The following is a 143,268-nucleotide window of genomic DNA, read 5'->3' as shown; positions in this document are numbered from 1 at the left end:
AAGAGTAATTGCTTTGCTTCAAATGATAAATAAGACAAGAGATATACAAGTTTTGTGAAAGCACAAAAAAAAATCGAATACAGTACATTAATATACCATCTTAATTTCTCCCTTCCTTCACTTCCTGTTGCTCCATGCAACAGTCCTGTTTCTGCCAGACTGCCAGAATTTTGCGACTTGTCATGTGATTCTGTTGGCAAGTCAATATCTTACATACAAATTATCCAGAACGCCAGGATATTTTTTATCTTAAGGGGGCTCAAATGATGGAAGGGTCATAGCAACACTGGAAGCAGCAGCATCTAGATGACTTTGATTGATCCCCCAAAAGATAAGCATAAGCAAGGTCACTCCATGAAACAGAGACCATGGGGAGATCACAGGGTTGTAGGCTAGCTTGGGAAGTTTGGGAGGATCTTTTGGAAGAAGGGAATGGCAGATTGTTGCCCAAGAAGTTCTCAATTAAAAGGACTCTTCATGGGGCAGCTCAGTGAAAAGCACACAAGTCCTGGGTTATAGATGGAAGGTATTAGTCGAAGTAGAAGAGATGAAGACTTGGGCCAGAAGAAATGACTTTAGATGCTTAGGAATGAGGAGCAGGAGCAAAAAAGATAGAAAGCGGGAGAGGAGTTGGGAGAAAGAGAAAGTCAAGAATACATTCCTGAGGGGTTTTGATGCAGGGAAAGTAATTTATTTTCCTCTGCGACCTGGCCATATGGATAGAATATAGCTGGTGAAAGTGCTAAAGTCGAGGCTGCTGTGTACATTGGGCAGTTCAGAAGGGAGGATATCTGATGAGAACAGGCTGGGAGGGCAGGGGTAGATGTCAAGGAAAGGACCCCCTCCCTTCCAAGGAGGATTAAGAGGAGAAACAGCTGGTTATGCAAGCAGGATGGATATGAAGGGACACTGATTTTTCACTGATTGGCTCTCTTTTGGCTTATAAGAAACTGCTTTGTACAGAATCAGACCATGGTCCTAATTGTCTTCCTCAGCCTTTCCCAATCTAGCATCCACCAGATTTCTTGAGATAATAGTAGAGCTCTACAGTATGCTTACTTATAGTTAACTTAGCTTCGTCTACTCAATTAACTCAATGTTGGTGTGTATGATATATCGAATCCCATATTAATTAGCTGAACTGAGTCCACACAACACGGCAAAGCTAAAATGTGGCTGGCGAGTTTTCTAGTACAAGGTCCTATGTAGTGATGCACACAAATTCATTGACTTGGGAATAGAACATTCTGGAAAATTTCAGAATTCCATTTCCCTCTGCAGCGGGCTGAGTTTCCTCCCAACATTGCTGTTTGGGAATTTGCAAAGGTAAATCCTTCAAACTGGAAGCAGTTCACAACTTTTCTGGGTGCGCCAGTTCCGAAATAGGTTTATTTCCTTTAAAACATCATGTGGGAAACACCTCAGCCTGCTTCTAGTTAGGAGGATTTACTTCTGGAAACCATTCTCCCAGAATTTATTTTATTTATTTATTTAATTTGTCGAACATGTACTAGATAACAGGTATAAACATGGACATGACCAAGGAAAGAGTACAATAAGTACAAGCATATTCCAGAGGGATACTGTAATGAAATGTACCTGACTAGGTGGCTCAAGTGGCTAAGACACTGAGCTTGTCAATCAGAAAGATTCGAATCCCTAGTACAGGTTTTCCTGCGTGAGCAGGGGGTTGGACTAGATGACCTCCAAAGGTCCCTTCCAACTCTGTTACTGTATGCACGACCTTGAGGGAGGAAGGAAGGAGATGCTGCCTAGGGAATTATGAAACAAGAGACGGAGGAGTCCTTGGTCAGTCGCTTAACAGTCAGAGAAAGAAACGTAAGGAGGATCCTCCCTAATTAATCAGATGGTTAAAAGTGGTAGTGGGAAGTTTGTACCTTCAAGCTTGCAAGATCTTGTTACTGTAATCTTACTATCATGTAACCTTACTATCAAGTAGTCTCAAAAGTGCTTTTTCAAAAGGCAACTGGGCTGTTTTTTTCCTTGAGGAAGGAGAACAAAACATTTCATTTCTCATCCAAGAATCTTCATCAGTTGTGCTGGTGTGTGTGTGTGTGTGTGTGTGTGTGTGTGTGTGTGTGTGGATGGAGGATAGGTAGGGACAGTTGAGACTGGGTGGTGGGGGGATAGTCATGGTACCCCATATTCTGACCAGATACAGTAAAATAGATTTAGCTCATCTTGTCACATTTTCTACCTGGTTTACCAGGAATGGTTGACAGATAAAGAATGATCTAGACTCTTCTGGAATGTTCTAATGTTCTGGAATGTTCTAGTAATTTGCACATCTCTAACGTTTTGCAATGCAATCTGAAGCCTGCACGGTCTGGGAGTTATAATCCTAACATGTATGAATAGAACCAAGTCAGGAGAGCTAGTCTAGGTTGACTGAAAGAAGGGTTTTGTTTTGGCTTTTTTAAGAGGAAGGACATTACCAGGAGAAGCCAGAAATTGAGCTGGGACCTGCTTCATGCAGGACACTGAATGACCTATGGTGCTTCCTCTCTTACTGCTTCCTAGTCTGACTGTCTGCTGGCCTGGAATTTTATTCTGTTGATTCAAAGTTGAAATGGTAATACCGTAGGTTTTTTTTTCCTGGCATGTTGAAGCTTTCCTGTGCAGAATCTCTTTGGATCCCTGAGTCTTTAGCATTGTTGAACAAAAGAAAAGTCATGAGCTGATTACTAGAAAGTGACTGAGGTTGTAAAAAGTCTGGCTGATAGAATAAGGTTGAATTCAGGTGACAACGGATGGCAGGAAAGTAAAAATATCAAAACTACACAGAAAATATATCACCTGTTTTCTCAGGTTTGAGCAACATAGTGCCTATGGGTGCCAATATGTCCAAATTATCCTTTTTCTTAGCTCTTGCTATACTCCTCTTCCTCTTCCTCCTCTCCCTCCTCCTCTTCTCTCCCTCCTCTTCCTCCTCCTCTCCCTCCTCTTCTTCTTCTCGTCCTCCTCCTTTTCCTCTTCTTCTCTTCTTCCTCCTCCTCTTCCTCCTTATCTTCCTCTCCCTCCTCTCCCTCCTCCTCTCCTCTTCTTCTTCTCTTCCTCCTCTTCCTCTTCTTCTCTTCTTCCTCCTCCTCTTCCTCCTTATCTTCCTCTCCCTCCTCTCCCTCCTCTTCTCTCCCTCCTCTTCCTCTTCCCCTCCTTCTCTTCTCTCCCTCCTCTTCCTCCTCCTCTCACTCCTCTTCTTCCCTTCTTCCTCCTCTTCCTCCTCTTCTCTTCTTCCTCCTCCTCTTCCTCCTTATCTTCCTCTCCTTCCTCTTCTCTCCCTCCTCTTCTTCTTCCTCCTCCTCTTCCTCCTCCTCTTCTTCTCTCCCTCCTCCTCCTCTTCCTCCTTATCTTCCTCTCCTTCCTCTCCCTCCTCTTCCCTCCCTCCTCTTCTTCTTCCTCCTCCTCTTCCTCCTTCTCTTCTTCTCTCCCTCCTCCTCCTCTTCCTCCTCTTCTCTTCTTCCTCCTCTTCCTCCTCTCCCTCCTTCTCTTCTCTTCCTCCTCTTCCTCTTCCTCCTCCTCTCCCTCCTCCTCTTCTTCTCTTCTTCCTCCTCTTCCTCCTCTTTTCCTCCTCCTCCTCCTCCTCCTCCTCCTCCTCCTCCTCCTCCTCCTCCTCCTCCTCCTCCCATCATTCCATCTTCACCTTTGTTTCAAGAATACCACTGAAGATATATAAGTTTTGCTAGAAAATAAAACTAATAAGTTACTGTAATTAAATGGCTCGTTTAGAAATTTGCCCACTTGTCTGCTCCCCAAAGAATCAAAACTAGGGTAGAAGAGTGCATCCTGTGGTGCTAGAGCGGATAGGGAGGGGGGCAAGCATATTAACTTGCTTTCTGGTATGGAGGTGTTTTAGGATTGCCCCACTGGAACTATTTTCTAGGAACTAATAATTCCTGACGTGCCCACCAGTATCCCCCAGTTGCTTATCTCTGTTAAGATTCCTCAGCCTTGAGATGTTTGTTACCTAGAGATCGTCTAGGTAAGGAGGAGGTTGACAGACAGGTCAAACTCTGAGAACTACTTGGGTCCCTGTGAAAGGTCATTTTCACTGTTAGATTTCAAGGAACATTTGCAAACTACAGTCCATGTCATACTATGACTACATGGCAAAGCTCACAGGCTGAGGTCTTGTTAACCTATGGAGTTCTTTAACCTTGGTCAAAACGGCCTCAGGCTTAATTAATGCAACCATTCCTGGGTGGCCAGCACAGAGATAACTATCTTTCTATGGAGATGGAGCTCACTTCTTGATTTCTTCCAATCATCCATCCATCCATCCATCCCTTTCTTTCTTTCTTTCTTTCTTTCTTTCTTTCTTTCTTTCTTTCTTTCTTTCTTTCTCTCTCTCTCTCTCTCTCTCTCTCTCTCTCTCTCTCTCTCTCTCTCTCTCTCTCTCTCTTTCTTTCTTTCTTTCTTTCTTTCTTTCAACTTGTATGCTGCCTTTCTCCGAAGACTCAAGACGGCTAACCTAGCATTAGTTTCTAAAGAGGCAGCCCTTTTCTAGCTGATGGGCTCACTCAGCTTCTCCAATCTGGTCCAGATGCTTGAAAAAAAAATACAAAAACACGAATGTTCCTTCCCTGGTACTAACTTGTCCATTTGGAACCCGCAATGGGTTGGGTGCCTTTATAACAAGACATCTTTCCCCCTCAGCTTACCCATCTGCAAAATGGGCGAAGGGTTTCACCTCTGCCTTCCTCTTTGCCCATACAACTAGTTCATCAGACAAAGACCAATTGGGGGATTGGGGGGGGGGACCCGCATCTGGCGGTCCCCTGTGGAGAGGCCGGGCGTTCGCTCCAAAGGGTTGGATGGATCCAATCTTGGGCAAAGCCAGACAAAGGCATTTCTTCTCCCAGCAACATCTCGGGAGTGTGTGCCAAGAGCAGGCCAGGAGCACCGGCAGAGAGTGGGCTGCTCCTCATGGGACAGACCGGGCTGCTTCCCTTCTTCCTATCCCATCAGGCGCCCCAACCTCGCCCCACAAACCCGCTTCAATCTAGGACTGGGCTGGGCTGGGCTGGGGGGCGGAGGGTCAGGCGCCTCCACTTTTTGCGGGCTCTGCTTTTTCGCCTCTCAGACTCAGCCTGGAATGCAAAATAACCGAAGATGCTCCAGAGTGGCAAGTAGAAAACGCTTTTCTTCTCCCGCGGGTTCTCTTCCAAGCCCTTCCGATCCGGTTTGAAGCCGAGTTACATGCCCGTGGCAAGCATCTCCTCCTCCCCGTGAGCTCAGGTTCAACTTGCCTTCTTCCTTTGCTTCCCCTTAGTAGTAAGTCCGCGGGGAGTAAGCCCTCTGCAGATGCTCGGGGCAACTCTCTCTTCTCCTTGCCAGGAATAACCGCCCCCACCCAGTCTTTCCCCCCCTCCCTCTTACCTGACTCCGGGGACTCGTGCTGCCGCTGCCGAAGGCTCCCCTAAGGATCCCTGGGACTCGGGGGTCTCTCCGCCCGGCATCTCCGCCTGCTCCGGGAGAGGAGGCGAGCGCCCGAGGGAATTAGAGATGGCAGCGAAGCGACGGGCAAGGAAATCCGCTCGGAAAATCCTCGCGGTTTAATGCACCCGGCTTTGGAGAGGATTGGAGTGCAAATGGGAGGGGGAGGGCGGATAGAGACCCTCCCCCCTCCCCGCTATGCATTAAGGACAAGAGAGGGAGGAGGGAGGGAGGGAGAACGCGAGAGAAAGAGGAATGCTGCTCTTTTTCTTTCCCTTTAGCCTTTTTCCAGTTGCCACCTCTCCCTCTCCCTCGCCATCCTCCCTCCCTCCCTCCCTAATCCCTGTCTCTCTTTCTCTGCCTCCTCTCCCCCACTTTTCCTTCCTTTGGTCGCCCCAAAGATTCTCTGATTGGAAAATAGGTGTATGCATGTGCACACAAGCGCGCGCGTCCACACATATACCCACCGGCGCGCGCTCCCCAGCCAATGCACTTTCTCCAGGACCCCTGGGATTAGCCCGGATTTTTCGCCAAGCGACCCAGATGTTCAAAACTAACTCTACATCTTGCAGGATCTTTAGCACTCTCCAAATCACCGGGTTTTTTTTTTGTTTTTTTTTTGCTTAAAAGGCTGTTAAAGGTCATGGTGGGGATGCAACAATTCAGCGGCACTGATTTCTGCTGTATCTAACCCCACCCCCTCCCCAAAATGATGCAGCCTTCGAGATTCCATGGAAATCTTAGCAGCAGGTTGTTTGTTGGTTCAGTGTGGACAGCAAGCCAAGCCACAGTTTTGTTTTTTTTTAATTTGATTTATATGCCGGTTTACAGTGCGTTAAGCAATAGCCTTCATATTTTTGTATATTTTATACAAAGTCAGCTTATTGCTCCCACAAACTGGGTCCTCAATTTACCTACCTTAGAAAGGATGGACGGCTGAGTCAACCTTGAGCCTGAGTTCATATTGACTGCTGGTCTGCTGGTCTGTACAGGGACACAGTGCCTGAGCCCCAGAAGTCCCCCCCCCACACAAAGCCTTGGGGGCATCTCCTAGAATACTTCTGAATATTGCCCCCAGTTGTCCCATCAAATGCACGAAACTTAGGGAATTATACTGATTGCACTGAGTTTCATTCTATGCTGATTACATCCAATTCCTTTTTTAAAATTTTTCTTCTGGGTCTGCTGGTTCTTCTTTATTCCGCTCCACTGGTTTTGAAGAGTGGTTCCTAGGATGTTACTCTAAAGCAGGGGTGAAATCCAGCAGGTTCTGACAGGTTCTGGAGAATCGGTAGCGGAAATTTTGAGTAGTTTGGAGAACCGGCAAATACCACCTCTGGCTGGCCCCAGAGTGGGGTGGGAATGGAGATTTTGCAATATCCTTCCCCCTGGAGTGGGGAGGGAATGGGGATTTTGCAGTATCCTTCCCCTGGAATGGGGTGGGAATGGAGATTTTGCAGTATCCTTCCCCTGCCACACCCACCAAGCCACGCCCACAGAACTGGTAGTAAAAAAATTTGGATTTCACCACTGCTCTAAAGTCAAGGGAAGCCTTTGTCCCTCTTCCCCCAAACAGGTCCTTTATTCTCTGCCCTCCCCTGCTGACTGGAGAAGTCAAGGAGCCTTAGACAAGTACAAGTTCTTTCCAGTTCACCAGTATATATGGAAATGCCTGATCATGCGCACAAGAGATAGTTCATACAGTAGCTCTTATGAGTACTAGTTGTTGGTCACCCTATCGTTTAGCCCTTTACTTAATACACCTTCAGAGCTTGTGGAAGGATGCAGCTTTCAGGAGCCCCCGTTTTAACTAGAAGCTGTATATAGAAGTGTCTTCTTTAACTGTCTGGCTTTCTTACGTGCCAATTTCCCCACAATTGTCACATTGGGCATAATTTTAGCTGTTGCCGCCAGTCTCCTCTTACTCACCTCCTCCTCAAACTTTAAATGAGTCAAAGGCTGTAACTTTTCCTTCTTGAAGGATTCCAACCCCCTGCAGATTGTTTAAGTTGCTTTCCCCAACTTTGAGAAAGAATCCCGAGTCCTTTATGAAGATCCCATAACAAACTATACAACAAAACCAGTTTTTGTTAACAGGTTCCAGCAAGTTGAGGAGGGGATGTTCCTGGATGGATTCTTTAGTGAAATTCTACAATGATTTTTACCTTTTTAAGGCAGCCATATGCTGGATCATGACATGGTTAAACTGCTCCTGAGCCCTTCCATCCTTCTCTCATTCTCTCCTTGAGTTACGTCATGCTGACACCAATTGTGTCCCTGTAAAATGAGAGTGCTTTACTCTTCTTGTTTATTCTCCAATCTGAAAGCCCCTTGAACAGTTCTTTGCCATGCATTCCTGTTTTACTAGTCTGTGTAATTTGGTCATTTGCAAGTTTGACTGCTATGCTGTCAATTCTAGTTAGGGAAAAGTTCGGATTCAGGACAGCTTCTTGAAGAGTTCCAGAGCATGTGTTTCCTGGACTTTTACCCATAATGAGATAGGCTAGCTTCTAACGTCTTGAGAAGTCTCCTTTGAGTTTTTTCCACCCTTGCACTTAACAAACATGTGAATGAGACAATCTTCAGTTATCCTTAGCTGTATTGATGGTAAAGTATTTTCTCTCATTAAAATGGGCACACAAGGTGTGCAAAGCCAATTAGCTTTTGTCTCCCTTTACCTTGGAGGGATGTCAGTCAGGTCACTGTTAGGATTAGGGATGGAGGCAAGAGAGGCAGGAAAGATGAGGAATAGGACAGCAAATGTCATGTTGATACAGTTTTCTGCTGGGTCAAAGAAGGGTAGAAACCAGTGCAACACACCCGTGGGAAAGGCTCCAAATACACAGCCACCAGGTTCTCTCCTGTCTGTATGCTTTCCAATACTTGGAAACTTAGAAGTAAGAAGCTTTTTTTTTTTAAAGTTTTTTTCATTTTTATTTCTCATACACATACATAAATGTACAATCTCTTATCCATTACTAATCATACATATTATTTTTTGACTTTCATATTAGTTCATTCTTCATTCTAAAAAAATTGAAATGTACTCGAGGTTTGCTCTTCTACCATTCCATCTCCCTTCTTCCACAACAACCATTCCTCTCCTTCTCCCCTCTTTCGCTTCCCTCCCTTCTTCTATCCTTTTCTTTCTTCTTTCCTTCTCTCCTTCCCCTTCTCTCCTTCCCCTTCCTTTCTCCCACTCCTCCCCTCTTCCCCTCTTCCTCCCTTTCTAACCCTCTCTCTTACGCTTATTTCCCTTCCCTTTCTTCCTCTCCTTTTCCCTTTCTTCTTTCCCCCTCTCTCTCCTTTCTTCCTATCTATCCTTCTACTCCCCTCTCCATTCCCTCTCCATTGTTGTGTTTATTTTCAATTCAATATATTTTCAAGAAGTAAGAACCTTGAAGGTGCACAACTGCCCTTCATTTGCCAGCATAGCTCTTCATGTTGTGGAGATATTAGCATGTTTAGAATCTGGACCCACATAGAAGTGAGAGTTGTATGCACTGGAGTCATCCTAGGAAAAAAGCAATGGATCAAAATCTAAATGCCACTACTGTATGGCCAGGCCTTGATTAAGAGTAGCTCCAAAGTTACTAAATGATGAGAAAAATCTTAAAATTTTTCTCTGGTTGATAGAACACGGATTTATACAAATATTTACCTACATATCTTTAGATGCACCTATTTCTACAGGACTTCAAAATTGCACGGTCCTCCTTTCTCATTTCATTCTCCAGACAACATCCTGGGATGTAGGTTAGCCAAAGAGGTATCTGACTGGTCCAGCAAGAAAGTTTCAGGGCTGAGGGAGAAAGATTTTTCCCAATATAGAAATATGAACAGTCCCTATTCTATTGGCCTTTTGCCAGGTGGCTCTTTCCCAAGACATTGGAGGTATTGGGAACCTTAAATGGGAAGCTCCAACATAGCTGCATGTGTCTAATGGCTTGTGTTGAACTTCAGTGTGGTTTTAGTTTTAATGCAATTATTTATTTTTGTTGCCATCCAGAGTATCTCAGATAAATGAGTGGCTATATAAAAGAATAAATAAATAAATAAAATAGGATAAATGCAATGCAATGCAATACTGTATAATAAAAAGACAACTTCATTGTCCTCATTTTCTGGATGTAGAGGTGGCGCAGTGGTTGGAATGCAGTATTGCAGGCTAATTCTTCCCACTGCCAGCAGTTTAATTCTCATCGGCTCAAGGTTGACTCAGCCTTCCATCCTTCCGAGGTGGGTAAAATGAGGACCCAGATTGTTGGGGGACAATATGCTGACTTTGTAAACCATTTAGAGAGGGCTGTAAAGCACTGTGAAGCGGTATATACTGTAAGTTTAAGTGCTATTGCTATTGCTATATTTCCAGCCTGGAAATATGCCATAGGAATGGCTCAAGAACTTTTGCTATCCAGGGCAAAGCAGCTAACTTAAAACCCAAGATCTGATGCTTAAAATAATTTCTATACCTGTTTAAGTTTGTGTAGTGTGCAATGAATAAAAAGAAGAGCAGAGGTTCTGGAAGAAATGAACTACTGCCCAGTCTACAATAAAGAACTGGTTTCACACACAGCACCCTAAATCCTAAATCAAAATTAATCCAACACTATTGGTCTGCTCACATAATATTCTGCGCCAAACAAATGGGTACTATTTGTTATGACTTAAAGGGATAACCCAAGGGTGAAATCTAAAATTTGTTACTACCGGTTCTGTGGGCGTGGCTTGGTGGGGTGTGTGTGATGTGGGCGTGGCCTTTTTTTTTTTTTTTACTTTTAAAACCATTTTTTCTACAACCTCTTCGGCTAAGAGGTTGTAAAAAAATGCTTTCAAAAGGCTCTGATGATCGAAGCTGAGTTCCCTGATCGACACGGGCTTTTTTAAAAAGCCTCTGCCGATCAGGGAACTCAGCTTGGATCGTCAGAGCATTTAAAAGAAAAAAAGGGGTTTTTTTCTTTTAAATGCTCTGCCGATCTGCCGATCAACTCAGCTGGGATCATCAGAGCATTTAAAAGAAAAAAACCCCTTTTTTCTTTTAAATGCCTTTGACGAGCCACGCGATCAACAGAGGCTTTTTTTTTTTAACTTTTAAAAGCTTTTTTTGGCCGAAATTGTAAAAAAAAATGCTTTTAAAATAAAAAAAAAGCCTCTGATGATTGTGCGGCTCAGCTGGGCATGGGGGTGGGGGTGGGGATTTTTGCTACCGGTTCTCTGAACCACCCGCCTCCATCGCTACCGGATCGGGCGATCTGGTCCGAACTGGGAGCATTTCACCCCTGGGATAACCTGGTTTTCACAGCATGTAAGGCAATAGCTGGTGGGCTCTCACAAAATGTTGTTCCACAAGGCCATGCTGAATCTCGCTTTAATCTAAGACCAGAGGTGGGTTTCAGCAGGTTCTGACCAGTTCTTTAGAACCGATAGCAGAAATTTTGAGTAGTTCGGAGAACCGGTAGTAAAAATTCTGACTGGCCCCACCCCCATCTATTCTCTGCCTCCCAAGTCCCAGCTGATTGGGAGGAAATGGGGATTTTGCAGTAACCTTCCCCTGGATTGGGGAGGGAATGGAGATTTTATAGTATCCTTCCCCTGGAGTGGGGTGGAAATGGAGATTTTACAGTATCCTTCCTCTACCATGCCCACCAAGCCACACCCACAGAACCTGTAGTAAAAAGTTTGAAACCCATCACTGTCTAAGACCCCTTATCTCTGCACAAGAGACTAAGAGGGGGAAACTGACTGGAACATAAGCTAATTTTATATTTTCTGGTGCTTTGCCTCTAGGTCAGGGGTTCTGGAAAATTTAGAACGTTTGAAATGCCCTGGTCTAGGGTGTGATGTCATTGAGAGGCTGTTGGGGAAAAGACTATTTACCTCAGCTTCAGTAATACAGATCTGTCTGACAGGGATTGTTGTGAAATGAGGCTAAAAGAGGTCAGGCTTGTGAAGCAATGTAAATACAAGTGAAATAGGAAAAAATGGCCACTTTTCTGTAGTAAAACTGTGCTGAATTGTGCATGGGAAGATTGCCAGATGCTGAATGGTTCTGGGGCTTCTGTTTTAGCTAAAGTTACATGTCCCTTGTGGGCAAAGCAGCTCCTTTAGCATCCTAAAGCCTTCTTGGACCACTAGGCTGCGCTTCTTGGTTGCCAATTTTTCCTCCAGGTGTATGTAACATTTTCATAGCATCACCCTGCCATCATTGAAGTGATGTAACGTTGACATAGCAGTGATTGGATAACTCTAGAAGACCCTTTAAATCACTGCTGGGGAATTTTTTTTTAAAACGTTTTTTTATTGTATATTGTTCATACTGTTCTTGTTGTAAACCGCCCAGAGTCCTCGGAGAGTTGGGCTGCATAGAAATATGACAAATAAATAAATAAATAAATAAATAAATAAATAAATAAATAAATAAATAAATAAGTAAGTAAGTAAGTAAGTAAGTAAGTAAATAGCCAAAGATGCAATGCAACCAAGTGAGACATCAGAGGTGAGAATTCACCTTTCAAGCAAGTGCCTTGGGATGCTCTTTGGTAATCCTGTATTGGAGCAAAAGATGTTCCTGGCAAGGGACATCGTCTGAGACATGGGAGCAGTCGTCTTGGGTCCACCCATAGAATGCACGATGAGAGGACAAAATAACTAGGGCTTGTCTTTGCCCATTCCCAACTTGAGTTACCTTAGGGATTGCCAGATGCCTTTTGGACATTGATCAGGGACATTAAACAAAAGAGGAATCAATAGCTATTCTCACTTAGAAGGGGTGGATGAAAATAGACAAGTATCTGTTTTTCTCCCCGTGATTCTTATTGTTTTGAATCATTTGTCTTCTCCATGTTGTTTTCCCTCTGTCCTTGGGAAGGTTGGTGCTTAAGGTGCCCAAGGCAAAGGAGCATCGATTAAGGAAAGATTGCTTTGGAACCTGTCCTTTGATTTCCTTTCTCTCTGGCCGGCAGCCTTTGCATTTTGCTCTCTGCTGTGAGATGACGAAGGTTGCCTGTTGGAGGCCAAAAAGCTGGCCTGTTTCAGGGAAGGAAAAATAGGAAAGGTGTCAGCAATTTATTGGTATGAATTGGAGTGGAGGAAACATACATGCTGGGCAAACAGGCTAATAGTCGTTCGGTTCAGTCTGCAGCCAGCTTCCATATGATGGGCTTTCTCCTGATGTGCAGGGGGGAAAAATGGGACATGGCATTTTTAGCAGTGCTTAGTTTTTGAAAATGACAGGCTGGGAAAGGTTGTATTTGAAAGGAAGATGACAGTATTTTAAAGTTAATAGTTCAGGCTAACTTTAAGCGGTCGGGGACAAAATAATGGAATTGTCAGAGCAACACGGTAGAAAAAGAAGGAAGCTCCGTCAGATGTAACTGTAAGAAAAGCCACCCCTCCCCCCCAAAAAATCTCAGCTAATATTTGCCCAGTGTTCATTCCAAGACTTAAAAAGTTGGAATAACATTGCAGTAGTTCTTAGGAAATGCAAAGTGCCTTTCCTGCATTACTGGAACTAATATAATAATTGTTACACCATGGATTATAGTCAATCCTCAGCTTGAAGATAAATCTGAACAGCATTAGAGTAGCAGTGGTGGAGGGCTATATGAAGAGGCAGCTTTCTCTCAGATGCTTTGTGGTACAACTCCCCTATTTGTATTAAGTACTGCTAAGCAACTTTTGAACATGAAAGTACCATTCTTCAGGAAGACTGGTGAGGTTGTCTCCTTTTGAACACAGGTTAAGCACTCTTCTAGAAGAGCACTGGACTTGTGTTTAGCTTCCTTTGAAAGAGGTTTAGTGGTAAACCCATATTGAAAAGGAGTTAGTATTTGGCTCCCTTTGATTGCTGCCATGCAAAACACTTCTGTAAAGCCAGAATGAGTTGTAACAGCTGGATAAACCTACTAGTCTAGCTATCGGTCCAAACCAGGGGTGAAATCCAGCAGGATCTGACAGGTTCTGGAGAACCGATAGCAGAAATTTTGAGTAGTTCGAAGAACCGGCAAATACCACCTCTGGCTGGTCCCAGAGTGAGGTGGGAATGGAGATTTTGCAATATCCTTCCCCCAGGAGTGGGGAGGGAATGGGGATTTTGCAGTATCCTTCCCCTGCCACGCCCACCAGGCCACACCACACCATGCCCAAGCCACACCCACAGAACCGGTAGGAAAAAAAATTTGGATTTCATCACTGGTCAAAACCTGACTCCTCCTGAGCCCCAAATCATATAGTGTACAGGTGGGTTTAATGTATGCAACTTTGCAACATAATTTAGTGGGGAATGCCATGAAAGAAAGCAGGGTAGAGAAATAAAGAGTTACAGAATTGCAAAGAATGACTTATGACTTTTAAATTGTTGGATCAACATTTCTCAAGGGGCAAAAAAAGCAGCAAAACAAATATATACAGAATAAATAAATATTTTTTTAAAAAAAATAACCTTTGCTCGAAGTATTGGAAAATATAATTCTCAACTATTGGATAATCTATGGCAAAATGACAATTCTACAAGTGAGTGGTTTCAGGCTCAAGTATCAATTAAGTTCCAATTTACTATTTTCTACTTTAGAAAGGAATTCTATTTTATACCGAAAGAAGACGCAATGGCCTTGGCCCTGCTCTTTCCGATTCTCAGCTCTGAGCCCATTCTTCTTTTATCCACCATCAAGAATAAATAAAGAATTTCAGCTACACAAGTCAATTAAGGAATTAAGGTTTTACAGAACATAGTTTTCTTTTACAGCCATTCCTGTTCCTTCCCAGGAGTATTTTAACATACATTTCTGCTTCCGTTTGTTGGAAATAAGCCTCTTCACATGACCCTCAATAAGGATGTAAGCCGAACATAGTAGAAATGGAAATAGGAATGGAAAATGTAAGCTCCTAAAAGAAGAGATATAATGGAAGAAAAAACTCCAAAACTGATCCAAGGGTAGATAAGCTTTAAAGGTAAGCCAAAGAAACTTGTTTTAGATTTGGGAAGGAATGGGGTATAGTGATAGAGGGAAGATTTAGCTGAGTCAATTAGTAAGAACTGCTGCAGGATTTGGGTTTGGCTAGTCTAAAGAAAAGAAGAATTAGGGGTGACATGATAGCAGTATTCCAGTATTTGAGGGGCTGCCACAAAGAAGAGAGGCTCAAATTATTCTACAAAGCATCAGAGGGCAGGACAAGAAACAATGGTTGGAAACTAATCAAACAGAGAAGCAATCTGGAATTAAGGAGAAACTTCTTAACAGTGAGGACAATTAACCGTGGAATAGCTTGCCTTCAGAAATTGTGGGTGCTCCATCACTGGAGATTTTTAAGAAGAAAGTAGACAGCCACTTATCTGATATAGTATAGGTTCTCCTGCTTGAGTAGGGGGTTGGACTAGAAGACCTCCAAGGTCCCCTCCAACTCTGTTATTCTATTCTATTCTATTCTATTCTATTCTATTCTATTCTATTCTATTCTATTCTATTCTATTCTATTCTATTCTATTCTATTCTATTCCATTCCATTCCATTCCATTCCATTCCATTCCATTCCATTCTATTCTATTCTATTCTATTCTATTCTATTCTATTCATTCTGATTCCCCATTGAAAAATGCATATGATTACTCCTAAAGTAGTTCATTATATTGTCTGCTTTGATTATTAAAGTTCAGTTTTGGTGAGAACTTGAAGGAGGCATTTAAAGATTTAGCGATTGTACATGACTCTGAGGCTTCAGAAAACATACTTGGATATATAAAGATACTTGGATATATATCCTACCCTGAAAATAAGCCCCAGTTAAGATCGTCAGTAGACGGTGGCATTTAGTACTGTATTTCCCCCCCAAATAAGACCTAACCGGAAAATAAGCCATAATGTGTCTTTTGGATCAAAAATTAATATAAGACCTAACCGGAAAATAAGCCATAATGTGTCTTTTGGATCAAAAATTAATATAAGACCTGGTCTTATTTTGGGGAAAACACGGTAAAGATGCTCCTAAAATTAGAGAAATTTCTTCTTTTGTAGGGTTTGATAGACTCTTTCCTTATTCCTACAGTTTTATGAATTGTTTGTGTTAAGTAAAGCAGTTTTTCATTTGTAGAATTTATTTGGTATTTCTCTTTTTGCATACAATTATCTATTCCTCTATCTCTACCTCATTCTTTCTCCCAAAATTCTCATTTTATATTATTTCTCATTTTATATCATTTTCTCTGGCAGAGGGCTCAGGCCACAGGCACCCCCACCAACACAAGTGACGTCACGATGGCCATGCCCACCCTGGCTATGCCTACCCCCCCCCCCACCAGGACAAACACAACCCTGATGCGGCCCTCAATGAAATCGAGTTTGACACCCCTGCCCTACATCTACTTCACCATGATGTGAAAAAGATGTTGGGATTCTAGAAAGAATGCAGAGAAGAGCAACAAAGATATTAGGGGATTAGAGCCTAAAACATATAAAAAACGGTTGCTAGAATTGGGTATGTCTAGTTTAATGAAAAGAAGGACTAGGGATGACATGATAGCAGTGTTCCAATATCTCAGGGGCTGCCACAAAGAAGAGGGAGTCAAGCTATTCTCCAAAGCACCTGAGGGCAGGACAAGAAGCAATGGGTGGAAACTAATCAAGAACAGAAGCAACCTAGAACTGAGGAGAAAATTCCTGACAGTTAGAACAATTAATCAGTGGAACAGCTTGCCTCCAGAAGTGCTCCAAGAAGAGATTGGACAATGATTTGTCTGAAATGGTATAGGGTTTCCTGCCTAAGCAGGAAGTTGGACTTGAAGACCTCCAAGGTCCCTTCCAAATCTGTTTTCTATTCTATTCTATTCTATTCTATTCTATTCTATTCTATTCTATTCTATTCTATTCTATTCTATTCTATTCTATTCTATTCCCATTCCATTCCCATTCCATTTTGTGATCAGCTCTGTTGGTAGTAGGTTTTGATAGATGGCGAAGGCCACTGGTCTCATTTCTGGCCTCATCCCACATTAAAAGCATATTTTTCTGCAATCTCAAAGACTGGTAGATCATACATTAACACAACTTTAACATAACCATGAGGAAGAGTTCTGTGAAAAACTAAAGAAACATCAATAAAAGAAAGTATAATTTGGAAGTAGAAGTATATTCTTAGGAGACATATTTTGAAACATTTGCCTAATACTTTCCTGGATTGTGAGGCCCTGCACACAGTCACTTATTCCCTGGTCATCTCCTGGTTGGATTACTGCAACAGTCTCTTCATGGGGCTACCCTTGAAGACTATTTGGAAGCTACTACTGGTACAGAATCCAGAAGCATGGACAGTTCTGGAGTTCCCTTGGGTAGCACATGTAACACCACTGTCATATACGCTGCAGTGGTTGCCCATTTGCTTCCGGGTCCAATTCAAGGTGTTGGTCATCACCTTTAAAACTCTTTATGGCATAGGTCCAGGGTATCTGAGGAACTGCCTTACCCCAATGGGACTAATCCACCCCACTTGTTTTGGCAGAAAGGGCCTGCTTTAGATTCCGTCAGCAAAAGAATTTCGGCTAGTGGGGTCTAGGAGAAGACGAGACCTTTTTGCACTGTGGCCCCAGCCCTCTAGAACATTTTCCCATCGGAAGTGAGATATATCCACACACTTCCAGCCTTCCAGAAGAGCCTAAAAACTTGTGTCTGCCACTTGGTCTGGGTCAGTGGTGGGTTTCCAATTTTTTTACTACCGGTTCTGTGGGCGTGGCTTGGTGGGCGTGGCAGGGGAAGGATACTGTAAAATCTCCATTCCGTCCCCACTCCAGGGGAAGGTTACTGCAAAATCCCCATTTCCTCCCGATCAGCTGGGACTTGGGAGGCAGAGAATAGATGGGGGCGGGGCCAGTCAGCATTTTTACTACCGGTTCTCCGAACTACTCAAAATTTCCGCTACCAGAACTGGTCAGAACCTGCTGAAACCCACCTCTGTTCTGGGTCCCCAAAAGGATCCTGCTATATTGGGAATAGCTGATGGGGTAGAGAAGATTCTCATCTCCAGGATAGCCATCGTCTTGGTTCTTAACTTTTAATCTTTTTATTCTAACTTTTTAAAGCACTTTTGAACTTTTTATTATTTTGTAAGCCAACCAGAGTCACTGTATTAGATGACAGCATAGAAATTTGATAATTAAATACTTCCAGTTCCTTTGCGGCTTGTGCCTCCCCTCCCCCCCCGGAAAGTGCATGCCCATACGTATGATACACCTGCTGACTTTATGTCGTCACCTCCCCCCTAGTGCCTTCCCTCTCCCAAAAATTAATTGCATCCCAACACACCCAAAAATTGCCCCGCTCCTGCCCTCGTACACACTTTTCATCCTGAAAAATCATTTTATTTATTTTTTTTAATTGAAAAGTTTTAAAATATTTTTACAAACAAATTTCCCCCCTTCCTCCCCCCCCTTTCCCTTCTCCCTCCCCCCCACAACTTCCCAGAGCAAAATATAGGGTATAGCATTTAACAAATATAATCAAGCATAAACAAACTAACTATAAGTTCTTCACTCCCCCTTACACTTTACTCCCCCATACATACCAAAATATAAGAATATAAGAATTCACCTAAATATTTCATTCATAAGCTATTTGCAACTTTTTAGTCCCATATTTGTTTTGAATATAATCAATCCATCTTCTCCATTCCAATATGTATCTTTCATTCGAACAGTCCTTCAAATATGCAGAGATTTTAGCCATATCCGCCAAATTGCTTAACACATTGTAAGCCGCCCTGAGTCTCCGGAGAAGGGCGGCATATAAATCAAAAAAAAAAAAAAAAAATTAGCTACTTTTAATGTCCATTCTTCAATAGTAGGTAAATCTTCCTTCTTCCAGTACTGCGCCACCAAAAGTCTGGCTACAGTTATTAAGTTCAAAATCAAATTAGTCTTTATTACCATACAGTCTGTAATTATACCCAATAAAAACAACTGTGGAATAAATTTTATCTTCTTTTTAAGAATATTTTGTATAATCCACCATATCTTAATCCAAAATTCCTTAATTATTTTTACATGTCCACCATATATGATAATACGTTGCATCATCACATTTACATCTCCAACACGTAGGTTGTAAACTTGGATCTGAAAAATCATTTTAGATGTAGGAAGATAGAAGAACGTGGATCACCTACTGTTTTGCGACAGAACATGAACATCTGAACTGGGGAAATGAGTTTATGGGTAGATGATTTCTTAATTGAATGATAAAGACCCATAAACAATAAAATAATTGTACTAGAATGAAGTTAAATTAAGTATAGGAAGACTTCCTGGAGCTCTGTTCTGTTCTTTCACAGTACAATAGTTCTTCCCAGCTAGGGACTGCCAGGTTTTAAATTATGGGCTGTTCCCCACAGCTGTTTCAATGCACTTTCCTCCAGTCAACAAGCTGGACCCAAATTATGTTGACATATTTTGTGTGCCTTGATGTTGTGGCATATTCTGCCCCAGCAATGAGACAGCGACAGATGTTGTCCTCGAGGGGGGAAATTCAAAATTCTTCCCTACCGGTTCTGTGGGCATGGCTTGGTGGGTGTGGCAGGGGAAGGATACAGCAAAATCTCCATTCCCACCCCACTCTGGGGCCAGCCAGAGATGGTATTTGCCGGTTCTCCGAACTACTCAAAGTTTCTGCTACCGGTTCTCCAAAACCTGTCAGAACCTGCTGGATTTCACCCCTGGTTGTCCTCCAGATTTAAGGCAGGACTCATCAGGGAGAGCACCTGGCAGATTCCCCTGGAATCACCTACCTATTGATCACTCTCCTTAAGGAGGAGGCAAGTTTTTAGCAGATGTTAGACCCATGGTGGTCTGCCATAAGCTGGTCCCAAAATAGCTGATCTGCAGGACTGGATCCTTTCTGTCTATTAAAGCTAGTGTTGCTCTCCTGTTTTATTGTCAGCACCTACCCCCAGAAGATCAGGTGCAGTGCCCAATTCACGGGTTGGATTGAGGCTGTCTAGCAGAGCAGGACACAAGAGGCTCTCCTTTATCTGGAAGCGTCCACCATGCCATGCATCAGCCTGAAAAGAGTTCCAAGGGAGGGGCAACCTGTTGATTATAGAATGAAGCCTAGTTAGAAAGAGGGAGCACCTGGAAAGCAGTGCTCAGACAACAGAGAGGAGAAGGCATGCCCACACCAGCCAAAACTGGTCAATAAAGGCTGGAAGAGCCCAGACTCTGACGGTATCCTCACTAACTTCATTGAGTAGACCTTTTGTATGGCAAGACTTGTGTTAGGAGAACAGGGAAAAGAATCCTTTGAAAGATGGTCGGAGGATTTGATGGTGACATTATCAAGATATATCCTCTGGAAATAGTGTTTCAATTAGTACGGTGTATGAAAGAAGAACCCAATATCTCCCAGGTGGATGAGATTTGTGGTCTACTATAATGTATTTGGAGGACACAAGAGTTATGGTTCTATATTGTTTTAACCAATCTTTTCCTTCAGCTTAATGGTCCTGCATACAAGTTCTTTGAACTGCATAGAGCAGGGCTCCGGTCCATGAACTGGTCCGCAGCATGCCAGAAACCGAGCCGCGAAAACAAGCAAAGCCCCATCTGCGAAACCATGCCACCTCTCATCTGCTGAAAAACCTCTCTCCATAGAACCGGTCCCTGGTGCCCACTGGCATAGGGGGCCACTCAGGGGTGAAATCTAAAATTTGTTACTACCGGTTCTGTGGGCGTGGTTTGGTGGTGGTGGGTTAATGTGACTGGGTGGGCGGGGCCAACTTTTCTTTTTTTTACTTTTAAAAGCATTTTTTCTACAACCTTAAGAGGTTGCAGAAAAAAATGCTTTTAGAAGCCTCTGACGATCAGGCAAGTCAGCTGGGATCGCCAGAGGCTTTTAAAGGCATTTTTTTTCCTACAATCTCTTTGGCCGAAGGGGTTGCAGAAAAAAATGCTTTGAAAAGCCTCTGACAATCCCAGCTGAGCTGCGCGATCATCAGAGGCTTTTATTTTTTTAACTTTTAAAAGCATTTTTTCGGCCGAATAGGTTGTAGAAAAAATGCTTTTAAAAGTAAAAAAACCAGCCTCTGATGATCGTGTGGCTCAGCTGGGCATGGGGGGGGGGGGCACAGGGATTTTTGCTACCGGTTCTCCGAACCACCCGCCGCCATTGCTTCCGGATCTGGTGATCCGGTCCGAACCGGGAGCATTTCACCTCTGAGACCACTTTCATAGGAACTGGGATAAATTAATATTTAAACAACCACGATCTCTTCTACAGCTCATCCTCCCCCTCCATGCACCCTAGAAGACCTTGGATCACCTGAACTTTGTCTAACTGTTCTTGCCTCCCCCCTCCCCATCTTTCTCTGACAATTAAATCATCCCTCTTAATTAAAATAAAAGGCCCAATGTTTACTCAGCTGGATATAATTAATATTGGCTGCGACCTGGGTTGCAAGCTCTGGCTTTTCCAGCAGCTGAGGAGTTTGGGAACGGATTTGACTGTATTAGCAGAGGAAGAGACAGCTGTTTCACTTACTGATACATGGATGGGGAGGGAGGCCGGATTAAAAAAGGGAAACCTGGCATTAGATTCAGTGGGTTTACACAGGAGAGGAAACGAAATTATCCACAGAGATACATCTCAATCACTGGTCTAATTACACCATCCATTATTCCTTATTAAAAATATATCTTTAGCTCAAGCTGTAAAAGCATTTGTTTTACCTATGAAGCCGGAGCATTTCTCTCTTTCTCTCCCCCCCCACCCTGTCACTTCCGCCCCAAACTAGTTCAAATAATCAAAACAAAAGTATTAGCTGAAATACAATATACTAGGATGGGTCTGTCAAACTAAAGTGACACCCGACTCAGACAGAAATTCTGATGGATTGTATGAAATAGTTTTTGAATCACTTTCTCTAGTTACATTGCTCCATTCATCTCGCTTGATGATACACGGTTTATCTTTAACAAGGTGACATCCTATTTAGATTTCGGGCATAATTTTCTGGAAATTATGACCTTGAGCTCTATGGTTGAGTTGTGGTGGGGCCTGTGTAATATCATCCAGCTCTTCCCAAAGATAGAAATTAAAGGGGAAAGTGACAATTACAGCCAGACCTGTGAGGAAGCTTTTTAGCAACAATACAGCAGCACAAATCAAGTGGTAGGTCTTGGCCTTTAGAAAATCTTCCCAGTCAGGCCTGCCCATCATGCAAATAACTACCGTATAATATTCAGGTTTTTCTTACCTTCTGATTTGACAAATGTCAAAGCTGACTTGAATACAATCAAAGCTGATTTGGATTTGGTTATTTATTTATTTATTTATTTTTGTCAAGCATGTATTAGATAACAGATATAAGTATAAACATGATTATGAATACATGAAATGGATACGAATAAAAGGGAACATTAGGACAGGACCACTAGGCACACTGGTGCGCTTATGCACGCTCCTATATAACATATAATGATGCCATATACAATGAATTAATTTTAATAAAAGTGAAATCAAATGTAGTTTTGTCCTGACCCCCACCAATTTTTGGGGGGAGTGGGGAGTACAGCCTCAGATTTCAAAATCTAAAAATAGGCCACAAAAAGGACTGGGGTGGAGAAGCAAAACTGCAGTTTGCGGGATTATATTTTCACTTCTCAAATTCTAGAGCCCAGAATTATCTAGTTAAGCCACGGGAGGTTCACACGGGATAAAAGGAAAGATGTCTTCAGGATCACAGGGTGAGCCTGAGGAATTTCTGGATTGTTTTAAAAAAAGGGAAGCAATTAGAGAAATTCATGAAGGATGAAGTTATCCATGGCTACTAGTCAAGATGGCAATATACTGTATCCAATATCCAGGATTCTCAGGACCATTTTTTTTTTAAATGAGAAGAGGCTGCTTCCTTCCCTTTACTCTTTACCTGATAAAAAGATGGAGCCATTATCTTGTCAGAGGGAAATTACTTACTGGGGATATCTATCCCCCACCCCCCCAAAAAAAATTCTCAGCGTGGGTTTTCTCTATCATGATCATTTCTATCATTCTGCTAATGTACAGTAATAGTGCATATGAGATAGAGACAGAGAAAGTCTTATCAGGATGAGACTATCTCTGAATAAAGGAAACAAGATTTGCCAGCTGTGGATGCCACATATATATTTTTCTGAAATATTTCTAAAATTTGACAGATTCCCTGTGGGTGGCAAATCCTCTCCCTTCTCCACCTTCTTCCTGGTTTCTTTCTGTAACTAACACGATTTTCTGACATGTCATCTCCCCCTCTGCTGCATCCTTTGTGGGTTCACCAGACTTAATCCCATGTCCTACTGCAGCCGTTTCCTGCCATAACCTGCTGGGATGTCATGTCACCCGGATTATGATTTACAGGACAGCAAGAAAGAAGAATTCCAGGATAATATTAATCCCCTGGCCTCTTCCATAGAAAAAAATATTGAAGTTATCCATGCCGATCTTAATGAAGTTGGTAAATATGATTATCTCCCATTTAAAGGGCAGGGGAAAACAGTGTGAAATTGATGGATTTATCCACATACTCACTGGCTCATAGGAACTGTAAATCCAAAAACCAAAGGGTAGACTCTCCATGCCTTATATGTTCTATAAATAACCCTAGCCTCTGTCCTTGACAGAAGCTGGACAATTTCCCCACAGTAGTTTCTCCCAAATTTTCTACCACCAATGTGTAGGGTTCCCCAACCACTTTCTGTTTGTTTGCATATTCTTGGATGACTGCTGTGCAACCTCTGTACATTGTTGAGAATTTGGGATCATATGGACCTAGGTACACAGTCTTGTTGGGCCCTCTCATACCTGTCTATCAGTTTATTTGGAAACCCATTGTTCCTTGTAGCTGTAGACCGCAGGAGAAGATGAATACAAATTGCAAACCATGAATCTTGTCTATCATTATACATTCTCCAACTAAAGAACCTCTGCAAAGTTTCTGAGGAACCCAGGGTGTTGGATTGCTCAGTTTAAAAGATACGCCATAAAAATAGCCATTTCCACCCTCTTGTCCGTCACATGTATTGGGCACACCCAGACAACCAATTTTGTATCCAACCGGGAATTAATTTTACTTAGTATTTGGTGTAATGACAAGGCTGTGGGTGTCCTTAGTTTAGATATTTCTGCAACTATAAATAATATTATTTGTATTTTTAAGTAATGCAATTCCTCCACTTAGATAATGGATTTTTCTTTGTTCTCAGCATGATTCCAGAGTGAGAGATTTTGCAGCTAATATGCTTCATTGCACAGGGAGTATCCAACTATATATTTCTATAAATTGTTTTTAAAATGTATTTAAAGGAATGAGCTATGACTATGAGGTATTATGCAAATAAATCTTTTGCGCATACACACATAAAAGTCCTAGATTTTTATTCTAAGGCTTCAAATTTCAGTCTAGCATTAGGCTGGGAGAGGATAAATCTCAACTGGTTATTTTGGGGATCATAAATTTATTATTTTATTCTTTTTTTTTTTGCGAATGAGAAAGACAGCATTTAAATTATTCTACATCCAATATCAAAATGTCTTGGGCTGGTCTTGCCAAATTCAAATTAACTTCCATATTTTTTCCCAAGTTATGTATTGTAATATGATGCAAATAATGCATTATGTAATATAGATATTGGCAGGATACAGCAGGATGATACAATATAAACTTGAAATTGTTAATGTTATAGCAATTTAGATAACTTAAACCTTCCAGAATTAAAAGTAAAACTTTGATTCCAAACCTTTGCTGTGGATTATTTTCCCTTTAAAATTCTTAGTTACTGAATTTACTAAATAAATTCTTATTTATTTACTTTTGAAAATAAATTCAAAAAGATGCCCTGCCAGAAGAGACTTCCTTTGGAAATTAAAGTATTTCATTTCTTTTAGTTCCCTTATTTATGCAAAGCTCTCCTATTTATATTACAGATGCATAATACACTTAGGAAAACCGCCTTTAGATCTTGGCATTTGGATTTCATGCATTCTGTTATTCCTCTAATTTGTGGAACTGTATTAATGACCTAACACATTCTGAACTTGCACAATCCATTGGCAACACAAATTCCCATAGATCAGGGGTCAGCAACCTGCGGCTCTGGAGCTGCATGTGGCTCTTTCACTCCTCTGCTGCGGCTCCCTGTCACTCAAAATATGTGTCAAAACTGCCAATGTGCGACACCTGCCAGCCACGATTTATTGAGCTTTTCAACCCCCGGTAGCCAACCATAGATAAATCCAGGAAAAGAAAAGTTTCAGAAGAAAACAGAACGTTTAATTCAACTACACATGCTAGTTTTATGGCCGCTCAAGAAATAGTCAGGCACGGGAAGGATTTTGTGGCTCCCTGTGTTTTCTTTTCTGTGGGAAATGGGTCCAAATGGCTCTTTGAGTGTTTAAATTTGCAGACTCCTGCCATAGATCTTCAGATCTTCCTATCTCTAGTTATTGATTTTCTTTTTGCCTGTTCCAGCCTATTACTGTACACAGGTGGGGAGCCTGTCTGGCCCTCCAGATGTTCCTCAGCTACAACTTCAAGATGAGAGATGCTAGGATATGGAATTCAATGTGATTGCCTACTCCTGCCTTATTGGCTGTTTCTGTACATGTCTAGGAAATACAATCAGAATAAAACTGGATTTTTGCTTGGATAGGTCAGCATGCTCTGAAACAAAGCATGGGATTAAAAACCTCCAATTGCTTTCACTTAGCGGGTTAGATGAAGCTCAGAGGCATCCTGTAAATAAAGATAATGCTAAAGGCTGTGTTTGCTTTGCAACAAGTCAGCTGAGTTCATTTTGGTGCCCATGGCTATCATCTTGCCTATCTCTAATACAGGACTTGAGTTTACATAACCTTACTCAAACATGTTCTGAAATGTTAGTCTCATTCCCTCCACTCGTAACAGCTAATCAACATTTATTAATTTTACCCTAATTAATAATTACCGTATTCATTTATACTTGGAATATATGAGATACCTGTATTCGTTCATCTTATTTTCCTAATATCTGCTGTTGCTTGAGTTTTGAAGTACAGTACTCTGATTGTGCCATTAAAATACAGCTTCCTGGGTCTGATTTCCTACATATCTTAAGTTCTGCCCTCACAAATAGCAATTGTCCAGCTATTAGTAGTCTAGCACCATCTAGTGAAAGATGGTGGTAGAAAATTCATTTGCCACTATAAATACAGTATGTGATGATTTATTACCCCTTTTTTCCATTTGCAAACTGAGGATTTGGGAAGTTGAGGTTCCATCAACCTGGATGACACCAGTTTGGGAAGGCTGGTTTTACAACGCAGTGGCCACAGAAAAGAAGAAAAGGGTTGCTATAATTCTAATAGTGCAAGAGAAAACATTAGAAAATGAAATTTTGCTTGGCATCTGCAGAATTTTCATACTCTTATGTACTATTAAGCTAGTGCACCAGTGGTGGGTTGCTCCCAGTTCGCACCGGTTCGCAAGAACCAGTAGTAAAAATTTGTAGTAGTTCAGAGAACCAGTAATAACATTAGCTGGCCACGCCCCCAAACCGATCCCGGGCCTGGTTGCCGCTCGCTTACCCCGCCCACCTCATCAGAGACTTTTTTTTTTTACTTTTAAAAGCATTTTTTCTACAACCTCTTCGGCCAAAAAAATTCTTTTAAAAGTAAAAAAAAAAAAAGCCTCTGATGATCACACGGTTCAGCTAGGATCATCAGAGGCTTTTAAAAACATTTTTTCTACAACCTCTTCGGCTGAAAAAAAAATGCCTTTAAAAGCCTTTGGCGATCCCAGCTGAGTTGCCTGATCGTCAGAGGCTTCTAAAAGCATTTTTTTCTGCAACCTCTTAAGGTTGTAGAAAAAATGCTTTTAAAAATTAAAAAAAAAAGTTGGCCATGCCCACCCAGTCACATTACCCCCCCCACCAAGCCACGCCTACAAAATAAGCCACATCCACAGAACCGGTATTAAAAAATTTTAGAACCCACCCCTGTAGTGCACCTCTATGTATTTCTCTTTCCCTTTCCAAATTGTTAGGGTTTGATTTTTCTCCCAATTTCATTTTCCATGCACCATTCCTCTTTTGGGGATCAAGGGACTCTTTAATGACCTCAGAAGCGAGTGAATTGATTGCCCTCTCCCCTGACTCATTGACATGCAACAGTTTTTAAAAAACTTTTTACATTTCATTTCTCACCATGAGCATAGGGAATCTCAGAGCAGAATTCTTTCTATTACGATAATTCCACTAAAATGCAAATGTAATTGCACTGCACGCAGAGAAGCACCACTGAGATTAGCCTCAGACCAATTAGTTGACTGAAGCTGCTATAAAATTGTTTAGCTTGTTGTCCATTTTTTTTTTGTTTCAGGAAACTGAGTATATTTTTCACCCTCAAGTGTCTTTCACATGGCATGTTGATGGATGCTATTTATGGACAAGTCTAGTCTCAGAGCATCACACCAAGGCTGCATTTAATGAGGGTCTCTGTTGTTTCATGAGCCAGCTTCAAAGATTATCTTCCACATTCTATTTTTTTAAATTTTCTTATAAAAAAAGAAAAGGAAAAATAAGAGAGGGAGGGAGGGAGGGAGAGAAGGAGTAACAGAGGGAGAGGGAGAAATGCTTACCCTGGATGTCCAAACACTCAGCATCCTCAAACAAGACTCTCAAACTTCTAGTTTTATACTATTGTAGAAAGTTAGCACTCACCCCTCTCCTAGAAGAATGAAATATTTTGAGAAATATTAAAAAGGCAGAATATTATATTTTCCTGGATGAGAAATGGAGAAACATGCTCTTGGAAAGGAGCCCCCACCTTCCTTAATAGCCCTCAGCAGAAGTCAGCACTTAAGAGATAAAGAGATATATAGCTCTATTCATAAGCAAATAGCCTCACCCAACATCCAACAAAGGTAGGATTAGCCCTCAGCCACAATAGGAATTGCCCAACACCCTTTCAGAACCCAAGCCTCTTCATCGCATCGTCTCAGCAGTTCAAACTTCAACCAAACATGGGAGCTCAGACAACCTGTAGAGCCAGCTATGACATGGCCCCATGGGAGTCTGACAACAGCCAATAGGATACTTGTTCTTGCACAGGAACAGGAAGCTCAAGTGCAAAGCCCAAAAGAAGGTATAAAAGCCATCCACTCTCTACTCCATGTAGTCAGCTGCCCAAAACCATCCATGTGGTTCTGCTTTATCAATAAATGGACCCTCTTTCCAATCAGCCTCCAGCCTCCATTTTGTCTCCAGTGCTTTTCTCCCGGCTTGGAACTGAACCAGATGGATATTTCTTCCAACACTATTTTTAATTTTTTAGTTTTAGTTTATTTTAGTTTTATTTAGTTTATTTAACTTTAATTTTAATTTTAGTTGTATACTGTTTGCATTGCTTCTCCTTTAATCAGTCAGCTCTTATTCCCAAACTAGTGCCTTAATGAGTTAGCCTATCTTATTTAGTTTTTAATCTAAGGCAGAGGTGTCAAACTCGCGGCCTGCGGGCAGGATGCGTCTTGCGCTGGCCACCCCTATCCCCGGTTTAGTGAAGGGGGAAAAATTGCGATACATCACATGACGACAATTTGTCGCCGTGAGTTTGACACCCCTGATCTAAGGGATATCTCTATATGGACACTGGAGATAGAAAGGGGTCCTTTTATTTTATTGAAAGGATGCAACATCAAATAAGAGATACTAGGAAGGTCCATTATGTTCCTCGAAACTCCTTTTTGGGGTTAAATATACATTTTAAAAATTAAATTTGGTGGCAAACATCTTTTTTTTTTAAAAAAAATGCTAATTATTATAACAAATGCCAAATCCTGCAGAAGCCCAGGCTGCTGTTTGCAAATTCAGCTGATCAAGGAAATGTTACAATAATGAAAGGAAGTTTGTGTGGAGTAGGGATTCATAAAGAGGAGGGGGTGCATTTCCTCTGACAGTGGGTAATTTCAGTGTCTTACTGTGTGACATTTGATCAAATCAACTGTGAAGTGGCTGCTGAATTATCTGCTCCAAATAGACATGATTGACAGGACTGGGATAGTAAAGGAAGTATGACCCATTATGCAGAAGCACAGTTGGGGAGCTTGTGAGTGGCTATGTCAAGTTCATAAATGCCTTTGGTGATTTCAGTAATTTCTTGCTGCTTCTTAGTAATTTTGGAGTATGTTGCTTTGCAAATGACCCACCTATTTCCTTGTAGGCAGTCTCCACTGAATTAAGTAAGGATAAGATTTAACCAGTAATCATACTATGGAAGCTATGATCCACCCCGACACATTACACATTAGCAAAATGCCTAGAAACACAGAAATCTTAGATAAACAGGGAAAGCTTAAAAGTAACCAGGTATTAAAAGAACAGAGAATATTCACTGATTGGTGGCCATACTTACAACTGCAATCCAGATACAAAAAAGATGTGGAAGAATACGGAATAGAAATGGAACCAAGACAACTAGATAAATTGCTGATTGGCCCCAAAAGAAAATTAATATCCAAATTATACAATTATTTATTAGAATTTGATAGAGCAGAGGAGGTGGTAAAAGAACCGATGATCGCATGGGTTAAAAATATAGGGCAAAACATAAACCTAGACAATTGGGAAACTATCTGGAACAAAAATTACATGTTAACAAAATCGGTGGCCTATAAGGAAAATCAGTATAAAATTTATTTATTTATTTATTTTATTGGTTCAATTTATATGCCGTCCTTCTCCGGAGACTCAGGGCAGCTTACAATGTGTTAAACAATAGCCTTCATACTTTTGTATATATCTGCTTAGTAGGGCTTTCGGCCCACCCTAAGCGGTGTTCTTTTTTATACAAAGTCAGCTTATTGCCCCCACAATCCGGGTCCTCATTTTACCTACCTCGGAAGGATGGAAGGCTGAGTCAACCTTGAGCCTGGTGAGATTTGAACTCGCAGTAATTGCAGGCAGCTGGCAGCTAAGTGCTACTTAACAGCACTTTAGTCCGCTGCACCACCAAGGCTCATTTATTCAGAGCATAAAATGCTCTGTCGTTGGCAAGACTGACTAAAATGTACCCAAATCTAAGCCCCAAGTGCTGGAAATGCAACCAACACCAAGGTACCTTCTTTCATGCTTGGTGGTTATGCCCCGAAGCGAAAAAGTATTGGACCAAAATACAAGACTGGCTACAAGATTTAATAAATTGCCAAATTGAGTTAAATCCGGAAACATTTCTCCTGGGAATATTACAAACTAAATTTGATAAAAAAAATAAGATATCTGATCCTACATATACTAACAGCAGCAAGAATTGCATTCGCGCAATATTGGAAAGAACATAACTTACCACGAGAGGGATTGATTATCCAAAAAATATTTGAAAGTGCCGAATTGAATAAACTAACTTTAGAATTAAAAGAAAAAGAGGATTCAGAATATTATGCGGTTTGGGAAAAATGGTATAGGTGGATAGACAACAGAAACAAAAATAGGTAATATTCATAAGGAAGTTGAGGATGTATATATATATGTATATAATGTAGATTTTATGTGAACTGTTAATCCAAAGTATATAAAAATGACACTGTCTGTTTGAATATGTATTAGAGTTTTGGAAAAGAAAAACTACAATAAAAAATATTTATTAAAAAAAACAGATTTAACCAGTAATCTATTCAGTTAGTTTCAGTGATCTTTCTTTTCCCTACTTCTCTCTTTATCCCTTTTAAGCCTGGTACTATGCAATACTATTTGTAAATTTGATGAAGATTTTGAGGAGTTATTGCCTAAACACCTCTGGAGGTTATCAGGTTGGGGAAACTATACTAATTCATCAGAAAACAGATGGCAGCCATGACTTAACAAAGCCTTTGTGCTTACTTACTTACTTACTTATTTTCCCATCTTCATTATTTTTATAAATAATGGCAGCAAACATACCCAATACTCCCTCCTCTTCCTATTTTCCCTAAAACAATCCCTCTGAGGCAAGTTGGGCTGAGAGAGAATGACTGGCGCAAAGTCACCCAGCCAGAATTAGAACTCACAGTTGCCCAGTTTTTAGTCTTAACCACTAGAGCAAACTGGCTCTCTTGTGTACCTCATTTATTTATTTATTTATTTGTTTATTTGTTTGTTAATTTATTTAAATTATATGTGGTCCATCTCATTGTCAGGCTATTCTGGGAGGCTTACAACATCATAAAAGCAGAGATAGAAACATTAAAACATTAATATAAAATACACAAAAATAAAATAAGTTAGGAACCGGAATACAACAGGGTGAAGGTAGGATCTTCCTAGCCCACTAACCACTTCCAGGATGGAACACCCTCATTGGGGGCCCAGGCCAATCGATGGAGTCAGATTTTGAAGCTCTTTTGGATGGCCAAGAGGAAGGGGGCAGAACTTACCTTGAGGTGTACAATGTTACAGAGGGTGGGTGCCATGGCAGAAAAGGCTCTTCTTCTGGACCCCACCAGTTGGAATTCCTTGATCAACAAGATCTACAGTATGCCCCTTGTACCAGAATGTAAAGGTTTCAGTTTGTTTTTCAATTGAATTGTAAAGTTTACAGTATATGTTATATTAAAGGTGGAAAAAATTCTGAAGCGATTTATCTCAGTCTGATTTTTTTTACGTCTCAAAAACATGGCATTTTAACAGGGATATTTAGTCTTTTTATATCTGTATACTGTACATGCCAGAATAATTTTCTGCCAGCTCAAAGACTAAGGAACAGCATATTAAATGAATTATGTGCAAGAGCCCATGAAGGGATAAATAGTAGTTTAAACAAATAGTGGGAAATAGCTACATTTGTAAGGGATACCCCACTGTTTCTGGAATTGATACAATTACAGTGGGATATTTGGCTTTACGGACTCCACCCCTCAGAGCATGTGCCAACTTAAATTAACATTAGTTCCTGAGAAAACCACAAAGTATAGATAGCTTCCAAGGAAAAACCCTTCTAGCCACTAGTAGATATTGAAGCCCTTAATATCAACATCCTAGATGATAACAGATTACAATCCATCAAGAATATTCTCTTAGACAAGAGAACTCTGTCACTATTATTTCAGATTTGGAGTGAAAATATGTGTACAGAGTCACTAAAAGACTCAAAATAGCGCTTCCCATTCCTGCTTTGGGGGAAAATATTTATTTTTTTCTTCTTGGTTTCTCCCCCAAGGAAGAAAAGAGAATGAAGTCTTTTATAATATTTTAAAATAATACATAAGATGGTTAGGATATGAAAGAAATTATATTGGAAATATACACTTCCATTTTCTGCATCAATATACAAGTAGTTCTCGACTTACAACCACAATTGAGCCCAAAATTTCTGTTCCTGTGTGAAACATGTGTTAAGTGAATTTTGACCCATTTTACAACTTTTCTTGCCACAGTTGTTAAGTGAATCACTGCAGATATTAAGTTGGTAAGATGGTAGTTAAGTGAATCTGGTTTCCTCATTGACTTTGCTTGTCAGAAGGTCGTAAAGGGGGATCACAAGACCCTGGGACACTGCAACTGTCATAAATATGAATCACTTGTCAAGCGTCTGAATTTTGATCACATGACCATGGGGATGCTGCAATGGTCGTAAGTGTCAGGTGTGCTTACTTCAAAGTCCAGGAAACAATAAGCCAAACTCCATTATTTATAGAGTAATGTACTTTTACTAGAAAATGAAGTGAACGCTACCAAGGAAAAGCTGAAACTAAAGCAATAGGCGCGAAAGTTGCATATAGAAAGCATCCCCTCCCACTGTCCATCATCAATCACCCAATCCAAAGGTCTTCCAGAGGTCAGGTGGAAGCACGTCTGGCATCGTCATCAATCAGGAACGCGATGACGGTTGACCCGATAGCCACTTCGGAGATTAGGTTTCGTTTCTTCAAAAATCCTCCAGCATGCTTCTCCCCCCCCACGCTCTCTAATTCTCTCCCACCCGTTTCTTATGGCAGCCAAAGCAGTAAAGGCGGAGGCTGACAGTAAGTGTGAAAAACAGTCATAAGTCACTTTTTTTTCAGTGCCATTGTAACTTTGAATGGTCACTATATGAACTGTTGTAAGTCGAGGACTACCTGTAATACAACAGAGAACAAAGCCTGAGAAGATATACAATTTTATTTTAGTACAATGTTATAGATTATTCTGTTTTCAGCCTGAATTATATTGTATGCTCGATTCTCCTAAATAAACAAAAATGAACAAATACTGTGCCACGTTCCTTAAAAGTTCAGCAGCTTTTAATTTTCTTGGTTAAAAAAAATAAATGAAAGGCATAAGGAAGCCAAATATATTTTCTGAAATTATTGTGACGAATAATGAATGTGTCAGTATTTTATAAAGGAAATCAACTGCTTGATTCCTATATTTACATACCTCCAGTTTCTATTGAGAAGGTGCCACAAAATCTATTGCATATAACCAGGTTCAGTGGTGGGTTGCCACTGGTTCGCCCCAGTTCAGGTGAACCGGTAGCAGCGGCAGCAGGAGGCTCCGCCCACCTGCCCGGACGTCATCAAATATGATTCATGCATGCGCAGAAATGTTGCACGCGCGAGCAAAGCAAGCACACAAGCGAACCAGTAGCAAGCTAAGTGAAACCCATCCCTGACCAGGTTCTATGATATTATCTGTCGTATGCACTCCCAGATAATAATGTACCTACATCTAATAAATTTATTGATTGATTTTATTTTTATTCCTTTATGATTTTATAAATAATTCAAAGCAGCGAACATATCTAATATGCCCTCCTCCTCTTATTCTCCCCACAACAACAAATCTGGAAGGTGGATTGAACTGAAAGAGAGTGATTGCCCCAAAACTATCCAGCCGGCTTTCATGCCTAAGGCGGGACTAGAAATCAGTCTTCTACGTTTCTAGGCCAGCACCTGAATCACTATAGCAAATTGGCAATATGATGAAGAAACACAAATTAGGGGGTTTAAAGGCATATTCCCAACTGTAATATTCATCCCCAAACAACATATTTCCTAGATAGTCAACTGTGATGAACATTCCACAACTGACTCCTTCAGACCCAAGAGACTCCTTCAATTATATTTCTTTCACTGCCATCTACAGCTTTTATGTAGTACTCCACAGCTTATACAAGAAACTAATTGCCTTACATCTTGAGCAGAAAGTTTGAATATGAACCAAAGGGGTACAATTGATAAGTAATCTAATATGAAATGTTACATCATTATTTGTCAAATGTTCTGACTTTCATAAATAGTATATTTTATCGTTTCCAAAGCATCCTGTATTTTCCCTAGCTTCTATTTTCTATCATTCATTACAGCTATGATATTCATACTTTCAAGTACAAATTTCATTAAAAAGGGGTATTGCAGATTTCGGGGTGGACTGTTAAGTTGTTGATTTTGTTGTATCAGTCTGGCAATGGCATTTGTTTGTGTTTGCCTTATGACCACTGGCTATCTTATTTTGTTGCTCTGATGTCTACATTCCAAAACAATCCTGCCTCTTCCTTTCTGTCTCTTTTCCCATGTCCCTTAGTAATGAACATAGTTATAAAATCTTTGTAGCAGGAATTTACTCCATTCATTTGATGGATCAGGTTTATTCCACAAAATTTTCATTATGTAATAAACTTTATTATATATATGTGTGTGTGTGTGTATAAACAAACAAACAATCAGGCTGACAATTGTTTTATTGCAGTCAGTTAGTCATTATTTTTCTATAATATTTATCACCAAATCTTTTACAGATTGAAGTATCAAAAATCTGTAGCCCTCCAAATGTTAAATGGCAATTTGTAACAGGGCCAATCAATATAGCCAGTGGTAAAGTGTGCTGAGATAAGCCAAGATATCAGGGGTGGGTTCCAAATCCTGTCAGTACTGGTTCGCTCGTGCGTGCACGGTGCTTCTGCGCATGCGCAGAAGCATCTGGGCGGGTGGGCGGAGCCTCCCACTGCCACCGCTACCGGTTCGCCCGATTTGGCGCAAACAAGTAGCAATCCACCACTGCAAGAAATATGTAAAACATTCATAGGCTATCTGATGGTATCAGAGAACAGGCTGATAGCACGTTTGATTCATTTATGACTACTAAGATGTTATAGGTTTTCTTACCTGTTTATCTTTCCTCAAATGAACAGTCTCAATTTCAAAATATGGTCAGAACATACATTAAACTGGTGCAGTTCAAGGCAAATGGAGAACATGCAGCAAAGTTTGCTATGAATCATATTGTGAAGTATGCGGATGACTCAGCAATGGTGGGTCTTATCCAAGATGACAATGAAGATTCTTATAGGGAGGAGGTGAAGGTTCTGATGGACAGGTGCAATAAAAATAACCTGGTTTTGATTGTTAAAAAAACAAAGGAGATCATTAATGATTTTAGAAAGAGCTGACACAGTCATATTCCACTTTGTATCAAGGCTGCAGCTGTGGAGGTGGTCAATAGTATTAAATACCTACGGGTGCAGATAACTAACAATCTGACTTGATCTCTTCATATGTTATCTTTAGTGAAGCTTGCAAACCAGCATTTACATTTCCTGCGTCGGATGAAGGCAGCACATTTTTCTCCTTCTGTCCTGGCCATTTTTACAGAGGCACGATTGAGAGTATTTTAACAAACTGCATCACTGTCCATGCAGAGAGTGGTAAGGATAGCTGAGAAGATTATAGGAAGCTTGCTTCCCATTATTCAGGATACTGCTTATAAGTGCTATGTGCTTAGAGCTCAAAGCATTGTTAGAGACCCCACACACTCACTTCATGGTCTGCTTCTGTTGTTTCCCTCTGGGAAAAGAATTCTAAGTATCTATAGCAGGACTACTGGATTCTGTAACAGTTTTATTCCTTATGCCATCCGCAGGATTGTAAATTCGCAGGATTCTTTTTTTTTTTTTGGCCATTTATATGTATATATTTGAACCAGGGGTGGGTTCTAAAATTTTTTACTACCGGTTCTGTGGGCGCAGCTTATTTTGTGGCTTGGTGGGGGGGGGGGGTAATGTGACTGGGTGGGCATAGCCAACTTTTTTTTTTTTTTTTACTTTTAAAAGCTTTTTTCTACAACCTTAAGAGATTGCAAAAAAAAAAAAAAAAGCTTTTAGAAGCCTCTGACTATCAGGCAAATCTGCTGGGATCGCCAGAGGCCATTTTTTTTCCTACAGCCTCTTCGGCTGAAAAGGTTGTAGAAAAAATGCTTTTAAAAGCCTCTGATGATCCCAGCTGAGCCGCGTGATCATCAGAGGCCTTTTTTTTTTTTACTTTTAAAAGCATTTTTTCGGCCAAAGAGGTTGTAGAAAAAATGTTTTTAAAAGTAAAAAAAAAAAAAAAGGCTCTGATGAGGTGGGTGGGATAAGCAAGCTGCAACCGGGCCGGGGACCGGTTCGGGGGCATGGCCAGCCAATGTTATTACTGGTTCTCCAAACTACTAGAAATTTTTACTACCGGTTCTTGTAAACGGGGGCGAACCAGGAGCAACCCACCACTGATTTGAACTATACAGTGATGTTTCTATTTGTCACATGTGTGGGTATATGTGGGTATATGCATAATGGTTATCTTTTGAGAGCTCAATGCAACAAAATTTCATTTTAATGCATGCTGATTAGTGTACATTTAAAGATTTGATTCAATTCGATTCTTATTCCTATTCTATTCTATTCTTATCCTATTCTGCTTTATAAGGGCCAGACAAGCAAACATATTAAAGATGTTACAGTATACAAGTTTTCCCATTTGTAAAATATTGAGATGTATCAATAAAGTACAGACATGTCTAATATTTAAATAATGATGTTGGTGCCTAAACTCTGTATAGATAGTCCTCAATTTATGACAATTGAGCTCAAAATTTATGTTATAAAGTGAGAAATTTGTTAAATGAGTTTTACCCCATTTTACAACTTTGTTTGCCACATTTGTTAAGTGAATCACTGCAGTTGTTAAATTAGTAACATGGTTGTTAAGTGAATCTGGCTTCTCCATTGACTTTCTTTGTCAGGTCACAAAAGGTGATCACATGACCCCGGGACCCTGCAACCATCATAAATGTGAGTCAGTTGTCAAATAGCTGAATGTAAATCATGTAACCATGCGGTGCTACAACTGTCATTTGTATGAAAAATGGTCATACGGCATTTTTTTCAGGGATGTTGTAACTTCGAACGGTCACTAAATGAACTGTTGTAAGTTACAGACTACCTGTAATCCTCATCTACACTGCAGTCACTTTCATAACCATTTCTTAGTAGACATTGAGGGAAAGTGACTGATTTAAGACTCACTTATCTGTAAATATGGGACGCGGTGGCTCAGTGGCTAAGACACTGAGCTTGTCTATTGAAAGATTGGCAGTTCAGCAGTTCAAATCCCTAGTGCCACGTAATGGGGTGAGCTCCCGTTACTTTGTCCCAGCTTCTGCCAACCTAGCAGTTTGAAAGCACATAAAAAATGCAAGTAAAAAAAATAGGGACCACATTTGGTGGGGAAGATAACAGCGATCCGTGCGCCTTTGGTGTTTAGTCATGCCGGCCACGTGACCATGGAGACGTCTTCGGACAGCGCTGGCTCTTTGGCTTTGAAACGGAGATGAACACCACTCCCTAGAGTCAGGAACGACTAGCACATATGTGTGAGGGGAACCTTTACCTTTACTTATCTATAAATGCCAGAGTGTGTTGTTTTAAGGTGCCTTGTCCATTTGAATAAGAGATAAGAGAATACTGTATGAAATTTGCACAAATATAAGCTGTACTGTGATTTCTTTTATGGAACTGCCATATTCTTATTATCTTCCCTTTTGCACCGTCAGAAGTATCAAAGGCACAACATATCATGCACTTCCTAAACTCAGTTTTAATAACGATGCACGTTTGACCTGAAACATAATAAAAGATGGGAAAAAAAGTGAGGGATCAATTCTGCCTTCCCAGCTGCGTAGCCAAAAATCACTCTGGGAATTGCAAGAATTCATGTTCAACATCTGTAAAGGGGAGTGGGGTGGGGTGGGGTGGAGGCAGAACCATTTATTTGTACAGAATCCCTCTTTGCCCTTCAACATTTTCTCGTAAGGGGTGAGATTTTGATCCAGGCGCGCAAGCGAAGCGCTACAACAGGTAAGACCAACCAACTAATCCTGCCACGCTTGATCGGCCATCTTGCGATTGGCTGCTTTGGCATTCCACAATCTCAACTCCGTTCCATCGCCTCTACTTCTTCATTGGTCGAAGCTGTTCAAGCTCCGCCTCCTTTTTCATCGATCCCTTTTCACAAGAAACATCGCTTCCCCACCCTTAGCTTTAGTGACCGTAGACTTTTTATGAAGAGGTAACATTTCTATGGTTACCCTGCGTTAACACAGGCTCGGTATGAGTCGTTCCTCCGTTTTAGCTCTATGGGAGGAAATACTCGCTTCCCTTTGCGACAGTGCCGTTAGTGAGGGTCTCGCTCAGCCTGCGGGGAGAACGCATTGGAGAAGAACGCGAATAGGAGAAACTCCTTGGAGGAAGTAAGGGGTAGTAAATGTGTATGGAGGCTCTCAGTTGTCCTGATCGTGGTTGTCCCAAAGGTGCTTTTTCAAAAGGCAACTGGACTTGTTTTTCCAACAAAGTCCAGTTGCCTTTTGAAAAAGCACCTTTGGGATAAGAGATACTAAGGAACGATAGAATATAGCAGTAATTTAAAGTTAAATTAGTAAAGGGTTAGGAAGAACCCGTGGTCCTCAAGATACTTTGGATTAATTTTGTTGTTTTCATATTTATTTTAATTGTCTGTAAGCCTCCCGGAGTCTTACTTATTACGTATTATTCATATAAATTAATTTTATAGAAGTTATTTTATAGAGTAAAAAATTTAAAAAAAATGAAGAAAAAAAGTGACCTAAAGAAGGAAAACGGATATAAAATGGCTTCCCATTTTCTTTACAACTGTTATAAATGCATTTATATTTTATTCTCTTTATTCTTTATTCTCTTACATCATGACTCTTTTCCATATTCTGTCTCCATGTATCAGTCAGTCATAATTACTGTATATAGCTGCCCAGCTAGCATGTAGTCAAAATATTATAAAACAGAGCCAACTATTAAAATTAAAAACTATTATATAATTAAAAATATCAAAGTTAAGATTAGAAAAGAGCATATCTATGAAATGGGCAGCCATCTAAATCTAAATAATAAATCAATCAAATACACCATCATTAAGCCCCCGTGTCCTGGCCAATACTTGTTGGCACTATGGTGCAAATGTGTAAGATGCTGATTTGCCTATTTTATTGGGGACAGAAAGAAAACGTGCTGGTTGAGCAAGGGTGACAAGACATGATGGGCTTTTGGAGAAATGGCAATATAAATTTCAGATAATTGATCTTATATAATAGTTTTGAGGATGTGGACAAACATTGGGTGTGGGTATGACAGAAAGCAGTTTTGTCCTAATTTTTCATTAATGTATTCTGCTTTTGTATTATAGAAAGAAAACAGTTTTCCAGTTATATCCATACATTGCCTACTAAGAACAAAAACCTGATGGTTGATGACGGTGCAGGAAAACTCCAACTGACATCCATGACTGAAGATTCAGTAATGAACACTGAAGAGGAAGAAGTAGAGACAGTTTCAGAAGATAAGGAAACGGAAGAGGATTCTCAGTTGGATTCCTGTAATCAAAATGATGCCAAAAAGGTTGTGCCTGGCATAGTTTATCTTGGTCATATCCCTCCACGCTTCCGGCCTCGGCATGTCCGAAACCTCCTTTGCGTTCATGGTGAAGTGGGACGCATTTTCTTGCAACCTGAAGGTGAGGTTGTATGGGTGCATTAGAGACAGTAAGCAGACAAGTGAATACTAAATAAAGATAATGTACCTTCCAGTGTAAAAGACTGGGTTAGCAGGGGAACCATGGAATATCATTTCTAATTACACTTGTCCTTGATGTGAGAGGCAGATGAAGGGTATGGTTTTCAGATGGAAGCTATCTTCAGATGGATGGACTTTTATTTGTAATAATTGGTAACCTTCAGTCTCAAAAGACTATGGTATCGTGCTCTGGAAAGAGGTCCTAAAACAGCATTTGGTGGGACTAAAAAAGGCCAATTCGAGAGTGGCAATTCCTTCCACACTGAGGGCAAATACATTCTGTTTCCTGCCCAGCCCTAGATTTTGCTGGTTCCGGGAATGCCTCTTTGCCTCTGCCTGCCGAACAAGTGTCTCTTCGAATTGGAGAAGGCCATGCCGTGTCTTTATTTGTAATATGATGCAATCTTTATCATCTCAAAATGAAATTATACCCATGAGTCCCTGCATGCCTGCAAGAGATCTTAACTCCAGCCCACTTTGAATGCCTCTCTTATCTCACTCATTTCCCTTAACTGCCAATTGGTCAGATTTTTGCAGAGAGCTTAAGCTTGCAATAAATCTTTATATTCATTTGAACTGTCTGAATGTCCTGATTTCCCCAGTGCTTGACAATTATTAATGGTTACATTTTACACTTGGGTAAGTTGGTTTAAAGATGAAATATTCATAAATCAACAGGTATGTGGGTCTAAGCTACCTTAATTCAAAGTCTGGACACTTTTATGACACTTTTATCTTTTTGCATTCCCCAGAGCGATTTATCCGAAAGAAAAAGAAGGCGGCTGGTAGTAATGCCAAAAACTTCACAGAAGGTTGGGTAGAATTCCGGGATAAGCGTGTGGCAAAGTTGGTAGCTGCTAGTTTACACAATACTCCTATTGGTGTTCGTAAGAAAAGCAAATTCCATTATGACCTGTGGAATATAAAGGTGTGTTTCCTGGGACTGAGTATTCTGTTATCTATTCATAATCTAATTGTTGTTGGGAACAACTCAATCTGTTTTTTTATTGGCTCTTCAAAGGAATCAGAAATTAATGATTGGTACCAACTTTTATTTCCTTCTGGGTCAACTGATTCTGACTTGATGTTGTGAAAATGCTGTTTCTCCTGCATTTCCAGCTTCTGTTCATGAAACTTGGTACAAGATAAGTTGCTTTGCTAAACTTATATTTGAATTGGCAAGGCAGCTCAGCCATATATAAAGACACTGAAAGGATTAAATCAATTTTATATGTCGTACATCTATGTTTCCATATAGTGTTCTTGCTCAAGATGCAATGGGTTGAGGCTTATAGGGTGTCAAACAACACCCCATAAACCAGTGTACATGCTCAAAATAATTTTTATCTAGGATGTGGCAGTCTTAATTTTAAAAACCAATCTGATTTAATGTTTTACTCACTATAAAAGATGTAATGAATTCCTATGGGTATGTGTACATTTGATAAACAGAATACATTTTGGAGTAAATGTATTTCTTGAGGAAGCACTCGTATCTCTTCTCAATTCTTTAATGCACTGCTGGTGTTCAAACACAGAATCTTTGGTCAAAGGATGAATTATATGAAGATTAATTTCAGATCAGAAGTCAATAGTTCACTGAATGATTTCTTTTTTCTCTCTCTTTTCTTCTTTGGGAATGTGATGGATAACTCAGACTCGTATCAAGACAAGTGTTTGCAGAAAGCTATTCTGGTTAGACAGGGTTGTGTCTGGCCCCACATTTATCATTGAACTTCTACTACCAGATTCTTTACTATAGATTTTAGCCAATTCTAAGGAGGCCAAATTGTTCCAACCCATAGTTTAAGGTGGGCGTAGAGTAGGTTCAGACAATGTGGAAAGTATTTAAACTAAGGTTAGATCTTCTCAACCATGAGTTGTTATATGCTGATATGATAAACTTACGACACACTAACTAGTTTTCATATTTTTCTTAGTATTTGAATCGCTTCAAATGGACTCACTTGAGCGAGCAGCTTGCATATGAAAGGCAAGTGCGACAGCAGCGCATGCGTGCTGAAGTTTCTCAGGCCAAACGAGAGACTAATTTCTACCTGCAGAATGTGGAGAAGAGCAAGCACTTTTTGAAGAAGGACAATCAGAAAGAACATGCTGAGAAGAGCTGGGGCTTCGTGCAGCGCTGTACTGAGGATGAAATTCAGACAAGCAAAGGAAAGAAACGGCTCAAGCAACAGCTAGCCCGGTCTGCTGAGATCCAGCAGAAATCCCAGTCAAACAAATCTCTGTTGACCAAAATCTTCAATATCCAGCAATAAGGACCCACTCATGTCCCTGCTTTGGCTCTTGGCAGCTAACGTTTATGAGGAAAGCAAAGTCTGCCATCTATCCTACTAGGAAGAAAATGCTCAGGTTGTTTCAAGTACTTGTTGCTGGGCAAGTACTTGGCCTCTGCTGTATTGATGATATAGAAGTTGCAGACTTGCCTCCTGAGAAGAACATTTCTTTAGAAAACCATGTTTTTCTTCTCATACTCTTATGTATGAGAGGGGATTTTGCAGGAGGCAACTTTCTCTTTTCGTTGTTTCTTTGCTGATTGAAAAGCCAAGGAAATAAAGAAAAGGTTAAACCCTTTTGTGAAGGTTGGTCTAATCTAGTGAAGACCAAGATATTTTAGTCCTGCCTCCGTTTGTAGAACTGATATAAAGCATTGCTAAATAAGAAAATGTCCAGAATTTCTGCTTGCTATGTGGAAATAAAGTCTATGATGTTACAAGACGATGTGTCATTGGATATGCTAGTCAGTCTGACCAGCTACATTTACAATTTGAAGGTTATAAACTATTGGATTCATCTTTTTACAATCATCATATTACTGGCTCAATCTCAGTTCCCAATCAACTACTATTCCAAGATCTATTACACAGTGCCAGGATGGATTTGATTTAAATCAAGTCAATTTAAATCATAATTTTTAAAGAGCAACTGTCATCTCTGTCCTGCAGCAGCTCCTCCTCTGACCCGCTGTTGACTCATCGACAGTCCCAATATTGCAGAATATACAGCTTGATGCTACATAAATAAGCTCCATTTCATGCCGAATAAACTAAATTATTAATGTATCTTAAATAGAAAATTATCTTTAGATATTTTTACTCCAAAAGCATTTTATTAAAATAAATTTGATAAAAAAAAAAAATCCTATTTTTAAAAATTAATTTTTTTAAAATCTATTTTTATCCAGCCTGCACAATGCCATTATTAGGCCATACCAGTGCATTTGATTTTTGTTTAAATCCACCTGTCTCTATTAAATTACATTACTTTCAACCTGTGCCTTCCACTTTCTTCTTCAGGCTTCCTGCAATTCTGATACAGCAAGCCAATATATATCTTTCTACCAATACGGTGATGTTTTGTTGGGCTCTGTACTTCCAGTTATTCAGATAGTTACCACCTTACAGCAAGTTTACTTGACCTTTGTCTAAAGTCGTCTTAGTCTCCTGGACTCAAAAGTTCAGTCTTTTTTCTTCGAGGCAGTTTTTATTCCAGCCTCTGAACATCTCAGTCAAGAGGTTGTTTTCAATTTAGAATCGTCCCTCTCACAAGGGAATGGCATCTGGAGTTATCTACGCTAGGCAGTTCTTTCAATTCTCTTTGTAAACATATTGGTTCAGAGCATTACTGAACTGCTACAACCTAGTGAATGAGAATATACATTTTGCCAGATCCAGTTGACAATCACACCTGAGGCCTCGGGAGTCCAGCTTTCCTTTCTGTATTCAGAAAGCCTCTTCCATTCCTCCATGAGAGAGTTCATGCTTAACTGTGTTGTAACAGTGCTTCTTTTCTTTAGGAGAAACTTACTGGTGGGTAAGAGTTAAAAAGTTGATGTTTGGGAATGAAAAAGAATTGCGCATTCCTTTTTCTGGTCTGCAGATTTGACCCACCCTCAAGTTTGTTTAATGTTCAGTTCCTGGGTAAAATCTCTTTATTCAACACTTTATCTAGACTGAGAGACTCCCCAGTTATTGTGTGCCTGTATATGTAATCTATATAGCCCAGTCTCTTTGCTGGTTTACTATCTTCAGAAATGGCTCTTATTACGGTAACTATGTAGTTGTTTGGGTGTCCTTTAATTTTTTTATTAAATACTACCCAATAACCCGGCTTGCCCGGGTATTTATTTATCCCAAAACTGTATTAGACAGGAAGAGCAACTTCACCCTGGGCCCTGATTTCGGTGAGAATTAAATTAGTTAAAAATGTTTTCCCTGTGCCCCCAGAAGTGTCAAGTAAAATGATACCATCTTGTTTTACTAGCTGATCCATGAACATTTGGTATGCTTTTTCCTGATCTTGATTTAGAAGTGGCTTCTTGTCCATGATATAGGCACTAAGCTGTTCGAAGTTCTTTTCTCGTATGTAATTTGTGTGAAGTATGTTGTGTTGGTCTCATAGTGGTGCAGGCAGGCTGAGTTGCAGTAATGTTTTATTGATCATGGCCATACATTTGTCCTCAAGAATAATCAGCCTTGTTGAAAATATCCAGACCAAACGTAATTTCTAATGTTGGATTTTCCCCCTTACCAGAGGGAGCCCCCTTGTGGAGTACTGTGACGCCATTACTATGGCAACTCTCCTGTGCTGTACAGTAGAAGCCATTTTAAGGCACAACAGGCTGCATCTTAACAGAACACCACCACCCTCGAGGGATGTTAGGGGTGTCTTACCCCCACAGTATTTCTTTCCAGAGAGTAAGTCATCTGTGTACCAAGTTTGGTTGAAATTGCTCGAGGCGTTCCAGAGTTTTGCTGGAACATACACAAACGCACAGCCATTTTTATATATATAGATTCCCCCCCCCCCCCCAATATTCTACCATGGCTGTTTTGTGACTGTATTATTCTGGACAAGGTTTGGCATAGTTTGAAGATATATCATTTTTTCTGATTATCTAGGTAGATCACCTTATGACAAGGTTTCCACTGCCACATTACTGAGCTGGATCCAGCTCCAATTTCTCCCTCTTATGAAACTTCATTGCTAACCAGTAGGGAGACAGATTATGTAACCTATGAGGAGTGTGGTCCCTTTAGTCCTCCCCCCCCCTTCCATTAATGCTCCCTTGAGAAACATGTATAGCTGCTAAATTGACTTAGATGTCTTCCTTTTGTAAAGGAACTTGTTAATTTTTCTTGCAGAGTTACACTTCCCATCCCTAGGGACTGTATTAACATCTGTTTTCAGACTACGCTTCTCTACTGCAGGAAAATAGCATATTCTGGAAGTTGTTCCTCCTTCCCCGATCAAAAATCTTTTTGCCCTGCTTTTGTGTTGCTAATTCTGTCTGCTATATTTCCTGAATTTCCTTTGGAGCTTCAGTTGCTTTTTGAGGAATTAGAAGAAAGAGATGCTCTCTCCCATTATCAGGATTGTTACAATTGCTTAAGTCCAATATTCCACCCTTGTCCTGTGTATGTTATAGCCATCTATTGCCTGCAGAAAGTTAAATATGCCATCTTTCAAGTTTGGGTTATACTGTTTGCTTCTAACTGGAGGGTACAATTTCCAAAAAGATCTGGAGATGCAATCATTTTCAAAGCGAATCTTGCAACAGTGCCCTGACTGATCCCAATGGGACCCTAGCAGGACTAATGTGAAAATTCTAAAATGACCCCAGGGCAATAACATTGCAATTCCCAAAGGCACTCTTGAGTTGCTGCTGGGAAAATACTTCTAAAGCTTCATATAAGAGCCCAGAATGTTCCTTAAATTGATAAGGAATATAATAGCATATTAATAAAATTCAATATACTGTTGCACATTTTTTAAAAAAGAAAACCGACCTCTGCAACAGCAACAGATCAGTGGACAATTTTTATATTTCTAAGGGGCTTAAGTGATTTGAAAACATTCCTTTCTTGTATCCTTCAAGGAGATGCAACCTGGTTCTTAGATTCCTCCAGCATTTCCCTTACAAGCTGGAAGATATTTCATTGGAATCAAGATGGTTGATGCCTTATTTTTGGCTGATTCTTATAAGGAGATGCAAATGGCAAAATATTTGTTAATCAAATTTATATCCTTCCACAATTATAGAAGAGTCTTGACAGCAAAGCTGTACTCAGAATCAATAATAGGATGGGTTGAGGGACACATTAGGAAGACAGATCCTAGCAAGGTATAGGAATAGTATTAGGAGTTTCTGTTCTGGGAGGGACTACAATTCTTTAAAAGAAACAGGTGTGGAAGTTTGGCTGTATTCTGATCTCATGATGCCACTGTGATCCAGTTGGCTTCAACAGTATGGGTTACTTTGTTTATATTGAGTGGTTCATTCCATTCTGGAATAAGGATCATAGTCTAATAACGACATCTGCAAGGCCATTTTTTATTGACAGTGAGTCAGCAATTGCACTGAGCCTGCACTTGTGAAGGCTTTCTATCCAAAATAGAAATGTTCAGAGGGATTTTTCATCCAGGAGTGTCAAATTAACTACAATATAATCTTTAAGAATTATTTCAGAATTGTGGGTTTTTTTCCTTCTTCTTCACAAATTTTACTGGTTCATCGATCTGAATAAACAGAAGAATATATATTCAGTACAGCAGGTTGAAAGGCTTTATCCTTTAAAAAAAAAATATAAGCATAACCTATACACAGAAAAATAAGTTGAGACAGAAAGGTAACTGCATAAACCAAAAGTTCCCCAACCTTTCCAGCTTTCTGGACTGGGGGTGGGGGGGGAGAGGGGATGGTTCTGCACGAGCAGTGGGTGACTGCGTGCCCACACTTGCCTACTTCTGCAGCCCGGTTCTGAAGGGCTCAAGGCCCGATAGTGCATTGGGGGTTGGGTATCCCTGATGTTTATGCTACCATAATTAGGTATTTCACATTCATGCCCTGAGAAACATTGACAACCTCCTAAATGATACTAAAACTATTTTTCAAAAATAATTTCAGACCACATTGGCAAACCCTTAATTTTGTCATCATCCATCTCATTTAAATAGCAGATTAAAACAGGGCAAGGGATTGATGACTGATGTTTAATTCCCATCATTAAAAATTCAGTTTGCATCCAATTGTTTATGCAGAATTATTTTTATTTTCCAAAGAGTAAAGTTAAGTCATATTAGCTAGGATTAAAATCTACCACACAGTAATAGCTTTGAGGACAATTTAGACAACAAACAAATATGCATGTTTCTAAGACATTAAAATCTTTTATTCTGCCAAGAAGGTTTGGAAGTGGGAAAAGGAGAAAACAAAAAGAATAACACCATCCAAATCACCTTCAGTATTTATTGTTCGTCTCACAGTCGGCCAGATGTTTAGACCAGATTTGGCAGTTAATCCCCTATTGAGTCCTTCCCAAGGACTTGGGTTAGGCAGATGTGGACGTTTGATGGTGTTAGAGGTATCATCGCAGGATTTAAAATGTTCCAAGTAAAGCTGCCTTTTGTAATTGATTGATGGTGAATTTACATCCTATTTGATTTTTGCCTGTATAAGAGGGTGAGAGACAGGTACCTCAGTCTATATACTAAACGAATGATCCATTGGGAACCCCATATCAAAACAACTTATCTCATGTGTGGCCAGAATTTGAAAACAACATTTAATACAGCACGGTACTTGAACAAAATGGTTCGATAGAAATCGGCATATGTGGGAGTGATTGGGATAGATTGTAGTGGTGACACTAAAATATAATTTTATCATAATTTATCATATATTAAATTATTATTTTATTCCAATCTCATTTTAATCTCATTTTAAATTGTATTTTATTCCAATTTCATTTTAAATTGTATTTTATTCCAATTTCATTTTAAATTGTATTTTATTCCAATTCTATTAACAGCTGCATTTTACATTCTACTTCTATTTGCAGGTCATTGTATTTTGTTATTTTCTCCAGTTTTTCCTCTTATGTTGGTTGTCTCCAGATGCCCATGTCTACTATCCAGACTTTTTTTAAATTTTTCTTATCGACAGTTGTTACACCTGGGATGTTATGTGGCAAGTACTTGTGTGCTTGAATTCTAAAGTCTCGGAGCACTTTATCTTTTTCATTTTCTATTACTTTCTCTATTGTACGTAGAGTTCCAACAGTTCTTGCTCTCAGACAAATGATATCCTTGCAGATTTCCCCAATGCGTCATTGTTGCTACTTTGCCAAGCTGTTGTTTGTAGTCAGTCTGTGAGATCTTTTTGCAGCAGCTAACTAGGTGGTCTAACTGTTTCTTCAGCTTCTTTGCAGAGACAGCATTTGCTATCTGTTGCTGTCTTCTCAGTTCTACTTTGTATGCATTTGTTCTTAAATTTTGGATTTGTGCAATCTGAATTAGCCTTTCTGTCTCTTTCTTCAATTTTCTTGCTCTTAGCCCAGTGGTGGGATTCTGCCGGTTCTAGGGGGTTCGGCCGAACCCTTTGTTAAATTGCTGGCTCGCCCCGCCCCTCCGCACCACTATTTATTGCCAATAAATAGTGGTGGGCGAGGGGGTGGGCGAGCCAGCAATTTAACAAAGGGTTCGGTGTTTTTTTGTAATTTTATTGGCCCACAGAGCTTCAGCATAGGCTAATTAGCCCTTGCTTAGATCGGCTCCTGAGTCTCAGCTGATTTGCTCTCAGCTGTTTTGCTCACAGCTCTGCTGCTTGCTTGCAAAGAGTGCTGATTTTTTTCCCCCTATCTATGCTGAAAAACAAAACAGAAAGTAAAGCAGGCTGTTGGCTTTGCTGTTGTTGCAATGTGGCAAAATTAGGCAGAGAGAGATTTCTTTTTCTTTTTTTCTAGGTGCAATGGGAAATTTAGGGGAAAAGAGGAGAGTTCAAGATTTTAAAACACAAAAGAAAAAAAGCTCTATTTAACTAGGGAATTGTAATAATTGAGATACTATTAATTGTATATTGTGTTGAAAGCAGAAATGGTTAAGTTGTGGTTAGGAGGAATATATGGGGGAAATTATTTGGTTTATTATTATTGGTAAATATAATTGATTTGTAAGAAATTGGATTGCATGGAAATAATTGGAATATTCATGTTCATATTGATTAATATACAAAAAAGGTAGTTATATAACTAATTGATTTATATTAAAATGTTGAATTTATATTAAACAATGTAATATTACATAATTAACCAATGTGAGGATAGATATAAAAATAGATGACAATTTATTTATTTTATATTTTATTTTATTTTATCATATTTGTATACCGCCCTACTCCCGCAGGACTCAGGGCGGTGAACAGCCAAAATAAAATACAAAGACATACAAAAGTTAAAAAACTATTAAAAACAGACTAAATAATTTAGGCTCAAAAAACAAATTAAAACATCCAATTTATCTAAAAAACATTTAAAACCCAATTTAAAACCCAATTTAAAAGGGAGAGTTAGGCCAGACCAGCTTGTTGGAATAAAAACGTTTTTAGGGCGCGGCGGAAGATGTGTAAGTCTTGGATCCTCCGTATCTCTGGGGGGAGCTCGTTCCAGATGGCAGGTGCCCCCACAGAGAAGGCTCTCCCCCTGGGGGCCGCCAGTTGACATTGTTTGGCCGACCGCACCCTGAGGAGCCCCTCTCTATGGGAGCGAACTGGTCGGTGAGAGGCTACTGGTGGCAGAAGGCGGTCTCGTAAGTACCCTGGTCCTGAGCCATGGAGCGCTCTAAAGGTGGTAACCAAAACCTTGAAGCGCACCTGGAAGACCACTGGGAGCCAGTGCAGCTCGCGCAGGCGGGGGGTCACATGGGAGCGCCACATCGCTCCCGTCACCACCCGCGCGGCCGCATTCTGGACCAATTGGGGCCTCCGGGTGCTCCTCAAGGGGAGCCCCATGTAGAGAGCATTGCAATAATCCAGGCGTGAGGTGACAAGGGCGTGAGTGACCGTGCATAACGAGTCCCGATCCAGAAAGGGACGCAACTGGCGAATCAGGCGAACCTGATAAAAAGTCCTCCTGGCCACAGCCGCCATATGCTCTTCTAAAGACAGCCGCGAGTCCAGGAGGACGCCCAAGTTGCAAACCCCATCTGTGGGGGCCAACGACTCGCCCCCAATAGTCAGAGATGGCGCCAACTGACTATATCGGGACGTCGGAAACCACAGCCACTCGGTCTTGGATGGGTTGAGCCTGAGTCTGTTCCTCCCCATCCAGATCCGTACGGCCTCCAGGCACCGGGACATCACCTCGAGGGCATAATTGGGGTGGTCTGGGGTGGAGATGTACAGCTGGGTGTCATCAGCGTACTGATGGTACTTCACCCCAAAACCACGGATGATCTCACCCAGCGGCTTCACATAAATGTTGAACAGAAGGGGTGAGAGGACCGATCCTTGCGGCACCCCACATACAAGGGGCCTCGGGGTCGACCTCTGCCCCCCTGTCAACACAGACTGCGACCGGTCGGAGAGAAAGGAGGAGAACCACTGTAAAACAGTGCCCCCCACCCTCAACCCTTCCAACCGATGCAGCATGATACCATGGTCGATGGTATCAAAAGCCGCTGAGAGGTCTAATAGGACCAGGACAGAGGAGCAACCCCTGTCCCGAGCCCTCCAGAGATCATCAACCAATGCGACCAATGCCGTCTCTGTGCTGTACCCGGGCCTGAAGCCCGACTGGAACGGATCTAGATAAGTCGATTCATCCAGGTACTGAGGCAGCTGTCGTGCAACCACACTCTCAACAACCTTCGCAACATAGCGAAGGTTGGAGACAGGACGATAATTTGCTAACACAGCCGGGTCCAGGGAGGGCTTCTTGAGGGGGGGCCTCACCACCGCCTCTTTCAAGGTGGTGGGAAAGACACCCTCACTCAAAGAAGCATTTATAATCCCCTGGAGCCAGCCTCGCGTCACCTCCCGGGAGGCCAGTACCAACCAGGAGGGACACGGGTCCAATAAACATGTGGCCGCACCCAGTCTGCTCAGTATCCTGTCCACGCTTTCGGAAGTCACAGGATCAAACTCTTCCCATATAATATTCTCAGGACCTGCCCCTGTCATCTCCCCTGGATCTACCCAGTCAGAGTCCAGCTGTTCCCGAATCTGAGCGATTTTGTCATACAGATATTGTACAAAATCCTCAGCTCTACCCTCCAAGGGGTCCTCCCGCGCCCCCTGGTGGAGCAGGGAGTGGGTCACCCTAAACAGGGCGGCTGGGTGATTATCTGATGACGCAATAAGAGCAGAAAAGTAGTTACTCTTCTCTACTTTTATCGCCACTAGGTAATTCTTAATATAAGATCTTACCAATGTCCAGTCGGATTCAGAATGACTAGCCCTCCAACTGCTCTCTGGGAAGGGGTATAATATAGAATAGAAGGGAAAAATTGAATTTGATTAAGATTAGAGATGAAGATGAAGGGTAATATTGGTTTTTTTACAAAAATAGATGAATAAATATGACAAAAAGGAAATATAGAAATTGTAAATTTAATTGAAATGACTAAACACTGTTTAAATTTGTGAACCGGCCAAATACTCTGTTCAAAGAAAATACATTGTATGTTTGTATGTGTGTTTCTAATTATTGTTATTTATTCATATTTGTTCTCTTTTATTCTTTAAAGTTTAACAATTCATTCTTTATCTTAATATCTTTATATTTGTTTGGGGTTGGCTTTCTTCCCTTTCATCTTTTTTATTGTACAGCAATCTTTCTCCTCAAACCTACCACCTCTCTCTTTTCTTTCCTTCTTACTTTCTCTTCCTCCCCTTCTTCTTCTCCTCCCTACTTCCTCTTCCTTTCTCCTTCTCCTCCTCTCTTCCTCCGTCTCTTACCCTCACTCCTACTCTAATTTCCCTTCCCTTCCTTCATCCCTCTCTATTGCTGTATCCTTTTATGCATATGGACTACTCAGAGGGCTGAAAAAATTATTTCTGACTGGTCCTCGCACTTTTGACCAGTCCTCGAACTTACGACTGTCCTCACATTTTACGTTTTTGCCCTATCTTGTCACCATGGTGAAGAGAAGCAGTTGTGAAATGAGTGACACGGTTATTAAGAATGCTACAATGGGCATAAATGATGACCAGTCATAAGTGCGAAGACCGGTCAAAAGTGCTAGGACCAGTCAGAAATCACTTTTTTCAGCCCTCTGGGTAGTCCTTTTGTGCATATGGACTACTCAGAGGGCTGAAAAAGTTATTTTTGACTGGTCCTTGCACTTTTGACCAGCCCTCAAACTTACGACTGTCCTCACATTTTACGTTTTTGCCCTATCTTGTCACCATGGTGAAGAGAAGCAGTTGTGAAATGAGTGACACGGTTGTTAAGAATGCCGCAACGGGCATAAATGTGAGGATGGTCATAAGTGCGAGGACCGGTCAAAAGTGCGAGGACGCCCACCGGTCACATGACCAGCTAGCCACGCCCACCCTCTGGCCTTGAGTTAAGTTCGATGGAGCCCTTGTTAGATGTCCTTTTGTCTATTTTCATTTCAGTTTTTATGTATAAAGTGACTGGATCCCACCTTGCTTTGATTTGTATTGCATTTGTATTGTTTATTTGGGAGCCTCTCAGAGTCAGTTTGGGCAACATCTAAACTGAATTAAATAAGTACAGTAAATAAGTAAATAAAGATCATGATCAACGTAATAACTTTTCTAGTTGTTGTGATATTGAACCAAACTATATACAGGGAAAAAATAACACCTATCAAGATCACTATCCCAGCATAAAGAAAATATTTTAAATCAAATTGATTGCAAATTGTAGAGTGTGAGAAGAGGAACATCTTACTCTGCCTCTATAAAGACAGAAAAGCAGTTTCCCAGCACCTGTATACTGCACGAGTCAAAAAGAGGGCTGTGAAAATATTTAGACCCCTCGCATCCTGAACATTGTAAGAGCCTAAGTGGCGTAGGAGGCTAATGCCTCCTACTAAGGCAGCATTTAACATCCAGCTGCCTGCAATTACTGCGAGTTCAATTCTCACCAGGCTCAAGGTCGACTCAGCCTTCCATCCTTTCTAAGGTAGGTAAAATGAGGACCCGGTTTGTGGGGGCAATAAGCTGACTTTGTATAAAATATACAAAAGTATGAAGGCTATTGCTTAACGCATTGTAAGCCGCCCTGAGTCTCCGGAGAAGGGCGGCATATAAAAATAAATAAATAAATAAATAAATAATTTAAAAAAAAAAAACTGTTTCAACTCCTACCCTCAAAACAACGCTATAGAGCACTGCACACCAGAACAACTAGACACACGAACAGTTTTTTCCAGAAGTTGACATCGCGGCGAAACGGACAGGAGATTCTGGGGCTCCAGGATCACTGATAGCCCCGCTGCTGGACGGTCCTTTTTGGACCCCACTGTCTAGTTGACTGTGGCAGTGGAGGGCACATCCTGCTGATCCCAGGGACACCACAAAGTCCCTGGTTGATCCAGGAAAGCCCTTTTTCTCGCAGTGGGGTAGCAGCCATTGCGGCTGCCGAGGCTGGGGCAGCTTCAGGAAGAAGAAAGAAGAATGACAGTATATTGATGCAGTGAGAGAGCTTTTTTTTAAATTAATACAAAGAACACCCTGAGAGTTAAGAGACTTGGAGAGTAAGAGTAAGAGAAATTAAGCAGCGAATTTAACTTGGAATAGTTTTTTTTTAAATACCCAACTATTTAATTTGAAGGATTTTAAAATCAGTTATTTTTACTATTGATTGGGACTGGATTGAAAGAGACTGGTAATTCTTTGAACCTGCCTTTTTAAAAAAATGACTGTTTGATTTTGGTTTGATTCTTTGATTTTTTCTGACTATTTCCTCTTTTTTTTTTTTTGTAACGTTTTATTAATTTTTAACAAAGTAGTTTTGGATTTTAAAGTGCAGGAAAGATAGGAGTGAGCAGTACTGCCATCTGGTGGAAAAGAAACTTTGTTGCTATGTTTATACAAGCAGTAAGCTGAGAGATACATTGTAGCCATAACAAAGAGACTCTGAACTTCTAGACCAGTGATGGCTAACCTTTTTGCCGTCACGTGCCAAAAGCAGGGGGAGTGTGGGGGGGCAGTCACGCATGTGTGCCCACACCCATACTTCAATGTGCCCCCCCTCACGCATGCCCACATGACCCCTCCTGTGGTCCCCCCACTTTTGGCATGCAATGACTCTGTGGGCCTGGTAGGCCCATTTTTCACCCTCCCCAGGCTCCAGAGGCTTTCTAGGAGCCTGGGGAAGGTGAAAACGGCCTTCCCCAACCCCAGAAGGCCCTCTGGAGGCCAGAAACGACCCATTTCTCGACTTCCAGTGGGCCCGGAAGACCCGAAAATCAGCTGGCCGGTGCACGCAAATGAACTGGAGGTGAGTAAGCCAACACTTGTGCCCACAGATATGCCTCCACGTGCCACCTGTGGCACACGTGCCATAGGTTCGCCATCACGGTTCTAGACTGATAAGGGTGTAAAGAGAACATCTGAGGAAGTGGAACTATCTGTATTGTTTACACAGGTGTTCTTGTTGGACTTATCTGAAATAGGAGTCTAGGAATACTATAGAAGGATTTTTTTTTTTCTTTTTGGGCAGCTACTTTCATTTTTCTTATTTGTGGTTTGGCTAAGAGATAACTTTCCGTATGCTTTCCGGGTACAAATGTGTTTGATGGATTCTCTTCTTTTTGAGATTTCTATACATTTGAATTGGATTAAGGCACTCAAAAGCCTGAAGACTTATTGTTGATTTTTGAATTTGGATTTTAATATTTCCATATTTTTAAAAATTTTTTGGCTGGCTTGTTTTCTTTCTTTTTTATATATATATATTTTTCTTGTCCCTTTTTTTCTTCTCTTCTATTTTTCTCTTTTGATCTACACTTAATGGATTAGGGTTTGGAAGAACCTGAAGAGCTGTTTTATTTTAATTTTTTTTCCTTTTTATAATTGGCATTTTTAAAATTATTTTTTGGTTTGGCTTTGCCTGACCACTGAATAAAATGAGCAGAAAAGTTGCGACACTGGGAGCTGCTGCAACCACGCCTTCTTCATCTCCATCTGGAGGCAAACGCACCATCCAGGCGATGCTTCAACAAGAGAAAAAGACAAAAGATACATCGATACAAATGATTCTTCGAACAGTCCAAAGGATGGAACAACAATTACTTAAGACAGATGAAAAAGTCCAAAGGATGGAACAACAGCTATTTAAGACAGATGAAAAAGTCCAAAGGACCGAACAACTACTACTTAAGACAGATGAAAAAGTGGTCAGCATCCAACAAACAATGTCAAAATAAGAAGAAAGGTTGCAAAAATGAGAGAAAAAGGATGATCAAAAAGAGGAAAAAATGAAAGATATAGATAATAGACTGGCAGAGGTTGAACGAGAATGGAATGGCTTAATTGGATGGGAAATGGATAAAGCAGAATTCTACCTTAGATTTCCAAATGTGGAAGAAGGGAGAAAATTTGGGTGATATTATGATTGGGATGCTGGCTGATGCTCTAGAAATTACCAAAGAGAAGATGATGGATGGTGTGGATGAGATATATCAAGTCTACACTAGATATGCAATGCATAATAAGCTGCCACGACAAGTACATATAAGATTTACTAAGAAATCGATTAAAGCACAAATTCTTCAGGTGGTGAGAGAAAAAGCCTTGAAATACAAGGAGAAAGAAGTGGTGGTTTTGAAACAAATTCCAAGAAAAGAGAGAGATGAGAATACCAATTCTTGACCAAAATATTAATCCAAAAAGGAATTAACTATAGATGGTTGATACCAGAAGGGCTAATCTTAACGTGGCAACTTCAAAGATATAGGTTGGATACAACTGATAAAGCGAGAGCCTTCCATGAAGAATTTCTTAAAGAAAAGGAAGTGGAAATGGAAACGGAAACCCAAGCTACAGTAGTGCCATTGAAATTTACAGAAGAGGAATTGGCAATGATTGAATCAGCAGAAGGCGCCGTAGGTGGGATTGTGGAATACAAGGAACAACGTGAAGTAAATCTGCATTACTGTTAATCTCCTCCCACGTATGACTGTAACCTTGTTGCTGGTATCCTTAAGATTTATATTGACTGTTTCCCTATGACTATCATTAAGTGTTATACCTTATGATTCTTGACGAATGTATCTTTTCTTTTATATACTCCGAGAGCGTATGCACCAAGACAAATTCATTGTGTCCAATCACACTTGACCAATAAAGAATTCTATTCTATTCTATTCTATTCTATTCTATTCTATTCTATTCTATTCTATTCTATTCTATTCTATTCCTTTGAGAAGGGCATTCTGGAAGCAAGTCTCCCTTAAAAGTCACTCACCTAATTTTTCATGGTGAGGACAAACAAAATCAAGTCTCTGAAGATGGCCAAAATGCTCAGAGGGTAGAAATAGGCATTCCCTGAGATATTCAGCAGCATTCCCTGTAGTCCCATGGACAATAGTGGCCTCATTGATTCCTCAAACTGCCAAACCATACTCATACATTTTGGATGCAAATGTATTGAACGTGTATTTTCTTCTAGAGGGAGAATTCTGAAAGAGGAAGAGGAGGGGAAAGAGTGTCATACAAAACTCTTTCCAATAGATGGTTAGAAAGATCATCATGGGTGAAGCAATAGCAGTCAGAGTGGTCCAGCACTGACCAGATCCTGACATAGTCTGACTAACAATTTGAACTGGGACCATCTCAGTCTCAAAGTTGAAAACACTAATGAAACAGGACTACACATTTAATTTTTTTAAAGTATCTCTGAAGTTGAAATGCCACATTATTGTCTGAATAGAAAGGAAATAATTCAAAATGAAAGACGCTGAATGACTTCTAGAAAAAATTTATTTTAAAATAAATATCCTTGCAACACTTTTACGATCTGGTCCTAATGCTCAAAATGTATTTTGAGGGCACTAAAAAATCCACACACACACACACACACATTCTGCTTCCCACCTCAGTAGTTTAAAATGAAGCCACCTTAATACAATGCTCTCTTGCTTTGTCACTGGTAGGTGATAAAAAAAACCACAATTTTGATATAAACCGAAATATTTCCTTGCCTGAGCACCACTGAACCCAACTATTACTATACATTAGTAATAATATGCCAGTGTTTGTCCTGAAAAGTACCTTTCTTTAAAATTGATTCATAGAATCATCACACTGAAAGGGACTATTTAGGCTTTTAAATTCAACCTTTCAGTCAGGGAGAGAATACATTAAAGCATGCCAAAAAGGAGTCTGATTACTGCTTGCCAGGATCCAGTAAAGAGGAATCACTACTACTTGGATTCCTTTGTTAAATTGTTCCTGTCAATGTTCAGTTGTAATCTGTATTCTGTGATTTAGAACCATTATTCTATTTCATGTACTCTGGACAATGGAATGCAGCTCTTGGTCTTCTTCCTTGTAATTTGGACACTATGAGGATATAATCCTTAAAAGATTTTTGTGACAGTAGCTCCTCTTTGGATCTTCCACTGTAGATGACCAGGCTGAGCTTGAGGGAGGGGTCAAACATGTCATCAGTCTCGAGTCCCTTCACGCCCACAACAGATTTAAGTCCAGCCCACCTTGAATTCCGTTGACTGTTATCTACTGCCAACTCGCTTTGACTGTTAGTTCAGAGCTCTTGTAAAGAGCTTTAGCATGCAATAAGCCTATATATTCTTTTGAACTGCCCGGAATCCTGATTTCCCGCACTTGACACCTGCTGGCTCATTCTGAAAGACAAAGAAAGGAAGTATAATACTTTTGTCTTGAAGCTTTCACCTACCTTTGGAAGAGAGGAAAACATAATTACACCAAGCTGGTCCCCTTCAGCCAATTAGTAGACTCAAATGTCATTTTGCAATGTAGATTTCAAAAAAAAAAAACTTTCTACAAAGCCTACAAAAGACAACTTTCAGCAGACTTTCTCTGTTCCTCAGAAGCTAAGCTTCCTTTTCCTGACTTACTTACTGACATGTAATTTCAACTGTAATTTGTCCTGTTTCAGTTGAATAAATGTGCATCATAAAATAATTCTCTACACGATGGAAAAAAATCACAATCAACACCCAAAATTAACTTACACTTGTGGTTAAAAACACTTTTCCATCTAACCTAAAAAAAGGCAGCTTCCCACAACTGAAAATATTGTACATTACCTTAGTTGGATAGTTGATAATTAAAGAAACCAGAAGGCAATATAGAGGGAATATAAGCTTTCTCATTCATGCTTCCACACTGAAGAAAATCCCCACATCATACAATTTTCCTGAATAAGATTAGGGGAAATTTTTTTGAAGAAATCCTACTTTTGTCATTTATCCAAAACTTGTGAAGTAAAAGAGGAAAACTTATTTTTTTTAACAAAAACAGTTCTTGGCATTAAGACCAAAAGAACTTTCCTCTTTTGCTTTGTGGTATTATCACTTAGTTGTAAACAGTATGATGGCATCCGATAAAGAACTCTATAAAATCAGAGTAAAACATTTTTGGCAGACATTGCAGAAAAAAAATGCAATAGAATGTAAACCAGGGATTTTTGTTATTGTTGTTGCTGGGGATTGTCTTGAAAGTGTCTTTTTAGGACTACAAGTGGCATGGTATTATCCCTGTGGGTGCCATGTTTATTCTTTTTTGCTTTTGTGGATTTTTAAAATAAAGGTACAGATAGTTCTTAACCTAGGACTACTTGACTGTTCAAAGGCAGTAAAAAAAAAAAAACAACTTGTGACCAATCCTCACACAACCATCACATCCTGTCACATGATCTAAATTTGGGCATCTGGCATTTATTATATATGGTTGCAGAGTTCTGAGGTCACAATTGCCATTTACCACCTTCCCAGGGAGCTTCCAAGTCAATGGGGAAACCAGATTCATTAATGACATGATTCACTGAATGACCATGGTAAAGGTATAAATTTGCACTAACACTTAAGAACTGCATCATTCAGCAACAGAAGCTCTGATCCCAATTATGGTTGTAAGCTGAGGACTACCTGCAGTATTAAGCTATTGCTTGCATGAATTTACACAGTATCTAGAGTGGTGCTGATGGCTACAGGCCAGATACAACCCACTTATTATGTATAAGCCACAGGACACAAAACTTGGCATAAAAGAAGCAGCACTGGAGAAGCTATTATCACTTTGTTCTACAGGTCATTCCAACGAGTGATATTTATAACTGATGGGTTGGGACTGAAGGATAACTCTTAAGAGGATGAATTGGGATCAATTATTTGAGAGCTATGGCATTTATCATTTCTTTGCTCAAAAATGGAAAATACTTTTTATCATAATCCTCACATTTGTTGTGATGAACTCTACAAATAGCAAAATAGATTTTTGAAGGAAAACCCTTTAAAGCCACAGCAAGTATTTTAATAAAGATGAGTGCCCCATCTTAAAAAGATATATTCCAAATTTTATGAGCTTTGTCTTATTAGTCAGGATGCCATTTGGTTATTTGACTAACTATATTAGATCAACATAACCAAAGACCCATAGTTAAGAAGGGCTTTGTGTGGCAAATAGTAACATATGGAATTAGTACTTTTCCCCCAAACTTATTACACTGGCTGACTTGACCATCTAATATTCAAGTCTGTGAATGACCACATCAACATACACACAAGACAGAAGCTCAAGAGGTACCCAAAGAGCAAGTCTGTTTTCAACTTCAGCCTTGAGGTAAACTCTCTTCCAGGATCCAGAGGTGCCCCTTCCACCTGCCAAATAAAGCCAGGTTACAATTCTAATTCAGTATTCATTGTGTGATATTTTGATAACGGAGCCTTCCAGGTGAATCCTCATTATCCTAGGGATAATTTATATTAAATATTATGCTATGTTCATCCAGGTTCCTTTAAGGACAGGACCATTATTATCAAATTTATTTGCTGCCCAGCTCTCAGTCCAAGGCAACTCTGCGTTCAAGAGACAAAAATCAAAAAGATCAGCAACTTCACTTTAGAACTAGATACCCCTCGACTTACAACCATTCACTTAGTGACCAGTTACAATGGCACTGAAAATATGACTGACCAGTCCTCACACTTACGACCATTGCAGCATCCCATCACATGAGGAAAATTCTGGTGCTTGGCAACTAACATTCACAATTGCAGTGTCCGAGGGTCACGTGATTGCCATTTGCAACCTTCCCAGCTGGCTTCTGACAAGCAGTCAGTGGAGTAGCCAGATTTAATGACGATTCACTATGATTTAACAACCCTGGCAAAAAAGGTGGTAAAATTAGGTGCAACTTAACAGCCACCTTGCTTAATGATAGAAATTCTGGTCATAAGTCAAGGACTACCTGTATGAAGTTGTCTCTACATAGGGTATCGAGCCTTAATGTAGAACATGGGAAGATTCAGCTATAGGTCAATCTGTAGGCACTTTGACTGAATACATTATGTGCAACTCAACATAACAATCTTTGAATGTTATGGATCCATGCACGATTGACTCTATAATTATTTGAAACCCGGCCCTGAAGTTTCCTTTCCAGGTGGGCATATTAAATTCTTGTAACAAGTCCCACCATCTGTTATCACCAACTACTTTCACCAGGTATAATGGAGTTAGGAGTTAAGCCATGTATCAACATACATGTGCTATCACTCTTCAGACATCTGACTTTATTCATGCGGTCATGTTGGCCCATAGAATGGGGGTTATTGTATTAAAATACTTCAAGTTTTAAAATTGGTATGAAGTCTTGCAGTTTCATTACTTGCTTCTTCCAGTTTCAGTATTTGCATGCTTTTAACATTTTCTATACCTGTGCCACATTAATTTTGTGACATAAATTGATACCACAAAATCAGCAATGGATCAACAAGTTCTTTTTTGATAGATTTGGGACTCAAAAAGCAACAGACCTGTTCAGAAGCCCACTTTTGTCACAAAATACAACAAAAGTAGACTAACTTGGCTATCTTTCCGGAGTCCATTTAGATTGATGTATACTTTACACTCAATATTAAGAATCTGCAGGAACAGCCGAATTATAGTCAGTGCTATGAACTATACTGAGGAAATTTGCATTATTTTTTCCTTTCAATATTGCATAATTACATTGCTAATTTGAAGGATGATGAAAGATTTCTGCAAGGGACTATAATCCTGCTTTAATAGTCCTTTGCTCTAATATTTTAGCAAGAAACATACATTCAAGGGTATTTTAATAGTGGTGTATTTAGAAAAATTCTTCTAGTGCCTCTGAAATGAAACCACATTTAAGAAATATTGGTGGTTCTTTAGTGATTATGCATACAGCCCCACTATGTATGCATTGATTGTCACAAAATACTTTAGGAACTAAAACTTCTGAGAAACTCAACGGGCAAGATGAACAGTGACTGACAATCATCCTTTATGACAACTTACATACTTTTTAACTAATGCATAAAAAACTGAGAAACAAATGATAGTTCCTGGGAAAGTGGAACCAGACGTAATTATTTCATACTTAAATTGAATCTCACATTTCTGATAACCTTTAAAATGTATTTATTTGCTATATCTAAGTAATGCATAACTTGGCAGGGAATCCTAAAAAAAGGCCACAATGGTGTCTTCTATGCAAATTTTAACAACACTTTACCGTAAAACTTTCAAATGGTTCAATGCAAAAATAAAAATTATGGTTAAACATCTATGTGAGAAATGAGGCATTTCAAGCATCTGGGATGCAGTCCAAACTTCAAATTCAAAATACCTGTTAAGACTTTCACAAAATTTTATACCTGAAATGTTTCAAACCAAGTATTTTGCACACTTCTATAAGGTAACACAGAAACAACCCTTCTAGTTCTAAAAGCTTGATTTTCAAGTTTTTACTGCAACATCTGTATGAAATTATTTTATAAAACTTTATGCTTGTAGCCTGCCCACTTATGTGATGGAGTTCTCTATCAAGATTTCTGTTTATCCAAGTACCCATGTAGTTACTGCAGCCTTAACTTGACTGCAAAGAGTTGAAGTGTTACAATGTCAAGAACAGAATTCATTTTCAGAAGGGCATTTAATAGGCTTCGTGAAGCCAAAGAACTGAATACAGGAATACCTTAACCACTTTTAGTACAATATTGAATTACATGTGAGTCTTCCAGTTTAAAAGAAAAATATAAACAAACAGTTTTTCAAGAACTTGCAGGTTCTGCAAGCTTCAGGTTCTAGGTACATCATACAGTATAAATTTGTTTCTGAAGATCAACACGAGTCTCCCTTAATAATCAAGGGGGGGCTGCCTTCCACCATGCCCCTTCCTCACTACATCATAGTACTTTTACAAAACTACAAGGTATTAATGCATTTATAAAAACAAGGAGGATCTTCACACCTTGCTCAGGCTCTGGGGGATTATAGGTGATATATAGGTCAGACCCCCCCCCCACCTTGGCTTGTTGAAAGAAATCAGGGGGAAAAAAACAATAAATGTATTATTCAAAATGCTTAAACACACCTGTAAAAAATAAAAAAGGAAAAAAAAGCAAATTAAAAAAAATTCCTCCAAAAAGATCTAATAGGCCATCCTGTAGCAGAAGCTGTTGGGCTGCTTGTGATAAGACTACAAAAAAGGGAAGATACAGGTAGAGAACTAAACAAGATTCAGCGAAGCTCCAAAAATCTTTATAAATACAGCCATTGGAAGGACGATCTTGAGTCAGGAAGGATTTATGCTCGGTGCAAGCTGAGAACGAGAAGCAGGTACAAATTGTAAAGCACACTGAAGAAACCGGTACATTTTACTAAGCTAGTCTCCCTCCTCCCAACCCAGGCCAAATTGTTTACAGCCTTGGGTGATGGTGCTGTCAACTAACCTGAGAAGGAGCATGAGGAAGGGGAGGGGGGTGAGTAAATCTAAGTTTCCTTTAAGGGCCATGTTTGCAAACTTTTTTTCCCTTTCAAAAATGCATGGCTCTAAGAGGTACGTGGTGGTTTATTTATCAAAATAGTCCAGAGGATGTTTCTGTGCGCAAAGAATGCAGTCAGAATTTTTATAGACTTGCTCAATAGTTCCTTTTAGAATCAATTTGTTAAGATGTTGAACTGTCCCACTGTTTTTCTTCAGCAAGACAGTTCATTTAGGTTGTATTCTGCTGGCAAAGTAATAGGCATTTAGAAAGCTAAGTACTATGTTTTACTACCTACTACATAACAGGAACAGAGACTTCTTAAGCCTACTTGAACATACTAAAGAAACATACTTACCTAATTATCATAATTGTCTCTGTAAGAGCTTCCAGAGTAACGGTCCCCATAGCCTCCCTGATTTCTGAAAGAAAAGCACAAGACTGATTTAGTCCAGTGCTGGATCAGTTAAAATTGTGCAAATACGAATACAAATAGCAAAACTCATTACATGCATATAAAAATTTGCTTTATCTTCTATGCGCAAATGATAGTTGCGTGATTTTGGATATATATTACCATTATCATCCAATATCAATTATTATGGGATAGGCCAACTATTTTGATGCACATATTAATTATGTACTTCCTCAGACTGTTATTTTTTTCATTTGTTGTAGTACTAAGTGGAGGAACTGATGTAGAGTGAACATGATCTGGAATACAGACAGGCAGACAATTAACACCTGTCCAGAACCACTTAAAGCAACTGCATTTTTCCCAGAGGTTATTTGGTTACTACCATACTATCCCACTAAGAGAGATGCTTGATTGAAGCAGAGATGTTTTGCAAGACCATACCAAGGCATGTCTACCATTGTCCACCCAACTGCATTCAGGGTCAGTTATAACTTCTGCATGGTCTTCAAGGCCAGCCACATATATAAGCACATTGCAGTAAAAAAGCCATGAAGTGACCAGGTGATAAAAGAGTGGTTGACTGAAGGGCACAACTGGCACACCAGATCAAGCTATGCAAAATTCTTCCTGGCCACAGCTGCAACCTGCCCATGAAGAAGTTAAGTCCAAGATGACTTTCAAATTATATGATTGAAGGAGGAAGTGCTATCCCAGCCAAGGTAAAAGATGTGATATTTGCAGATCCAAACATCTGCAGTGACTTGGTCTTGCTAAGATTATTTAATATATTAATATAACCTTGCCAACACCTACTAAATGTTTATATCCATTTAGGGCAAAAAGAATTTTGAGTTATTCCCCCCACCCCCAATTCAACCGAGCTATACTACAGGACAAATCCAGCATATCCATTCAATTATAATTTTGTACCCATCTATTGCAAGTGATTTAAAATGGCATATTATTTTCATTTCTATAAGACACAGTATGTTATTAACAGCAGGTGAGCACACAGCACCAACAGTTCTCACATTAAATTTAAAGTAAAATTAACTCCCGAATGCTTACGATGGAAAAAGAACAGCAATCCATCTGAAGACGCTTTAAACTAAAATTAATCTGAAGCAAAGCTAAGTATCATGAGTGACAATAAGATAGAGTAGAACTGCTGGAGGTAGCAAGCAGCTGTTTCTAACATATGCTTTGCTGTATAATTTCTAAAATCACAACTCATTTTAAAAAAATTGTCATTGCTAGGAATGAAATAGAAAATGTCTAGTGGGCTCTTGAAACATTTTACAGAGTAAGTAGGGGGACTGGTCTGCAATGCTCCCTCTCTCCCCTCAGCAGCTCCCAGCATGGCATTTTTCTACTGACCCTCGCCCCCCCCCCCCCCCCCCCCCGTTGTCAAAGGATTGGTCCATGTGCCCATTCTTTAACGTACAAGAATAGACTCTCCGATGGAAGACTTTTCCAGCATGCAATACCCTGCTGGCCTGCCCACACCCAATTCCCAATGCTCCCCCCACTCCTTATAGACTGCTGATATCCTTGGCTTTTCCCAATTTTTTCACTGTCCTCCAAACTACTTCTGCCTGGAATAATCATCTCTCAATCTGGATTTGGCCCAGAACATTCCTACTTTGTTCTGTTTATTGAACCAATATGTATGTATGTATGTATGTTTCAGTTGAGGCATGGAGTATTCTGTAGATCTGTTTTCCATACCCAATTTGTAAAGATCACAATTTGCCTCTAAAAAAGCTTACCTGCTGCCATAATAGTCTCTGGATCCACCATATCCACCGCTTCGGTTGTCATAACGGCCACCTCCATATCCACCGCCTCCTATTGTAAAGATATAAGTATCTGTTAAATATTATCATTTCAATGCAGTGGAGGTTATGATAAAAGGGCAAGTTTAATATTGTAGGAAAGCTTCACCTCTAGAAAATCCACGTCCACGCCCTCTGCCTCCAGAAGAGCCACGGGAGGATTTTCCAGCCTGGTCAACTCTGATCTGACGTCCATCCACAGACTTATATGAAAGAATCAAATGAGATTTTTATTTGATACAATTGTATCTACTGCCAAAAGGAAGCTGCCTGTGATGATATGGGCATAGTTAAGTCAAATACTACATTTGATTATAGCATGCTTGTTCCTTTTCTTGACACAAGCCCAATTTGATAGCAATTTTTGCAGGGGCTCTAAGGGTTGTTCAGTTGCAGACTGCATTTCTCCATTTTACAGCTTGAGAAGAGGAACAAACTCTCTAATATATAATACATAATGCCCTGAACAAATACAACCAGTAAATTATATTCTAACTTTCTGCAGCCTATCTACACTTGCTTCCATAAACAATTTGCCTTCTCTAAGCTAAGTATTCAGATTCAGTCCACACCTCAGAAATATTTAAATATCAATAATGCAACAATTATCTGCGAAAAAAGTGTCTTAAATAGTCAGGATTTGTTCGTTGTAACTTTCAGCTAACTGTGCACATTAGGTTAAGGGGAATTACAATAATTATGATGAACTGTTTTATGGAGCTAGTATTGTTATTCACCCATTACATGACATTAATTTTGAATTGTTTTATGAGTTTTTGCAGGCCTGGTAACATTATGCAAATTAAAAGTCTATTTTCAACCTGAAGTTAACAAGATTCTGTGAAAAAAACTTAAAATGTATGCATTCACTATGAAAGTTAAAGCACTTTATTTCCTTTTTACTATTATAGAGTTTAGAAGACACTGTTTTCCTATGAGGCACTGCTTTAACAAAAGAGATTAAAATGGTTGGATTAGATGACTTCTGAAGTACTTTTGAACTCTAGGATTCCAGAAGTTTGATACAATGGTATCTACTATGAGTAGAGATAGTTGTGTAAGTGGACAGATACAGGACTGGAGGGAACATAATGTAATAATACAATTATAAATCTATATTAAAGGACAAGTATGCTGGGAAATAGCAAAGCATGAAACTTCACTTCAAGCATCTTGATAGTCATCTTGATAGAGAACTAAAGTTTCTCACCTCGCCATTCATGGCTCGCATGGCATCCTTGGCATCTTCAGGACGGCAATAGGTAATAAAACCAAATCCCCTGGATCGCTGGGTCTCTCTGTCTTTCACCACAACCACTTGAGATTATAAAAAGAAGCATGCTAACTTAGATCACAGAAGGAGTAGAGTTCAACGTGCTAGAAGTTTATTTCATGCAATTTATACAAAATAAACTGATCTATTAACAGTCAAACCAAACTGGTGTTAGATAAGGGTCAACAGAACTCAGAGGGTTGGACTTAGGTCTTTTGTGGGAATGTAACAACTCCAAACAGATGATCCTGCCCTCAGGGTCTGCCTCGTTATCTCCTACATTAAAACTTTGTTCAATTGATTACCATAAAAGTAAAATTTATTAACAGTATCTTAGTCCTTACACATTAAAGTAACTAGCTTACCACTCATCAGAGGAAGTTTTCCATAATATGAAATAAATCCTTACAATTATGTGCATGCTTTTATATGGTTTTAAATTAAGACAATTCAAATAAAAGTAATAAAAAAAGCAAATTGTTTAGGATTGTTTGAGGCAAAATTACCACAAAAGTAAAACAATACTATGTCAAGGCTTAAATAATAATTGAATTTTTTATATCACTAGGAATGGTTGATTTTTATGATTTTAGAGTTAACTGTTGAATGGCATGCTACATCATTTTTTAGCTAATTAATTGCAGTCATATTAAAACAAACCATGATTGTCATTTATAACAAGTTTTGTCCACACCTCTACTGAACCGCTATTTTATGCATTGCATCACAGTACATGTTACTGATATTACATCTAATATCAGTAATGAATGAAATGAATGTGATTTTGTGCAATCTAATATGTCTGAAACATTCTCACCTTCTGCAATGTCACCATAGGGCGAGAACAATTGCTCCAAATTTTGTTCATTGGTGTCAAAACTGAGTCCTCCAATGAAGAGCTTTCCTTCATCTGACGCCATTTTCTAAGTGATCTGTAAGCAAAAGAATCTTTAATTCTGAGAAAATACAAGGATATACACGTAAGGGCAAAATCCACACTTGTTAAAATAGTTCTATGCTGCTTCAATTACTGTAACTTTTAAGTAGCTCATAGCAGTTACAAATTCAGTAAACATGCATATACTAATAGATACAAGCTTTTAACAGATTATTGCTCAGAAGCATATTCTATTGTTTAGAATTATTAAAAATTCAGATTTAAAAGTTTAGAAAGATTTAAAAATTGATTTTCCAAACATCTGACTAGGTATTTGTAATCTGAACCCGAAACTATACAGTAAATGTTTTTTTAAAATCTTTAATTGGGGTAATTTTCAACTTGAAATTTTCTTACAAGGATGGAATTTTTTCCAATTTGAACTGTTTTGTGCACTTTTTCCCCCGACAGTTTATATTTCTAAGTAACCTACTACAATTAATAATTTATATCCAAATGAAAGCCTTAAAGATCTTTGTATTTTAGTGCTATAAAATTAGGAAGTGTTTCTGTTGTCTTTCCTAAGGTAGTCACTTGCAGAGGATGATGAATGCCTGTAGGCAGGATTCCTTTTTCTTTATACCTCTCAATGTTTACTTTGAGGAAGGGATGGAACACAGCTTCTTAATTATATACATTTAAAAGACTGTTTCACTAAATCTTACTACCTATAGCAGAACCCCTATAGGGGTTCTTTTTGGAGATAATACTTGGTACTTTAAAAATCTAAATATATGCAAAATATTTTTAAAATCACATATTTTGTGGATTTCAAAGTAAGCAAGGAGCATCTATTATTCTTTCAGGGCAAGAATTAAACATAGATCTCCCTCCTTATTGTGGAAAAGGCAATATTAATTGGTATTTACTAGACAGTCTATTTTTATGTTACATTCCTTTTATTATTTTAGAAACAAATGGATACAGGAGGATGAAAGAGGTAACACGTGTCCAAATGAAGCAAAGCTAATGAATAGATCATCACAGTGCAGTTAGCTACTGTATTGTTACGCAAGAATTCTTTGATTTCATCACAAAAGCAGAAAGATTCCCATTTCTCAATATCAAAAGCACTCTCTGATAAACCATGTAGACCTGTAAAGTTGCTGAAAAAGTCTTGAAAACCTTTTCCTGTTATGTCTTTTCCAATGCCAGTTTTTGAATACAGGGATAATTTGTTCACCAATTACATTTTATTTTTCATTTATAAAATGTGTACACCTCCTTTGATAACGTATGTCATGCTTTTTCATCTCTGGAAAATTGAGGGTCTGTGCTATTTTCCTTGTGAGGATGCCTTGGTCTTTCAGGCCAACTACAATTTTTCATCCTGTAAACTGGGATTTAAGGTATCATTATCAAACCTGTCTCCTTTATAAGCACCAGCTGCTTATTTACAGCCTCCATGGTATTGTTACATTCATAAAAGTTGTGAAGCATATAATATTTCCTGTTGAAAAAGAACTTAAAATATTTATATCAGCACTTGTATCTGGAGGCTCCCATCTAAATACAATATAACCAGGATTTGGTTAAAATCTTAATGATCCCCAATAGGGGCCGTTTATTTTATTTATTTATTTATTTATTTATAGAATTTATATTGCCGCCTATTCGCACATGGCGACTCAAGGCGACTTACAGAATATAAAACCTCATATAAAAACAATAAAACTAATAAGAGAGTCCTATAATAAATTAACATGATAAAATCTATCTATGATTATAAAAAAAAATTATGAGAATCCGATGCTGCTTTTGTCAGATAAGGATGACAAAAGTAACTGTAAAGCAGCCTGCCCCATTGCATGGTTTCCAATAAGAAATGAAAACTGTATTTAATCTTCTTGCGTAACAGGGTAAGGGAATAAAGTACCGCTACGGTTAAGGGACTGCCTTAGCGGCATTTTCCCTCCCAACGAATTCCCCCCCTCCCGGTAAAATGGCCACGAGCACGTGGTCCGAACAGAATGCGGGAAGGCGAGTGGAGCGCGGCTCACGTTCCAGAGAAAAACCCAACTAAGCATGCGCTAAGTCCGCTCCTTCGCCGCCCTGCTCGGGGTAAACGGGATTCTATCTCCGCACCCTGCTCTCACCGCAGGTTACCAGGCTCATGAAACTTACCCCGTTGCTCACAGCGGCGCGTCCTTCCTCACCGTCCGTTAGGCGCAAGACAGTGAAAAACGAGTTTCAAAACCAGCGCATGCGCGCAAGGGCCCAGTAGTTCTTTCTGGGCAACCGCCATTTTGTGAAGCGTCTCTCCTTTCTTTCCCTGCGCCTTTCCTTCCTCTCCTTCAAGAAAGCCTTTTGTCTCCGCTTTCTTCGCTAAGCCTCACCCCGGCGCCCTCTCCTCCCTCAAGAACCCGAGCGCGCTCCGATCAAAAGCACTCACCAAAATAGGCCTCGAAGCGAAGAGCCGCGCAAAAGACCCGTCAGCTACCGAAGCAAGAGGTATCGCGATGGCGGCGAGGGGAACACGAGTGTTAAAGCGAGGCTGGTTACACACGCTTCTGCGCGGCTCGCGAGCAGCCATTGGTTGGAGTTGCCAGTGGGCGAGGCTTAGCCGAAATAGCGGAGACGCCCATCCGCTCCAGGAAAAAAAACTCTTTTCCTGCGGCGTCTCACTGCAGCCCTATCAGCGTTTCCTTGCTAGGAATTACATGTGTGTAAGGCGTAAGCAAACGGCCCTCATTAAGGAAGCACGGCCGCGTACGTGTCGCAGCTGCCATAGCAGGCCTCCCATTCGTCGTCTTTCCATTTTCCAAGAGACTAATAAAACTGGGGGAGGGAGCCAAAATCTGTGTAACGCCTTATCTCCAATTTGGGGGGGGGGGGGGACAATAAAAGGAATGTTTCGTTGAAGGGAAGTCAGTAAACCTCTAACGGGGAAAGTAAACCGCTAATCAAATGTTGATGGATATCCTGATTATAGATACTGCATAATTTTCGTGAAAAAGCAGAGAATAATCAGTAATTGACTAAAAAAAAAATCAACCTTAAAAATCAAAGGATTGACAAAAACGATGCATGGAAACTAAAGATAATTGGGGGTGGGGTGGAAGGGAGGAGGAACTTACACCCTTACATCACAAAGAAAATCTCATGAATCCAAAGTATGCACCGCAGACACTTTGGATCCCGGATTGGATGACAATTTCACATTTTTCATCATTGCAGTTTATGCCAGACTGCTGTACTCTGAACTTCATTTTATCAGGGTCCACAATCAGGAATCACGTTACACCAACAAAATGGAAGCAAGTGGTGTTCTGTTTGTCAGATTAAGTCATATTTGAAGCATCCAAAAATTTCAAATGTTTGTACGATTGCATTTTAAGTTCTGTCATCTTTCAATGTATCATGCCTGATTCCAGAATAGTAGAGCTAGTATAAAATGTTGATTGTGTGGCATCAAGTCAGCATCTTTTTCTATGCTCTCACAATTAAATTACTTCATTTGCAGAATTTGAAAAATTTCATTTTCCCCCCTTTCTATCAGATCAGTAGACTACGGTATTCCTTCACTGGAGATTGCATATTGAAGTATTATATAAAACTGAAGTTGGCTCACATAAATGGAAAGCATTGTTAAGCAATTATAGGAATGCTAGTAAAATAAGAATGCTGGTATGCTTACATTTTACTACACTAACTGAGGTGGAGCAGGAATATGAGAGAAAAGTTTCCCTGAAATCAAGAGGTAACTAGTTGCCACGTATTTAAAGTATTTAAATTTAAAAAATCTGTTTTGGCAGAAGAATATAAGTACTATATTTAAAAAAATCAGTGAAATAAACTTCAAAGATTTCTGGTTTGATGTTCAATCTAGTCCAATTCGAGAGCCAGTTTGGTGTAGTGGTTATGGTGCTGGCCTAGAAACCAAGGAGACTGAGTAGATCAAGTTCTAGGCTTCCCTTAGATATGAAAGGAGTCTTTGGGCGAGTCATTCTCAGCTCACCTTACAAGGTTGTTTCAGAGAAAATAGAAGACAACAGTACAGTACAGGTAGTCATCAAATTATAAGAATTTGTTTAGTGCTGTTCGAAGTTACAGTGGAACTGAAAAAAGTAACTCATGACCAGTTTTCACACTTAAGGTTGTTGTAGCATCCCCATGGTCATGTGATCAAAATTGGGGCACTTGACAACTAGCATGGGGTCAGGTGATTATCATTTTTAGCCTTCCCAGCTGGCTTCCAATAATGAAGTCAATGGGGGGAGCCAGATTCACTTAACCACATGATTCACTTAACAACTGCAGTGATTCACTTAATAACTGGCAAAAAACTGTTGTAAAATGGGGCACAACCAGTGGTGGGATTAAAGTAATTTAACAACCGGTTCTCTGCCCTAATAATTTCTTCCAACAACCAGTTTGCCAAACAGGTCAGAAAGTTAACAATCGGTTCTCCCGAAGTGGTGCGAACTGGCTGAATCCCACCACTGGGCACAACTCACTTAACAATTGTCTTGCTTACCAATAGAAATGTTGGGCTCCATTGTGGTTGCAAGTCAAGGACTACCTGTATTAGATATGTTTGCCACCTTGAGATACATGAGAAAGGCAGGATAAAAATCTAATATTTATCCATAAAATGACTTTGATTTGATGTTTAAACAAATCATCAAATTAAACAGCATTTTATAAATATTTACAAAACATATTCAAGACACCACTTAGAATAAACAATATAAAAGAAAGCCATTCTATCTTCTAAAGTGAGGATGTTCCATAGAGCAGGGGCCATTGCAGAAAAAGCTTGGCTTTTGGTCCCCGCTAGTTTGACACTCTCACTCACAGGATCTGCAGCATGCACATTTTGCTGTATTAGGTTGGACAGATAGATACATTTAGAAAAAGGTGATCCCCCAGGTAACCCAGTCCCAAGCCATGTAGGGCTTTAAAGGTGACCACCAGCACCTTGAATTGCACCCAGAAGCCAATGCAGCTCACACAGGTATTATGTGTGCCATATATCTGGCACCATTTATTACCCACAAAACTATATACCGCACCAGATGAAGTTTCCAAATGTTTTTCATGGGCAGCTCCATATACAGTCTGCACAATTATTAGGCTACTGAGCATTTTGACTATATCATCATTTTTATGCATGTTTTCCACCTCTAAGCTGTATAAACTTGAATGCTTAGTAGATATAAGCATATCAGGTGATGTGTATTTGTGTAATGAAGGAGGGTATGGCCTAAGGAGATCAATACCCTATATCACGGGTGTCAAACTTGCTCACATCACGTGACATATTGTGATGTATCGTGACACTTTTTTGCTTTGGAGCCAGGGTGGGCATGGTCTGCACATGATGCATTCGGCCCATTGGCCGCCAGTTTGACACCCTTGCCCTATATCAAGGTGTACATAATTATTAGGCAGCTTCTGTCGAGCCCCAGCCGGGTCTCGCCACTCATGGGACTGGAGGGGAGGAGGATACCAGCTGTTCGAAAGGTCCACATGAGAGGCGGCTTGTCCACAGCAAAATGGGCCAAAAAAGAGATTTAACTGACTCTGGAAAGTCAAAAATGGTAAAAAGTCTTTCAGAGGGATGCAGCATGCTCGAAATTGCTAAGACATGGGTCCTCAAACTACAGCCCGCGGCCCGCATGCGGCCCGCTGAACCAATTAACCCGGCCCGTGGAGCACCACGAGGTTGCTCTGCCCACATCACCCAACCCACCCTTCAGCAGAGCGTAGGACTTGCCTTCGGGAGACCTACAGGCTGGAACCAAAAGGTTCAAAAGCTCAACAATTTTAGCCTGCAGAATGCTTGTGTGTGTGTGGGGGGGGGAGCTAGAAGAGGCAAAAAACCAGGCAAAAATGGCCCGTTTTGGGCCAAAAACGAGCCATTTTGCCTGGTTTTAGCCTGCAGAATGCTTGTGGAGGTGGGGTGGGGTTAGAAGAGGCAAAAAAAACCAGGCAAAAATGGCCCGTTTTTCACCTTCACCGCCTCCACAAGATAGATAGATAGATAGATAGATAGATAGATAGATAGATAGATAGAGAGAGAGAGAGAGAGAGAGAGAGAGAAGAGGGAGGGAGGGAGGGAGGGAGAGGAAAGAGAGAGGGAAAGAGAAAGAGGGAGAGAGAAAAAGAAAGAAAGAATGAAAGAGAGAGAGGGGGAGAGAGAGGGGGGAGAGAGAGAGGGAGAGAGAGAAAGATACAGACAGAGAGAGAAAGAGGGAGAGAGAAGGAGAGAAAGGGAGAGGGAGAGAGACAAAGAGAGACAGAATGAAAGGGAAAGAATGAAAGAAAGGGGAGAGAGGAGAGAGGGAGAGAGACAAAGAAAGAGACAGACAGAGACAGAAAGTGAGGGAGAGAAAGAATGAAAGAGAAGGAGAAAGAGAGAGAAGGAGAGTAAGAGAGAGACAGACAGAGGGAGAAAGAGAGAGAAGGAGAGAAAGAGAGAGAAAAAAAGGGAGAGAGAGAGAAAAAAGGGAGAGAGAGAAAGAAAGAGAGAGAGAGAGAGAGACAAAGAGATAGAGAGAGACAGAGAGAGATTTCTCAAGCTCCTTGGGGCTGAGAAGAATTGCAGCAAAAGTGAGTTTCCTGAAGTGGACCACTAGACTCCTAAACAACTGAAAAAACGATCTAGTAAAAAGAAAAGGCAACCAAAAGAGCAACATGCAAACAAAAGCAAATAAAACACTTCCTGAAGCAAAACAAATTAAAGTTTAATTTGTGTGCATTGTTCAATGGACTGTTAAATTGGCCCACCCAGTCACATGACCTAGCCATGCCCACCTAGTCACATGGCCACCTAGCCATGCCCTCCCAGCTGATCCAGCCCCCCAACAGTTTGAGGGACCGTGAATTGGCCCCGTTTAAAAAGTTTGAGGACCCCTGTGCTAAGATATTGGGACATGATCAGAGAATCATGAAATGTTTTGTTGCAAATAGTCAACAGGATTGCAAGAAACGTGTTGAGAAAAAAAAGACATTAACTGCCAAAGATTTAAGACGAATCAAATGTGAAGCTACTAGGAACCCATTATCCTCCAGTGCTGTCCTATTCCAGAACTGCAACATATCTGGAGTGCTCAGAAGTACAAGGTGTTCAGTGCTTAGAGACATGACCAAGGTAAGGAAGGCTGAAACCCAACTACCACTGAACAAGACACATAAGTTGAAATGGCAAGACTGAGCCAAGAAATATCTGAAGACAGACTTTTCAAAGGTTTTATGGACTGATGAGTGACTCTTGACGTACCAGGTAGATGGGCTCGTGGCTGGATCAGTAACGGGCACAGAGCTCCACTTTGACTCAGATGGCAATAAGGTGGAAGTGGAGTACTGGTATGGGCTGGTATTATTAAAGATGAGCTAGATGGACCTTTTGGGGTTGAAGATGGACTCAAAATCAGCTCCCAACCTACTGCCAGTTTTTAGAACATACTTTCTTCAAGCAGTGGTACAGGAAAAACTATGCATCTTTCAAGAAGACCATGATTTTTATGCAAGACAATGCTCCATCGCATGCATCGACGTACTCCATTGCATGGCTAGCCAGTAAAGGCCTTAAAGATGAAAGAATAATGACATGCCCCCCTTCCTCACCTGACCCAAATCTTGTGGGCCCTTCTTAAATGGGAGATTTACGCAGTGGTGGGATTCGGCCGGTTCTAGGGGGTTCGGCCAAACGCTTTGTTAAATTGCTGGCTCACCCCGCCCCTTGCCCTGCCCCTCCGTACCATTATTTATTGCCAATAAATAGTGGTGGGCGAGGGGCGGGCGAGCCAGCAATTTAACAAACGATTCAGTGTTTTTTTGTAATTTTATTGGCCCGCGGAGCTTCAGCATAGGCTAATTAGCCCCTTGATTCTATCGGCCTCCCGACTCTCAGCTGATTTGTTCTCAGCTGTTTTGCTCAGGGCTCTGCTGCTTGTTTGCAAAGAGTGCAGATTTTTTCCCCCCTATCTATGCTGAAAAACGAAACTGAAAGTAAAAGCCTGCTTTACTGTTGCTGCAACGTTGGAAAATTAGGCAGGCAGATTTCTTTTCTTTTTCCTAACCAAAAAAGGTAGGTGTAAACTACCTTTAGTGGAAAGGTAGTTTTCCCTAAAGAGGTAGTTCCTCTTTAGGGAAAAAGAGGAGAGTTCAAGATTTTAAAACACAAAAGAAAAAAAGCTCTATTTAAATAGGGAATTGTAATAATTGAGATACTATTAATTGTATATTGTGTTGAAAGCAGAAATGGTTAAATTGTGGTTTGGAGGAATATATGGGGGAAATTATTTAGTTTATTATTATTGGTAAATATAATTAATTGATTTGTAAGAAATTGGATTGCATAGAAATAATTGGAATATTCGTAAATTTGAACGAATGGGATTCAATATGGAATAATAACCTTAAAATGACAAAGGCGACGGCTTATAAGGAAAACCAATACAAGCTGTTTTATAGATGGCATATGGCCCCAGCCAGGATAGCGAAAATCTACCCCAATTCGAGCCCTAAATGTTGGAAATGTGACCATCAGCAGGGTACTTTTTATCATTGCTGGTGGACATGTAATCAGGCACAAAAATTCTGGAGGATGATATGGGTGTGGATTAGAGAAATAATAAAAGAAAATTTTGATTTTGACCCAAAAGCTTTTCTCCTGGGAATTTTGAAAACTGAATATGCAAAAAAGAAAAAGTATTTAATTATACATATTCTGACAGCCGCTAGAATTTCCTTTGCCCAGTATTGGAAAGAAAAACAAATACCACCTCAAGAACATGTTATTGGAAAAATATTGGAGTGCGCCGAAATGAACAAATTGACTTCAGAAATTAATGACAGAGAAGATTCAGAATTTTATAGCGTGTGGGACATGTGGTACGAATGGATGGGGGAAAGAAATAAAGAAGGTAATAGAGATTAAATTTTAACTAATTAACAAAATCTATATGAATAGTATTAGATTTAGTCTTAGGGAGTTGAGCACTATTATTTTTAAGTGTTTGAAATTAAATCTAGCTTCAAGAAACAATATCAACAAAAGACAAGCAATAATGTATGTAGATGTATATATGTATATAACTGCACCAATGAACCGAAAATGTACCGATTGTATCACTATATGTTATAATAAAATCAAATTTAAAAAAAAAAAATAATTGGAATATTCATGTTCATATTGATTAATATACAAAAAAGATAGTTATATAACTAATTGATTTATATTAAAATGTTGAATTTATATTAAACAACCGTAATATTACATAATTAACCAATGTGAGGATGGATATAAAAATAGATGACAATGAGAAGGGGTATAATATAGAATAGAAGGGAAAAATTGAATTTGATTAAGATTAGAGATGTGGATGAAGGGTAATATTGTTTTTTTTAAAAAAATAGATAAGGAATAAATATGGCAAAAAGGAAATATAGAAATTGTAAATTTAATTGAAATGACTAAACATTTTTTAAATTTATGAACTGGCCAAATACTCTGTTCAAAGAAAATACATTGTATGTTTATATGTGTGTTTCTAATTACTGCTATTTATTCATATTTATTCTCTTTTATTCTTTAAAGTTTAACAATTCATTTTTATCTTAATATCTTTATATTTGTTTGGGGTTGCCTTTCTTCCATTTCATCTTTTTTACTGTACAGCAATCTTTCTCCTCAAACCTACCACCTCTCTCTTTTCTTTCCTTCTTACTTTCTCTTTCCCCCCCTTTTTCTCCTCCTCTCTTACCCTCACTCTTACTCTAATTTCCCTTCCCTTCCTCCCTTCTCTTCCTTCCCTGTCTCTCCTTCTTTCTTCCATCTCTCTTCTCCTTCCTTCATCCCTCTCTATTGCTGTATCCTTCTGTGCATATGGATTACTCAGAGGGCTGAAAAAGTTATTTTTGACCGGTCCTCGCACTTTTGACCAGTCCTCGCACTTACGACTGTCCTCACATTTTATGTTTTGCGCCCTATCTTGTCACTGTGGTGAAGACAAGTAGTGGTGAAATGACTGACACAGTTGTTAAGAATGCCGCAACGGGCATAAATGTGAGGAAGGTCATAAGTGCGAGGACCGATCAAAAATGTGAGGACCAGTCAGAAATGACTTTTTTCAGCCCTCTGAATAGTCCCTATGTGCATATGGACTAGTCAGAAGGCTGAAAAAGTTATTTTTGACCTGTCCTCGCACTTTTGACCAGTCCTTGAACTTATGACTGTCCTCACATTTTACGTTTTACGCCCTATCTTGTCACCATGGTGAAGAGAAGTAGTGGTGAAATGACTGACACGGTTGTTAAGAATGCCGCAATGGGCATAAATGTGAGGATGGTCATAAGTGCGAGGACCAGTCAGAAATGACTCTTTTCAGCCCTCTGAGTAGTCCCTATGCACATAGCCACGCCTACCCGGTCACATGACCACCAAGCCACACACCCCAACTAAGCCACGCCCACAGAACCGGTTGTTAAAAATATTGAATCCCACCACTGGATTTACGGTAAAAGAAAACAGTACACCACTCTGAACAATGTCAGGGACTGTGATTGCTGCTGCACAAAAAGTTGACTGTCAACAGATTAAGAAACTGACAGGCTCCATGAATGGAAGGTTTATGACTGTTATTGAAAAGAAGGGCGGCTATATTGGTCACTGATTTTTTTTTTTTTTTGAAATGTCAAGAAATGTTTCTTTGTACATTTTGAGTCATTATTCTCATTGTAACAGATGCAAATAAACAAGTGAGATGGGCAAATTTTCATTTACTGGTAGTTGCATAATTATTTTGCACGCGAATAGTTGCCCAATAATTGTGTACACATAGATCTTCTCCTAAGAAAGCCAAAACCTCACTTTTATTTTCTTAAATATTTAGGTTTGAGGTTTATTAACAGTTTGGATTGACTGAAAGCACTGTAGTTCAATAATAAAATTAATCCGCCAAAATACAACTTGCCTAGTTGTGCAGTGTGGTGTGTTACAGTCTAAACAAGGTTATATGTGATGTATCCAGGCCGTGGGCCGCCAGTTTGACATCCCTGGTCTAGACCCACTCATGCATCCTCTCCTATGCAGCCTTAATTAGCCAGGAGAGGCATGCATCTCACACAAAAGGCCTAACTAGCAGCTGAGAGGGCCCTGTCCACTTCCTCAGGTTCTGCAGGTTTAAACTCTTCCCAGGTCACCTTTTATTTATTTTTTTAAATTGATTTATATGCTGCCCTTCTCCGGAGACTCAGGGCGGCTTACAATGCGTTAAGCAATAGCCTTCATACTTTTGTATATTTATACAAAGTCAGCTTATTGCCCCCACAAACTGGGTCCTCAATTTACCTACCTTAGAAAGGATGGAAGGCTGAGTCAACCTTGAGCTTGGGGAGATTCGAACTTGCAGTAATTGCAGGCAGCTGAATGTTAATAACAGGCTATTAGTTTGCTGCGCCACCAGGCTCTTGCTTCCACTACTTGCATTGACTCTGCTGTAAGGCTGGATTCCAATGTAGATCAAATGCGACTGTCTGCCAGATGTGCAGCATGTTCTTCACAGCAATCCTTTAGATAATATTTTGGTATTGCTCCGAGGGGGGGACTAAATTACCTGAAACAGGACCATTGGGCGACTATCAGTAGATGGTAGGCCTTAATAGTAGCTTTACTCCATTCTGATTGTCTTTGCTTCTTGTCTCTTGCCAGCAATGCTTTCGGTGTCTCTTGTCCTGCTTAAATTCCCTCAATCCCATCAAATACCTAGTGAGGTTCAGGAACCCTATGCATCATTGGAGGGGCTGCTCAGGTGCAATCTGATTTAAAGGCTTCAGATAGCAGGTTTTCTGAAATAACCCTAAATTCCCTCTGGAATTCAATCAGTCCATTAGTCACTTGGAGTGGGCTGATCCAATAGGCTTGATCTGCATGCAGAGGGAAGTGGTACCCAAGAATTCGAGGTTCACCAGTGAATTATCTATCCATGGTAGGGGAGAAATCAATATCTCCCCCAAATTCAGAATGCTCTGCCATTGCTCTGGCAGAAAATTCAGATTGGGTGTATTACCACTGCTGAGTTGGGCCCCAACTCTCTTTTTCCTCTACCCATTACTATTGGAATCTTATAGCCTGCTCCCATCCCTTCAGACCCCTTTCCCCCTTCATAGCAATACATATCCTGACCTGTGGCTCCCACCTCACACACACACAATTCTCAAGGTCTTTGCTACCCAAAGCGCTTCTGCATAGACCTCAACTTACTCAGCCTTCTACCGTAATTATAATTCAACAGCAGGGTTCTCACTGGATTGCTAAGCACCCCGCCACACAAACTACACCTTCCTTTCACGGCTTTCACTCAAGGTGAACTTTTCACCAAACCCTCCAGCTGATACCAGTCCCAATCAATCTTCCTGCAGTTTGTTTTCTTGACCAGTTTATAATCACTGCATACACATTTGTTTTACTGTCCTTCAGCTAAGACTCAAAATGGCTCCTACATTTGTTTTACTGTCCTTCAGAGCATTCAAAATGGCTCCCAGCATTGGAGGGGGCAAAAGAGCTACAGCTACAGGGCCATGGGGCAATCACCTGCCTGCTCCAGTCCTTTGCCCACTGCAACAAACCTTTACCTCCAGATTGTCTGTTGGCTGGGTATCTTTCATCCACACCCTGGTCAGTGTTCCACTTAGCCTCCTTCTGCGGTATAGCTTTGTCAGTGTGATTTCCTACTATGTGGGCACAGGTGCTGGCATCTTTCTCTCTAGATATAATAGCCAGTTTAACAGTCTAACAGTCCTCTGATTGTGCCATCGATTACCTCACCGAAAGTAACTAGAATGTATTATTATGAAGCCAGTAATTGTTCAATCAGTACACTTTTATTAGAAACTTTGCCATGTTGACAGTTTTGGAAATGGAAAATGTTTTAAGGGCACAGAGAACATACTTTTTTTAAAAAAAAAAAACCCACTGTATTGCTGTAATGTACGATCTAAGCAAAAGCATTAAGGATTCTCTTACTTCGATCTGACATTCTTCATAGTAAATTTTAGGCCAAGAATTACACAACTGTACTGCAGATATCTACATCCATTTCCCCAACTTCTAAAACTACTACAGGATCAGAGTAATTATTCATCAATATACAAGTTCAGTAAGGTGGTTAAGATGTTTTCCAATTTTGTATGAATTTTTAGAAGTATGTCAGCTAGTCACAAGAAAGTCCTTGTGGATGCATGTACTTCCAGCAATCTAATACAACCTAGTGACAAGTCCTCTTGGTCTGTTATGATGACACTTGTTACAACAATCCTGATAGGTGTGAATTCCTGCAATCTGACAAAATATAAGAACAATTAGCATGCTGAACCAATACATATAAGCTGGTGAACATTAAGTTTGCACCATCAACCATTATAGAGAAGGTAAGTTTAACCCCCAAAATTGGATTCAAATTTTTCTAGCTCCACCTCCCTTATTTGAGGAAAATATACACATTGTTAAACAAACCTGATTGGATAATCTTGGCTCCCATCTTCTCTGGTTCACTGTTAACACTATTTCAGCAAACAGAACAGAAAGTCCTGTAAAGAAAGGATGTACTAGTCAATCATTATACAACAGAGAAAAGAAACCTTTGATGATCATAGATATATTTTTTAACAGGCTATCAAGATAGAACAATGTCACATGTGCCTGGAAGTAATATCTCCTAGAGTTTTTTTTACTTTTTAGAAACTGCTATGCCTGTTAATACTTATACAATTGTAATACCAGAATATGTTTCAAACAGAAGGGACTCTTAAGGATCACAGGGCTCTATTCCATTAACTAGAATAACACAGAAAGAATAAAACATTTTGAATATTGCAGCACATTTAGATTTTAAAAAATAAATTGTACTATGAATGTTGATAGCACACTTTACAATCATAAAAGATTCTTAGCATGTCCAAAGTATCATACACAACAGGGCAAATTTGCTTAAGTGATATTGGAAATCTAACAAAATTTGTTTTCTAGAGTCACTGTCATAATTTCTCATATAAGACATTGATCGAACAATGCAATCCTATTTTGCCTGTAAATACAAATTTACTATTTTCAGACTTCTGTAGTTTTCATCTATGAAGGTTAACTTCTATCCAGCTTTACAGGAAGCACACTTCATCCTACCTGAGGGAAGGCTAGCCCCAACCCTTGTGACTTTCCAAAAACCTCTTAAAATGTAGCTTTTTTTAAGCAGGCCTGATGAACCCCTGCCAATAGGATGCCTGTTTACTCCATCATCTACAAGATTCTAATGTATCCCCTCATCACATTTATACTTGTTTTAAATGACATTTGTATAATGCTTTGTTGGTTTGATTGTATGCCATCTGTGTATAAAATGGGCAGCCATATAAATTTAATCCATAAATAAACAACCATAATCTCAGAGTACATATATTATGCAATGGTGGCAAACAGAGTAGGTATATTATTTAGTATTACTTTGAAAAAAATCTACTTACTTTATAGTGCGGTTTTTAGACCTTGGTGAAGCAGCAATCTCGTTGTTCAATACTTCAGAGGTCAATGATTATTTTAGGCAGAATAACCACTATAATCTTCTTGCCTGCAAACAATAAGTATCACTTAAAAGAAGTTCATTCAAAATTTCAAAAATATAAAAAATATTACAGTGATTACAGTCCTACACAAGATACTTCAGGCCTAGGTGACGCTGTTCACCAAGTCCTCAGAAGATTCCCCAAATTAACATGATTTTTCTCCCATATTTAAGCCTTTTTCAAAATTATATGAAGTTATTTTAAGAAGTGGGAAGGCTTCCACACCCAAGCTAGACTTTATTAGGAAACATCAATCCAAGTAACAATCCAAGTTTTCATAGAACACAAGAGACTGGAAATGAACAGAGGGGGTGGCTGAATGGATCTGAATATTGTTTTAGCTGACTGCCTTCCTCCTTCTTGAAGTAGAATGTCAAGTTACAGGAGCTAGGCAGAACCTCCCCCCAGGATTAGAAAAAAACAAACCCCAAACATATCAAGTCCAAGTTCTCCTAGGGTCCAATGAGACCCCAGATTTGCCCAATAAATTTGCCAATAACAAAGATCTGTTTTGCTGCAGCAACAAGAATGGAGCTCTATGGGAGAAAAGATGCAGACATGAGCAAAAGAGTTACCTCGAAATACAGGACTATTTCCACAAATGAACTAGCCAAGAGCAGCTTTCGTCTCACATGGATCGCACTGAAGGAGGACAACACACTTCGGGGTCTCCAAGGACACTGGCTTCCACATGCTAGCAGAGAATTCTCACAGTGTAAGAACAGGACAGACCTAACTACAGGTAAGGCCAGCTAAGCATCAGTCCAGCCTTAAAGCTGAACAGAAGCTTTAGGCCTTCCAAATATCAAAAGCGTATTTCTCTACCAGCTCAAAGCCATTTGTTTCTCAAACCACCAAGTAGGGCATTCCCTACTTTTGGAAGTGTTTGTACAAGCAAGGGAAGTTATTTTCCATGCCCTCCACTCTAGGAATACCAACATTAAAGTAAATTACAGTTAAAGCAAATAGCAACCCATGAAGGTTACTCAATGAACATATTTGAAAAATTTGGAAACATTACAAATTCAAGTATCACCATACAGCTTACAAACTTAGCATCTTGTTTCTTCTATGGCAATATAGTCTTGCAAACCAGAAATTAATAATTAATCAATACTCATCAGAGTCAAATCTAAATTAAAATTCACTATTGAATGACACACATTTAAAAACTGTTTATGTGCCACTGTATCGAGAAATCCTGCTGGGATTCTTGTTAGCAAGTTTCGAGAGCTCTTTCAAGTCATCACTGGGCTGCAATTTTTATTTCAGCCACTACCCCTCCTAGAAGTAAAAATGATTTCCCTGAGTAGCATTGCAATGTTGATCCCAACACACTTTGAAATATACTAGAAAAAAAAATATTGGCCATATTTGAGTCATATTTGATATTTATAATCTAATGCTCATCTGATATCAAGATACATTTAGACTCTTATACAGATTATGGTTATGTTAAATCATGTTAGGACATTGCTTTAGTGAGAAACGCAAGTATCTGTAATTATCCCTCCCAATTTATCAGATTTTTGCATTTGTATTTCATACTTTTTAAACTCCTGGCATACATAAAACCCTCATTACTCAGATACTGCTTCAGGGCCTTATCTAAAATGCTTTTACTTACTATAGCAACTAAACTAAAGATGTGTAGTGCAAACATTAGGAACAGAGAATTGTTTCAGATGGGATTTTAATGGGCTTCGTAAAGCCAAAACCTCAGTACAGGAAATTCCGTATCCACTTCAAATACAATTAATTGAAATTATGCATATTTCTTCCAGTAAAAAAATGGACAATATAAACAAACATTTTCAAGAACCTCTCAAAGCATTCGAGTTATAGGTTTACAGTAAAATAGCTTTTACTATGATCAATGTAGTAATACCAATATCTTTAATAATATCAAGATTCTTTTGCCTTGTCACCCTTGCTTGTTATGCCAAGAGATGAACATCAAATGATTGTACTTTTTCAAAAGACTGGTCAGCTTCCAACAGATTTATTTTGTAGGGCCCCATGTGTCAAGTTAAAAAAAAACTTAAGATTGCAAAGGCAAGACAAATAAAACTGGATTTAAAAAATGCTTAAAAACCACTTAAAAAAAACCCCTTGAGTAAAGTCTAACAGGCCATCTTGTAGAGGAAGCTTTCAGGCTACATGTGATAAAAGCTATATAAGGGGAAGATCATGTAGGTAATTAAACAAGATTCAGCGAAGCTCCAAAAATCTTTATAAATACAGCCATTGGAAGGACGATCTCGAGTCAGGAAGGATTTTTACTCGGTGTGAGCTGAGGACAAGAAGCAGGTATAATCATAAAGGCACAAGTTTATGGACATGTTGCAGCAATTCATCACTCCTATACTTTTAGATTAGTGTTGCTAGGAATCTCAGACCCTCCCCCAGTTAGCACTCAGATAACTTCTCAATTAAAAATTTAACTCTTTAAGGTCCAACATGCACTCAAATTATTCATCAGTAATGTGACTGAAGGCCTGCAATCAATGGCATACATGGAAAAAAGATGTTTGATTTTAACTCAGTAGCTGTAAGTTTCTGCCACTATCCAGTGTAAGTTGAAGCACTGTAAGCTTAAGGGCATTTTGACGGGACAATTTTTTCACTCCCTTTCCAACGCCTACTTACCTCAGTTGTCATAGTTGTCTCTATAAGAACCTCCTGAGGAGTATCGATCATTATAGCTTCCTTGACTTCTGAAAACAAGGGATAATATTTTACGCCTGTTCCCCATAAAATGGATTTGTAAAATAAAATGTGTACTACCATAATTACCTGCCGTAGTCACGGGAACTACTGTAGCCTCCACTTCGGCTATCATAACGTCCACTATAGCTTCTGTCTCCTCCGTAGCTTCTGTCTCCACCATAGCTTCTGTCTCCGCCTACAATAAAAAAAATTCAATGGCAGCTGAATTGCAGAAACCCACCTCTTTCAACCTTAGTTCAATGCATCAAGTATTTACCATAAGTGTCTTGCTCTTACCTCGGGAATAGCCACGACCTCGTCCCCTGCCTCCAAAGTAGCCACCTCTTGATCCACGAGATTTCCCAGCATGATCAACTCTGATCTGGCGCCCATCTATAGACTGATAATGAACAAATACTTTAGATATGATTAAGTCAAGGAATGAAACTGATTATTCTTATGCATTCTTCTAGACATAAAACCATTTTTGTTTTAAAACAGGATTTTAGTCAATGAAGTAATATGAATGCTAAGTGACATTGTCAAATTAACGTAAGTAATAAAGCTACCACTCATAATTTATTAAATATAAAGGCCAGACAACATTAGAACAATTCTAGACACCTTTAAAAGAATGGAAACATTTAAAAAACCATGTCAGGAAAAAACATGCTTTTGGGAAGTGCAGTCTCAAATCAATGTTTGTCTTCTGGAGACTGTGTGAATAAGTGCCTACACTTTTTCCTGGCAAGATTTTCAAAAGTAGTTTGCCCTTGCTTGCTTCCTATGACTGTGAATGACTGGCCCAAGGTTGACTTGACTTTGTATCAATTTAACTGGCTTTGTCTCAACTCAATCCACTCTACTTTCATAGATTTGTTCTATAGTTCAACCCTCATTTGAACTACAGTCTTCAGCATTCTGTGTTCGCAGTATACTGAATGTACTTTTTTCTTGATGAAAGGCAGGCAATAAAGTTATTTTGCAAGACCGACTCATTCTAACTTGCATGGAATAAGTGATCTTTGAAGGAAACTATATCTGTGTTTGTGAATATTGTCCAAATTGTATCAAAACTTATTATTACCTTACTAATAGCCAAAAATGATATGCATAGCATGGGTATCAGAGTCCAGTAACTTACTCAATTAGGTAAGAAAATATGAATGCTTCCATTGATACATTAAAGGTAAAAAAATGCCCAACATCAATAATTCCTGATTCTTTAAAAGCTAAATACCACTGTGCTAGTTTTTATTTCCTGGAAACACCTCATTAAATACATGTAGCTAGATATATTTAGACTGTGGCCATAACCAATAATACAATTTTGAAAAAAAATCTCACCTCTCCATTCATTGCTCTCATGGCATCTGATGCATGATCAGGATTGGAAAAGGTAATAAAACCAAAGCCTCTTGATCGCTGTGTCTCTTTGTCTTTGATCACAACAACTGTGAGTACAGGAAAAAAAAAAGTCATTCATCTTCTTTGGTAATCCTCAAAAGCAACTCATCCCCCTTTATTAGCCAAACACATTACCTTCAGAAATAGGACCAAAAGAGCTGAAATGCTGTTCGAGGCCTTGTTCATCAGTATCAAAGTTCAGCCCTCCAACAAATAGTTTTCCTTCTTCAGAAGACATAATGGTGGTAGTCTAAACAATAAACAAAAAGGAAGAACGTGAATGCTGTATAAGTAAGATAACCTTTATTGTTATTTTTTCTGTGAACACACTGGCATGCTTTAAAAAAATGAAATTCTGATGCCTGCTCTCTATAGCTATCTACACACACATATATATCAAGATACATATGTATACACAGATATATATATATATAGGTATATATTAATCACAGACATATATTATACTATACAATATACTAGCCCTATTTCCTTACAGGAGACGTAAACCAAACGACCGAGAGTCTACCAGGAGCAATAAGAAAACCTGGTAAACTACTGAACTACCCTAGAGGACTTTCCATTATTCTACGCGCCACGGCGTGGGTAATTCCGGAGAATCTACCAATGGAGAATGGCTAGGCCTGAACCGAGCACATGGCTCCGAACGTCACAGGGTATCCGGAATACCACGTGACTTTAACCGTTCCGCCAGCCCGCTAAGCGGAAGCTGCCCACGAGCCTGATCCGCCCTCCTCGTCGTTTCAAAGTTTAACTTTATACCCAGCGCCCCGTTTGGGTCTAGGATCCTTAAAGAAAGACGTCTTAATCCACGCTTCCCCGCCACCAAAGACGCCCCAATCTGTTCGTTGCCCGGGAACAAAGCCGCAAAAGCCTTTTGAGGCGGCTCCAGAAAAAGTCACGAAGAGGAGACGGCGGTTTCTATCGCTGCGCTCCGAGCGCCATTTTGTTAACCCCGCGCGAGGGAACGTTTTGTTCCCTCGTGCCCCCATCCCCCACCACTCCATGCACTCCACCACGCACGCGCACCGCACGGCTACGTTATTTCCTTTGGCAGTTGGCGAGGCTTTCGTTCGGGGCGCGAGCTTTCCTTCGCTTTCCGAAAGCCCGCCATGCTCACGGCGTTCGCGGGCGCCTCCCGCTCCTCAAGAGCGGGAGGCCCTCATTTCCCCGTGTAAAAAGGCTAAGCGCGATTTTTCCCCACCCCCACGGGGGCTACGAAACTTTGGAGTTTACTTACAAGAAGTCGCCTGGGCTGGACCGTACTCAAAATGCGGCCAGGACACCGCCCGCCCGACGCTTATATTGGATCCCGCCCCCTATCGCGATCACGTGACCGCCACAGGGCCGTTCTATGGCTGTCGGGTGCTGCACCGAGGGTTAAAGCGGTTGGACCGCTGATGGCGCTTTTTGCTACCGTTTCCTTTTGCCGGATGTGTAGCGCCCCGGAAAAGAAGCTCCGGAGGTAGAATGCAACCGTATATAATACGGTTGACTCGTGGGTGGATCTTAAATGCTGACTGATGCACGCACGATCGCTAGCTTTTTTTTTTTGATGTGAAAGTGTCTTCTGGATACTTTCCCATGTTACCTTGAGATACGTGTACTTGTAAAGTTGTTTTTAATCCCGCCTCTTATTATTTCTATTTAAATGGATCTGCTTTCGTTTTCGGTTCTGACTGCACGATTCCACGTGTGTAGCCAGAGGATGGAAACACGAAGAAGCAGGCAGATGTATCCGAGGTCGAGTATGATCGTCATAACTAGACTGCAGAACTCCGGGCAACCACGAGATGGCGGCAGAGAGCTAGAGTTCTCCCGCACTTCAAAAGCTACCATTTCTTGTTCCTACCAGTTTTTTTTCCTGCCTGACATGACGGCAGCCTATGAAAAAGTTTGAGAAATTAATGCTCTCGTCTTTTCCTCGTTTGAGTTATGGGGATTTGTGGGTCTTGAGTCGGTGTATTCTGACATAAAAGTTGCCCAGTTGTTAGGCAAGAGGAGAAGAAATGCCTGTTTGGCTACGAAAGGAAGAATGCTTGGGAAGAAAAAGTTCTCTCATATGTGGTTTTTTGGGGGGCTTTGGTTTGTTCTTTTTTGCATGCCACCATTATTGAATTGAGTGGTCTTATAAATCCAATAATAAATATACTGCTCAAAAAAATAAAGGGAACACAAGCAGAAGACATCTGAGATCTGAATGAATGAAACAGCCTTATTAAATACTTTGTTCTTTACATACAGTAGTTTATACACTGCTCAAACAACTAAAGGGAACACAAAACTACTGTATGTAACGAACAAAGTATTTAATAAGGCTATTTCATTCATTCAGATCTTGGATGTCTCCTGCTTGTGTTCCCTTTATTTTTTTGAGCGGTGTATATTTTTTTCTGAAGATTTTTTAAAAAGGAGCTTTTGTTGGTCAGAGCTTAACAATCTAATTCTGTGCCTGTCTACTCAGGAGATCCTTTGAAGGGGGAGAGCAGGTTGACCAGCATGATGCTATGTAAATACATTACAGTGAACGCTTACTCCTCCATAATCACCTAGTCAGCACAATCAGTTGTTGGTATAGGGTTCCCTCATTGAATAGTGTGCTGTCACTTCAATTCTGTCCCCAATCTGTGAAAGAGCAGATGGGGCCTAGAGATATCTCTTGTGTGACTATGGAGATGCAAGTTTTGTCATTTCATTCTGAACTTTTTCCATTCTAGCAGTCAAGATAACTTGAGTTTTACAAACATAGCTATCTCTGGCATGTACTGTAGTTGCTAGGATAAGCACAAAAGGTTGCCGTCACATCTCCTTTCTCCCCTTGGGTTCGGCATATATTTAAAGACAAGAAATGCTGCTGAGAGGATCATGATCTGCTCCTGCTGGCTTACTAGGAAGCTTGAATATATTGCCCCCCCAAATAACTTCTATTTGTGAATAGCAAACAAGATTCTAAAACATGAAGACATAAATAAGTTAACTAAAACATGAATGGTTGCAGGAATTGGATTTGTCCAATCTAATGAAAAGAAAGACTAGGAGTGACATGATAGCAGTGTTCCAATATTTGAGGGGTTTCTACAAAAAAGGGGGTTGAACCTATTTTCCAAAGCACCAGAAGGCAAGAGAAGAAACAATGAATGGAAACTAATCAAGTAGAGAAGCAACCAAGAAATAAGAAATTTCCTAACAGAACAGTTAACCAATGGAACATCTTGCCTTCAGAAATTGTGGGTGCTCTTATCACTGGAGGCTTTTAAGAAGAGACTGGACAGCCAATTGTCTGGAATGGTATGGAGTTTCCTGCTTGAGCAGGTGTTTGGACTAGATTAGAAGATCTCCAAGATCTTCCAACTCTGTTATTCTGTTATTCATTTGGAAGGGACGTGTCTGCAATCTGGAAATATTCCTTGATTCTCTGCTGTGACTGGATTTATTTATTTATTTATTTATTTTTCATATTTGTATACCGCCCTACTCCCGAAGGACTCAGGGCGGTGAACAGCCATAATAAATACAAATACATATAGAAGTTAAAAACTATTTGCAGGTGATAGGAGTAGAAAGGAGTTATTTTGTGGGGCTAACCAATATAGCTATACTGCTGTATGCCCAGAGTTCAGAGCAGCATATACAACCCCCCCGCAGAAGATAGGGATAATAGGGATCTTGCCACTTTTGTCTGAATTAGAACAATGGCATAATTCACCCACTCTGCTAAAATTTACTGAATGGACAGAAATTATTAGAGGTAAGTGATCCCTCAGATATCCGGGCCCTATGCCTTACAATGGTTCATAGGTAATAACTAGCCCCTTGAATTATGCTCAAAAGCTGATTGCAACGTATACATAAAGGGAACATCATAATTTTTAATCTCTTTCCCAGAAAAAATCATCTCAATTTCAGATTTTCTCAAGGTCTAAGCTCACCTTCAGCACCTAGAGAAGTTAATGCATGTCTTGCACATGCCTGCTGAGATGTGAGCATACTGAATACGTGTATAGTAAATTGCAGCCTAAACATTGGATAAGTGCCTGGATGCATTGGGATATTCACTCATGCAAGGAAGTGGATCCAAATCCATACATGGCACTCTTTTCTTAGCAGCTTTTCCAAAATACCACAAGCAATGAATGATGCTTCTGAATATACATGACGTGCAGGTGGTTTGGAGTAAAAAAAGCTGGATTCATGTTGATATTGACCATTACATAAACTCTTATTGATGTTTCAAATAGATATTATCAGAAGTGCTCTGAAAGTAGTGAATCAAACTGATCCAGGGGTGAAATGCTACCGGTTCACACCGGTTCAGGTGAACTGGTAGTGATAAAAGCTACCGATTCATCCGAACTGGTATTTCCGATGATCAGCTGTGCCGCCCGATTTATATTCCCTAAAAAGCAGGAAATCCTGCTTTCTAGTGAATCTAAATCATGCGGCACAGCTGTTCCTCCCCCTCGCTGTTCTACTTACCTTGTTAGGCCTTTTCCCGCATGAAGCGCATATTTGGTGCGCACTGCACATATGTGCATGCGCAGCATGCATTTGGCATGCACTGCGCATGTGTGCAGCATGCACTTGGCACACACTGCACTTGTGTGCATGCAGCGTGCATTTGATGTGCACTGTGCATGCACGGGCAGCGAGCCAGTGGCAATCTGGAGGATTTCACTACTGAACTGATCCCTCTCCCTCTCCCCCAACAATGTGTAATGAGGCTGGAGAAAAGGGGCAGAAACTTGTTGAGGTGGTTGTATGATATCTGGGGTGTATAGCAACTTTCCTTCCTTTGGGGGATTGAAGCCCACTTTCCCCGCTGATATTTTTATTACAGTTTGTAAAGTGAAGCAAGGGAGTGTCAGAAGCTGAGAAGTAGCATGAAACATTTATTTTGAAAGGTAAAATTGTCATTGAATGACCGGCATCAAGTGTGTGAAAATATTTAGAAAATATTCTCGGGAACTGAAATGGAACATAGCTATTGCTTTGTAAGTATAGCAGAAGTGGTAGGCTAGGAAGGGATTGAATCTTGAGTCTATTTTCATATCTCTTTTACCTAGATTTAAAGTCAGGATTACGGTTTTATCTCTCTTACCCATATTTAAAGTCAGGCTTGACAGCACCTGAGAAAAAAGGCAGATGTGCAGAACTACAGAATGTTATTATCTTGGAAGGAGAAATAATTAAAAAAAAATTTAGACTGTGCAGAAATGAATAGATTAACTTTGATAATTAAAGAGAGGATTCAGAGTATTTTAAGATATGGGATCAATTTTACCATTGGTTAGAAAAAAGATATAGATAAGCAAACTAATAGTTATGTAAGAAAATGGTATAATTAGAATATTGTACTTTTGGAGAAATGTTGTAGTAGATTAAGTAAAAATGAAGACAGAAGAAACAACAAAAAGACAAGGTCATGGAGAAAACACCGAGATGTCACATGGAAGGAATGACTGATGTATTAAATGTTTGTTTGTGTATAAAAATAAAAAAAAATAAAAAAAAAAGAATGTTGTTATCCATGGTCCACAAGAAATATTATCATCTCTCTCTCTCTGCAAGCTTGTACTTTCCAGTTGCTGGACTAAAACATTTTTCACTCCCTGATATTATGAGCATTATGCTGTGTGAGGGTAATTGTCAGGTTGAAAACCAAGAATGACACATGATTCTTCCAAATGGAGTTCTTTATTGTTCCACACCTAAGGACAAAAATCTTGCCAGACTGGGCATTCTACTATCTGCATCTACAATATATTCTGTGAACTATTAGGGAGAGGCTTCACCCTCTTTCTCACACACATAGCATCTGGGCTGAATTGACTTACTCCTCTGCAATGCACCCCCTCCCCCCTTTGGGAATCTTAGCTTACTACACTCCATCACAGTAATGGAAGTTAAATTTCAATTCAGTATGCATAGAGAAACATGTTATGGGGCTAAACTAGGACTGTTGTGGGAAAGTAGTGGAAGAGGAATGGTATGCATGTTCCCCTGAAGGAAAAACATAGTAAAACCCTCAGATTGAACTTGGCTCCTGATAACTACATGGACATAACCACAGGATTTTCTTGGAAATTGACCTGCCATCACTTTGAACAGAAACACCTATAAAGTGTCATACCTATCTGTCTGAAGCATTTGATTTTCAGACTCTATTCCAAAGTTCTAACAGATTGTATAGATCATTTTGTAATAGCATTTGTTTAGATTAAAGTTTGTACAGGTTGTCCTCAACTTATGACTACAATCGAGCCCAAAAGTTGCATTACTAAGCAAGACAGTTGTTAAGTGAGTTTTGCCCCACTTTATGTCCTTTTTTGCCACAGTTATTAAGTGAATCACTCAGTTGTTAAAGTTGTGACACGGTTGTTAAGAGAATCTCACTTCCCCATTGACTTTGCTTGTCAGAAAGACACAATAAGTGATTGCATGACCCCAAGTCACTGCAACCATCTTAAATACATGCCAGTTAGCAAACATCCAAGTTTTGATCATGTGACCATGGGGATGCTGGAATGGTCATAAGTGAGAAAAAAGGTCATAAGTCACTTTTTTCAGGCTGTTGTAACTTTGAACAGTCATTAAACAAATGGTTGTAAATAGAGGACTACCTGTACATTATTTTATTCAAAAGTCACATTTGTTTATTTATTTGTTAAAATTTGATACTGCTATACACATTGGTCCTCAGTTTTAAGTTTTGTCATCTGCGGCCCAGCTGATTTTGGTTTATTCTGTGTCAAATTGGAATAAAGATGTTTGAAGCACAAACCCTTTGAGACTGAAAACGTGCCTAGAAAACAGCTTTGCCAGAAAAAAATGAACAGGACACCTTTGGGTATCTTTATCATGACCTCCACTACCTGTACTTCCCCTCAGTTCCTGCAAGCAAACAGCTCCTAGTCCCAGTGTACACCGGAATCAAGATTAAGAGAGAGCATAGAAGTGGATGGAGTAGCTGTAGAAGAGCCAAAAGTGCGCAGTGAATTATACCAGTCTTCATGACTACGAGGGCTTTGAGGATGATGAGGGACAGAACAAGGAAAAGGGGCAGAAGTAGGAGAGGGGGGCGGTAGAGTGTAGGTGGAAGGGAAGTGGGATAAATGAGAATGTGGTCCAAGTGTGGGGGAATATTGGTATTGTCGAGGAGGAGGTACAGGAATGGGGCAGATAGAAAGAACAGCAGGCGTAGTTGGCTTTGGTAGGGCCCGTTCTTGCTTTCGCTGCTTTGCCCGCCGGTTCTGGAACCACACCTGACAAGGATAGAGCAAAAGCCAATTATGAATAATATAGTAAGGGCAAAATTGCATAACAGCCATGTTTGTCTAAAGGGCCAAGGGAGGTTCTTGGCAACTACTGGGATTTTGCATTCTCAGCTGAAATCCTTCTTAAGAGATTGGTAAGTGATTTCGCTGTTACTGCATCACATAGATTGTGAATGCCTCAAATTTATGCTGAATGTTGTACTGAATATTTAAGGTTAAACAGATGCCAAATTTCAGGATTAAGAAAATACTAAAATATTATTGGGCAATAAATTCACTTAAAATTCAAAATATAAAAGGAAAGCACGTGGCATTAAATAGTTAAAAATCAAACATCCTTTAACCTGTGGTGGTACGTAGTAGGGATGGGCAGTGAGCGGGTGGGCACATGATTAATGAGCCTCCGTTTCTTGTGGCCCTTGACCTAGCAGGCTCATATTAGCAATGAACTCACATCTCTAGCAAACACAATACCTTGCTTGTCTGACAGCCATTTGAGGAGGAAAAGAGGAAGGGCTGGCAGAAAATATTTTAGAGGGAAATAGATGGTTCTGTCCATGTTCTGTGAATTTTATCCAGTATGAATTTCCATTAGCACTCCTGATGGAAAACAGATCCTTTGGTATAAAGCAAGGGACAACCCATGGCTGCTTTATTTACCCAATTTCTAAAAAGCCTTTTCGGGCTAGTTTAATGTGTCTAGTAGACCATTAATCAGAAGTTCTCTGGTTCTATAGATCAGGTACCTGGATGCGAGCTTCATTGAGTTTGGTAGCCTTGGCCAGTTCCTCTCGGCAATAAATATCAGGGTAATGGTTTTTTGCAAAAGCTGTCTCCAGATGGTCTAGTTGGTCCTGGCTGAAGGTAGTGCGGTGTCGACGGCGGGTAGGAATGGCAGTTGTATTCAGAGAGTCAGGGACTGCTGGAGAAAGCAGGGAGCCTCCAGCCAGGCCAGGGAATTTCTTATAGAGGGAAACGTCAACATCTGGAAGGAAATAAGAAAATTCCACGATGTCTTCTTGTTCTAATCTGCAAGGAACCTCTATTTAAATATTTCCTATTCAGAATATTCAAATATTCTAAATATGGCCTGCTGCAATTGCCTGAATAATTCCCATTCTTGTGAATGTGGTAACCAGTACTTTGGTGTGGTAACTAGTACTTAATACCATATCCAGGAGTATCATTCATTAACACATGGAATAGGAGCACAACAGTTTTGGAGATGGATTTATAATGAAGGTAGGCCCTTGTCTAGACCTTCATTTGCCTCATCTTCTTAGCAGTTTGTTTGTTTGTTTGTTTGTTTGTTTGTTCGTTCATTCATTCATTCATTCATTCATTCATTCATTCATTCATTCATTCATTCTTCTCCGGAGACTCAGGGCAGCTTACAAAGTTATATCTAGATGACTAGTTTTCTAAAAGTAAACACTGGAAAACCCAATTTACATAGTTATTCTTGGTAATTGATTGTTTAATTTCAAAAAAAGTCCTGCCCCCCAAAATACAATAACAACAAAAAAGAGAAGGTTAATGTTTAGAAAGGCTTTTCTCTAATGAAAACAGCTTCTACTAATTCCATGAATGCTGGGTCCTGTCATATTAATTCTTGGTCATTGCAGTCTGCTGACTTCCCTCAGAGGTCCTGGACAATGAAGCTTAGCAGATTTTACATATCTTGACTTGAGGCTAGCATTTTATGGTGTCAGAATAAGAGCAGCCTCAAGATATGGAAATGTCTTTTACTTTAAGTCAGGTACAATGAAAGCTGACTCAAGTCTGCTCACTCAAGGGATGGAGATGAAAGCAACATCGTGGGCACATGGCCAAAACAAGATGATGTAGACATGTTTTGTCTTCTTGATTAGATGCAAGTGGAGAAAGCCCCACTGGGCACTGAAGAAATGAAGTTTCTCCATTAGCATCTGGCTCGATGAACTTCCGTTTTCAGTACAGTACTATAAAGGGCAGCAGGGATTGTAAGAAATTGGCATAGCAATCCTCTGACTTGGAATGCTGCTGTCATCAGAAAGACCTGAAGCAGGGGATCAACATGAAAAGGTCTTCGCAGGCCTCCTCAAACCAGAAGCTAGTAATACCATTCAGAATATCCCCCTACTTCTTTATTTATTTACCATATTTATAGACCTCGCAGTCCATCAGATTCTGAGTGGTGTACAAAAACAAAAAACCAGCCCATCACTAAAACACTACATGCATATCAAATCCTTTTGTATATTGTACATTGATACGATGCTAGCATTAATTTGTGGGCAAACCTACCTCATTTTAAAAACTTCCTACATTATGCAGGATCTGAAAGGTACTAAAGGGGATTGATTAAAGTATTGTGATAATGATGAAAAATTTAGGGAAGCCTAACAGCACTTAAGAAAAGGTACTTTATGAAGGGGCAGCTGAACCCCACACTCCCATAATCTATATAGACACACATAACAGTATCTGAATGGCTGCTTTTTACAATAATAAAGAAGCAATGGTATGAGAAGGCAATTAGGAACTCAGCAGTTGCAGCAAGAAATAAAATACTTTTTTCCCCGTCCTATCTCTCCCATCCCATCCAATCCCATCCCATCTTATCTTGTTTTGCTTCAGATTCTTCCAATGCTATTCCCTGCCACACATGTTACTCCATTTTTTAATTATGCCAGATAGTTTGACTCATAAACCATGCTATAGGGCTGAATTAATCTCTCAATCTAAGCCACACATGCATCATTAACCAAATTTACACTTGAGCCAATATAGCTACTTGGTCTGTTTAAACACAATGTGAGGATAAAGGGGGAATTTCAGATATGAGATTGTGGGCTGCATGTGCCCTTCAGAATGCTGCAAGAAGAAGAAGAAGCACTTGTGGATGGTTTTGGAACAGAGAAGCATTTTTTAAAAATGGAAAAAGAAAGAAAGAAAATGATCCTCTGTAGCACTACTGCTGGTCCACTTTGCTTTCCCTTTTGGTTTTTGAAAGAAGCCATAAAAACTTGTTAGGGAACCACCTTCTCTAAATTGGATGGGGACCTTCTTCCCTACACCCACTGAGAATCAGCCTCTCACATAATAGTTATTGTCTAGAATGTCTGCACAATTCTTTTGGTTGCACACCCTTATAGTGAAAAACTATCCAACAGTAACGATGTGTTGAACATGGGCCCCTGCCCACATATATGTACTATATATTCATGTATAAATTATATACATGTTACAGTGTACTAATATGTACATTATAAAACATGTCCTCAAGATACAAATGCTACATTTTAAATATTCTCTATATTGGTATAGCTTAATATCTTTATTTTTTTAGATAAGTTTTCTTTCTGCACTCTAACATAATGTCTTGCAGACCCCTGGATGCTATTGTTTCCCTCTTTGAAGACCATTGGTTTAAAGAAACAGTATTGAGTGAATCACCTGTGGTGTTAAGTTCCTAGGATTGTCTATGAAAGGATAACTTACTTTCACTGGCACTGTTTAGCACAGCAAAATACCTCTTAAGAAAAGCCAACATGTTGTGTATCTTTGGCTGAACATTTTATATTTTAATGTTTTTTAATGCTGGCAGCTGGCAGCATCAGACACTGTGGTATATTGATAATGAAATCCTGTGATAGAAACAGTATTTTTCTTTCTCAGTTCCATCTCACCAAAATAGCTAGGATTAAGCTTGGGAAATATGATGCTTCAGCTCCCACTTTCTGAGAGAACTTGAGATCGTGAGAATCAAGACAACACAATGGCCTTGCCTGAGAAACTAATTAATTTGGGCCCGCAGTGTTGAGGAATTTGAGCATCCAGATTTGAAGCCAAAGACCTTTCTCATTAAGAAGTGTGCATCCCTCAGTTTGGGGAGGACCTGTTCTGAGGATTATAAATCTTCTAAGCACTTTCAATCTCCCCCTACTATCTTCTGGTTGAGGAGGCCTTCTGTGATGGGGAAAAAAAGTCCTCCTTCCCTCCACCCAGGGCCATGTTTTTATTGAGGATGTAAGAAAGTTGCCCAGTTTAACAGAACTGCCAGTCAAACCACACCAAGCAGGGCCACGGTTCTGTCTTGAATACAGGAATCCCAGATTAACCAACCCTGCTCCTCCAAAAGTCTGAGAAAGTCCTTTTCTAGCAACTAAGAGGTCACACAATGGTACGCAGCCCTATAGAGTGTGGGTTCCCCCCCTCCTGCCCCCACCATTGCAGTGCAAAGAGAAAGACTGGAGGCAAATGCAAGAGACACTATATCTGGGGGTCTTGTGCAGTGAATCAGGCTGCAAGATTTGTAGAGTTGGACTCAGAGGACAGAAGCAATCAAAACTTCAGGTAGTGCCTGGATATGTCTTTTTATTGTGTTATTCTGTCCAAGTCAATTTTTGCTTTAGAAGAAATATAGGAATGCTTTAATTTGGAGTTCTGCTCTGAGGAAAGAGTGGACCAGATAGCCAAAATGGCCTGCTTAAAATTTAGGTAATGTAATTTCCTGGCATATTTTTCCTGTGCCATATCTTGGGGAGATTAAATGGGAAGGGAGGGAAGGAGAGAAAGAAAGAAGGGAAGGGAAGGGAAGGGAAGGGAAGGGAAGGGAAGGGAGGAAGTAAATTAAAAAAAAGAGCACAGCAAGCATGGTTAATTTCATAAAGAACCAAAGCACAGAATTGAAAACAATTTCAACCCCAGTGGTTAGGGAAAAAAAGCATTTCTCAATCTATCCTGAACATGTTCATGAATCCTAACTACTAGTTCCCATGATCTCTCATTTGGGAATGGATCAGCAATGTGCTGGCTCCCAATAAGTACAACCCTGAAACCTTTTTCACACAGCAACCTTTCTCTAACTTGTTAGTGGACCTTTTCTTCAACCCACCCTCTTCTACTCAATCTGCTTTGCATCTAGGTGCCCTTTGAATATCCCTATTGCCTGTACACCAAAGTTCTTCAACTCACCAGCTCTCTCAGGATATGCTGCAGTGAACCCCACACTCTTCCTCTTGCCTGCTTGTCCATCCTCCATTTCCTTTAAGATCTTCAGTGCTCCCCATTCCCAAACTTATAAGTGAAGGCTGACGTCACTTTTTTCACCTGACTGGGTGGGGGTGTGTCAGGGCATCTTGCAGCTTTACTAGATGCCTCCTGTTTCTTGGCCTGGAGGGCATCATTCAGTGGTGGAGATGTTCAACAAAGGGAAGGAATAAAGCAAGACTAAGAAGCATGAAGTATTTGAAATCTGGGCATGGCTGCAGCTTGGCAGGTTGGTTTGTGTACCTATGAAAGCATCCAAAGATAGCTGTCCTTTACACAGACAACAGACGTGCACAGGTGCTTTAGATGAGTCTTGCTCAGCTAAAATTCCCAATAATTCCTTCTGGAGGCCAGGTCTTTGTTAAGAGTTTATTGCAACCCTCTGTTAAAGCTAGGCTGGTGTGAGTGTGTTTTCTTACCATTTCTACAACATTCTCTGATTGATCTGGGAGCACTGAGGCATGCCAATCACTTCGGGAACAGTTTCCCTGCCTAACAGTGCATTGGAGGCCCCTCTGTGGGTGGCAGCCCAGGACTGAGATAAGGTTCCAGCAATCATGGCTGTCTATTGTCAGGGCAAATCCCTTGAAATAGCAGAACTACCCAGCCTCAAAAGAAGACCCTGCCTACATCACCACCTCCTACTTCTGCCGCTTGAGTTTAATTCATGGCCTCAACACTCACCACATTCAGATTCTGGATGTCACATAGAGGCGGTATGTCCCCAGCGGTCCAGCCCTTTTTATTCTGCAGGGCTTTAATATTAACAATTGCGCAGCTTAAGAACAAATCCAAGCACAAAAGGGCAAGATGGAAGCAAACAGGTCTAGCAGCTGTGTGAATGTGGAGGGTGGATGTATAGATGTGCGAGTGTGGAATTCTCAATTAGTCCAGATTTGTGGGTAATGCTTTCTGGCTATGGAATGAGTTCCAGCAGTGGTTTTTATGTCTTACTCAGCCAGATTGGTTTTGCTTATATCTGTTCTTTGGCTGCCCAGGATATTCCAGTAACATAGAACAGGAGTGTGAAAGAGCTCCCAGTTCTTCAAAAAGGCAAGATTTCATTCATAGGGTCAACATAAATAGAAGAGGCTAGAAGCTGTTTCAATTCCGTTGTATGCCTTTACCCCTACAATTGTTGGAATGTGGTGAGTTGCGAAGGGGAAAGATGGGCTATGGGGTGGGTGGGGGAAACTATCACAGCTGTGTCCGTATCTCATTATGTTCAGTGGCCTTCCAGAAGCCAGAAAATAGATTCTAATTTACATGTAGATGGTAAACATAGAAGGCTACACTCATGACCTCTGCACATCTGCTGGTCGTGTTTGTTTGAAAGTGAAAAATATGCACATATAACTGAATGTGCCAATCCTTTTCTGTCCTTTCTGCTAAACATGAGATCATGTGCTGAAATTTGAATAGAAGGTGCAGTTGCAATCTAGCATCTTGTATTACAGAGCCATTTGCAGGGTGTCTCGGAACTTGGTAGTCTCTTCTCTCCTTTTTATCACCTGCATCATATGAATGAGGTCATCCATCAGTTTGGGGTCTGGTATCATCAAAAGGTGGAGGATGCCCCATTGTATATTTTGAATCTGAGCTGGCCAACTGATGCTATCAGTGTCCAATCTCAGTGTCTGAAGTCTGGGTGAATCTGGATGGGGAGGAGCAGACTCAAGCTCAATCCTGCCAAGATGGAGTGATTGTGGATTTTGGGTCCCTTGAACTTGGGGATTTACTATCTTAGATGGGGTTAATACTGGTGCTCAGTCTGGGGGGGGCATCTTGGGTTCACAACTCTTGCTTAAAGAATGGGTGAAAGCTGTGATGAAGAGATCCTTTACAAAGCTTTAGTTAATGTGGTAGTTGCAACCATTCTTGGATTGGGAGGCCCTTCAGATGGTCATTCATACCCTAGTTACTTCATGGTTTGACTACTGCAGTGCATTACACATGGAGTTGCTGTTGAAGGCCATTCAAAAGCTGCAAATAGCCCATAATATAGGCAGTGTTGGTCATGCTTCAATATGCCTATATGGTATCAGTTTTCCATAGCCCTGACTAATCCTATTGCTAGTAGGGTTTTGATAGATTTCAGAGTATAAGCTTGTATAAGTTATAAGCTCTTCATGGCATTGGCCAGGTTACTTGAGGGACTACCCATCTCTGATGATTTCTGTCTATATGGTAAGGTTCCCCCAGAAATGCATATCATTCCATTTTGATGATGTTCTGCAAGTTGTTGAAAACCCAGATGCTCCTAAGCCTTGAGGTAGGGTGCTTGTGGAGCCCTATTTGGCTGGCTGTTGGGTAGTCTGTCTAGATTCTGAGGTTTTTTATTGTTTTCTTGTTTTAAGTGTGAACCATCTGTAGACATTTTAGAACTGAGCATCTTCTAAATCAACCAACCAACCAACCAATCAATCAGCCAATCAATTAATCAATCAACCAACCAGCCAGTCAAATAATTCAGGGCTGGCTTCATTCATCAAAGAAGATGGATTTTTAGAGGAGAGATAAAATTAGGAACGACTGCCATTGCATGAATATGACAGATGAGAATACCATTTCCCATTCCAAGAGGTTGGGCTTGAGGCTGAGAGCAGATAGAGGCTATGACATCAAAGGATGACCTCAAGAGTTGAGGTTCTAGAAGTCAGGTGAACTGCCATCTCTTCATGGGGTACATTGGCAAGTGTGTCTTGCTGGGCCAATTAAGAACTTTGTTGTGGTCAGGAGAAATTCGAGCTCGAAAGTTGAAGCTTCACTTTGTCAGTTGTCACTCAGAATCTTCTAGAGCTTTTGACTTGGCACCCACAAAGGATAATACCCTGAATGCTTCTTTCTTTCATTTTACCTGGCTGCTATGCTAACTTGATATTTGCTTGGACTTGACCTGCATGAGGCAAGCTATTTACTTACGGTTAATCATTTTGAACTCTGGGGCTGAGGTAAGAGATAAGCCTTCCTCAATTCTTTGTCCTCCTGAGACGGTGAAAATTATTGGGTTGTTGCCCTGCATCAGAAGCCAGAGGACTAGCTTAAAATATAAATTGCCTGCTGTAGGATCTGCTTAAATCACTTCTGTTGAGCAGCTCTTTCTACCTTTTTAAGTGTGAGAAGTACCTGTATAGTCAATTAGGTTTGGAAACACAGTATCCCTCACCATTTGTTGGAGCTGAGGGCAGATGGAGCCCAACAACACCTGGAAGAGCATAGGTAGGCATACTTCTGAATGCCCATTCACAGAGACTGTACAGCGAGTGATTATACAGCCATAGACCCCAAACTGAACTGAGAGTATTGTTTATTTATTTGTACCTATGATCTCTGTACATGTTGATCATCGAGTGCTGATGGGACGTATGATATCTGTATATAATTGTATTTTCCACATCATAAGCAGAGGGCAGTTTATTTCTCCTGAGTTTCTTCCTTAGTGTTATCATGTAGTACTATTTCTACCTTATTTCTCTATGGAACTGACTGGAACACCCATCGGGAGCATGATCAGTAGACCATAACATAGAATGATATTCATCATACCCAAGTAAACCAATGTATAAATCTTATGAACATTTAAGATATATCTGAAATGGGCTAGGGTAGGCCAGCATTTGAATCTGAAAGGTCTAGTCAGATCCATGAGTCTGTTTCTTTTAGCCTTGTACTGAGAGTTGCTCCCTGAAATCCTTTGTTTGATGACTGTAACTAAGAACACTGCTGATTAGGTCACGCTCAACAGATCCATGAATTCATTGGAGCCCTATGCACAAATGGAGCTTTACGTCACAAATTCATCCTTAGGTTATATTTGGATCTCTCATCATAAAGCTTTCACCCATTGGTTCTTGTTTTATTATCAGGTGCTAGGGAGAATAAATCTACTCTCTCTTTCCTGGGACATCCTTTCATGTATCGGAAGACTTGTCATGTCTCCCCTCAATCTTCTCTTCTATAAGTTAAACATATCAACTTCTTAAACTACTATTTGTAGGATTTAGCCTCCAAATCCCTTCATGTTTTATACCCACACAGTGGTGGGATTCAGCCAGTTTGGGCAAACCAAGCCAAAGCTGCAAAGATAGTTAAATTACTGGTCCCATCCCGCCTCTTCCAGGAGTCCCCACGCACCCCATTTTGGCTTCCAGGTAAGTGCAGGGAGGCCTACTAGGCCCAAAATGGAGCGCAGGGTGGTGGTGCGGTGCCCCCCCCCCGTGGCCCGTTTTTGCTCCCAGGAGGCTGCAGGAGGCCGAGTGTTGCTTGTCATGCCCCCTGGCCATGCCCACCATGGCCACACCCATCCAGCCAGTCATTAGGGCAGAGAACCGGTTGTTAAATTATTTGAATCCCACCACTGCACACACACTCACACCCATCCACATACAGGAGTGGGTTCTACTTACCTTTACTACCAGTTCGCAACGGGGCTGTGCACATAGTGGTGATGTTACGTATGTCAAGTAACTGACATAATTTACTATTCATGCAGCTGCATTCTGCACCAATTAAAGTTTCCAAATGTTTTTCAAAGGCTGCCTGTTGCAATATTTTCAGGATCAGACTCAATAATGATAATAAGAGTTAGAGGTTTAAATATATTTCTCTTTAATTATAACAGGCATTCTATATTCACTGAATATTCACAGATAGAAGCAAGGAAAATGGTGAAGGTGGCTCCTTATATATACAAGGGGTGGAGCCAAGAATGGGAGTGGTGAATTATGAATACATTAGGAACCAAAGAATAAGTTAACCCCCGATGTCCCATATATACATTATTTACACATTAAGGAATAAGGCATTTACATCTCACAAATCCCCCTCTAAATGCCGGTTCGCTATACAACACCAATTACATTCAGATTCAGGACAATATAAGACATATAATTTTGATGTTAAATATTTGTGCTGTTTAGAAGGTAAAGGCTTCGTCAATATGTCAGCTAATTGTTCAGAGGTATCACAATGCACTGCTTTGATAAATCCATCTTGAGACAATTGTCTCACATGCTTAAATTTTATATCTATATGCCTAGACCTTTGTCCAATGGCATCGGATCTGGATATTTCAATGGCTGCTTTATTATCTTCATGCATAACAAAAGGCAAAGCAGGTTTTTTCCAAACATCTGAAATCAAATCATTAAACCATACAAGGTTATTTGCAGCTTTGGACAAACAAACATATTCCGCTTCTGTGGTCGAAGTGGCTACCAGTTCTTGTTTACCAGTGTACCAGTAAACTGGACAGTCATTTAATAGAAAAATATAACCAGAAGTGCTCTTTCTGCATGATATATCTCCAGCCCAATCCGCATCTGCGTAACATGTAAGTTTTGGTTCTTTATCATTACTAGGTTCTAATACTAAGCAAAAGTCTAATGTACTTTTCAGATATCTTAGAATTCTTTTGACTGCTTCCCAATGATACATTGTTGGTTTGCTAACATATCTTGACAATAAGTTGAGTGGTAATGCAATATCTGGCCTGGTCCAATTAGATATATAAAGAAGTGAACCTATGACTGATCTATAAAATGTATTATCCTTGAATTCAGGGGAAGATTCATCAGTGTTTCTAAGGAAATCAGTTTGCATAGGAGTGTCACAGGGTTTGGCATTGTTTAAATTGCATTTGTTCAGAAGTTCAATGATTTTATCTTTCTGAGTAAGTTTGAATCCCCTTCTAGTTTTGTTAATTTGTACACCAAGGTATTTGTTTACTTTACCTAGAGATTTCAACGAGAAATGTTCGTTTAGCTTATTTACAAAGGTTTCTCTTCTCTCCTTGTGTTTTCCTATATATAAAATATCATCTACATAAATTAACACAAATTCAATGTGATCATCACTCTTTTTTACAAAGAAACAGTTATCAGCAGTGGTAGCGTTGAAATCCATGGTCTTAAGTACTTTTACCAAGCAATCGTACCATCTTTTGCCAGATTGCTTTAATCCGTATAGACTCTTGTTCAATAGCCAAATTTCATTCTTATTAGTGTATTGACTGTGTGGTGCTCTTACATATATTTCCTTATCTAGTTTTGCGTGTAAATACGCAGTCTGTATGTCATATTGAAATACATCAAGATTGAGTGCAGATGCCACTACTAGAGCTGTTTTAACACTCTCTGTTCTCACTGTGGGGGAGTATGTGTCAGTGTAGTCCTCCGGATATTTTTGTGCATAACCTTGTGCAACCAATCTAGCTTTGTATAGAGTATTGCCTCCTTCTAGATTCTTAATTTTATAAATCCACCTGGTACCTATAATCGTTTTATCTTTAGGTGCAATCGCAGGTGTAAACACATTTAATCCTTGCAAACTTTCCATCTCTTTTTTCATAGCTAGTTCCCATTTTTCCTTTTCTTCACGAGGGAGTTTTAATACTTCCTCATATGTATTAGGTGTCATTTGTTCACCATCCATATGCATTATGTAATCTCTGTATTTATTTGGTACTTGATTTCTATTGTTTCTAATAGCTCTTTCGGGTTTGCTATGGTTATCATGCAAATATCTTGCTTCCTTTTTTGTTAATGTGTCTGTCTTTATTTTGTGCTGACTATTTGTCCAAGTTTTGGTTTTGTTTTTATTTTTGTTGATATTTTGATTTTCTATTGTCCCTTCCTCACAAGATTTTGTATCTTTGCATTTATTTGGAAATATTTCATTAAGATGTAATTTAGACCAATTGGCCTGTTCATGGAACACAGCTGTTCTGGAGACTATAAATTTGTTATTATTATCAATGAATCTGTACCCTTTGGTGCCAGTTTCATATCCCATAAATCTTAATCTTCTGGATACGTTTTCTCCCTTTCTTCTCAACTGCTTAGGTATGTGTACGTCTGCAGTGACTCCAAATATGTGCATGTGTGCTAATTTGGGTTTCCTATTATACATCACCTCATATGGTGTTTTATTCACAATACTGGACCAGGTTCTATTTTGAGTGTAATTTGAATAATGTAAGGCCTCTGACCAAAATTGTTTGCCTAAACCAGCATCCTCTAATGTGCACCTAATCATGGTTTGTAGTGTGGAATTCTTTCTCTCTGCAATCCCGTTTTGGAACGCAGAAAATGGACTAGACGTGAAATGTAGCATTCCTCTATCCTTTAACCATTGGGAGAATTCTTTAGACATGAATTCACATCCCCTATCTGTCATAATTTGTTTTATTCTGATATTATGTTGTGTTTCTATGCGTTTGTAGAATTCCTTAAATTTCTGAAAGGTTTCATCCTTGTGTTTTAATGTGTAAACAAAACCATAGCGACTGTAATCGTCTACTATTGTTAGGAAGTAACGTTTTCTATAAGTGATTGATGGAGTTAATGGACCAACTAGGTCCATATGTACTAAGTCAAAAATTTTGTTAGTTGATCTGTTGGATTTTTTTGGTCTGGGACTAGTTTTTAGTTTAGTGGATTTACATACTGAGCATTCCAAATAATTTTCACAATTTTTTATTTTGACACCTTCTGCATGTTCAGTCATTTTTTGTACTACAGGAAAACTTGCATGTCCTAACTTCCTATGCAAGATGTGAGCACACTCATCATGAATTGGTTTACCTATTCTTGGTTTCTTCTCATTGTGTGTATTTGCGTGATCATGAGATATTTTACATTCATCATTGTCACTGTTACTAACATTTTCATCATCTGCCTCAATACAATCTTCCATATTTGAATCAATGTTATGTAACCATCTTTCTTTTGTTATTAGATAGGGTAGGCCTCCTTTAATCATCACAGTGCCTACATTTGTTTTGTCCTTCTCTAAAGTTGCTTTCCCCTTTGAGAAAACTATATTGATGTCAGAATCTCTGCTTAGTTTTATGGCACTTAGTATGTTATGAGGTATTTCTGGAATTAACAATACCCCCTCTATTTTTCCTAGGCCAGGCAAGGTCACATTTCCTCTGCCTAATACTTGAACCTTTTCTTGATTAGCTACCTTTATTACAAATTTATCTTCTGTAAATGAAGACAATATATTTTTGTTATTAGTGGTGTGGTTGGTTGCCCCAGAATCAATAAGCCAATTATTGTTCTCATTTTGTTGTGTTTTAGTGCTGTCTTGTTTATTTAGTCCATTCAGTGAACCAGATTTTCTCTCTTTTGAATTTTCTCTACCCCCTCTACTATCTCTGTAATTTGGTGGGCTTCTATATTTATGTCTATCTGTGGAAGACTGTCTATAATTGTATTTGCTCCTATACTCTGACCTATGTCTCTCCTTTGAGATTTTGGGACAGTCTCTTCTATTGTGTTCCCTGGACCCACAATTATGGCATTTAAAAGCTTCATTGTATTTTTCCTGGAAAGCTACCTTCCTAAAAGATTTGTGTTCTGTGTGATTGCTGGAACGATTTTTTCTTGAATTGTCTTCTGCTATCAATTTGTTAGATAGACTTTCTATGGATAAATATCCTAGATTGATGGTGTCTAAGTGTGACATAAAACTATCCCATGATGAATCAAGTGAATTGATAATAACACTTTTCATTGTTTGATCTGAAATCACTTCCCCCCTCAAATGCAGCTCAGCTCTTATTTTGTTTAGAGATATCAAATGCTCACTTATGGAAACCCCTGGTTTTACTCTGGAAGAAAAGAAATCCTTAGACATTCTTGTAGTGGTAGCTACACTATCGCTGTGAAACAGATTAAACATGCATTGAATTATTTCTGAAACAGTTAGGTTTGGTTTGATGCTATGATACATTGTAGGAGACACGCTAGATATTATTAAGAAAAATGCTCTATGATGTAAACAATCTATTTTTAAAGTCCAAGGTCTTCTTGGAGGACTAGTGATAAAGAATAGCAAATTTTCTTTCATAAAGACAACCTGGAGCTGTTGATACCATTCTTGCAAATTAATGCCATCAACTCTAAGTTTTGGGAAGTCACTGGGTAAGTTTCCCACATTATTTTGTTCATTACTTACAACCTGAGGTAGTCCGTGGTCTCGCAAGTGCAGGAAATTGCAAAACGGCATGGGGATGCTCGCAACGAGTCTGCGCGGTTCTCTGGCCAGTTCAAGTCTTTCCGGACCGTCTACGTAGTTTCGCACATGCGCGTTGCTCATTTCTTCTTTGGCGTCGTCGTGGAAGGTTCTCTCCATTGCAGCTCGCTCGCTCCGCTCCTCTTCAGACGAGTCGGTTTCTGGCTCGGTTTTAGGAGTTTTGATGGCGGCGACTGCTCTTTTCTTTCTTTTGTGTGCGTTGGTACTTGATCCGGTCTGCGGTGTAGGGCGGAATCGACATGGCTCTCTGGGCTCGGGCGTCGTCGCTCTCGAAGTCAGGATGGGAGCGTGCAGGTCTTGAGGTATCGGCTTGTTCTCTAGCTTCTTCGTTGTCGCTTTGGAAATTTTTAATTTTGGCCCAAATGCAGCAAAAAGCGTCTTCATTGCTGACTTTACTTGGGATTTCGTTAAGTCGTCTTCGCTTTCTGATTCTGGTTCTTCTGAAGAGTTTGAATCTTCCTTTTCACTTTCGTTGTCTGATAACGTTTTTCGCGCCAGAAATTTTGAACTGAGCATTTTGATTGGCTCTGCTTCGCTCACTTTGGAGGCTTGTTGGAACCAAGATGGCTGCCATTCAAAATTTCGCGCGGGATCACATCTTTTCTTTTTCATAACGACTTTCTCTGTAGTCATATCACTCACAGTTTTTTGGTCTTTGGGTTTCTCTTTAGCAATGTTTTTCTCTCTCGCTGCTCCGCTGTTTTTCAGCATTTCTTGGAGATTCGCGATGAGGCTTTCATCATTCTTCTGGCTTTTTAATAGTTTTAATATCTCTGACCTGAGTTCGTTATTTTCTATTTCGATTTCCTCCTGGTCATTATTTTCATTTATTAGTTCTTCTTCTTCAGTGGTATATTCTTCGGATTCTCTCGAAATCGCGTTTGTGGATTCGTTGATTATTTCTTGTTCAGTTTCTATTTCTTTGCTGTAGGCCCTGTTGTTGAGCCTATCTTTCTTAGACATCTTTAAGTATTTATTGAGTCAATTAACCATCCTCTGCTACCAGCTTGTTGCAATATTTTCAGGATCAGACTCAATAATGATAATAAGAGTTAGAGGTTTAAATATATTTCTCTTTAATTATAACAGGCATTCTATATTCACTGAATATTCACAGATAGAAGCAAGGAAAATGGTGAAGGTGGCTCCTTATATATACAAGGGGTGGAGCCAAGAATGGGAGTGGTGAATTATGAATACATTAGGAACCAAAGAATAAGTTAACCCCCGATGTCCCATATATACATTATTTACACATTAAGGAATAAGGCATTTACATCTCACACTGCCCTATGTAGAGTGTATTGTAGTAGTCCAGATGGGAGGTCATGAGGGTATAAGTGACATTCTGAGTAAATCAACCTAGAAACTATTCCAGCACTAGGTTGAGTGCTGTTAATAGGTCAATGCATTTTTGGTACAGAAACCAAGCAAGACTTGAGCCTCTTCCCTATATATGTGTCTCTTAAATAAATACTTTCAAGTGTTTCATGAGCTGACCACTCTTTCCACAATCCACAAGTCAAGAACATTTGACTATGCCAGGGGTCAGCAACCTGCGGCTCTGGAGCTGCATGTGGGTCTTTCACCTCTCTGCTGCGACTCCCTGTCACTCAAAATATGTGTCACAACCGCCAATGTGCGACACCCACCGGCATGCAATTTATTGAGCTTTTTAACCCCTGGTAGGCCATCCATGGATAAATCCAAGAAAAGAAAAGTTTCAGAAGAAAACAACGTTTTTTTTTTTTTTTTTAATTTGATTTATATGCCGCCCTTCTCCGGAGACTCAGGGCGGCTTACAATGTGCTCAGCAATAGCCTTCATCCTTTTTGTATATTTATACAAAGTCAGCTTATTGCCCCCACAAACTGGGTCCTCAATTTACCTACCTTAGAAAGGATGGAAGGCTGAGTCAACCTTGAGCCTGGAGAGATTCGAACCTGCAGTAATTGCAGGCAGCTGGTCTTAATAACAGGGTGCTTTAGACCACTGTACTACCAAGGCTCTTAATTCAACTTTAATTCAACTACATATGCTAGTTTTGTGGCCGCTCAAGAAATAGTCAGGCACGAGAAGGGTTTTGTGGCTCCCAGTGTTTTCTTTTCTGTGGGAAACAGGTCCAAATGGTTCTTTGAGTGTTTAAGGTTGCAGACCCCTGGGTTATGCCATTTGCACTTCCATTGTGTGTGCCTTTGCACTGTGCTCTTGCTTCCCGTTGTACAAAAGCAACTCTCCATATCAAAATGCAACCTTCTCATCAACAGTTTGTCTCTAGATGTTTCTCTTCTCTTTGTAGAACTGTCAGCCTGGGAAAGCCCCCCTCCCATTTTCAGGGTACTGGAGTTAGCAGAAGCACATCGTTGAGGAGCGATGAAAGGCCTCTGCCTGTGGTTAGCTTTGTTGACCTGCCTCGTGGTGAAAGTCTATGGCAAGATCTTCAGACGTTGTGAACTGGCATCAGTAATGCGACGCTGGGGAATGGAGGGGCACGAGGGCTACACTTTGGATGACTGTGAGTAGCTTCCATGGAGTGTCCTGACTGTTCTTTTTTAAAATCCCGATCACAGCTTTCTATCTGAAAGGGTGACAAAAAAGAACATACTGGTTTTGCTGAACCTGCTCATAGTACTCGTTTTAGAACAGACTGTAGAAAGCCTGAGGCAAGAATATAAATGGCTCTGAATCCTGCATTCTTCCAGCTCTTTTCAAGTGCTGTGTTTGATTCTGGAACTTTTTCACATGCCCACACTGTGCAGGAGTCAGCTAGTGCAAGGCTCATTTATATAGAGCTGCCTCGGTGGGATTTTTTTTTTTTTTTATTAGATTTATATACCACCCTACTCCCGAAGGACTCAGGGCGGTGAACAGCCAAGAGATAAAACACACAGATTACAAAATTTAAAAACAGTATAAAAACCTAATTAAATAAATTTGGCCCGGAACAGATTAAAACACCCCTATAGTTTTAGACAAATTTAAAATTTACAGTTAAAAAGGGAGGTTAGGCCAGGCCAGCCTGTTGGAATAAAAAGGTCTTGAGGGCACGGCGTAAATCTGGGATCCTTCGTATCTTTGGGGGGAGCTCATTCCAGATAGCAGGTGCCCCCTCAGAGAAGGCTGGCTGATAGAAGTTTAACAATAAATTTTAAATTTTTTTTTATAAAGAATAGAATGTTGTAAGTAATTGGTTGGGGCACCTTTGGTACCTTTTGCTAATCAGCAGTAAAAGTGGGGCTTAGGTTATCACTTTATGGTGCTACATATCAATGATCCCTTCTTAAAATATTCACATGGAATTCTTATAACCCAATTGGCTTAGACATCAAGGTGAGAAACTATAGGTCATATGCTTCTCCCCACCCCACCCCCCGCAAACTAATTGCCAGTTGTCTTTATATTTCAATAACAGTGGAAATAATCTACTGGGAATTGACGTAACTATGAACCAAATTGTTAGTGTTCTGGACTAGCCCTGAACAGTTGGTAAGCCTCTTTCTAGCCTCAAGATTACAATAGCTTTGCATCTGATAACACTTATTAGGTCCCTAAGGAAAGCTGATTGGAACCATTCATGTAAGATGTCAAGGTAGATCCAATTGTATTCCGTGCATCATTTGTGCTATTGGTTTGGCTTGAAATAATTTAATTGTTGCCAGAGCAAATTTCCCTCCTTGTGTTCTGTAAAAATTTAGACTGGCTGCGGCCCTGTTGTTTGCCTTTGAGGCAGCAAAATTAATTTGAGCCTTTAATTAGAGTAGCCCCACAGCGAGATAGGCAGCAAATAAATTTAACACATAAATAAATAATAAAATCCCATATTGTTTGAAAAATAACCTCTATATACTTATACTGATTTACCTCTTTGTTTATATATTTATTAACTGTTCGTTTGTGCATTCGGCTGCTATTGGAAAACTTTATTTTTTGTTTTTGCATAATTTATAATCAGATGTTTATTTTTATAGATATAGCATATATCGGTATACACTTTTCTATATATTTCCATACTTGTAATAGCCACTAATGGAACTATAGGGTTAAGATGGCCATCTTGTCCAACTCCTTTACCCAAAAGGAAAAGGAACATGACCTGTCTAACACTAGTGACAGAGTTGGATATATTATATTATGCTGAAGTTGGTAAAGGATCCTCAGACCTAGGACAGGCTTTAACTTAGATGCAACAGATTGAAGAATGCTAATAACATCTGTAGCAATGTGATGCATCCAGTCTCTTTGTTGGCCTGGATTACATAGATATGTGGATTAGAAATAGTAATAGCACTTAGACTTATATACCGCTTCACAATGCTTTACAGTCCTCTCTGAGCAGTTTACTGAGTCAGCATATTGCCCCCAACAATCTGGGTCCTCATTTTACCGACCTTGGAAGGATGGAAGGCTGAGTCAACCTTGAGCCAGTCAGGATTGAACTCCTGGCAATTCTCAGTTAGCCCGCAGTACTGCATTCTAACCACTGCACCAAATCAGGGATGGGTTCTACTTACCTTTACTACCAGTTTGCAACAGGATCGCGAAGAAAATCTGTCTATTCCAATCCCCATCATAAGAGAAACCTATTTGTCTCTTCATAGGTTCTTTACAGAACAGTAATTTATTCTCATTTAGAACATAGATTCCCAATACCATATCAAAGTCTTAGTCTCATGCAAATTAGCTTCCAACCTAACAAATCCTCTCTGGCCAACAGTCAATACAATTTTTTATTTTAATTGGGCCTTTATACACAAAACAACTCCATTTCTTTCTTTTTTCTTTTTTGCTGTTGCTGAGATAAATTCTTCACCCAAATATTTATAAATCAAATATTTTATTTCTTTTTTCCTAATATGTGTCTCTTGTAGGCAAATTATAACTTAATTTAACTTTTTCAAATAATGTTCTTTTCCTCTCTTGGAGGGCATTTGTTTAATCTATATTCCATGTTAAGCTTTTGTATTCTATTTGTATTTACTAAAAAAATCCCTTGTAAAATGAATAATGATGTAGAATACCAAATTCTTTTCTGTGCATGAGATTATTTTGCATTTAACTTGAGAAAATGTATATACAAGTAGTCCTCAATTTACGACCACAAGAGAGCCCCAAATTTCTGTTGCTAAGTGAGACATTTGTGAAGTGAGCTTTGCCCCATTCTTATGACCTTCTTTGCCACAGTTGTTAAGTGAATCACTGCAGTGGTTAAGTTAGTAACATGGTCGTTAAATGAATCTGGCTTCCCCATTGACTTTGCTTGTCAGAAGGTCGCAAAAGGTGATCCCATGACCCCCAGGATACTGCAACCATCATAAATATGAATCATTTGCCAAGCATCTGAATTTTGATCATGTGATCATGGGGATGCGGCAACAGTCTTGTGAAAAACGGTCATAAGTCACTTTTTTCAGTGCTGTTGTAACTTTGAAAGGTCACTAAATGAACTGTTGTAAGTCAAGGACGACCTGTATCCCACTAAAGTTCCTTTCCAAATTGATCTTCCAGGACTAATTTCTGTATTTTACTACAAGCATACAAGCAAGCACATATCTTCACATATGATTCTGCCCCAACTACGGACCCCAAAGAACGCAGCACACACAAAGTCCGTTCAAACCTTAGTTTACTAAACAAACCAGTTTTTTACAACATCGGCTGTTAATTAACTGCATTAACAGCCGTCAAAAATTCAAAGAATAATATTAAAAGCTTACTGTGGTTGGCAGAATGCCCAGAAGCAATTTGCAGGAAGCTGATAAGATAAGCAAGACAAGACATGAAGGTATGTGAACGAAGTTGTTCCCTGCAAATTGCTTCAGTCGGCGTTCCTCCTTAAATAGGCTAAGGGAGTGGCCAATTAGCCCCAAGCCTTACTCTCGAGGAGACCTCCTCCTGAGGAGCCACTCCTGCCTTTTGGCAGCTCTGCGCGCCCATGCATTGAGAAGAGGCTCCTCCTCTTCGTCCTCTTCACTTAAGGGAACTTCTGGAGGTTCTGAAGGCCCTGGCTGAATCCCCGCTTCTGGCACCACATCTTCTCCAGCCTCCTCATTGTCTGACTCGAGTGCCAGCTGCACAGGCTGCTGGTGCGACACCACACCAGTCGCTGTCGGAATCAGCTACAGGCTGCTGACGGGCCACAACACCTATATGCCACCAGCTACCCTGTGTGCCATTGCCATTCAAGCCTTAGGCAAACTGGATTCATCATGTAATGCTAATAATCTGCCTGCAAATAATCTGCCGTTTTTTTCTGGCACGATCTTATTTCTTATCTGCTTCTTTTCTGAACAAAACTTTCACACGGATGTCAATCTGTACATCATTTTCTCCCTTCAGGGGTCTGCTTGGCATATTTTGCAAGTGGTTTCAACACAGCTAAGGTGACCCATAACATTGATGGTACTTCAGAATATGGCCTTTTCCAGATCAACAGTCGCTCCTGGTGTGCTGACCACCACAGCACTTCAAGGAACCTCTGCAGCTTATCTTGTCGTGGTAAGTGTTCCTTCTAAAATATTTGTGTTAAAAGTCCAGTTTATAAAGAGAGAACGTTGGAGCTGGGTCTGGATTTCTTTTAATTTCTCATTTTTGTTAATCATTCAAAGCTTTTTATTAAAGAGAATATAGGTAGCTCAAGACTGAACTGTGGGGTCCTTGGTGCTCTCTGAGCTTGGTTGTTTTCTTGCAGATGTTTAATTACTGTACCTGACAAAAGACCCAGTAGCCTGAGAAGAAAAAGCATCTACAACATACAGTGTAAGGACTGGAACAGCCACTATATGCTGTATGACAAACAGGCAGAAGACTAGCAGAGAGCATCCATGAACACCAACTAGCAGGCAGAAGACATGATTAATTTCACAACACATGGAACAGATTCAACCATAGTTTCAACTGGGAAACTATGAGCATTCTACACCAAGCCAAATCTAAAAATGATAGCGATGTCCTGAAAGCTTGGCACTCAGATAAATCAGCCATCAATAGACGCATAGAGATAAATCACATTTATTCACCATTCAAAAAAGACAATAGCAATAGCACTTAGACTTATATACTTGTCCATGACTTAGACTGTATTTGCACAATGGTTCTGTTCCCAAAACACATATATCCCCCAGTCAGCTATTAACCGAGTCAAATCTCCTTGCCAGTGATTCTGACAGCACTCAATTCTGTCCTATTAATTGAGTGGGGAAACATGGCGGACAGAGTAGACCTGAATGGCAAAAATCTTTTCTACTATAGTAAAGTCATGTTGATTTTTTGCAACAAGCCTTGGTAGTACAGGGGTTTAAGGCACCCTGTTATTAAGCTTATTAAGACCAGCTGCCTGCAATTACTGCAGGGTTCAAATCTCGCCAAGGCTCAAGGTTGACTCAGCCTTCCATCCTTTCTAAGGTAGGTGAAATGAGGACCCAGTTTGTGGGGGCAATAAGCTGACTTTGTATAAATATACAAAAGGATGAAGGCTATTGCTGAGCACATTGTAAGCCGCCCTGAGTCTTCGGAGAAGGGCGGCATATAAATCAAATTAAAAAAAACAAAAAAAACTAGATCTGGTAGAATTAGAACAAAATGTCCATACAAGTTCTCCAAGAACTGTCATCCCACAAGGCCTGCTTGCACCAAAAGGGTACTGGCAAGATAACATGATATCACTAGTCCGGTTCCAATTAGCCAAGAAGAGAGCAATACAGGTAGTCCTCGACTTACGACCACAATTGAGCCCAAAGTTTTTGTTGCTAAATGAAACATTTGTTAAGTGAGTTTGCCCCATTTTACGACCTGCTTTGCCACAGTTATTAAGTGAATCACTGTAGTTGTTAAATTAGTCAAACTGTTATTAAGTGTATCTGATTTCCCCATTGACTTTGCTTGTGAGAAGGTCACAAAAGGGGTTCAGGTGACCGCGGGACACTGCAATCGTCATAAATATGAATCCGTTGCCCAGCATCTGAATTTTGATCATATGGCCATGGGGATGCTACAACAGTCGTAAGTGTGGAAAAATGGTCATGAGTCACTTTTTTCAGTGCCCTTGTAGCTTTGAGTGTTCATTAAATGAATTGTTGTAAGTTGAGGACCAGCTGTAGGCATAGCTTGACCATTTCAACTGTCTTGTGTCTGAAATGCCTATCCTGTGTCGCTAAGCTTTAGCAGTGAGTTCTGTAATAGAAAGGCTTAGAACAGATGTCTCCAACCTTGGCAACTTTAAGCCTGGAGGACTTCAACTCCCAGAATTCCCCAGCCAGCTGGCTGGGGAATTCTGGGAGTTGAAGTCCTCCAGGCTTAAAGTTACCAAAGTTGGAGACCCCTGGCTTAGGGTACTTTTTATATTTTCTTTATAATGGAGGAACAGGATGGCAAAGAAATCACTTGCTGTCTCTAAATGCCAGACTTCACACTCCACAAGCGACACCTTTACAGATTTCAGAGTTGAGTGAGTGCTCTTGCAGCTATCATGTTTCCCCGAAAATAAGACCCTGTCTTATATTTTTTTGAACCCTGAAATAAATGCTTGGCCTTATTGCCATGCCCTCAAAAACCCGATTGGGCTTATTATCAGGGGATGTCTTATTTTGGGGAAAACAGAGTACTAGGTTTCAGCCAGTTGGGAAATGGGCCACAGAAGCTCCATTTGTGTTTGTGGTGGGTACACGCATGAAACCATTCCTTTGCCCCCCCCCACCCCGTCACTCCTGATCCACAAAGCTGCAAAGGTTGGCGACTGCTGCTTTACAGCACTCTCTGAATGGTTTACAATGTCAACATATTGTCTCCTAACAATCTGGGTCCTCATTTTAGTGACCACGGAAGGCTGGAAGGCTGAGTCACCCTTGAGCCGGTGAGGATCGAACTCCTGGCAGTGGGCAGAATTAGCCTGCTAATACTGCATTCTAACCAGTAGCTCACCACGGCTCCAATTAAAAAGGCTAAGAGAGAAACAAAAAGACCAGAACACATTCTCCCTAGTAGCCAGCAACACTGACAGGGTAGGCTACTGTGAATAAACAGAGAACAAACTCCACATTCACTAACATGGATGATGTTATCTAGTCAGATAATGGAATGTCTATAAGCATACAACCAAGCTCAGAGAGCACCAAGGCATTCCACAGCTATTCATTAAATATATTTACTTTTCACAAATGTTGCATGTTATTTCCCGTGTACATTACTTTCAGCCTACGTATTTTATACATTTATCAATGTAAAACACCCACCCCCATATATTAATGACCTCCATTATAAAGTTTAGAATTATGCAAGTGAACATTTAAATTATATAGTAGTTGGAAGTCATAAAACTGGAAAAATATGCCTTCAAATGGAAAATCAACCAATTTCTTCCCCATTCCTAGGTTGAAGTAGTGACCCTATAAAACAGGACTAACAAATCAATGACAGACATGCAATTACTTAGATTCCTTATATATACACATCGAACATCCCATATTCATGGAGTTACTGCACTTTTTAGAGTCCTAGGGGTTTTTTTTTAGTGCTAAATCTGTATTTTAAAAATAGTACTTTTAAAAATAGTACTAGGGCTGTAGTCCTGTGCTACTGAAAAGTCCATTTAAACTGGGAAAGAGATTCATGTTTTACCAGCTGGGTGCTATTGATTCTGTCATTTATGAATCCATCTCAGGTCTCCTACTGCAAGGGGTTAATATAGCCAGATTCTTCGTTTTTAATACTTTTGTGGAGAAGGTTATACCAGTTGGCCTACCCCACAGGTTACCCATTAGTGTTGCCAATCATGGCCACTCCCCACCAGCAAGCAGAGAGAGTGAGGTGGGAAGAAACTTTATGTTTTTTGTTTAAACAAAAGAGATTTGCAAGACTGATGTCAGCTTTTTGAGACAGTCCAGAGAGGAAGTATCAGTCATGAATACTAACATCACCACTGTAAGAGAAACTTGCAAGTCTGAAACAGGTTTTTATCCCTGTCTTAATGTTCCTTAGCCATCTAAATATATATGTTTGAGCTCAGGGGTGAAATCCAGCAGGTTCTGACAGGTTCTGGAGAACCGGTAGCAGAAATTTTGAGCAGTTTGGAGAACCGGCAAATACCACCTCTGGCTGACCCCAGAGTGGGGTAGGAATGGAGATTTTGCAGTATCCTTCCCCTGGAGAGGGGTGGGAATGGAGATTTTGCAGTATGCTTCCCGTGCCATGCCCACCAAGCCACACCATGCCCACCAAGCCATGCCCACAGAACCGGTAATAAAAAAAAATTTGGATTTCACCACTGGTTGAGCTTCAAGGTTTATTGTTTCTTAAATCCTTAAGAAGGTATTTTAGAGAACAGGATATTTTACTTGTCCTGATGAATGCTGCATTTCTACTGTAATTGTCATCCAATTAAAGCAGGCGTGCATTTTAATTTTTTATTGCCATGCTAAAAGTCCCACCATCAATCCAGGGCATCTCCAATTTAAGAGCATCTCCCTTACTGGAGAAGGTTTGGATTCTAATCTCTTAAAAAACAAAGGTTGACTAGCTCAGTGTGAAGAGTTGTTAAGTCCATTGGCTGTTTTATTCAAATACGTCCCATTCTATTCCATGCCCCAATTAATTCCTGTTTACTCACTAGATTTGGTGGGCGATGAAATCATCGATGATATAATTTGTGTCAAGAGAGCTGTAGCAGGTCCAGATGGTTTGGAAGCCTGGTAAGGAGTTAAATTTATCTTTCATTGGCTTTGCCTACCTCCTTCACACAGCCATCCAGTCACACATCGAATACAATTTGAGCTTTTCCCCATTTACACCCAATTCTGGCTCAGACATGCCCCTGCAACATCTTTTTCTGAAGAGTCCACATCATAATGCTTTCATCTTGTTCCCAGACAGAGGGGGGCGGGGGAGAGGGAGAGAGAGGTATAGTATTTCTTTCAAAGGAAAGTCAGGGGGCAGGCAGTGATTTGAGACACAACCAGGAGAGGGATTCATAATGGGGACAACATATTTCATGGTGGAATATTCTCTGTTGACTCAGAGATGGGTAGGGAGCACTCTAAGTTTATACAGTATGGAAGAAAGACCATGGGCTACTTAACAGTTATCTACTTCCATTGTCATTTCACTGCCTTTTGTTTTTAATTTCCACATAGCTGTATTTTCTTTTCCCTTTTCTTAATTTTGTCTTCTAGGGATGGCTGGCGAAATCATTGCCGTGGAAAAAACTTGCATTACTGGACAGCTACTTGTAAACTGTGAATTTATGGTACCACCAACTGAATTTACCATCTGCAAATCAGTTTCTTCATCTGCTTGTGCTCTTCAGATTGTGATCGCAGAGTACAATCTGATCAAAGGCATTTGACAGAATAAATTCTTTTTGAGATAATAAGTTTCATGTGTTTGTTTGATCAAGGATACCTGTGGGGGTATTGATAATGGTAATGATGGTGAAGTGTTGGATCAAAACTTAGGATGCCAGACTTTTCAACTTTCTCCGAAACTTTCTGGAACATCAAGATCTGTACCCCAACTCTAGATTAGTGACAGCGTTGCTGCCACTACCTGTCTTCCAGTGGCACCTCATCTGGCCCCCTTCCCCTAATCCCAGTATGTGAGAGACATAAGGTTCTCACTACCTATGCTGCCTTTCATAGCAATAAAAAGGTTAAAATGGAGAAAGAGAGAAAGAATTCATACGATGCAACCTCCTTACCTTGTAGCATAGATGCATAGAGCTAGGGTTTCACACTCTCTCCCTACCATTTGAGAGGTAGATTAATCTCATAAGAGATCGACAAAATCAAATTTTATTTCAAAAAAGATCAAATTTTATTTCAAAAAAGATTGTGTATGTGTAGGATATACCCATACAGTACCCTACCAACCAATTGTATTTTAAAAGCAATTCATGAAAATACATGCAATGTTCTAGGTAGACCACAAGATGGTGCTGAGAGCTAAGAAACCACACCTAGATTATGCTTCAGCTCAAAAGAGAAAGATAAGCTTCAACCCAGTTTGTGATAGCAATAAGAAAGCTCAGGTTAGACAGAACAAAGCAAGAAGCATATTTATATCTCTGTGAATTTATAGTTAAAGAAGAACTATTAAGCAAAGAAAGCTTGCCTTTTCTGACCAGAATTTGAGTGGAAATAGTATATATTAAAAAGTATACGTTACTGTATTAGCATTTCCTTAGGTTTCTCAGCACATCAAGGTGACACTTCCCACCCAATTCCACCCTTTAACCTCTGAAATGCTTACAATTCTGCATGGTAGCTGCAGTTGGGATGCTGGGAGATGGGAGGCAGCCTGAGCCACGAATTCTCTTCTGTGAGAACACAGATAACTCTTGGAAACACCAATAATAGCCTGCCATTTGTGTAGCAGCGTTTCCTTCCTTGAAACAACACATCTATAATAACTACTAATGCAAAAATCTATCACAATTGTTTATAACTCCATATCTCCCTCTCTTCACTGTAACGGTATTATGGCATCCTATGATCCATGGAAGGGGCAGTGACTCATCCAAAAACTGAGGCTGTCTGTATTTGGAAGATTTTCCCGCCTTTGTCTTCCAAGAGTTGCAGCCTTTGAAAACCTGTCATAATTCCTTGCCTGCTTTAAGAAAATATTTAGGGAGCTTGCTTACAAAAGGTAGAAATTAAATTTTTTTAGCTTTTCACCTTCTTTAGAGTATTTCCTTCCCTTTGTTGCCATTACGTAGCTACTGCTGCCATGCCAGCTTTTAACTATGTTCAGCTTCTTTGTCCCCCACCCCAACCCCGATCCCCCCAAACCAATGAACTGACAGAATACTTGACAAAAGTGAGAATGTCCTTTGCTGTCTCAGTTTATGAGGATTGGCTCTGCAGTAAAGTGGTACCAAGAAAGTGGTAGGTGGATTCATTTCTCTCCTACGGTACCAATTTCTCCCCTATTTATCAGCGAAGCAACATCAGAAACTGAAAAGAAGGCGGAACAAGAAGATGGCATTGTCACTGAAGACATGCAATACTCAGTGAAAACAATGTGTTCACTAAGATCCATCTACAGAAAGTGAATGGCATGAGTGGAAGGGGTAAAATAATGGGGATATTTCCACCAATCAGGCACCACAGCAAGCAGAACAGATGATTACAGGTATTCCTCAACTTACAACAGTTCATTTAGTGACCTTCAAAGTTACGACGTCAGTGAAAAAAGTGAGTTATGACCATTTTTCACACGTAAGGCTGTTGCGGCATCCCCATGGTCACGTGATCAAAATTCAGGTGCTTGGCAACTGACTCGTATTTATGACGGTTGCAGTGTCCCAGGGTTGTGTGATCCCCTTTTGTGATCTTCTGACAAGCAAAGTCAATGAGGAAGCCAGATTCACTTAGCAACCGTGTTACTAACTTAATAACTGCAGTGACTCACTTAACAACGGTGGCAGGAAAGATCGTAAAAATGGAGCAAAATTCACTTAACGAATGTCTCACTTAGCAACAAAAAATTTGGCCTCAATTGTGGTCATAAATCGAGGACTACCTGTATAATCTTATTATCCTTCCTCCCTCTTAGATGTTATACAAGTCCCGTCATATCCTCGGTTGATCCATGTCTTTCTTCATCTTCAAATCTAGAAATTCTTGCTTCTTTCTTCTTTTAGCAAAATGTCCATGTATAGGTTCCAGTCTTTCAGAAAAATATTTGTTTTGGTTTTTTTTTTCTCTGACCATCAGGTCAGTGTCAGGTCATTTCTGTGATTTCTGACATTTTCACCACCCATTCTCTCATGTTGGGGGATTTTATTATTCTTTCATCATCGTGCATTCCTAAGGGAGCATTTTAGCAAAATATTTAGCAGCACCCCAGTTGCGTCCTGCAGAATTTCACCTGCTCCCTTTGCAGCCTGCAGAGAGCAAGCAGCCTGCTTTATATCAAAGCCTGATTAAATGTACTCCCAGACAATTGCTGCAGTTCTAGAATTCCCCAGATGTTCTGAAGAGCAGAAAAGAGGGCTGGTATTCCAGGGCAGCTACAGTTTCTATGACAAAGCAAGGGTGGCTGTGTGTTCCTTCCAGTTTCAGTGCCACCTATTGAGCTAAGAAGCCTTCTCTTCTTACAGATGGTGAGCTCGGTGGGTTGGTTGGGGGCGACTGGATGAGGCCCTCAAGTACCTGAGTTGCAGTATCCTCTGCTGCCTCATCATTGAAAGGAAAGAGGATAATAAAGGAGGAGGGGATACATCCACCTGATATTCCTTAACAGTTCATAACAGATGCTCTTAATATCAGTGGCTTTAGGGATCAACTTCACACTGATGGTAACCTACATCAAACATGAACATCATACTACAAATTCTGGGCTCTGTTTCTCTCCTGGAGCATTTTACAGGTTGCTGGGATGAAGGAATTCTCCAGCAAAGCAGCTTCAATGGCTATAGAAACGGGAGATTATTTCACTTGACTTCCAACCTTTAAAAATAATTACATATTAAATAATTTCCTACATCCTTTTTTTCTTAATTTGCTGTGTCTTCTGATCACTTGCCTTGTATTCTTGTGGCTGGTGGCCTAGGGTTGCCAGGTGTCCACTATATGAGCGGACAGTCCGCTTTTTTCACATTATGTTCACTATTTTTTTTTCACAAAATAGTGGACATTTTTTTAATTCAAAAGCTTTATGATGAAATGGTACGTAATCTAAAACTGTACAGTCTAAGAGAATAAGGATAGGAGAATCGCGTTTTGTCTTTTTTTTTAATAAGTTAGAGTGAGACAAAGATCGAATATCCATTGAACTCGATTCTCCGAAAAAATTGATGAGATTAAAATAAAAATATATTATAAAATTATGTACAGTTCACATTTTTAAAATGTATTGTAACTTGTGTCAACTGACCTAAAATGGCGTGTTAAAATGTTTGTAAGAAAATATATAATTTAATTGTAAATTTTTTTTTATTTTTTTACTACTTGACACCCCCCCCCCCCCGCAGACCTGGCAACCCTAAATTTTGGGGAAAATATTATTCTCCAAAAAGTCATTTTATATGTTTTTTTCCATAGCCTTTAAGGCAAGGGTGTCAAACTCAATTTCATTGAGGGCTGCATCAAGGTTGTGTTTGACCTCGGGGGTGGGGATGGCCAGAGTAGGCGTGGCCAGCTCATCATCACTTGTGTCAGGGGCACCAGTGATGGCCCAGGCGGAGCTGGGGAATCCATTGTCTCCAGCGGAGGAAGGCGAGACCAGGGAGAGCTCTGTTTTCAACTGTGATGGCCTCCTGCAGCCCTCTGCCAGCGAAAACGAGCTCCCGAGCTCCGTTTTCACTGGCAGAGTCACTGTGGGCTGGTCCGCTGTTTCCAGGATGGCCCTGCGGGCCAGATCTAAGCACCCTGTGGGAGGATCTGGCTTGCGGGCTTTGAGTTTGACACCTCTGCTTTAAGGCATTGTCACACTTTCTCTTAAAAGTGTAGCTATCAAGCTCAAGAAAAGACCAGCCAATCTAAAAGTCCTTCTCTTGGGCTAAATGAACCAGTTGCTAAACGAGGATCAGTTGTACTTTACAGCAATACATATAGGCTTATCTCTCTATATAATTTATATGAGGTTATCTGTTATTGAACATCAATCAACATGGAACTTCTGCAATTCTTTGGTTTATACTTGTGTTGCAAAATATTTTCATATTCTAATCTAGCGAGAGAAAATATTCTATTTTTGGAAGATAGAAAAGGTATTTTCAGTTCTGTTTGTTGCTTTTGAAATGTTATATTTCAATAAATCTGTATATCCATTTTTCTGCCTCCCCCCTCCCCCCCAAGGAATGATCTTCTAAGACTGCAGAATTTGCTCTGATTTAAAGATCAGCTGTCTCCCATCATACATCCCAGGGCCAAGATGATGACGTTCTTCCTACAGACTTTTCTTCTAGCTTGCTTTGTAGCTACTATACAGACCAAGATCTATGGGCGCTGTGAGTTGGCTCATGTGTTGAAGAAGAATGGGATGGATGGATATGAAGGTTACAGCCTAGCCAGTTGTGAGTGCAGTTCCTCACTGAATAAAATATTGCTCAAGTACTGAAAGTTGGACTAATGGCCTACCCTAAATATGCCCAACTAGTTTTTATTAAGCAGTATTGCCTGTTTTTTTTCTCCATAAGAAGGTACTGCTTTATTTGCTCTGGAACTTGCTCCAGCTTGTTTCTTCTTAGATCTCTCTCCACAAGTTCACATGATTAATGCCTCTGTTTTCCTGGATCTGAATAGTGGTACTTGAAGCTAACAGGTACCCATTTCTGATTATGCTCATCAACCAGATGAGGAAGTTGCAAATTGGTTTTAGCCAGATCTGACCGCTCGCTAGGCTAGGCTAGGCTAGGCTAGGCTAGACTAGACTAGACTAGACTAGACTAGACTAGACTAGACTAGACTAGACTAGACTAGACTAGACTAGAATAGACTAGAATAGAATAGAATAAGATCTTTGAGGTCTTCTAGTCCAACCCTCTGCTCAGGCAGGAAACCCTATACCATTTCTGAAAATTTTTGTCCACTGTCTGGACAAAAGTTGGAGCATTCACAACTTCTGGAGGCAAGTTGTTCTACTGATTAATTGTTCTGTCAAGAAAACCTTAGAAGCTCACCAGTACAAAAGGCCCTCAAATGAATGGGTATTGTTTACAAATTCCATTGAGTAGGCATCCAGCTCATTCAGTAACATTAATGCCAGAATTAATTTTTTAATTAAAGACTAATATATATTTATTTGTCAAGAACATATTAGGTAATAAGTATAAACATGGACTGGGTACATAAAATAGATACAAATAGAGGAAACTTTAGGACAGGGACAGAGCTGTGGAAGACAAGAAACAAACAATGTGTGATCGTTCCTAAATAATTTTACTGTTATTATTATTATTGGTAGAATTTGTTACCTTTCCAGTAGATCTCATCTTTCTTCTGAGTTCTTTAAATAGTGCACATAGAGGAGAGAGTAGCCCTCAAGTTGTCTTCACAAACAACAACTGTGTGAGATGATGAGACTGAGCAGTAACTGGCCCAAGGTCACCTAATGAGCTGCATACTTGAGTTGAGGTTCAACTTTGGGCTCCCTGGTCCCAGTCAGAGGGAGTATTCAGCAGGTTCTGACCAGTTCTGGAGAACCGGTAGCGGAAATTATTTCGGAGAATCAGTAAATACCACCTCTGACTGCCCCCCCCGCCACCCCCATCTATTCTCTACTTCCTGAGTCCCAGTTGATGGGGAGGAAATGGGGATTTTGCAGTAACCTTCCCCTGGACTGGGGAGGGAATGAAGATTTTACAGTATCCTTCCCCTGCCATGCTCACCAAGCCACGCCCATCAAGCCATGCCACACCCACCAAGCCACGCCCACAGAAACCGGTAGTAAAAATTTTTGAATCCCACCACTGGTCCCAGTCCAAGACCTTAACATTTATACATACTGACTGTCATTTGCATCTATAACGATCCACTGTTTTGCTCTATAATGTGTCTACAAGTGACACCTCAGTAGAATACCTGGCTCAGAACAATTGTTAAACTCTCTTCCCAATGTCCTTTATGCCTAAAGAACCTATCCTTAGTGGGGCTCCTCCAACTAACTTGAGCTCTTTCCTTACCTACAGTTGCACTCACGTTTGAAAAAAATCAAAGGGAGTTGGATTGGAACTCTAGATAAGATGTAACATGATTTTCAGTGCCAAGTTTGAAAGGAAAGGGAATTGTTTCTAAGTAAATGGTAAGCACTGCAAAATTGGGCAGACTTTCTACCAGTGCTCAGCAATTCTGCTTTGGATGGGGTCAGGCAATGGATTTCAAACCCCAAAAATGTTTTCCCCCTTTTGTAAACCAGTTTGTTGCCCGTTTTGCCATTTCCATAGCTCATTAGCAAGATATTAGTTCCAATTACCTGTTCATGGAGAGTCTGTTGATCTTGCTTTCCATATAACCCTTTGATATTACTCCTCTCTGCTCTTTGTTTTTAAATAACACACACCTACAGTCTTTTCAAAAGAGGGAAGAGCTGCTTGTCTCAAAATGTCTAGTGGGAAGATTAAAAACAAATTTAGAGTCAACGTTGAAAGGAGGGTTTTCTTAAAAGCTTTTTTCACAAAAGCACTTTGGCATCACCATGCAAGGTAGGGATAATGGAGACTGAAGTCCCATGAATATAGAGGACCACAAGTCATAGAATACTTGTAGAATATTGGGATGAAAATAGTTGAACATTCTGCAGACATATGTTTCATATCTAGGCCTCTAGGCTGGATCTTGCCTCTTGGTTACATTTTGGAATATTGAGAAAGTCAGAATGAGTGGAAGGTTGTAAAATGAACTCGTGAGGAACCTCTCTGATTTCTCTTCTTTGTAGGGATCTGCATGGCATTTTATGAAACTGGCTTTGACACCAACACCATTGATCGGCACAAAGGTGGCACCAAAGACTATGGCATCTTCCATATCAACAGTGGTTTATGGTGTAAAGAAAACAATGCCTTATCAAAGGCCATTTGTGACGTAGCTTGCTCAGGTCAGTTTCCATCCCTCCCCACACACAAGGTGGATTTGTGCCCTAGAAAAAATAAAACAACAACAACAACAACAAAAAAGGAAGATGGGGTGGACTTTTTAGCAATGTTCTGGAAAGTGAATAATCTTGAATAGGATGTTAATGGTTAAATGGCAACTTTTCAAATCAAAATAAGAATAGTAAACATCTTAATATATTGACATACCTCAAGTTACTAAGAACCATTATTAAGAGCCATGGTTAGAATGCAGTACAGCAGGCTACTTCTGCTGCCTGCCTGCTGCTTGCAATTTGGCAGTTCGAATCTTACCAGGCTCAAGGTTGACTCAGGCTTCCATCTTCTGAAGTTGGTAAAATGAGGACCCAGATTGTTGGGGCAATATGCTGACTCTGTAAAACCACTTAGAGAGTGCTGTAAAGCACTGTGAAGCAATGTATAAGCCTAAGTGTAATTGCTACTATGTACATTATGAATGCATTTTTATATTGTAATGTTGGAAACCATTACAGCCAATGATAATGAGCTTGTGCAAAATTCAAGTTTAGATTTAAATTTAGATTCAGAATGCCAGTAAGGAGACCTGAATCCTTGGCAAAAAGAATCCTACCAAGTATGGTTGCTTGCATCTCCTCTCCCCGAGATAAAGTTCATGATAAATCTTTTTTTTTTTTACCCAAATATAGCAAGCAGGCAAACTATTGTTTGCTTTCTTTCCTTAATTTTTCTGTACATCACCATATATAATGGTAATTCCTCTGACACCACCACCCCCAATCAAAACAATTGTACCACTCAAGAAGTATTGAAACATCGCCACCTGCTGGCTATTTAAATTACAGATCGGTGTTGGTGTGTGTGTCAAATATTTAATTGAGAAAAAGGTAACTAAATGCTCTCTAGGTTTTCTTTCTTTCTTTTTTAGATCATCATTCTCTTCAGCCCATTCTAGCATGTTTAATGGGAAGGGACTATTGGAACTCTCTAGAATGTATCAGTTGGCCTTCACCTGCTTTGTATTTGGTGGCGCTGTCAGGCATACGAATCACTTCAGAGATGTTGCTGTAATGTGTTTAGGAAGGATAACCATAAATAATCTCTAAAATTAACCATAAATAATAATCAAATCTCTAGAAAGTTGCTTCTAGGTTCCTTCTTTGCCCTGTATAAGCTGAGATACAGATTCAGAGTAATTAGGTTGACTAACTGGGGTTTCTAACTTCAAACTGCAGGTGAATTCTCCCCATTCAAAACAAATGTTCCTTTAATGTAGTACATAAAATTGTTAAAATGTCTTGGCTGGATTTAAACAGCCCAGCTTTGATGCTGCAAAAGTAGTTAGGCTTGGAAGTCCAGCCTAGAACTAGTCCACTGGCTTTCTAAATATGGAGAATTATATGTCCTTTTCATTTGGGAGATCACTTACAGAGGCAGTCTGACTTCTGAAGTTCTGTTCCTCAACTTTACCTCATAATGATCTATGCACAGTGGTGGAATTCAGCCAGTTCGCACCTATTCGGGAGAACTGGTTGTTAACTTTCTAAGCAGTTCGGAGAACCGGTTGTTAGAAGAAATCTTTTGTTTTTTTGTTTTTTTCCACTTTACAAGGCTAATCCTGTAAGGAAGGCAGGAAGGAAACATTCTGGTGTTGTTTTTAGCCTAATCTTTATTGCCCTGCTTACAGAAACTGTCTCTCTGGCAGAGATGGGTTTCAGCAGGTTCTGACCAGTTCTGGAGAACTGGTAGTGGAAATTTTTAGTAGTTTGGAGAACTGGTAGTAAAAATTCTGACTGGCCCCGCCCCCATCTATTCTCTGCCTCCTAAGACCCAGCTGATCGGGAGGGGATTTTGCAGTAACCTTCCCCTGGAATGGGGTGGGAATGGAGATTTTACAGTATCCTTCTCCTGCCACGCCCACCAAGCCATGCCCACCAAGCCACACCCACCACTGCTCTCTGGTTAACCCTTATTACATTGTAACAGCTAAGGCGAAGCACCCATCGATGTGAGTGATATTGAGTTGGCCACGCCCACACAGTCACATGACCACCGAGCCATACCTACCCAGCTGGTCATTAGGGCAGAGAACCGGTTGTTAAATTATTTGAATCCCACCACTCTCTATGCATGTATACAGATTGCCTCTCTGGGCATGAAAACCTGAATTGAACATTTCCAGTTTCACTGACCTGCTCAGGAATTGTAGAAACATGTACGGATAGCTAGGCTTGTACTTATGGAGAAAAGCATAAATTAAAATTTGGGGACTAAGAGGAAGCAGTGCTGTTTAATTGGACTTATAATTATGTCTCATATAAATTTGTTTCATTTCAATAGATGGCTTCCTCTTCCAATTGGGAAGTTCTAGCTCTCATAAGTTTGAGCATCCCAAGGAGTATAAGGAATTCATTTTTATTACTAGTCTTTTAGTTCATCTGCTGGCAAAAACAGTTATTGGTCATTAATGATAAGGAGACTCCAACTGATAAGCTGGAGCGGTTGGGTTTCCAATCTAAAATACAAAGTTTTAGATGTCTGCTAGGTTATTTGTTGGTTTATTTATTTATCAAATTTATTTGCCCATCTTGTGGTTCAGGCAAAAAGATTGACAGGCATATTGCAACCTAGATATGCACCTACCTGTCTAATTCAAATGACCAAACCAGACCACCGAGCCTCAAAAGAAATGCTTTCATTATTCCTTATCCTGAAGCTGCCTTGACAATCAATCTCCTTCTAGACACAATTCAGACTGCTGATTATGATTTATAGAGTCTTGCATAAGACTGGATTATTTGAAACCCCTGCGAATTCAAAGCTATAGGAGAGGCTGTCCTCTCGGGGGTCATCACCATCAGAAGCACATTTAGAAAAAGGAAAGATCTTCACCAAGGTTGCTGCTAGGATCATACCTCTGCCAGAAGAGATCACATTCAAGCCCTGGTGCTGGGAACTTTGATGGGGTGGACAGAATATCTGGTGTATGTCGGAACTGATGGTGAACTGAGTTGTTGATTGGCCTCCTGTGTGAGATTTTGGGAAGCGGGACCAGGATAAAATCCTTGTCACTCTTCCTTCCACTCCTATGGAATCATTTTCCTCTGGAGATCTGGAGTATGCCTTCCCTAATAGACTTTGGGAAGGCAGCAAACGGTTTTGCCAAGCCTTTCATATTTAATGCTATTGACTGAGATTGTTGAGCTTTTTATGGTGTAAATAAAGTTTGACTAGAGCTAGATTATTTTATAAACCCACCAGGAGTCTCCATGGAAACAGCATTTTTTAAAGTCCGGAAATAAATAAGTACAGGTAGTCCTTGACTTATAACCACAATTGAGCCCAAAATGCTGAACAGGACAGATGTTAAGTGAATTTTGCCCCGTTTTGCGACCATTCTTGCCACAGTTGTTAAGTGAATCACTGCAGTTGTTAGTAATATGGTTGTTAAGTGAATCTGATTTCCCCGTTGAAGGTTGCAAAGATGATCACATGACCCTGGGACATTGCCACCATCATAAATATGAACCAGTTGCCAAGCATTTTAATTTTGATCACATGACCATGGAGATGCTGCGACGGTCATCAGAGTGAAAAATGGTCATAAATCACTTTTTTTCAGTGCCGTTGTAACTTTGAATAGTCACTAAATGAACTGTTGTAAGTCGAGGACTACCTGTAGTCTTTTCTCTGCCTCAAAGGGCTTCTTCCAGCTTTCTGTCTGCTGCCTTTGTTCACACATTTCTATTATCTTCCTCTGTTGTTTGTGTTCTTTCTCTCCCTCTTAAGATTTGCTGAATCCTGATCTTGAAGATGACATCAACTGTGCCAAAATGATTGTGAAAGAGTCTACTGGCATGGCTGCCTGGTAGGAGAACAAATGGCTGCTTCTGTCTAATGATAAGTAGACCCCTCTCTGTGATTTTTGTAGACTGGGACAATCTCACTTAGCTCACAGATGGGCAATCTGGTATTGCCTGAATGCCTTAGATCAGTTTTTTTTTTTTAAGAAAAAAAAAACTGGGTTCATGGATGGGGATCTCTTTTAGACTACTTCCCTAATAAGCTTTGTTCTAGGTCAGGGCCGGCAACCTTAAACACTCAAAAGAGTCCTAACTAGAAGCCCTAAATTCAATTCTGGAGCCGACTGGAAGTCTGGTTCCCCCACCATAGAGTCTCCTCCTAGCGCAGCGTCCTTTTTCCTCTACCTGTCCTAATCGAAAGCCCTATCAATTGTGGAGCCAACTAGCGAAAGGAAGCTGCAGCAGAGGGCTGAAAGAGCCACATGCGGCTCCAGAGCCGCAGGTTGCTAACCCCTGTTCTAGGTTGTGGGTTGTACCCCAAATACTGAAGAACATCTGGCTGTCTATCTCAACCTCATTATCTACATGTGATTTAGCCCAATATGTCCTTTGGAACTATGTTTTCATATAGAATTGCTGGTTTCTGCCCTGTCCTTCTCTTGTCCTTTATGGCTAATATTAAACTGGTACAGGGGTATGTGGGAGCTCAACTGGTTTGAAACTCATTGAATTTGGTACTCAATGCATTTTGATGTGAAAAATTTGTCCTGGTACTCATTGTTTGTTTGGTACTCAACGCACAAACTAGAATTTGTTGGTGTCGGTTGCTTTGTGACTCTATATATTATTCCCTATGGGGAAAAAATGTTTGGTACTCATCATTTTTGGTACTCATTATCTCTCCTGGAACCAATTAACAATGAATACTGAGGTACACTGTAACTTTTTTTCACTTGCATTTTGTATGTGAAGCTGTTGTTGCCAAAATGACAAAAAATTCCCATATAATAGAGAAATGTGATAGAGACTATGGGTGGATGTCCATTACGAATTGCTTTAAAAGGAAGGAAAAATCTGTGGGTACAGATTGCCTAGCAATTCCCTCTCCCAACTCTTTTAAATAACTTGAGCTTCATTATTCCTTTTTATGAAATACAGTTGAACTTTGTAATTTGTGTGTGTTCTTAATCTCAACCCTAACTTTTAACAATTGCAGATAATACAATTGTGGATAAGAAAACCTTGGGAAAAATGTACTTTATGCATAAGCAAATACATGTCTGCAATTTTTCATATTCATAACATTAAAAAACCCACTCCAAATGTCATCTTCAAGGAGAATCACATGACCCAAACTATAAATATATGAAACTCTTTACTATGAATTGCAAAATCTAATCTCTTATTTTCTCATTGCTGATATGTAAAACTGCAACTAACGGAATGAGAACAATGAGGGCTATACTAAAGATATAGAAATCCTACCTCTTTTGTGCCTATTTCCTCAAGTTTTCAAATAATTTATATTTTAGTATTAGGTAAGTATTTCTGCTGTAATCTATCTGGATTTTCAGCAAAAAGAACAGCTGATTTCCCACATCTGGGCTGGCATGTGGCATCTACTTCAGAGGGATTCTAAAGAAACAAATATTTTTCACAGCAAAATAGCTAAAAAAACAGTTTTTAGTTGCTGGGAGAGGCAATTATATTCAGGCTGATAGAGATATGGGAGCCTAAGTAAGAAGGAAAAAAAGTTAAAAAACACAATTATAATGTCCAAAGAGTGTGCTATGTGTGAAGTTTCCGAAAGATGCCCTAATTAATTCATGAGCCATGAGTTGCTTATGGCAACTTGAAAGCTTTGCAAGTTGACACTATGTCTACGTACACATAAATGTTACTTTATTGCTTAACATGATGGCCTAGTTTACACAAGTCACTAAAATTGTGGTGGATCACTGCAATATGCTGAACCACAACAGCAACTCCATTTTAATTTAGTCTACAGAATTGTTTGAACCCAGCCAGCAAATTCCAAAGACGCAAACACTTAATCTTATAGACTCATTTATGAAACGTATCCATATGCATGATTAAGTTATGCGCAAGAGTTTCAGAGAAGTGAAATGAAATAAGGCTGCAAAAACCTATCAGAATAAAATGACAAATTAAATATTTTAAAATCCAGCCCACCAATAAGATTGCTACTGAAAATGGCTATCTGAAGCCACTAACAGGATTCAAAAACCCATCTAATAAAATTGCTTTCATCAGCATACAGAAAGCCAGTAGTAAAGGGTGGGGGGAGGATGAACCTACCACTGGGAGAAAAGCATTGGCATTTTTTATTGATACTGTGCTTTTGTACCAAAATACTACATGTGCATATGCACTTTATTACCTGATTCCTTTTCTCTTAATACAGGCAACAGTGGAAAAAGCACTGTGAAAACCAAGATATGAAAAGGTGGATAAAAGGATGTAAAGTTTGAAAATGGAGCTTGTTGCAGTCTGTTTCACCTCTCATGTATCAAAGAATTTTTTTTTAAAAAAAACACCTCATCTTCTTTGTTCTTTCATTGGTTCGTTCAGTAGGTTTCCACTTACTGTCAGAAAATGTTCATAATACATTCTTTTGCTTTGTCCCCTTGCTAACTGCCCCAAAGTTTGGGGCAGCAGATTCTAGAGTGAAGCTCCTTCTGTGAGATGGACAGTGTGATGGAGAGATGTCTAACGAAGAGCTCTGTGCAACATCATTGGTATTTAGGATGTAAGAATGAAGTTCATAGTGTAACTGCAGGAGATGTAGGAAGATGCAGAAGAAAGCCACAGTTTGATTTACCCATGGCTCTGTATTTGGAGGCCACAATTGCTACCATGTTGCTTTGTTTAAGTGCAATTTCAGTGTTTTGACATTAACATACTCAAGGCCAGTGCGAAGAATGTGATGCCAGACACACACACACACACACACACACACACACACACACACACACACAGGGGTGGGCTTCAAAAATTTTACCATGGGGTTCTCTGCCCGGTTGTTGGCCTCCTGCACCACAGTTTGCCCTCCCTGGGCCCCGGATGCTTTCCTTGAGCCTCTAGTAGGGCGAAAACAGCCTCCCTAGGCTCCGGAGGCTCTCTGGAAGCCAGAAACGGGCCAGAATTTCTGGCAGGCCTGTTTTTCACCCTTCCCGAGCCTCTGCATGTACCCTGCACTTACCTGCATCCAAAACGGGCCACGTGGGAACTCCTGGGAGGGGTGGGGTAGGCGGGGCCAGCCAGGAATGGGATTTTGGGGTTCTTCGAACTGCACAGAATCATAGCTAGAGGTTGTCCCAAACCCCTGCAAACCCCCAGCAGCCCACCCCTGCACATGCACACGCACGCACACATGCACACACACACACTACATACATACTAAGGAAGAGCAACATGGCAGGCAAAAAAAATGGTCATTGTGAGTGGGTTGAGAGCAAAATTTGGAAACGGGGTGATGGGGGAAACATGGATAAACAAAAAAATTATGGAAAGGATGGAGTCTCCTGCTCTCATCACACTTAACCAAATGAGAGACAATGCTACTGAAAACACAGAGAACGCAACATGGACATCTTCATACAACAATAACTTATTAAGTTATTCCTTTGTTTCCATAAAGGGGGCGAGGAGGGGGTAACGAAAAAAAAGAGCATTTTGACATTTTTACTCAAATCATGAGACTTAACAACTTGCATTCAACATAAGGATGCATGTACATAACTTTTAAGGGGGGATGTTCAGTTAGTAGTAATCTTGGCTAATGGGGATAGGGCAGTGGCGGGTTTTACTTCCTTTGCTACCGGTTTGCTCTCACGTGCATGCTCGCTTTGCTTGCGCATGTGCCACTTCTGCGCATGAGCAGAAGCTTCTGCACATTGCGCAGAGCGTATTTGATGATGCCAGGGTGGGTGGGTGGAGCCTTACGCCACCGCTACTACCGGTTTGGGCGAACCGGTAGCAACCCACCACTGGGATGGGGCTTAGCAAGTAATGTAAATTCAGCTCAACCGATTTATTTATGATGAAATGGCTTGTGCCAACTCATAACATATTTAAATGCGATCCCCATGTAAGTGTAAGCTTCACCAGAGACCGGTCTTTCCACATGGAAGCTGCATGAATTCTAGGCAACACTGAATTCAAGGGGAAGCAACTACTGACCAAGCCCCATTCGAATCACAAGAGACTGCCCAACTTCCTTCCATGCTCATCCTAAATCAGGGGTCAGCAACCTGCGGCTCTGGAGCCACATGTGGCTCTTTGGGCCCTCTGCTGTGGCTCCCTGTCGGATGATCCCACCACTGGCTGGCCTCGCCCTCCCCTCCCAGTCACTCCTCGCCTGGCCTGTAAGGGTGACAGCGGGGGATGGAGAAGCGGCCGGGACAGAGGGAGAGAGATACAGAGAGAGGGAGAGAGAGAAAGAGACATAGAGAGATACGGAGAGAGAGGGGAGAGAGAGATAGGTCAAAAGGATTTTGTGGTTCCTAGTGTTTTTTAACTAGTTCTCTGCCCTAATGACCGACTGGGTAGGCGTGGCTAGGGGGGGTTCATGTGACTGGTGGAAGTGAGTGACATCAAGTTGGCCACACCCACCCAGGTTTTGTGGCTTCCGGTATTTTCTTTTCTGTGGGAAATGGGTCCAAATGGCTCTTTGAGTGCTTAAGGTTGCAGACCCCTGTCCTAAATAAATAAATAATCAGAGAGCAATGAGAAGTGAATATATTTTTACTGAGGGTGAAGCCAAAGCATGGAGCCCCTAGGGCACACTTTGCAGAGAGCTAAAGGGGAAAGAGAAGTGGCAGCAGGGGAAGAAGGGAGGTGTTGAGGTGAAACTGTTCACTTCTGCATGCACTGTTCCAGGCTGCGTTCAATCTTGGCCCCCGAAGATTCATGACTCACAGAGCACTGAATAGGAGTGACAGAGTTAAAGAAATGGCGCGATACATTCAGGATGCTGGAGGTGGTGTAAGTGCCATCATCATTTGAGGTCACTTGTCCAGAGGTCACTCCCTCAGTTATCTCCTTCCCAGCTGCATTCCACTTGATCTCTAGTAAGCCTGGGTAGAAGTCTTCAACTATGCATAAGGCATGGACATCGGAAGAGCCCGGTTTCTGGGAAACATCAGACAATATGATGACCGATGATGGTACTTTTGCCGATTGTCCTGGGGAAAACAAGAATAATCGAGTCTTGCCATTCTCCCAAACTGTCATTATATTGTTCTTTCGGAACCATACTCCTACAATGTAGAGTCAACCTTGCTTTTTGGAGATCTGGCCTAAAATTCTGCTGGATTGGCTGATTACCCTGTTTGCCCCAAAATAAGACAACCCCTGATAATAAGCCCAATCGGGTTTTTGAGTGTGTGGCAATAAGGCCAAGCGTTTATTTTAGGGTTCAAAAAAAATATAAGACAGGGTCTTATTTTCAGGGAAACATGGTAGCTGCAACAGCACTCACTCAACACTGAGATCTATAAAGATGTCGCTTGTGGAGTGTGAAGTCTGGCATTTAGAGACAGCAACTGATTTCTTTGCCATCCTGTTCCTCCATTACAAAAAATATATAAAAAGTACTCTAAGCCAGGGGTCTCCAACCTTGGCAACTTTAAGCCTGGAGGACTTCAACTCCCAGAATTCCCCAGCCAGCAAAGCTGGCAAAGCAAAGCTGGCTGGGGAATTCTGGGAGTTGAAGTCCTCCAGGCTTAAAGTTGCCAAGGTTGGAGACCCCTGTTCTAAGCCTTTCTATTACAGAACTCACTGCTAAAGCTTAGCGACACAGAATAGGCATTTCAGACACAAGACAGTTGAAATGGTCAAGCTATGCCTACAGCTAGTCCTCAATTTACAACAGTTCATTTAGTGACCGTTCAAAGCTACAAGGGCACTGAAAAAAGTGACTCATGACCATTTTTCCACACTTACGACTGTTGTAGCATCCCCATGGCCATATGATCAAAATTCAGATGCTGGGCAACGGATTCATATTTATGACGGCTGCAGTGTCCCGCGGTCACCTGAACCCCTTTTGGGGGATATATATGTTGTGGGAACAGAACCGTTGTGCAAATACAGTCTAAGTAAATTCTACTTCGCCCAATCACCACTAAATGATAACAAGCCACTTTTTTGACCCATTGCCTGGAGAATTTTTAATACTAAGGGTAAGCACAAATGGTAGCCATTGGCAGCATTTGGCCATTGCTTTCTTGCAGCCAATCTGTTGCATAAATAGGAACTGAATCACACTCAAATGCATGAGCCTGATTCGCTTTGAACATTTTCTGTGCAGTGAAGGAAGCAATTCTGGACCAGAGCTAGGTTTTAGAGACTACTGTTTCAGGGAAGTCACCTCCTTTTGGTTGGCCAGAGAATTGTCAATGGCCCAGGCTTTATTGGCTGCTACTGTTTCTTTTGCTATGAAAATGAGATTTTCATAGGCATTTTTCAAAGGGCATTATCTTCAGTAAATTGCCATGGTTCTCTCTTGTTAAAAAATAAATAAATAAAATAAAGGATAACAAGCAATAGCAACATTAACGTTGCTGCCATCTAGTGGCCCCTTGTAAATAGAGCTTTCCGTAGGCTGGCAGCCTTCACTTATTTGGTTCAGCTGCTTGTTGAGTTCTCAGGAGGCTTAGCCAATGGCTGCTGTTCTCACAATAAGACCACCAAACCCCATTTGTTATTCATTAAACCCCCAAAAGGTTGGGGGTTACTCATTTGTTACCCCCAACCTTTTGGGCACCAGGGACCCATTCTGTGGAGAGAGGTTTTTCCGTGAACTGGAGGGAGTGTGATTTCATGTTCTGCTTGCATCCCTTGGATGGGGCTTCGCTTATTTGCACGGACCAATTTCTGGCATGCCACGGACCGGTGCCAGTTCATGGACTGGGGGTTGGGGACCCTTGCACTAAAGCCTCAGGGCAGCCCAGATTTTCATAACATTTAAAATACAAGAGACTATCCTCATCTTTGGCAGAAGCAAAACATTCAATTCTTTTGCTCCAGGATTGAGACTGCTTCAGAGTGTACAGCTCAAGGGAGTATCTCATCACTATTTTCCTGTTCAGATATTCTAGCAGCATTTATTCCCTCCCTCCCTCCCTTGCAAAGACACAGAGAAAGAAAGTGCCTTTGCTTTACTTCCATCTGTTATGCGGGACTCCTGCTCACCTCCTGTGATGCTGAGCCGTGTTCCACTCCCTGAAACGGCTATCTGGAAATAATTTCCCTCTGCTAGACAGAAGTAGGTGGCACTTTCATCTGTTTGCACCTTTTGGATCTGCAAGATGTAGGCATTGGTGTTGGCATCCCGAATGGGCACAAAACGTGCATCAAATGAAGAGGATCTATCTATCTGCCCATTGTTGCCATCCTTCAGGATGAAGGCTGGGCTTTTGCTTGGCTTTTGCTGGAACCAGAAGACATGGTAGTCCTGGATCTTGCCACTTTGCAGAGGGCATTGCAGGACAGCAGTAGAGCCCTCGGCATATGAGGCCTGAGGTGGCTGGATAGGCACAGGTTGCAAGGCTCCACCTGAAGAAGGAAGAAGAGGAGCAGAGATTTATCTTGTAACGAGAGCTGAAAATCAGAAACACCTTGATTCGTTTTTCTTTGGAAAGAATCTGCTCACCCCTGCGTGCTGAGATCTGTATGGGGATCCCTTTCCAGAGAAGGAAAATTGGTTGTGCCCATTAAACAAAAGCATTTTTATCTGGTTTTGCAACACACTCAATTAAATTAGTTCAAGACAGAGCATCTCTAATTTGCACAATATCCTAAACTTGGTTTGTTTTAACTTTGGCTACTTAGTTGTCCAAATCTTGACCAATGGATTAGCTCAGGGTTCAGTATACTCTGCAACACCACTGACATCCTCTCGTTCTCCCTGAAACAGGGAATTCATAGCCATATTGGGCGGTGGTGGTGTAGTGGTTAGGATGCAATATTGCAGGCTAACTCTATATTCCCACTGTCAGTAGTTCAATCCTGATCGGGTTCAAGAGTGACTCGGCCTTCCATCCTTCCAAGGTTGGTAAAATAAAGACCCAGATTGTTGGGGACAATATGCTGACTCTGTGTAAACCACTTAGAGAGGGCTGTAAAGCACTATGAAGAGGTAGATAATCTAAGTGTTATTGCTAGTGCTAAGTGATATGTTAAGTATGTTCTATTTCTGCAGCTTTTTTATCATGGCCCAAAAGCTCTCGAATTTTTTTTCCAGAAACCTATCCATCTGCCAAAGTGAACAAAGCTCATGTTTTTGAAAGGGACTTTCAAGATTCACAAGTGTGGTTTCATAGATATTCTGTTTTAAATAGTATTACATAGCCTTTTAATTAGTAGTAATGTGAGGCTGTGCCTTTGGGGGGGGGAAGAACAATATATTTTGCTACTTTGCAAGCTACGTTAAGATGACCAAAGGAAAGAGAAATACATTGCAATAATATTGTTAAAACAACCTTCCATTGTAAAACTGGAGGGGAATGTTGTTTAGAACATTATGTAGCATCTTGCTTTTCAACAATGACAGCCATCCTTTCAGCCATTCACAGAAGCACAGGACAGTTGGTTGACTTGCATACTAAATTTAAACCTTAAACCTAGTTAGACAGAGGATTTGGTGAGAATTTGTCCCAAGCATAGTCTCAGTGTCAGCACTTCAAGCTGCATTTACTCTAGTGCTGACATAAGAAGGAGGAGCGGAGGCCGCCAGTCAACATTGTTTGGCTGACGGCATCCGGAGGAGCCCCTCTCTATGAGAGCGTACCAGCCGGTGGGAGGCTACTAGTGGCAGCAGGTGGTCCTGTAGATAACCAGGTCTTAAGCCATGGAGTGCTCTAAAGGTGGTAACCAAGACCTTGAAGCGCACACGGAAGACCATCGGGAGCCAGTGCAGCTCGCGCAGGAGAGGTGTTACATGGGAATGCCATGTCGCTCCCATAACCACCCGCGCGGCCGCACTCTGCGCCAGTTGGAGCCTCTGGGTGCTCCTCAAGGGGAGCCCCTTGAGGAGGGGAGAGAGCGTTGCAGTAGTCCAGGTGGGAAGTGATGAGGGCACGAGTGACTGTGTGTAAGGAGTCCCAATCCAGAAAGGGATGCAACTGTCAAATCAGGCGAACCTGATGAAAAATCCTCCTGGTCATGGCCGTCAAGTGCTCTTCTAAAGACAGCCGTGAATCCAGGAGGACGCCCAAATTGCGAGCCCTCTCCGTGGGGGCCAGCGATTCGCCCCCAATAGTCAGTGATGGCACCAACTGACTATATCGGGTCGTCGGAAACCACAGCCACTTGGTCTTGGATGGGTTGAGCCTGAGTCTGTTTCTCCCCATCCAGATCCACACGGCCTCCAGGCACCGGGACATCACTTCAAGGGCATCGTTGGGGTGGTCCAGGGTGGAGATGTACAGCTGAGTAACATCAGCGTACTGATGATACTTCATCCCGAAACCACGGATGATCTCGCCCAGCGGCTTTACATAAATGTTGAACAGAAGGGGCGAGAGGACCAACCCTTGTGGCACCCCACATATGAGGCGCCTCGGCGTCGACCTCTGCCACCCTGCCAACACAGACTGTAACCAGTCAGAGAGAAAGGAGGAAAACCACCGCAACACAGTGCCCCCCACCCCTAACTCTTCCAACCGGTGCAGCGTGATACCATGGTCGATGGTATCAAAAGCCGTTGAGAGATCTAATAGGACCAGGACAGAGGAACAACCTCTGTCTCGAGCCCTCCAGAGATCATCAACCAACGCAACCAATGCCGTTTCTGTGCTGTACCCAGGCCTGAAGCCCGACTGGAATGGCTCCAGATACACCGTTTCATCCAGGTGCTGGGGGAGCTGTCGCGCAACCACACTCTCAACAACCTTTGCCACAAAGCGAAGGTTGGAGACCGGACGATAATTAGACAACACTGCTGGGTCCAGGGAAGGCTTCTTGAGGAGAGGCCTCACCACTGCCTCTTTCAAGGCGGCGGGGAAGTCACCCTCACTCAGTGAAGCATTTATAATCCCCTGGGGCCAGCCTCGCATCACCTCCCGAGAAGCCAGCACTAACCAGGAGGGACACGGGTCCAACAAACATGTGGTTGCGTTCAGTCTACCCAGAATCCTGTCCACGTCATCAGGAGTCACAGGATCAAACTCATCCTAGATAACATTCTCAGGACCTGCCTCAGTCATCCCCCCTGAAACTACCCAGTCGGAGTCCAGACCTTCCCGAATCTGAGTGATTTTGTCATGCAGATACTGTACAAAGTCCTCGGCTCTACTCTCCAAGGGGTCCTCCTCACAATTCTATGAGTGTATCATAAATGGTAACATCATATGTTTATCAGCTTTTACCCAATCACATTGACACATTTAAACAGATCATAACTTCAATACCCCACAGCTCCATTTCAGTATTTGTGTATTCAACGGATGGTCTGATAACTGAACTAAAAAATATACCTGCTAGGAAAATTTCCATGCTGCTAGTTCAGTATTGGTTAAAGAATGGCCAGATCCTTGCTAGCTAATCTTGGTTGAATAAAAATAGTCTAATTATAGGAACTAATTAGCAGATAGATGGGAGACAAGGGGAAAATTCAGAGCTGTAAGCTAGACTCTAAGAAGTCAAGCACAACTTGAAAGAGGTTTTAATGATTGGAAAGATGGAAGCAGAACAGTGTTTTCTGTTCTAGTTTAGTTTATTTTTTTTTAAAAAAATCAGTGAGAAGGAAAACAATTTACAGCGCATCTCAAAACTGGCATTTGGCTATGTATAACAAAGAGGAGAGAGCTCGGAATCCTTAGCCTTATTTCTAATATGCACCACTGCACAAACTTTGCAGATGTTTCAAAGTGGAGATCTCTTGATCTTAGAAAGAAATGTAGTATCTCGGAGGCCACCAGAAAGGAGAGAGAAGGAATCCAGTGTTAATTTTCCTTTCTTTTCAGTTTTAAGAAGAGGAGAGAAGCTGACATATTCTATGGCTCTTGAGGTGTTGTCCCACAGACCATCAGATGGCACTTTGAGCATTATTTGCTCACGGTACCAATGTGACAATAATTGCTTCTATCTACTTGTTATTGAAATTCCTGCTTATTCCATGCTTCTGAAAAAACTGGATCTATCTATCTATCTATCTATCTATCTATCTATCTATCTATCTATCCATCCATCCATCCCCCACCCACCCATAAAGAGAAAGACGTATTTATTTTATGTTTCCCAGTTTCCCAGATGTGCATCACTATTCATTATCTCTGCTATGTTCATTAAGTGTATTGTATTCCCATGAAAGACTAGAGATGTCTAGATTTTACCAGCCCCTCATGCTTACTCTTACACAATTGAGAGAGTTCAGAGATATTTCACGAGAAGAGTACTCCACTCCTCTGTTTGCAATAGAATACCTTATGCCAGACTTGAAATTTTGGGCTTAGACAACTTAGAACTACGTCGCCTTCAGTTTGACCTAAGCGTAGTATGTAAAATTATCTGCTACAATGTTCTACCTGTCAATGACTACTTCAGCTTCAACCACAACAATACAGGAGCACACAATAGATACAAACTTAAAGTAAACCGCTCCAAACCCGATTGCAGAAAATATGATTTAAGCAACAGAGAGGTAATGCCTGGAATGCACTATCTGACTCTGTGATTTCTTTCCCCCACCCCATAACTTTAACCTTAGACTGTCTGCTGTTGACCTCAACCCATTCCTAAGAGGTCTGTAAGGGGTGTGCATAAGAGCATCAGCGTGCCTACCGTCCCTGTCCTACTCTCCCCATTTATTCGTACTCATTTCATGTATTCTTAATCATGTTTATACTTTTATCTGTTATCTTGTATATGCTTGACAAAATAAATAAATAAATAAATAAATAAATAAATAAATAAATACGTACATACATACATACTTGGTCCCCTTTAGTTGGCACATGTACTCACCCTGGATGGAGAGAGCCAATGAGAGGCACAGCAAGAACTTAGAGCTCATCTTTCTCTGCTCAGGGTTGAGGCTCTGGAGTGAAGCCAATTTTCAGATCTTCACCGTAGAGAACAGTGTAGCACACATGGTATTTTATGGGTCTCAAACTCATTTGCAAGCATTTGCTTACAAAACCGGCTTCTTTCCTGACTTTCAGGCAATATAGCTTAGTGATGAGTTTTAAGGCAATAGAGCATAAAGCTGATTATAAGTGTACTGGGGGATTTCCATGGGGGATTTCTTCAACATTTGAATGTATGCATGTTCTGTTTCTTCCAGTGAATTGGGATAATCCGAAGTGATCGTAACAATTTGTTTTATTCCGTTAAAAAAAAAAATCTTTGTATCCAGGCAGAAAAGAGCAAACATTCACAAATAAATCCTTCATCTAAAGCAGATTTCCAGACTACAAGAAGAACAACAAAAAAAGGTTGCTGCTCCTAATTGTTAGATCCTTAATGATAAAAAAAGTCTTAGAAATTTTGTTAGAGTAGTATTCCACCTAATTAATTATTCTCCATCCATTCTTACAATCTTTTGAGGATGACTTAGCTGGTCTCTAATGGAACTGTTGAACTAGCCTTGCCACCTTTTAGCATTCCTTTAAAGTGTCCTTTAGCATTTATCTTGTTATGCAGGAATCTGTATAACTACAGAGAATAATTATTTTCCCAGTATGGTTTAGATCCTAAATACTGAATGTTCTGATCATTTTCTTAAAAGTGCCAGCTGATTTAAAAGTAGCCTTTAAGTTTGATTTCTAACACGCATTAAGATTTGGGAGGTTCTATAAGCAGTAAATAATTTAAAATTTAAATTTAAAATTTAATAGTTAATGTTTAATTTAATAAATTAATATTAAATATTTAATTTAATAAATGTAAAGTTTATTTAAAATTTAATAAACAATTAATAATTAACATTTAATTTAATAAATTTAATTTAAAAGGACCCTTTATTATTGAGATTTCTACCTCAGTTCAGTCTGACAACTCTGAGCAGTATATAGAATCTAATCCGTAAAGAAAAATAGTCTACAAATACACAAAAAATTGGCAACTGACAAAACATGCCTAAATATTTGTTAAATTCCTTTTCTTCACAACACTCTTCTCTCAAAAGATGGGAAAAACATTCTTATAGTTTACCATGCCACTCTTCAGTCCCTGAAAGTTATATAAAAATAAATAAATTTAACCACTTTTCAAAATGTTTGGGGAATAGAGCCAACTCCACTCCAGGGACACATTTCTTAAAGGAAGGGTGTCCTAACAGAGACTTCTTATTTCCAGGGTCCTTCCTCCTATCAAGGGATATTCATACTGGAGTAAAAATGGGCAAAATGTCTGGCATGGTGCCACAATTGAAGTCCCACCTCTTTCCTATGCATGTGCATATAGACGGGCATGGCTTGGAATGTGATGCGGTGTCAGCTATCTAGCAGATTGTGTTCCCTGTTTGCAGAGGTTGTGCTATCATATTTCTCAGTGAGTGAGAAATTGTAATGGTGTGTGGGGATGACCTTGGGAGACAAGAGGAAGAGCCCCATCTTAGACGACTGTCATGCAAATGGTATCTCAGGGCAGAGAAGGAAAAGAAGTGTACAAAGCATCTCAGAAAGGACCCTGCCTCCCCCACCCAGTTCTCTGGAAAGTAAAATCAAGGGAGGGGGCAAGTGCAGTACTTGTAGACTGGCAAGATCCTGTTACTGTATATTTGCAGTGAAGGCAGTGATGGAATTCAGCCGGTTCTCTCCGGATCGCGCTGAAGGGATGTAATAATAATAGAATAGGTAGAATTAGTGGGACATAATATTAAATATTAAATAACTTTATTGTCATTGTACATGTATATACAGTATACCCATACTATGAAATAATAGTAGAGTCAGTAGAATTGGTTTGACTTGCTGTTTTGCTTTCGTAAGAATTAGAATGGCCTCTGCCATTTGCTTCTACCAGTGATCTCACCTCTATGTTATCTTGTTTTTCTGTACCATTCTGTGCCTGGTGGATATCTCAAGAAGCAGGGTTACTAGGCACTCAGCCCCCTGTTCCTTGCTGCACAGCCGATGCAGAGCATGGGCCAGGGGGCCAGAATTGGGTACTAAACTGATGTCTCTGATGGTATAAAAGGACGCCATACCTTCCCCAAGGAGTGGCTATTCCTCACATGCATTATATCTGTATGTTCTGTGTTGAGTATTGAATGGCAGATTCAAACGAGCCAATCAATGAAAGAGACCCGGGAGTGGGAAACTTAAGCAAGCATCAGTGGCTGAAGCCGCGGACAGCTCCAGGCTATAAAAGGGGCTGCCGTGGCTGGGATTG

General features: G+C 40.3%; 7 protein-coding genes across 14 annotated transcripts; 3 read left to right on the top strand and 4 right to left on the bottom strand.

Annotated features, from left to right (window-relative positions):
• The first annotated feature begins 37,878 nt into the window (after positions 1-37,878).
• Positions 37,879-41,998, top strand: ABT1 (activator of basal transcription 1). Its single transcript, XM_070935099.1, has 4 exons — positions 37,879-37,951; positions 38,917-39,243; positions 40,055-40,230; positions 41,243-41,998. Exons 2-4 carry the CDS (start codon positions 38,973-38,975, stop codon positions 41,579-41,581), a joined length of 786 nt encoding a protein of 261 aa, XP_070791200.1. The 5' UTR covers positions 37,879-37,951; positions 38,917-38,972; the 3' UTR covers positions 41,582-41,998.
• A 3,637-nt stretch (positions 41,999-45,635) lies between these two features.
• On the bottom strand, positions 45,636-69,036 carry LOC139312885 (cold-inducible RNA-binding protein-like). Of its 5 annotated transcripts, XR_011600040.1 has the most exons (10): positions 68,928-69,036; positions 66,416-66,530; positions 65,536-65,642; positions 64,435-64,528; positions 64,260-64,338; positions 62,431-62,494; positions 56,790-56,939; positions 55,541-55,754; positions 46,563-46,773; positions 45,636-45,842 (listed from the first exon to the last, which is right to left on the bottom strand). XR_011600040.1 is itself a non-coding variant. In XM_070938065.1 (7 exons), the coding sequence occupies exons 2-6, from the start codon at positions 66,516-66,518 to the stop codon at positions 62,431-62,433; spliced, it is 447 nt and encodes a 148-aa protein (XP_070794166.1). In that variant the 5' UTR covers positions 66,519-66,530; positions 68,928-69,036; the 3' UTR covers positions 56,038-56,939. The 5 variants fall into 5 exon arrangements, 2 of the variants coding, with proteins under 2 accessions (XP_070794166.1, XP_070794165.1); XR_011600039.1 differs by lacking the exon at positions 55,541-55,754; XR_011600041.1 differs by lacking the exons at positions 46,563-46,773; positions 55,541-55,754.
• A 10,308-nt stretch (positions 69,037-79,344) lies between these two features.
• On the bottom strand, positions 79,345-86,576 carry LOC139312884 (RNA-binding protein 3-like). Of its 4 annotated transcripts, none has more exons than XR_011600037.1 (9): positions 86,475-86,576; positions 85,352-85,466; positions 85,157-85,263; positions 84,107-84,209; positions 83,897-84,005; positions 83,750-83,817; positions 81,002-81,105; positions 79,998-80,071; positions 79,345-79,823 (listed from the first exon to the last, which is right to left on the bottom strand). XR_011600037.1 is itself a non-coding variant. In XM_070938061.1 (7 exons), the coding sequence occupies exons 2-6, from the start codon at positions 85,452-85,454 to the stop codon at positions 83,751-83,753; spliced, it is 489 nt and encodes a 162-aa protein (XP_070794162.1). In that variant the 5' UTR covers positions 85,455-85,466; positions 86,475-86,576; the 3' UTR covers positions 82,777-83,393; position 83,750. The 4 variants fall into 4 exon arrangements, 2 of the variants coding, with proteins under 2 accessions (XP_070794162.1, XP_070794163.1); XR_011600038.1 differs by having other exon boundaries at positions 83,750-83,814; XM_070938061.1 differs by lacking the exons at positions 79,345-79,823; positions 79,998-80,071; positions 81,002-81,105 and adding an exon at positions 82,777-83,393.
• A 5,566-nt stretch (positions 86,577-92,142) lies between these two features.
• LOC139310288 (homeobox protein prophet of Pit-1-like) lies at positions 92,143-94,324 on the bottom strand. The gene is made up of 3 exons (XM_070934448.1): positions 94,299-94,324; positions 93,255-93,537; positions 92,143-92,496 (listed from the first exon to the last, which is right to left on the bottom strand). The coding sequence occupies exons 1-3, from the start codon at positions 94,322-94,324 to the stop codon at positions 92,143-92,145; spliced, it is 663 nt and encodes a 220-aa protein (XP_070790549.1).
• A 14,633-nt stretch (positions 94,325-108,957) lies between these two features.
• Positions 108,958-117,813, top strand: LOC139310864 (sperm acrosome membrane-associated protein 3-like). Its single transcript, XM_070935097.1, has 4 exons — positions 108,958-109,099; positions 112,921-113,079; positions 117,188-117,266; positions 117,747-117,813. Exons 1-4 carry the CDS (start codon positions 108,958-108,960, stop codon positions 117,811-117,813), a joined length of 447 nt encoding a protein of 148 aa, XP_070791198.1.
• A 4,635-nt stretch (positions 117,814-122,448) lies between these two features.
• LOC139310863 (lysozyme C-1-like) lies at positions 122,449-131,399 on the top strand. Its single transcript, XM_070935096.1, has 4 exons — positions 122,449-122,590; positions 124,951-125,109; positions 128,894-128,972; positions 131,333-131,399. The coding sequence occupies exons 1-4, from the start codon at positions 122,449-122,451 to the stop codon at positions 131,397-131,399; spliced, it is 447 nt and encodes a 148-aa protein (XP_070791197.1).
• Positions 131,400-133,775: 2,376 nt separating this feature from the next.
• On the bottom strand, positions 133,776-140,947 carry LOC139310860 (immunoglobulin lambda-1 light chain-like). The gene is made up of 3 exons (XM_070935093.1): positions 140,899-140,947; positions 136,126-136,488; positions 133,776-134,114 (listed from the first exon to the last, which is right to left on the bottom strand). Exons 1-3 carry the CDS (start codon positions 140,945-140,947, stop codon positions 133,786-133,788), a joined length of 741 nt encoding a protein of 246 aa, XP_070791194.1. The 3' UTR covers positions 133,776-133,785.
• Positions 140,948-143,268: the final 2,321 nt, after the last annotated feature.

This window comes from Pituophis catenifer, unplaced genomic scaffold (assembly GCF_029215685.1).
Source record: "Pituophis catenifer annectens isolate HBS135680 unplaced genomic scaffold, rPitCat1.0.hap2 SCAF_2, whole genome shotgun sequence".
Classification (NCBI taxonomy): domain Eukaryota; kingdom Metazoa; phylum Chordata; class Lepidosauria; order Squamata; family Colubridae; genus Pituophis; species Pituophis catenifer.
This window is presented reverse-complemented; position numbering and strand designations above follow the sequence as displayed.

Bases quoted from the DNA above. Each gene is read 5' to 3' on its own strand.
- LOC139310860 (XM_070935093.1), bottom strand. From the start codon at position 140,947: ATGAGCTCTAAGTTCTTGCTGTGCCTCTCATTGGCTCTCTCCATCCAG. The intron at 136,489-140,898 runs GTGAGTACATGT...TTCCTTCTTCAG, and splicing joins ATTGGCTCTCTCCATCCAGG to GTGGAGCCTTGCAACCTGTG. The intron at 134,115-136,125 runs GTGAGCAGGAGT...TGTTTTCCCCAG, and splicing joins ACGGCTCAGCATCACAGGAG to GACAATCGGCAAAAGTACCA.
- LOC139310863 (XM_070935096.1), top strand. From the start codon at position 122,449: ATGATGACGTTCTTCCTACAGACTTTTCTTCTAGCTTGCTTTGTAGCT. The intron at 122,591-124,950 runs GTGAGTGCAGTT...TCTTCTTTGTAG, and splicing joins AGGTTACAGCCTAGCCAGTT to GGATCTGCATGGCATTTTAT. The intron at 125,110-128,893 runs GTCAGTTTCCAT...CTCCCTCTTAAG, and splicing joins TTGTGACGTAGCTTGCTCAG to ATTTGCTGAATCCTGATCTT.
- ABT1 (XM_070935099.1), top strand. From the start codon at position 38,973: ATGGTTGATGACGGTGCAGGAAAACTCCAACTGACATCCATGACTGAA. The intron at 39,244-40,054 runs GTGAGGTTGTAT...TGCATTCCCCAG, and splicing joins CATTTTCTTGCAACCTGAAG to AGCGATTTATCCGAAAGAAA. The intron at 40,231-41,242 runs GTGTGTTTCCTG...TATTTTTCTTAG, and splicing joins ATGACCTGTGGAATATAAAG to TATTTGAATCGCTTCAAATG.
- LOC139310864 (XM_070935097.1), top strand. From the start codon at position 108,958: ATGAAAGGCCTCTGCCTGTGGTTAGCTTTGTTGACCTGCCTCGTGGTG. The intron at 113,080-117,187 runs GTAAGTGTTCCT...TTTACTCACTAG, and splicing joins CTGCAGCTTATCTTGTCGTG to ATTTGGTGGGCGATGAAATC. The intron at 117,267-117,746 runs GTAAGGAGTTAA...TTTGTCTTCTAG, and splicing joins CCAGATGGTTTGGAAGCCTG to GGATGGCTGGCGAAATCATT.
- LOC139310288 (XM_070934448.1), bottom strand. From the start codon at position 94,324: ATGTTGCTTTCATCTCCATCCCTTGA. The intron at 93,538-94,298 runs GTGAGCAGACTT...GGTTCCTTGCAG, and splicing joins CTTTCATCTCCATCCCTTGA to ATTAGAACAAGAAGACATCG. The intron at 92,497-93,254 runs GTACCTGATCTA...TATCCTTGTCAG, and splicing joins TCAATGAAGCTCGCATCCAG to GTGTGGTTCCAGAACCGGCG.
- LOC139312884 (XM_070938061.1), bottom strand. From the start codon at position 85,454: ATGTCTTCTGAAGAAGGAAAACTATTTGTTGGAGGGCTGAACTTTGAT. The intron at 85,264-85,351 runs GTAATGTGTTTG...CTGTACTCACAG, and splicing joins TTTTGGTCCTATTTCTGAAG to TTGTTGTGATCAAAGACAAA. The intron at 83,818-83,896 runs GTAATTATGGTA...CCTTGTTTTCAG, and splicing joins AGTTCCCGTGACTACGGCAG to AAGTCAAGGAAGCTATAATG.
- LOC139312885 (XM_070938065.1), bottom strand. From the start codon at position 66,518: ATGGCGTCAGATGAAGGAAAGCTCTTCATTGGAGGACTCAGTTTTGAC. The intron at 64,529-65,535 runs GTGAGAAACTTT...CTTTCATATAAG, and splicing joins TGCGAGCCATGAATGGCGAG to TCTGTGGATGGACGTCAGAT. The intron at 62,495-64,259 runs GTAAGCTTTTTT...CTTTTCTTTCAG, and splicing joins AGAGACTATTATGGCAGCAG to AAATCAGGGAGGCTATGGGG.